Source organism: Leucoraja erinacea, unplaced genomic scaffold (assembly GCF_028641065.1).
Source record: "Leucoraja erinacea ecotype New England unplaced genomic scaffold, Leri_hhj_1 Leri_397S, whole genome shotgun sequence".
Lineage (NCBI taxonomy): Eukaryota > Metazoa > Chordata > Chondrichthyes > Rajiformes > Rajidae > Leucoraja > Leucoraja erinaceus.
Genome location: NW_026576298.1, coordinates 1 through 125,788, shown reverse-complemented (window position 1 = coordinate 125,788; position 125,788 = coordinate 1). Strand labels below are relative to the sequence as shown.

At 49.1% G+C, this 125,788-nt stretch overlaps 4 protein-coding genes across 4 annotated transcripts; 1 reads left to right on the top strand and 3 right to left on the bottom strand.

Moving 5' to 3' along the window:
• Positions 1-12,713: 12,713 nt before the first annotated feature.
• LOC129693706 (mucin-2-like) lies at positions 12,714-18,588 on the bottom strand. Its single transcript, XM_055630487.1, has 2 exons — positions 14,039-18,588; positions 12,714-13,977 (listed from the first exon to the last, which is right to left on the bottom strand). Exons 1-2 carry the CDS (start codon positions 18,586-18,588, stop codon positions 12,714-12,716), a joined length of 5,814 nt encoding a protein of 1,937 aa, XP_055486462.1.
• A 590-nt stretch (positions 18,589-19,178) lies between these two features.
• On the bottom strand, positions 19,179-35,013 carry LOC129693704 (uncharacterized). The gene is made up of 3 exons (XM_055630484.1): positions 34,927-35,013; positions 24,282-24,339; positions 19,179-20,018 (listed from the first exon to the last, which is right to left on the bottom strand). The coding sequence occupies exons 1-3, from the start codon at positions 34,963-34,965 to the stop codon at positions 19,261-19,263; spliced, it is 855 nt and encodes a 284-aa protein (XP_055486459.1). The 5' UTR covers positions 34,966-35,013; the 3' UTR covers positions 19,179-19,260.
• Positions 35,014-42,891: 7,878 nt separating this feature from the next.
• anp32e (acidic (leucine-rich) nuclear phosphoprotein 32 family, member E) lies at positions 42,892-61,229 on the bottom strand. Its single transcript, XM_055630486.1, has 7 exons — positions 60,933-61,229; positions 51,452-51,601; positions 49,984-50,106; positions 48,334-48,490; positions 46,364-46,533; positions 45,290-45,350; positions 42,892-43,209 (listed from the first exon to the last, which is right to left on the bottom strand). The coding sequence occupies exons 1-7, from the start codon at positions 60,984-60,986 to the stop codon at positions 43,145-43,147; spliced, it is 780 nt and encodes a 259-aa protein (XP_055486461.1). The 5' UTR covers positions 60,987-61,229; the 3' UTR covers positions 42,892-43,144.
• Positions 61,230-61,607: 378 nt separating this feature from the next.
• Positions 61,608-124,829, top strand: LOC129693703 (integrin alpha-10-like). Its single transcript, XM_055630483.1, has 15 exons — positions 61,608-61,814; positions 84,463-84,574; positions 94,997-95,106; positions 97,413-97,498; positions 98,476-98,590; positions 101,452-101,579; positions 104,438-104,586; positions 107,741-107,891; positions 109,270-109,435; positions 110,470-110,543; positions 116,616-116,760; positions 120,195-120,343; positions 121,722-121,865; positions 122,951-123,154; positions 124,497-124,829. The coding sequence occupies exons 1-15, from the start codon at positions 61,691-61,693 to the stop codon at positions 124,629-124,631; spliced, it is 1,992 nt and encodes a 663-aa protein (XP_055486458.1). The 5' UTR covers positions 61,608-61,690; the 3' UTR covers positions 124,632-124,829.
• Positions 124,830-125,788: the final 959 nt, after the last annotated feature.

Genomic DNA, 125,788 nt, shown 5'->3' with positions numbered 1-125,788 from the left:
AAACAGTAACAGTGTGCGTTTGCTGACAGGATCCCTGCCTCCATCTCGCGGTGAAACACAACAGCCCCACGCTGGTCCAGTGTCTGATCTCCGCCACATGTGACGTCAACATCTGTGATCACGTATGTTGCTCTGCGATACGTGTGGGGGTGGTGTTTGTCTCGTCCGGGCTTGTGTGTGTATATGTATGTGTGTGTGAGTGTTTCTGTGTGTCTATGCATCTGTGTGGTGTTTCTGAATATGTGTGTGCGTGTGTGTACGTGTGTGTGTGTTGTGTATCTGTGTGTGTGTATCTCTGTGTGTGTGTGTGTATGTGTGTGTGTGTGTGTGTGTGTGTGTGTGTGTGTGTGTGTGTGTGTGTGTGTGTGTGAATATGTGTGTATGCGCGTCTCTTTTTCTTGTGGACCTATGTGTGTGTGTGCGTGTGTGTCTCTGTATGAATGTGTGTAAATATCTGTGTGTGCTTGGATGCCTGTGACAGTATGTGTGTGTTTATGTGTGTGTGTGCGTATGTATATGTGTTTTTGTTTGTGTGTATCTGTGTGTGAGTGTGTGAGAATATCAGTGTGTGGCTGTGAATGTGTGTGTGTGCCTGTCTTTGAGTGTGTGTGTATCTGTGAATGTGTGTGTGTGTGTGTGTGTGTGTGTGTGTCTTTCCGTGTGTGTGAGTGTGAATATCTGTGTGTGTGAATGTGTGTGTGTGTGTCTGTCTGTCTTTGAGTGTGTGTCTTTCTGTGGGTGTGAATGTGTGAATATTTGTGTGTGTGTGCGTGTCTGTGTGTGAATGTAAATGTGTGTGTGTCTGGCTTTGAGTGTGTGTGTGTGCATGTGTGTCTGTTTCTATGTGTGTGAGTGAATGTCTTTGAGTGTGTCTTTCTGTGTGGGGGTGAATGTGTGCGATATTTGTGTGTGTGTGCGTGTGCGGTGTGTGTGAATGTAAGTGTGTGTGTATGTCTTTGAGTGTGTGTGTGTGCAATGTGTTCTGTTTCTATGTGTGTGTGTGTGAGTGAATGTGTCTTTGTGTGTGTGTGTGTGTGTGTGTGTGAATGTGTCTATGTGTGTGTATAGTGTGTGTGTACGTTTGTGTGTGTAGTGTGTGTGTGTGTGTGTGTGAGTGTGTGGCTGTGTGTGTGTGTGGCTGTGTGTGTGTGTGTACGTTTGTGTGTGTAGTGTGTGTGAGTGTGTGGCTGTGTGAGTGTGTGTGTGTATGTGTGTGTGTACGTTTGTGTGTGTAGTGTGTGTGTATGTGTCTGTGTGTGTGTGTGTACATTTGTGTGAAAACCCACGCAGGTCACGGGGAGAACGTGCAAACTCCGTACAGACAGCACCCGCCCGAGGTCAGGTTCGAAGCCGGGTCTCTGGCGCTGTGAGGCAGCAGCTCCACCCGCTGCGCCGCCGTGACCTGACGCACGATGATTCTTGGCTCCTCTCCTCTGGGCGGTAACGTTTGTGCAAAGCGCGCTTTTAGTAAATGCAAATCGGAAATTGACTGCTCAAGGTTTATTTCCCAGATAAGACAGGTTGGACTGGTCAGGGAAGTGAGTTATTGACACAGAGAGAAATGCAATAACTGTCACAAAACAAGGAACGCACACTTTGACAAACTCAGCGAGGCAACCCCTGATTTTAAAGGAACTAGATGATACATCCAACATAGAAACATAGAAACATAGAATTAGGTGCAGGAGTAGGCCATTCGGCCCTTCGAGCCTGCATCATTCGCCATTCAATATGATCATGGCTGATCATCCAACTCAGTATCCCGTACCTGCCTTCTCTCCATACCCCCTGACTCCCCTAGCCACAAGGGGCCACATCTAACTCGCCTCTTAAATATACCCATGAACTCTGGCCCTCACCCCCCCCCCCCCCTCACCTACGCTGTGGCAGAGAGTTTCCAAGATTCACTCACTCTCTGTGTGAAAAAAGTTCTTCCCATCTCAGTTTTAAAGGATTTCCCCCTTATCCTTAAGCTGTGACCCCTTGTCCTGGACTTCCCTAACATCGGAAACAATCTTCCTGCATCTAACCTGCCCAATCCCTTAAAAATTGTGTAAGTTTCTATAACATCCCCTCTCATTCTTCCAAATTCTAGAGGAGAAACCTGCTCTATCCAGGCTTTCTTCATAAGACAGTCCTGACATCCCATGAGATCAGTCTGTTTAACCGTCCTCGGCACTCCGCTCATGGCAATAAGTTTCCTTCCTCAGATTTGGAGATCAAAACTAGAATAATCCTTGCGACGAGGAAATACGTCACATCTATAACCATAACCAATACCAATTTTGACCAGCACGGAACCAGTCCATCTCGACCCTTCTTAGTCCGGGCCCGAACACATATTCTCAATCCCCTTTCCCCCATATACCTGCGCTCAGACCATAACCCTCCATTCCCTTCCCATCCATATAACTATCCAATTTATTTTTAAATGATAAAAACGAACCTGCCTCCACCACCTTCACTGGAAGCTCATTCCACACAGCTACCACTCTCTGAGTAAAGAAGTCCAACACCCCCTCTGTGTTACCCCTAAACTTCCAGATCCTTATTCTCAGGTCCGTCCCCTTGCATTGAATCTTCCCTCACGCTCAGTGGTAAAAGCTTTTTCCACCGCCACTTCTGTCTATCCCTCTCATCATTTTAAAAACCTCTATCAAGTCCCCCCGTAACCTTCTGCGCTCCAAAGAATAAAGCCCTAACTTGTTCAACCTTTCTCTGTAACTTAGTTGCTGAACCCAGGACAACATTCTAGTAAATCTCCTCCTGTACTCTCTCTATTTTGTTGACATCCTTCCTATAATTAGGTGACCAAAATTGCACACCATACTCCAGAATTGGCCTCACCACGCCTTGTACAATTTTAACATTACATCCCACTTCTATACTCAATATGACATTTGAGGCCTATACTTGGAGTAATAGTAAACAGCGATGCCCAACACTGAGAGACTGTGAATGACCAACTGTACTATTTACGCACACACACTAATCACCAGTACCTAAACACTAAAGAAAATAAAGGTACAAAAAATTGCTGGAGAAACTCAGCGGGTTTCAAGCAGCATCTATGGAGGCGAAGGAAATAGGCAACAGTTTCTAAACCAACGTGTCAAAAAACCCTTGTATTTTGTGACCTTTGTTTTGTGGCCTATAATGGGCCTTGGTGTTTTGTGGCCTAAAAATGAGGCCCTGTGATTCTGTGTCATTTTGTTTTGGGTCCTAAAGTAAATGAAATGCCTGTGATTTTGTGTTCAGTGTGTTTTGGGGACCTCTGTATGGGCATAAAAAAATTTAAAAAATTGTCACGTGTTTTGGGGTCCTAAATGATTAGGCCTTAACAATTTGTGGTCATGTGTGTTTGGGTCCTGTATTTTGAGGACTGTGTGTTTTGCTGGGGCCGTAGTGTTTGGACTGTGCTTTGTACCTAAAGAAGGCAATCTGTTTTGAGTCCTGTGTGTTTGAGGCCTGTGATGTTATTTGTCAGTAGCTGTGTATTGTGGATATAGTATACCGGGTCTGTGTTTTGAGGCCTTAGTGTTGATACCTGTGTTTTTCAGCCTGTGAAATTGGGGTTTTGTATATGGTCTGTGTGTTTTGTGGCAGAGTGTGTTGATGGCTGTGTTTTGAGGCCTATGTATGAGGCCTGTGTTTTATGTCCTCATTAATGAGGCCTGTGTTTTTGTCTACTAATTGTGTTTGGGTCCTAATGTCTCGGTCCTTTATTTTTGGGGCCGGTGTTTTGCGACCTGAAAGTGTTTTTGTGGACCAGCATAGATGAAGGATGTTTGTTTTGAGGCATGCGTTTTGGGCAGAACGGATGAGTGTGTTGAGGTCTGAATTTTTGGGGCAGAAGGTTTTCAAGATTATGTTTTTTGGTCCTGTAGAGGCACCGGCTGGGCCTGCTTATTTTGGGGCTGTAGAGAATTTAAGCAAGAGGGGAAGCGAAGCCCCTGTGTTAGGAGGGGACAACAAAAGACTTCAAATTTTGGGCCTGGAGTTTCAGAGATTAGAATTTCGGGCCTGTGTTTTGAGGCCTGCAATTTGGAGCCTGTGTTTTGCCGACCTGTGTGTTGTGACCTATGATGGGGCCTGTTATTTTGAGGCCTGCAGTTTTTGGGGCCTGTAGCATTTAGGCCTGTGTGTTGAGGCCTGTGTTTCGAGAGCAGAAAAGTTTTATGAGAGCAGCCGCTTTGCCCAACAACCTGCAGCAGAGATGCGGCAAGTGTTGGCATACGTCGAGCATGCTAATGAAGGCCAGCGATGCAAACCTACACCATACAGGACCAGAAGATGCAGGCATGCTGCTAATGATCGGGCCAACCCACACACCGATCCCCATCTCACCACCAGTACCCTTCCTGAGGACCTCAGAGTTCCACACCTCCCTCCCCATCAAACTCCCCCCCCCCCTACCCCTACCCCCGTTCCTGCCCCCCATCCCCTGTTCCCTTCCAGTCTCTCCCCTCTGTCTCCCCCCATCCCAGTCCCAATACCCCTCACTCTCCTCTCCCCTCCACCCCGTCTCTCTCCCCCCCCTCTCCCCCCCCACCCCCGACTCTCCCCGTAACGATGTTGTCTCCTCCCCCCCAGCGCAGGGGCCGGACACCGCTGGACGTGGCCGTCCGCGGCAAACACCCTCGCTGGCCGACAACGGTCACATCAAAGCCGAGCGCAGACGCGCCGCACACCACGGTAACGGGAGCGCGCGGACCCCCCCACAACCCTACCCCCCCCCGCTCGACCGCCCCCCCCCCCCCTCCCTCAGCGCCAGCTCAAAGAGACCTTGTTCCGCGTCTACATGCGGTCCGTGAGTTTATAACCATATAACAATTACCGCACGGAAACAGGCCATTCGGCCCTTCTAGTCCGTGCCGAACACTTACTCTCCCCTAGTCCCATCTACCTGCGCTCAGACCATAACCCTCCACTCCTTTCCCGTCCATATGCCTATCCAATTTATTTTTAAATGGTAAAATCGAACCTGCCTCCCCACTTCCACTGGAAGCTCATTCCACACAGCTACCACTCTCTGAGTAAAGACGTTCCCCCTCATGTTACCCCTAAACTTCTGTCCCTCAATTCTCCATTCACGTCCCCTTGTTTGAATCTTCCCCTACTCTAAATCGCAGCTTAAAAGCTTATCCCCTGACAAATTCTGTCTTAAAATCTCAAAAAAAAAAAATCTCATGAATCATTTTAAAACCTCTATCAAGTCTCCCCCCAATAAAATAATCTTCTCTCAAAAGCTCACAGGGAATAAAGAAAGACCTAACTTGGTTCAACCTTTCTCTGTACCTAGTTGCTGAAACCCATCAACATTCTAGTAAAATCTCCTCTGTACTCTCTCTATTTTGTTGACTCCTTCCTATAACTAGGGCGACCAGAATTGTACCCATACTCCAAATTGGCCTTGTACTATTTTAACTGACATCCCAACTTCTAAGTACTCAATGCTCTGACTTTATAAGGCCAGCGGACCAAAAGCTTTCTTTGCCACCACCCATTCTACATGAGATTCACCTTAGGGAACTGTGCACAGTTCTCCTAGATCCCTCTGTTCAAACTTGCATTCCTCAATTCCCTAACCATTTACCATGTACGTCCTGATTTTGATTTGTCCTGCCAGATGTAGCACCTCACACTTTTTTTGCCCCACCTGTACACTATGCATAAGTTGGGAGGGGGGCATTTGCCCCTTATAGTTTCGCCCGCATTTTACCCCCCACTCGTTATCGCTCCTGATATTTGGCCACCCGGTATAGTGTTGCGATGGGGGGGGGGGGGTGAGGAATGGGTGTGTGGCCACCCTGTTGGGCCTAGGCCCAATATGCCGCGCTCTCCCTCGCCGGGCCCAGGGCGCGCGATTGACGGCTGGGGCCCGTGCGTCCCCTGCGGGCGGAACAACGAGGGGTGCGCGTGCGGTTACCACGGCAGGGGGGGGGGGGGGAGGAGATGAGGGGGTGGGGAGGGTATGAATGATGAGTGTGACTTTATATTTTAAAATTGACGCTGCTGTTTAACTAGCTGCCCCGAAGGCGGTTTTGATCTCGTTACCCTCGTGTATGTTTTGTCGCTTTATATTGTTTCTGAATACAAGCATTTGTGAATGAAAAAATGAATAAATTTAAAAAAAACAGCACAGCGCGCCCTCTCTCCCTTCTCCCCCTCCCTCCCCCTCCTCTCCGCATCTCTCTCCCACTCTCCCCTCCTCCCTTCCCCCTCCCCCCTCGTGTCCCCCTCTCCCCGACCCCCTCTCCACTCTCCCCTCTTCCTCTCCCACTCCCCTCTCCACTCTCCCGCCCCTCTCTCCCTCTCTCCCCCCTCCCCATTCCCTCCCTCTCCCTCCCCTCTTCTCTCCTCACACCCCTCTCCCCCCTCTCGACTCTAAAGACCCCCTCTCCCTCCCCCCTCTGCTTCTTCCCCTCCCCCTCTCCCCTCCTCTCTCCCCTCCCCCCTCTCCCTCTGCCACCTCCCCCTCTCTCTCCCCCTCCTCCTCCCCCCTCTTCTCACCCCCCCTTCTCCCCCTCCCCTCACTCACCTCTCCCCCTTCCTCTCTTCCCCCCCCCCTCCTCCTCTCTCCCTCCTCTCACTCCCTCTCCCTCCTCTCTCCCCCCCTCCTCTCCCCCCCTCTACACCCCCTCCCTCTCTCCCCCCTCTCTCCCCCTCTCCCCTCTCCCTTGCCTCCTCTCCCCCAACCTCCCTTCTCTCTCCCCCCCTCATCCCCTCTCCCGTTCCTCACCCCCTCTCCACCTCAGTTCTCCCCACCCTCTCCCCACCCCCTCTCGCCCTTCGCCTCCTCTCCCTCCTCTCTCCCTCCTCTCTCCTCCCTCCCCTGTCTCACTCTCCCCCTCTCTCCCTTCCATCTCCTCGAGAAGTCTCCATCCTCCTTCTCCCTCTCTCCCTCCCCCCCCCCTCGCCCTCTCCTTCTCCTCCCCCCCCCCTCCTCCTTGGACCTGTCCCTCAGAGGACATGGTGAACCTTCCCATTCTCTCCAGGTCCCTCTTCCTCCTCTCCCTCTCCCCCCCCTCCCTCCAGCTGCTTCCCCCTCCTTAACACTGGAAGAGACTCCTCCCCCTCCCCCACTCCTCATTCCCCCCCTCTCCACCGATCCCTTCACTTCTCTCCCTTCCCCCACTATTGAATCCCCCTCTCTCCATTGTCCTCTCACCCCCCACCCTCCCTCCCTCTCCCTCGTATCCTTCCTCTCCTCCAACATATCCCAGATGGATTTTAACTCCCCTTCTAACCCCCTCCCCCCCTCCCTCTATCACCCCCTCTCTCCCTCCCCCTCCCCTCTCCTCCTCCCCCCTCCCCCCTCCCCTCTCCTCCTTGTCCCCCTCTCTCCCTCCTGCCTTATCCCTCCCCCTCTGTCCTCCTCCCTTCTCCCTCTCTCCTCTCTCCCCCCCCTCTCCTCCTTTCCCCTCTCCTCCCCATGCACCTCCCTCCCTCCCAAACCCTTCTGGCCCTCCTAAGTGGCTCTCTCTGTCTTCCCCTCTTCCTCTTCTCTGGAAATCCTCTCCTCTCTCCTCCCTCTTCTCTTTCTCCTCCTCCCTAATCTCTCTTCTCCCTCTCTCTCTCCTCTCTCTCCTTCCCCTCTCCCCTCTCCCTCACTCCTCTCCTCTCCTCTCTCCTCCTCTCCCTCTTCCCCTCTCTTCTCCTCTTCCTCTCTCTCCTCCTCTCTCATCTCTCTCCCTCCTCTCTCTCTCTTCCCTCATCTCTCCTCCCTCTCCCCTCTCTCCTCCCCCTCCTCTCCCTCTCTCTCCCTCCCTTCTCTCTCCTCCCCTCTCTTCTCTTCCTCTTCCTCCTCTTCTCCCCCTCTCTCCTCTTCACCCCTTCCTCTCCTCTCCTCCTCCCTCTCTCCTCTCTCCTCTGCCCTCTCTCCTCTCTCCCCTCTTCTCCTCTCTCTCCCTCTCCCTCTTCCTCTCCTGTCTCTCTCTCCTCCCTCCCTCCCTCTTCTCCCTCTCTTCTCCCCTCCTTCCCTCTCTCTCCTCTCCTCTCCTCTCCTCTCCTCCTTCCCTCTCTCCTCCTCTCCTCTCCTCCCCTCTCCTCCCCTCTCCTCCCCTCCCCGCTCCTCCCCTCTCCTCTCCCCTCCCCTCTCCTCCTCCTCCCCCTCCTCCCCTCCATCCCATCTCCTCTCTCCCCCCTCTCCCCCCCTCCTTCCCCTCTCATCTCCCCTTTCTCCTTCCTCCTCGCCCTCTCCCAACTTACCCTCCAATCCCCTCAGCTCCTCTCTTTCTCCTCACTCCCCTTCCTCCCCCTGACTCTCTCTCCCCCCCCCCCCGCTCCTCCTCCCTCTCTTTCCTTCCATCTCACCCCCCCCCCCCTCTCTCTTTGTCCCTCTCCTCCCTTCTCCTTCCTTCCCTTTCTCCCTCTTTCTTCCTTCTCCAGGCAGCGACAGCTACAAGGAGCATGGCTACCGAATGTTGCTGATCTGGCTTCATGGAGTGGCCAGTGAAGGCAAACACCCGATCAAGGAACTCTACGAGAGCTTGGTTGACATCGGAAACACCGAGTTAGCAGGTACTACAATCCCTCTCATCGCCCAGAACCTTTCCCACATCTGGAGTAGTGTGTGCAGTTTTGCTCTCCGAATTTGAGGAAGGACATCCTTGTTATTAGGAAAAGGGGAGATGCAACGAGACCTGGGTGTCATGGTACACCAGTCATTGAAAGTAGGCATGCAGGTGCAGCAGGCAGTGAAGAAGGCGAATGGTATGTTAGCATTCATAGCAAAAGGATTTGAGTATAGGAGCAGGGAGGTTCTACTGAAGTTGTACAGGGTCTTGGTGGGACCACACCTGGAGTATTGCGTACAGTTTTGGTCTCCAAATCTGAGGAAGGACATTATTGCCATAGAGGGAGTGCAGAGAAGGTTCACCAGACTGATTCCTGGGATGGCAGGACTTTCGTATGAAGAAAGACTGGATAGACTCGGCTTGTACTCGCTAGAATTTAGAAGATTGAGGGGGGATCTTATGGAAACTTACAAAATTCTTAAGGGGTTGGACAGGCTAGATGCAGGAAGATTGTTCCCGATGTTGGGGAAGTCCAGAACAAGGGGTCACAGTTTACGGATAAGGGGGAAATCCTTTAGGACCGAGATGAGAATGAGAGTGGTGAATCTGTGGAATTCTCTGCCACAGAAGGTAGTTGAGGCCACACAGTTCATTGGCTATATTTAAGAGGGAGTTAGATGTGGCCCTTGTGGCGAAAGGGATCAGGGGGTATGGAGAGAGGGCAGGTACAGGATACTGAGTTGGGTGATCAGCCATGATCATATTGAATGGCGGTGCAGGCTCGAAGGGCAGGAATGGCCTCTACTCCTGCACCTATTTTCTATGTTTCTATATGAGGAAAGATTGAAAAGACTGGGCTTGTATTCACTGCAGTTTAGAAGGATGAGGTGGGGACGGGATCTTATAGAAACATATAAAATTATAAAAGGACTGGACAAGCTAGATGCAGGAAAAAATGTTCCCAATGTTGGGCGAGTCCAGAACCAGGGGCCACACACACAGTCTTAGAATAAAGGGGAGGCCATTTAAGACTGAGGTGAGAAAACTTTTTCACCCAGAGAATTTGTGGAATTCCCTGCCACAGTGGAGGCCAAAACACTGGATGGATTTAAAAGAGAGTTAGATAGAGCTCTAGGGGCTGGTGGAGTGAAGGGATATGGGGAGAAGGCAGGCACGGGTTATTGATTGGGGACGATCAGCCGTGATCGCAATGAATGGCGCATGGTGCTGGCTCGAAGGGCCGAATGGCCTCCTCCTGCACCTATTGTCTATGTTTCTATTCCTGGGCTTGCCGCTCGTCACTTTTGTTCCACGTTTCACGTATGTTGTTGCGTTCCATGTCTGCCGCCGGGCACGATCTCCCGCCTGCCGTGAGCGAAGTTCTATCGCAAACTCCGTTGCCGCGCCCGCCCTCAATTTGCTTTCTCCCCCCCCATACAACAGAGAAGGTGCGTCGAGAAGCAAACGCCGACGGAGAACCCGCGAGGAGATGCGTGCAGATGTGAGCCGCCATTTTGGGAAGCTGTGCCCTCGCCGCCATTTTGGGAAGCTGCGCCCTCGCCGCCCGACCGTCCCAGGACTTGAGTCCAGTTTAGAGACACACCGAGTCCGCCCCGACCAGCGATCACCCGTGCACTAATTCTACCCTGAACAGCGGGGACAATTTAGAGAGAGGGCCTTCACGCACGATGGGGCAATATTTTTTTAAAACATTTATGCATATACACCAATGCCAATTAACCTACAAACCTGCACGTCTTTGGAGAGTGGAACGAAACCGAAGATCTCGGAGAAAACCCACGTGGGTCGGAGGGGTTCTTATAGAAACATAAAATTCTTAAGGGATTGGACAGGCTCGACAACAGACAATAGGTGCAGGAGTAGAGGCCATTCGGCCCTTTCGAGCCAGCACCGCCATTCAATGTGATCATGGCTGATCATCCCCAATCAGTACCCCGTTCCTGCCTTCTCCCCATATCCCCTGACTTCGCTATTTTTAAGAGCCTTATTTAAGAGCCAGAGGCAGGAAAAATGTTCCTGATGTTGGCTGGGGGTGAGAGGGGGGGGGGGGGGGAAGGGGGAGTCCAGAACCAGGGGTCACACAGATTAAGAATAAGGGGTAGGCCTACTCCTACACCTGTTGTCGATTGTGTACTGTCTAGCAAGCCAGTTAACCTACAAACCTGTACATCTAGGGAGTGGGGAAGAAACCGAACAGCTCCCGTAGACAGGATCAAACCCGGGTCTCCATTTTTGGACTGAGGTGAGGAAAAACCTTTTTCACCCAGGGGGTTGTGAATCTGTGGAATTCTCGGCCACAGAGGGCAGTGGGGGCCGATTTCGCTGGATGTTTTCAAGAGAGAGTTTGGATTTTGGGGCTAATGGAGTCAAGGGATATGAAGAGAAGGCAGGAACGGGGTACTGATTGTGGATGATCAGCCACGATCTTATTGAATGGCGGATGGCCAACTCCTGCACCTATTTTCTATGTTTCTATGTACAAACTGCGTACAGGCAAAACAGTCGTAGTCGGGATCGAACCTGGGTCTCTGGCGCTGTAAAACAGTCGTTCTACTGCTAGGCCGCACTAGCGGTAGAGTGGTAGGAAAAGGGGAGATGCAACGAGACCTGGGTGTCATGGTACACCAGTCATTGAAAGTAGGCATGCAGGTGCTGCAGGCAGTGAAGAAAGCGAATGGTATGTTAGCATTCATAGCTAAAGGATTCGAGTATAGGAGCAGGGAGGTTCTACTGCAGTTGTACAGGGTCTTGGTGGGACCACACCTGGAGTATTGGGTACAGTTTTGGTCTCCTAATCTGAGGAACGACATTCTTGCCATAGAGGGAGTACAGAGAAGGTTCACCAGACTGATTCCTGGGATGGCAGGACTTCCATATGAAGAAAGACTGGATAGACTCGGCTTGTACTCGCTGGAATTTAGAAGATTGAGGGGGGATCTTATAGAAACGTACAAAATTCTTAAGGGGTTGGACAAGCTAGATGCAGGAAGATTGTTCCCGATGTTGGGGAAGTCCAGAACAAGGGGTCACAGTTTAAGGATAAGGGGGAAATCTATTAGGACCGATATTGTTCACACCGAGAGTGGTGAATCTGTGGAATTCTCTGCCACAGAAGGTAGTTGAGGCCACACAGTTCATTGGCTATATTTAAGAGGGAGTTAGATGTGGCCCTTGTGGCAAGATTGTTCCCGATGTTGGGGAAGTCCAGGACAAGGGGTCACAGCTTAAGGATAAGGGGGAAATCCTTTAAAACCGAGATGGGAAGAACTTTTTTCACACAGAGAGTGGTGAATCTCTGGAACTCTCTGCCACAGAGGGTAGTTGAGGCCAGTTCATTGGCTATATTTAAGAGGGAGTTAGATGTGGCCCTTGTGGCTAAAGGGATAAGGGGGTATGAAGAGAAGGCAGGGATGGGATACTGAGTTGGATGATCAGCCATGATCATATTGAATGGCGGTGTAGGCTCAAAGGGCCGAATGGCCCACTCCTGCACCTAATTTCTATGTTTCTATATTGTACTGTATCTGAGCTGCTTATCTAAGTGATACTATTGCACAGAACTGTACCTCGATGACTAATAAATTACCATTAAATGGAGAGACACGTTGTGGTGTTGTATATCTTATACTGTAATGGGATGCACCAGGTTTAAAACTCAGAAAGACAAAGCATGGTTACCATTATATATATTTTTCCCGTTTTTGTAAAACAGTTAAAAAGCAAGTTATTGCACATATATAAATCCGCTGTATCCGGAGAGGAGTGGGGGGGGAGAGTCTGGACAACTTGCGAAACACTTGTCTTTTGAAAAAAAAAAAATGTTTTCAAGCTCGCTGGAGGTGGTCGTAGAATAATTCTCCAGGAGACTAGTCCAGAATGGACTCTGATGCCGCTCAAAATGGCCGCACAAAATGGCTGCTTAAAATGGCCGCACAAAATGGCTGCTTAAAATGGCCGCACAAAATGGCTGCTTAAAATGGCCGCACAAAATGGCTGCTTAAAATGGCCGCACAAAATTGGCTGCACAAAATGGCCGCTCCTCCATTCCAATGTACTGTTTTGCTGCTGTTCTCGGCTCTTGGGGTTTTGAGTGTGTGTGTGCGTGTGAGGGGGTAGGGTAGGTTTTTTGTGCCGCTCCTGTCGCCGTCCCTCCCCTCCCCCTCTCGTCAGATGTCAGATGGCCCCCTCGACGCCTGGCTGGTTGGCCACCCACTGGGTCTGGGTCCGCCGCGCTCTGGTGAACCGCTGCGCCTCCCCGCGAGGGTCGGCGGGATGGTCGGGCGGCGGGGGCCGGCCGAACGACCCCACCCTCCTGGCGCGTCGGTGGAGGAACTCGGGCTCCTCGCCCTCCCCGTCGGCGGGCTCCGGGGTTCCGATGGGGGACGGTTCTGCCACGTCCTGGAGGAGTTGAGGGAAGCCTTGATTGGGGCCGTCGGAGGGCGCGGGGTCGTCGAACTCCTCGAGCTCCTCCAGGTCCTCGTCTTCGGGCTCGGCGGTGGCGGCGGCGGCGGTCGGGCTGGGCTGGTCGGCGGCCGGCTGGGGGGGTCTCGGGCGGCTGGAGTGGTGGCGCGGCACTGGCCGCTTGGTCAGGGGCGAGCTCTGCGAGGGGAAAGACGCCTGGATCACCAGCTCGTTCATGGGAGGGGACTGCGGACGCCGTGTGGCGGGCGCGACGGAAGGCGCCGGCGATCCCTCGCTCGACGGGGCGCTGCGCTCGGAGGGGGCGGTGGCTTTCGAAGATTGCCGTGCGGACGGGTCACTGGACGAAGGAGTCGAAGACCTCTCGGCCATGTTGCGGGCCGGAGAGGGATTGGGGGAGCCCCAGGATGACTTCTTGGACTTCACATTGGACGTTGACTTGTTGCGGTGGGACTTTTGCTTGGCGGAGCCGCTGGCCGCCTTGTGGTGCTCCGATTTCTTGGTGCTCGATTCGGCCGCGGCCTCCGGAGTGGCCGTCACGGGCGAAGACTTTTTGCTGCCCTTGTGCTTGTTTTTCTTTCTGGACGGTTTCTTGGTGGAGGAGAAGGTCCCGGCGGTGGGGGTCTCCGCGGTGGAGGTGGCGGTCGGGGTCAGGGTCGAGGTCCTGGTGTAGTTGAGAAGGACTTGCTTGGTCTTGGGGGTGGTGATGCGGAGGAAGGAGAGGCGACTGGCCGGGGTGACGAGCGAGTGGATGTGGTGGTGGACTCGCGGGACGATCTTGGTCGGGAGTGTGACCGGGCCCTCTTCCTCGTCCGGCGGTGGCGGCGGCGCGCCGGCGGCGGCGCTGGGCGCGGGGCTGACCGTCTCCGGCGAAAGGTCAGGGACCAGAGTCGCCTCGGTCGTCTCCGGCACGGTCTCGGGAATCTCCACGAACGTGACCTCCGAGGTGTCTTGGTCTTCCGGCGCTTCCGTGGCCAGCGTGGTGCTGGAATGGCGGTGGAGGCGCGGGACTTGCTTCCTGGTGGGCGCGGCCGGGTGAGGCGGGTTGACGGAGGCTGGCGGCACAACGTCAATGGGGTGGGGGGGTGGGGGCGGGGCTGGTGGGGAGGAGAATGATCTCGATGTCTTCGGAAGGGGTGGTGGTCGGCGTCTCCAGTAGCGGAATCTTGGTGGTGGTGGCGGTGGTCGATGGCTCGACAAACACCTCGACCACGGGGGCGGTTGAGGTGGTGAGGCCGAAGAACGAGGTTCTGTCCCTGGGGGTCTTCAAGGCGTGGACGTGGTGGACGCGCGGCGTCTTGGTCGCGGGCGAGTGTTCCACCAGCAGGACGGTGGCGGTGGTGCTCGCCGGGTGCGGGCCGGGCGAAGGATTGGAAGGCCTCTTCGCCATCGCGGCTTCCGGCTCGGGGGCCGGGGTCGGGGCCTGAGGGGTCTCCGGGTCTTGCCGCTTGGGGCCGGGCTCGCGGAGGGCGCGGCGCGTGGCCTCCAGCCCGTTGACCGGCGGCGACGGGTTGGGGCCGTGGAATCGCTTCCTCACCGACGCAGAGTCCCCGAGGTTGTAGAACAGTTTCGAGAACTTCCCTTTCCAAAGGGGAGGCTGATGGGTGGCGTGGGGCAGTTTTAACGGCTTCTCCTTGGAGCCGGCCGACATCCTTATGACGGAGGGTAGCGGAGTCTCGGTATTCGGGGGGGCTTTTGCAGTGGAATCTTTCAAAGGGTTTGAGGACCCAGGTGGAGGTGGGTTGTGACTTTGGGGCGCAACCGATGACTGATGACTCCCAGTGGAAGATGGAGGACTATGCGTTGGCCTGGTGGAAGACGGACTGAGACCACGGGAAGGGCCTGTAGACTTCATGGTCCCTATGGAAGATGGTGTCGGATCTTGGGATGGCTTTGAAGACTTGGATGATGCGTGGAGAACGTGGGGAGGATTTGTAGACCTTCTAGTCCCAGTGAAAACTGGACGACGGCCATGGGGTAACTGTGAAGACCTCCTGTGCCCAGCGGATAACGGTTTGAGTCGAACGAAAGGGTTTGTAGCCTTTGTGATCGCAATGGAAGATGGGGTCGAAAAATGGGAAGGATTTGGCGACTCTCTCTCAGCAGAAGACGGATTGAAACTATTGGACTTCTTGTTCCCAGTGGAAGATTTCTGAAGACTATCGGGCAGCTTTGAAGACCTCCTGTCCTCAAGGACAGGTAGACTTGGACCAATGGATGGGATTCGAATCGCGTTGGTTGGTTTAAGAATAGGGGGACGGTTTGAAGATCTCCCGTTCGCCCGGGAAGACTTTTTGAAACTGTTCAAAGGGGACGAGGAGACGATCTCGGGGAGAGGCGGGTTTGAAAGTTGCTCTTTCTCGCGGGAAGTCGGAAGATGGACTGTAGGCCGCCTTTTGCCGGGAGGTGTAAACTTGAGGTTGTGGGAAGGGTTCGAAGCTCTCCTGTCCCCGGGAAGACGTGGGTTGCGCTTAAGGGGAGGTTCAGAGGACTCCCGGTCCTCGGGGGAAGGTGGAAGTCTAAGGGGAGGCCTTGAAGACTTTGACCTCTTCGGGGAAGGCGGGTTGAGGTTGGGGGAAGCTTTTGGAAGCGGCTCATTATCGGGGGAAGGCGGTCCACGCCTGCGGATCGGGCTCGATGAGCGCCTGTTCTCGGGGGACGCTACAGGGAGCTTCTGGGACAGTCTCAACGACTTTGCGCTCTCAAACGAAGGTGACTCGAAACTGCGAGAAGCTGTAGGCCTTGTACTCTTCAGGGAAGGCGGGGGGTGCCGGTAAGAAGCCTTCGAGGACCACACTTTCTCCGGGGTCGGCGGATTGGGACCCGGGAGAGTCTTCGACGACCGTACGTTCTTACCGGAAGGCGCGTTGAGACCACGCGATGGGTTCGAATCCCACGTCTTCTCGGGGGAAGGCGCGTGGATGCGGTGGGAAGGGTTGGCAACGCTGCCTTTTTGGGGGCCATTTGGAGAATTCATACCTTGCAACCTGGACTCTTGAGTGCCCGGCGAGAGGGCCTTCTCCCGCCTCTTCTCCAGGAACGAGTCCCTGTTCCCTCTGGCGGCGAACTTCAGCCTCAGACCCTGGGGTCCCGACAGCCCCTGCCGGGCTGCGTTCTTTGAAGACCCCTGGGGGGCTCTCCGGGGAGGGGGGGCAGCCGCCTTGCCCGACACAACCGGGCTCGAAGGCCGGTAAATGTCTCGGTCCCTCGGGTTGGCGAGGGGGACCGGACGGGGCCCCTCCGTGGGGAGACGAGGGCGCTGGGCCGCCCGACGCTCGGGCAGAACCTTCCCCGGAGGCCGGTTCGGAAGCGACCTCTTGGAAATGGGCGGCGCGTGGCCTTTCTCCGGGGAGAACATGGATGCTCGTCGGATGATGTGCTCCTTGGAGTTTTCGCGGCGGGGATGGGCGGCGGCTGGCGGGGCCATTTTGGACGGCGACGGTTGTCCATGGGAGACGGGCGATGGCGCTCCGGCGGAAGCGTTGGACTTTTTGCCGGCGCGCTTCCTCTTTGCGCCCTTCGGGCTTGGGATGGGGGAAGGGGCGGGATCCCTGCGGGCCGGACGGGCACTGTCGGGGAGCCTTCCGCTGAGGGGGGCCCCGTGGCGGGGTCCGGGGTGGGCCGAGGCCTTCCCGTTGGAGGAGGAGGAGGAGGACGAAGGCTTGTGGTGCTCGCGGGCGTTGGGCGGGAAGGCGTGGAGGGGCTTCGTGCGGCGTTTGGCGGAGGGGCCCGGGCTTGGGCCGCGGGCATCGGACGGGAGGATGAAGTGCGAAACCGAAGAGCCGGGCACGGACGGCGGGCGGTGGTGGGCGGCTCTCTTCGACCGCGACAGGTTGTTGTCGCCCGGCACGATGGCGTCCAAGTGGTTCATGGCGGTCTTCAAGTGGAGCATGTCGCCGGGGGTGGGGCTCCCCTTGGAGAACCTGACCTTGGCCTTCTTCAGCAGCTGCTCCAGCTGGTCTATCTTGGGGAAGACGTCGGGCGCGCTCAGGTGCAGCTCCTGGCGGGGGCCCGAGGCCTTCTTGTCCTCCCGGGCCCCTTTCCTCTCGCTCAGCGGCCGTTCGGCCCTCAGGGGGCTCCTGTAGGTGGTAACCCCCAGCGGCTCCTCTCGCGGCTCCGCCTTTTTGCCGGGCTTCTCCGGGCTGTAGAAGATGGCCTGGGGGAGGAAGTGGGCCCCTCCCAGGGCGTTTGGGGCCTTGCTGGGCAGCATTAGCTCCGGCACTGGCTCCAGCTCCAGCTCCGGACTCAGCTGCTGCTTAGGCCTCAGCCTCAGCCTGGGCGCCGGGGTCCGCGGCTCCGCGCTCTCCTTCCACGTGCTGGGCCGGGGGGCCTGGGACAGGCCGGCGTGGCGGCTGGTGTTCTCGGGGGCCGACTGCGACTGCGACAGGACCGCGTTCAGCCGCGAGATGGCGTCCTGGATGTTGACGATGTCCTCCTTGGTCGGGACCCGCTTGGAGAACTGCTGGTTCAGGTTCTTCATCAGGTTCTCCAGCACGGGGATGTCCGACTGGCTGGACGGTTCCTCCTCTGCGGCCGCCGCCTGCTCCGCTTCCACCGCCTCCTCCACCTCCTTCTCGTCGTCGGCTTCCTCCTCCTTCGCCGGTTCCTCCGTCGTCTGCTGGTGCCGGATCTTGATCTTCAGCCGCCGGGGCTCGGTGGTGGTGGTGGACATCCGCTGCTTCCTCGCGGACTCCTCGATCAGGTACAGCTTCTCGATGTCCTCCGCGGGGAGGACCAGGTTTCGGAGCAGGGCCCGGCCGTGGCTGCTCTTCCCCTTCTTCCTCGGGGCCTGCCGGTTCTGGCCCGCGGGCGGCTCGTTGGTCAGGAGGAACGAGGACTCGTTGCCGGACGAGATCTGGGTGGTCGCCGTGTAATCGGGCTGGAGGACGGTCGTGCCCTGAGTCCCGTGCTTCTTGGAGCTTTTGGAAGAGCTGGGGGGCCCGTGCTTTTTAGGCGCTTTCGTGGAGCTGGGCGGGCTACGCTTCTGAGGTCCTTTCGTCGGGACGGGGAAGGTACGTTTTTGAGGCCCCATCGATGGGGTGGGGGAGCCTTGTTTTTGAGGTCCCTTCGATGGGGTGGGGGAGCCATGCTTCTGAGATCTTTTCGATGGGGAGGGGGAGCCATGCTTTTTAGGTCCTCGCGACGCCATGGGGAGGCCATGTTGTTGAGGCCCTTTCAAGGGAGAAGGTGAGCCAAGCTCCTCAGGTCCGTTCGAAGGGCTGGACGAGAGATATTGTTGGGGTCCTCTTGAAAGGTTGGGGAGGCCGTGTTGTTGGGGTCCTCTTGAGGGACCGGCAAAGTCATACTGTTGAGGTTCTCTTGAGGGAGTGGGAAAGTCATACAGTTGAGATCCAGTTGAAGGACTGTTGGCGCCATTCTGTTGAGGTCCAGTTGTAGGAGTGGTGACGCCATACTGTTGAGGTCCTGTTGAAAGGAGTGGTGGCGCCATACTGTTGAGGTCCAGTTGTAGGAGTGGTGACGCCATACTGTTGAGGTCCTGTTGAAAGGGTGTTGGCGCCATACTGTTGAGGTCCTGTTGAAGGAGTGGTGACGCCATACTGTTGAGGTCCTGTTGAAGGAGTGGTGACGCCATACTGTTGAGGTCCTGTTGAAAGGGTGGTGACGCCATACTGTTGAGGTCCAGTTAAGGGAGTGTTGGCGCCAAATTGATGAAGCCCTGCTGAAGGGGTCGGCAAGCCAAACTGATGCAGCCCCGCTGAAGGGGTGGGCAAGCCATATTGATGAGACCCCATTGACGGGGTTGGAAAGTCGTACTGTTGAGCCCCTTTGGAAGGGGTGGGGGGCAAGTCGAACTGCTGGGGCCCCGTGGAAAGGCCGGTGAAGTCGTACTGTCCACTCCCCTGTGAGGAGGAGAAGGGGAAGTCCTGCAGCTGAGGGGACCGTGAGGGGACGGAGAAGGCGTGGTGGTGCGGCTCCTTCGACCAGGTGGGTGTGCCGTAGGTCTGGAAGGGGTTGTAGTAAGGGGGGGAGGAGGGGAAACTCTCGGGCCCGTTGGACGGGGTGGGGGACTGGGCCTCGGTGAAGGCGGTGGACGGGGCGTGCCCGAGGGTGGAGATGTGTTCCTTCACGTTGGGGGTGACATCCGTGGTGTCGTCCGTCAGCTTGACGGTGATGGTGGAGGTGGGGGGGGAGGAGAAGTCGTTGTTGTCCAGCCCGGTGGAGGCCGAGGCGGCCGGCGGCTCGGTCTGGGCCTCGGACACCACGGTGGTCACCACCTCATCCCCGCCCGTCGGCCCCACGCTGGCCGGGGAGAACTCCAGCGCCGTTGGCCCGCCGGAGGTCAGGTCGATGTCGGTGGTCCCGTCCCCGTCCCGCTCCCGGCCGTCTGCGTGATCTCCAACACCGGGGTGGAGTTGCCCTCCTCCTCGCGGGTGACGGTCACGTCGTCGGGGAAGCGGGTGTTGGTGTTGGCGTTGCCGGGGGACGTGGTGGGCAGCTGGGAGAAGGGCGAGAGCATGGCCTTGACCAGCGTCTCGAACGACGAGAAGGCCTCCTCCTCCTTGGAGGCCACCAGCGGCGGCTTGGTCGCGTTCTTCCCCTGGTAGCCATCGTCCACGATCACCACGGTGGAGTCCGCCTCGACCGGCTTGTGCTTGCGGCCCAGTATCTTCTCGCACGTCTCCTCCAGCCCCCTCCTGGTGGCGGCCACCCCCTCGCCCTTGCGGTGGGCCTTGAAGTGGAGGTACTCCTCGAACATCTGGTGGAAGAGTTGCAGCTCTTTCTCGGCGTAGCCGAGGTCTTCCCTTCCGGCGGGCTTGGCCGTGTCGGGGCGCCCGGACCACGACTGGCCCGGCAGGCGTGGCCGGCCCTTCCTCGTGTGCTGGGTCAGGTTCAATCGGCTCACGGTCGGCTGGCTGGGGCTCGGTTGGAAGCCTACCTTGTGCTGGCCGCCACCACCACCACCACCCGGCTTGACTCCACTCTCCGCCAGCATACGCTCCAGCAGAGAGGGCATGGATGCATTGTTGGCGTACACATCGAAGATGATGTCGCCTAGTGTCCTGCTGTCTTGGCTAAAGCCGTTCCCAGTTCTTGGAACTAAATCAGGGGGGAAAAAAAAAACCAATTCAATAAACAATAGACAATACTATCTCCATCTCCATGGCAGAGCCATCTCCATCATCAAAGACCCCTACCACCCATCGCATGACATTTTCTCCATCCTGCCATCTGGGAAGAGGTACAGTTGGCTTTCATAGCAAGAGGATTTGAGTATAGGAGCAGGGAGGTTCTACTGCAGTTGTACAGGGTCTTGGTGAGACCACAACTGGAGTATTGCGTGCAGTTTTGGTCTCCAAATCTGAGGAAGGACATTATTTCCATAGAGGGAGTGCAGAGAATCACCAGACTGATTCCTGGGAAATGGACTGTCTTTGAAGCTGGATAGACCCCTGCCTAGAAATTAGGAGATGAGAGGGGGATCTTATAGAAACCACAAAACTTAAGGGGTTGGACAGGCTAGATGCAGCAGATTGTTCCCATGTTGGGGAAGTCCAGGCCAAGGGGCCGCTGCCAGAACGAGATGAGGAGAACTTTTTTCACACAGAGAGTGGTCAATCTCTGGAACTTCTGCCACAGATTTGGCCAGTTCATATACAGAGGGAGTTAGATGTGGCCCTTGTGGCCAAATCAGAAAGTGGCAGATAATGATACTCGCGAATGGCTTTGCAGGCTCAAAAGACAAACAACACCTAATTTCTATGTTTCCTAAAGGAGCATTTAGCTGCAAAACCACAGGATCATAACACACAGGCTATAAGACGGCTAAATGGACTTTGCCCCCTGCCAAAGTCTCGAGCACCAACCACCAACCTGGACACACTGCAGCAGAACCACTGCCGTGCCGCTGCCGATCGGAACACCTGTTGAATGTTTAGTAGAGTGTTCAATTTGTTCATGATATATGTATTTTTATTTCTATTTATTTTTAATGCACACTGAATGGACACTGGTTGAGCAACGTTTTTTTGTTTCCTCTGGGTATGTGAATACTCAGGAAATGACAATAAAGATATACAATACAATACAATAGACAATTGAGAATAACTTTTTTTCACACAGAGAGTGGTGAATCTCTGGAACTCTCTGCCACAGAAGGTAGTTGAGGCCACACAGTTCATTGGCTATATTTAAGAGGGAGTTAGATGTGGCCCTTGTGGCTAAGGGGATCAGGGGGTATGGAGAGAAGGCAGGTATGGGATACTGAGTTGGATGATCAGAGAGTGGTGAATTCATTGGCTATATTTAAGAGGGAGTTAGATGTGGCCCTTGTGGCTAAAAGGATCAGGGGGTATGGAGAGAAGGCAGGTGTGGGATACTGAGTTGGATGATCAGAGAGTGGTGAATTCATTGGCTATATTTAAGAGGGAGTTAGATGTGGCCCTTGTGGCTAAGGGGATCAGAGGGTATGGAGAGAAGGCAGGTACGGGATACTGAGTTGGATGATCAGCCATGATCATATTGAATGGCAGTGCAGGCTCGAAGGGCCGAATGGCCTACTCCTGCACCTAATTTCTATGTTTCTATGTAATAGGTGCAGGAGTAGGCTATTTGGCCCTTCGAGCCAGCACCAGCACCAGCACCGCCATTCAATGTGATCATGGCCGATCATCCCCAATCATTCCTGCCTTCTCCCCATATCCCCTATCTAGCTCTCTCTTGAAAGCATCCAGAGAACCTGCCTCCACCGCCCTCTGAGGCAGAGAATTCCACAAACTCACCACTCTCTGTGAGAAAAAGTGTTTCCTCGTCTCCGTTCTAAATGGTTTACTCCTTATTCTTAGAAACATAGAAAATAGGTGCAGGAGTAGGCCATTCGGCCCTTCGAGCCTGCACCGCCATTCAATATGATCATGGCTGATCATCCAACTCAGTATCCTGTACCTGCCTTCTCTCCATACCCGCTGATCCCTTTAGACACAAGGGCCCCATCTATCTCCCTCTTAAATATAGCCAATGAACTGTGGCCTCAACTACCTTCTATGGCAGAGAATTCCATAGATTCACCACTCTCTGTGTGAAAAATGTTTTTCTCATCTCAGTCCTAAAGGATTTCCCCTCTATCCTTAAGCTGTGACCCCTTGTCCCGGACTTCTCCAACATCGGGAACAATCTTCCTGCATCTTGCCTGTCCAACCCCTTATTGTTAAACTGTGGCCCCTGGTCCTGGACTCCCCCAACATCGGGAACATGTTTCCTGCCTCTAGCATGTCCAAGCCCTTAACAATCTTATATGTTTCAATGAGATTTCCTCTCATCCTTGTAAACTCCAGAGTGTACAAGCCCAGCATATGAAAGTTCCGCCATCCCGGGAGTTAACCTTGTAAACCTACGCTGCACTCCCTCAATAGCAAGAATGTCCTTCTTCAAATTAGGGGACCAAAACTGCACACAATACTCCAGGTGTGGTCTCACTAGGGCTCGGTACAACTGCAGAAGCACCTCTTTGCTCCTATACTCGACTCCTCTTGTTATGAAGGCCAACAGGCCAAAACTGCACACAATACTCCAGGTGTGGTCTCACTAGGGCCCTGTACAACTGCAGAATTCATGGAACATTATTGAATTCTCTCATTTCGGGTAACTGCACAAACCGTTAGATTTTCGATTATTTTTTAGATTAGATCCGAGACACAGCGCGGAAACAGGCCCTTCAGCCCACCATTAACACTATCCTACTGAGATCAATAGCCTCCCATTCCTTCCATGAGAGAAGGCAGGTGGTACAGGATAATGAGTTGGATGATCTGCCATGATCATATTGAATGGCGGTTCAGGCTCGAAGGGCTGAGTGGCCTACTCCTGCACTTAGTTTCTATGTTTCTATGATGAAACTGGCAGACTCTTTTGTTAAGAGGCAGTGGTATCTGATTGCTGCAGGGAGGTTACATTGGAACTTTTTTCCCCCCAGACTGTTTACTTTTTGAAAGACAGCTTTTTTCCCTGCAAGACAAATTTCCAAAGTAACTTTTAAGTGGTTCCCTTGTTCCCGATCAAAACCAATTTGGCCCATGTAATACAGTGTTCTCTAATTCAATCACGTTTTTTTAAAAATTTGTGGTATGGAAACATATGTTATAGCAAAGCTACCTAATTGCAATCGTCTTTCAAAGAGGAGGTATTAACAATAACCTCTATTTGTCTAAATTTGGCCAATGTGTGAGTGTGAAGACATAGAAACATAGACAATAGGTGCAGGAGTAGAGGCCATTCGGCCCTTCGAGCCTGCACCGCCATTCAATGTGATCATGGCTGATCATCCACCTCAGTATCCTGTACCTGCCTTCTCTCCATACCCCCTGATCCCTTTAGCCACAAGGGCCACATCTATCTCCCTCTTAAATATAGCCAATGAACTGTGTGGCCTCAACTACCTTCTGTGGCAGATTCACCACTCTCTGTCTGAAAAATGTTTTTCTCATCTCGGTCCTAAAAGACTTCCCCCTTTTCCTTAAACTGTGACCCCTTGTTCTGGACTTCCCCAACATCGGGAACAATCTTCCTGCATCTAGCCTGTCCAACCCCTTAAGAATTTTGTAAGTTTCTATAAGATCCCCCCCTCAATCTTCTAAAATCTAGCGAGTACAAGCCGAGTCTATCCAGTCTTTCTTCATATGACAGTCCCGCCATCCCAGGAATCAGTCTGGTGAACCTTCTCTGTACTCCCTCTATGGCAAGAATGTCTTTCCTCAGATTAGGAGAGCAAAACTGTACGCAATACTCCAGGTGCGGTCTCACCAAGACCCTGTACAACTGCAGTAGAACCTTCCTGCTCCTATACTCCAGGTGTGGTCTCGCCAAGACCCTGTACAACTGCAGTAGAACCTCCCTGCTCCGAGACTCAAACTGACAAGCTGTCTTCAGCGTTCTCCTTCGTAATATTTAGTTTAGTTTAGAGATACAGCGTGGAAACAGGCCCTTCGGCCCATTGAGTCCGTGCCGACCAGCGATCGCCCCGTACACTAACTACCCTAAACAGCAGGGACAATTTATAGAGGGCCAATTAGCCTACAAACCTGCACGTCTTTGGATAGTGGGAGGAAGCCGGAGCACCAGGAGAAAACCCACGCGGGTCACGGGGAGGAGGTCCAAACTCCATACAGACAGCAGCCTGCAGTCAGGATCGAACCTGCCGCTGCACCACCGTTGTGATGGAAACCCACCCAGGTTTGGGGGGGGCAAGATGGCAGTCCCCATCGTAGTGGGACTACTTGAATTCTTAAAGCGTAAAGTCCGAAGGGGCAGTGGAGCCCGCTACAAGCACCGAGGAGATCAAAGGGCGAATGAGGAAGCCTTTCTTACCTCTTTCTTTGAACGAGTTGTGAGGTGCTTGACTCCAGTCAGCGTCTACAGAGGCAATCTGTGGGGGGTGGGGGAAGAATGAACAGAAAGGACTTTACCATCTTAACGAAACGCAATCGTAGCCTTGTCCCCAAGGCGTGGAATGATATGTTGAAGATATAATGTTTAAGAAGGAACTGCAGATGCTGGAAAATCGAAGGTAAACAAAAATGCTGGAGAAACTCAGCGGGTGAGGCAGCATCTATGGAGCGAAGGAAATAGGCAACGTTTCGGGCCGATACCCTTAGAAACATAGAAACATAGGTGCAGGAGGAGGCCATTCGGCCCTTCGAGCCAGCACCGCCATTCACTGTGATCATGGCTGATCGTCCCCTATCAATAACCCGTGCCTGCCTTCTCCCCATATCCCTTGACTCCACCAGCCCCGAGTGCTCTATCTAACTCTCTCTTAAATCCACAAATCCTTCTTGAAAGATATATTGCCGTTGGTGTGTGCATTACCGAGGGGGTCATGAGGGAGATGGTCTAATGCTCGACTTTATCTTGTAAGGCTTCCCGTTAAATAATAGTTCTTTAGACACAAAAAGCTGGAGTAACTCAGCGGGACGGGCAGCATCTCTGGAGAGAAGGAATGGGCGACGTTTCGGGTCGAGACCCTTCTTCAGACTCGATCCGAAACGTCACCCATTCCTTCTCTCCAGAGACGCTGCCCGTCCCGCTGAGTTGCTCCAGCTTTTTGTGTCCAACTTCGGTTTAAACCAGCATCTGCAGTTCCTTCCTACACACGGTGGTTCTTTAGTTTAAGAGGGAACTGCAGATGCTGGAGAATCGAAGGTTACACAAAAAAGCTGGAGAAACTCAGCGGGTGCAGCAGCATCTATGGAGCGAAGGAAATAGGCAACGTTTCGGGCCGAAACCCTTCTTCAGACTGATCGGGGGTGGGGGTGGGTGGGGACAAGAAAGGGAAAAGGAGGAGTAGCCAGAAGGCTGGGGGATGGGAGGAGACAGCAGGGGGGCTGAGGAAGGGGAGGAGACAGCAAGGACTAACAAAATTGGGAGAATTCGATGTTCATGCCCCTGGGGTGCAGACTCCCCAAACGGAATATGAGGTGCTGTTCCTCCAATTTCCGGTGCTTAGTTCCTTATTGTCACGTGTACCGAGATGCGGTGAAAATCCAGTTGGCGAAAAGACTGTACATGATTACAATCGAGCCGTCCACAGTGGACGGAACAGGATTAAGTGGAAGGTTGACAAAAATGCTGGAGAAACTCAGTGGGTGAGGCAGCATCTATGGAGCGAAGGAATAGGCGACGTTTCGGGACGAGACCCTTCTGGGAACTCAGCGGGTGAGGCAGCATCTATGGAGCGAAGGAATGGGCGACGTTTCGGGACGAGACCCTTCTGGAAACGAAGGAATGGGCGATGTTTCGGGTGAGACCCTTCTGGAAACTCAGCGGGTGAGGCAGCATCTATGGAGCGAAGGAATAGGTGACGTTTCGGGTCGAGACCCTTCCGGGTCTCGACCCGAAACGTCACCTATTCCTTCGCTCCATAGATGCCGTCTCATCCGCTGAGTTTCTCCAGCATTTTTGTCTACCTTCCACAGTCTCATCCGCTGAGTTTAGAAACATAGAAAATAGGTGCAAGCGGAGGCCATTTAGCCCTTCGAGCCAGCACCGCCATTCATTGTGATCACTCCTGTACCTTCACTCCCTCCATCGGGAGCCTGAAAAGAACCAGGCCTTCTCAACATCCATCAGGCTCTTGAGTACAACTTAACTACGAACTTCTCTGGATCATTAAAGACATCGGGTTTTCATTTGGTTTAGAAATACAGGCCCTTCGGCCCACCGAGTCCGCGCCGACCAGCGGCGATCCCCGCAGACTAACACTACCCTGCACACACTAGGGACAATTTTGCCTTTCTACCTGGCCAATTAACCTTCAAACCTGTACGTCTTTGGAGTGTCGGAATATCTCAAAAAAGACCCATGCCGGTCACGGGAAGAATGTACTAACTCCGTGCAGACAGTGTCAGTAGTCAGGATCGAACCCGGGTCTCTGGCGCTGTAAGGCAGTAACTCTACCGCTGCAACACCGTGACCGCCTAGGGTTAGTGGTTATCATCTATATTACTAAAAGTCTGATCTTGACCGCTTTTGGCCCACTGCGCTGCGATTTCCGAGAGAACGCCATCATTTTTGGCCACCTCGCTCAGAGGCCCCCTCCGCCTTCCGGGACCAGAGGATTTTTCCCATCGATGTAATTTACCGTACTTCTAATAAAAATTAAAAATAAAAAATAAAAAAAAATCCGAGAGATATTAATGTTTTTTTAAAAAAAATCCCCATTCTCTCTGCTGCCCCCGCTGGCGGCAGGGCGAGGGACTATAAAACCCGGAAGCGTAGTGCCTCATTCCGTCTCTGCCAGACCCAGGAAGCGAGAGGGTCACGGCTCTCTGAGCTGCGAATATCACTGAACGCACGTCTACTCCACGATGAGTCCCCTCGATGCGGCTGTAAAGTGGCTGCAGCCCAATTGTTTGCCTTGCCTTTTAAAATTGTTGCAACAGTTGGATGCCAGCCCAAGAATCCATTCGGCCCACAATGTCTATACTAGCCCTTTGGAAACCAGTACCTTCGGCCCGCAACACCCATACTAGCGCAACAGACAGCCCCCCTCCCTACTAGCGAGCAACATTAGAATTGGTGGAGAGGTGGAATATTGTGTTGGTGACCAGCCCTCCCGTGTGATGCTGGGATCCAACGGGTCCCATTTAGTCTAGTATATATATATTATCTGTATGATGCCTGTTATGCTACTACAAGTATTGTATTGTTCTGTTCAGGGGAGACATGAGAATTAAGCAATCGTGAGTCTTCTGACTTGAATCCACCAGTACATCCCTTCCGGAGAGGGGGAGGGTGTTGGTGTACTAAGGGCCATCGCACAAACCAACCTGCCTTTCATTCAGCATCTACACCTCGGCAAGGCCAGCAGCATCATCAAGGGACCAGTTCACCCCCGGTCACTCCCTCTTCACCCCTCTCCCATCGGGCAAGAGGGACAGAAGTGTGACAACAGACAATACGTGCAGGAGTAGGCCATTCGGCCCTTCGAGCCAGCACCGCCATTCAATGTGATCATGGCTGATCATCCCCAATCAGTACCCCGTTCCTGCCTTCTCCCCATATCCCCTGACTCTGCTATTTTTATGAGCCCTATCTAGCTCTCTTGAAAGCATCCAGAGAACCTGCCTCCACCGCCCTCTGAGGCAGAGGATTCCACAGACTCGCCACTCTCCGTGAGAAAAAGTGTTTCCTCGTCTCCATTCTAAATGGCTTACTCCTTATTTTTAAACTGTGGCCCCTGGTTCTGGACTTTCCCAACATCGGGAACATGTTTCCTGCCTCTAGCATGTTCAAACCCTTAACAATCTTATATGTTTCAATGAGATACCCTCTCATCCTTCTAAACTCCAGAGTGTACAAGCCCAGCCGCTCCATTCTCTCAACATATGACAGTTCCGCCATTCCGGGAATTAACCTGGTGAACCTACGCTGCACTCCCTCAATAGCAAGAATGTCCTTCCTCAAATTAGGGGAGCAAAACTGCAAACGTGAAAACAAACGCACACATCTCCAGATTCGGAGACAGTTTGGCTTTTATCAGGCAACCGAACCGTCCTATAACCAACTAGAGAGCGATCCTAGCTTACCATATCTCCCATTGGAGACCATCAGACTATCTTTAATCGGACTTTATCTTGCATTAAACGTTATCCACCTTCTCCTGTTTAAGAAGGAACTGCAGATGCTGGAAAAATCGAAAATGCTGGAGTCCAGTTTTGCCCTCCTAATTTGAGGAAGGACATCCTTGTGATTGAGGCAGTGCAGCTTGGGTTCACGAGATTGATCCCTGGGATGGCGGGACTGTCATATGAGGAAAGATTGAAAAGACTAGGCTTATATTCACTGGAGCTTAGAAGGATGAGGAGGGATCTTATAGAAACATATAAAATTTTATAAGGACTGGACAAGATAGATGCAGGAAAAATGTTCCCAATGTTGGGCAAGTCCAGAACCAGGGGCCACACACACAGTCTTAGAATAAAGGGGAGGCCATTTAAGACTGAGGTGAGAAAAAAAGTTTTCACCCAGAGAGTTGTGAATTAGTGGAATTCCCTGCCACAGAGGGCAGTGGAGGCCAAGTCACTGGATGGATTTAAGAGAGAGTTAAATAGAGCTCTAGGGGCTGGTGGAGTCAAGGGATACGGGGAGAAGGCAGGCACGGGTTATTGATTGGGGGCGATCAGCCATGATCACAATGAATGGCGGTGCTGGCTCGAAGGGTCAAATGGCCTCCTCCTGCACCTATTGTCTATGTTTCGATGTGAGGAGTGAAGTGGAAGCCCAGAAGGAGATTTACAGGTGTAAGGGGACAGAGAAGGAGAGGAGGGAGGGAGGGGATAAATGAGAGTCGGGGATGGGAGATCGTGGTGGTGCAGCGGGTAGAGCGGCTGATCACAGCGCCAGAGACCCGGGTTCGCTCCTGACCTCGGGTGCTTTCTATGTGGAGTCTGCATGCTCTCCCTGTGACCGCGAGGGATTCCTTTGGTTTCTTCCTACGTGGCAAAGACGTGCCCGCGCGGGTCTGTAGGTTAATTGGCCCTCTGTAAACTGACCGCTAGTGTGGAGGGAGCGGATGGGATAATGTAGAACTAAGGGGCGGCACGGTGGGGCAGCGCCAGAGTCCCCGGTTCGATCCTGACCACGGGCGCTGTCTGCACAGAGTTTGTACGTTCTCCCCGTGACCTGCGTGGGTTTTCACCGAGACTTCGGTTTCCTCCCACACTTCAAAGACGTGCAGGTTTGTAGGCTAATTGGCTTGGTGTAGATGTAAAATTGTCCCGAGTGTGTGGGGGGATCGCTGATCGGCGTGGACTCAGTGGGCGGAAGGTCCTGTTTCTCCAAAAACTAAAAACTAGTGGGTGACTGAGGGCCAGTGTGGACTCGGCGGACCGAAGGGCCTGTTTCCATGCTGCGTCTCTCAACTAAACTGCCCATGGCAGCAGGGAATTGCAGGGGTGAAGATGTGGCCCTTGTGGCTAAAGGGATCAGGGGGTATGGAGAGAAGGCAGGTACAGGATACTGAGTTGGATGATCAGCCATGATCATATTGAATGGCGGTGCAGGCTCGAAGGGCCGAATGGCCTACTCCTGCACCTATGTTTCTATGTTTCCTAATGCCCCTGTCCCACTTAGGAAACCTGAACGGAAACCTCTGGAGACTTTGCGCCCCACCCAAGGTTTCCGTGCGGTTCCCGGAGGTTTTCGTCAGTCTCCCTACCTGCTTCCACTACCTGCAACCTCCGGATCTTAATCTCCAAAAAAAGACCATTCATGATAGTCACAGGCTTATATTTGCGAGCTCTTCTGACTTGTTCTAGTTTAGTTGAGGGATACAGAGCAGGAACAGGCCTTTCTTCACACCCAGTCCACACCAACCAGCGAACACCCATTCACACCAGTCTCTCGACCCGAAACGTCGCCTATTCCTTCGCTCCATAGACGCTGCCTCGCCCGCTGAGTTCCTCCAGCATTTTTGTCTACCACCCATTCACACTAGATTGGTTTAGTGATACAGCGTTGACACAGGCCTTTCTGCCCATCGAGCCCAAGCCAGCCAAAGGACATCCATACGCTAATTCTATCGTACACACACACACTCAAGGCAATTTACACAAGCCAACTAACCTCCAAATCGGCCGTCTTTGGAGTGTGGGAGGAAACCAGAGCAACTGGAGAAAGCTCACGTGGTCACAGGGAGAACGTACGTTACAAACTCCATGCAGACGGTGGCCGAGGTCAGGATCAAACAAAGTTCTTTGGTCAGAGGGTGGTGAATCTGTGGAATTCTTTGCCACAGACGGCCTGTGGAGGCCACAATTCAATGGATATATTTAAGGCGGAGAGAGAGAGAGAGATAGATTCTTGACTGTTTCAGAAGGAACTGCAGATGCTGGAAAATCAAAGGTAGACAAAAATGCTGGAGAAACTCAGCGGGTGCAGCAGCATCTATGGAGCGAAGGAAATAGGCAACGTTTCGGGTCGAGACCCTTTTTATTTCCTCCTCCTTTCATCTCCCCCCCCCCCCCCCCGCCCCGCCCCCACATCAGTCTGAAGAAGGGTCTCGACCCGAAACGTCGCCTATTTCCTTCGCTCCATAGATGCTGCCTCACCTGCTGAGTTTCTCCAGCATTTTTGTCTACCTTAGACTCTTGATTAGTACGGGTGTCAAGGGTCATGGGTTACGGGGGAGAAGGCAGGAAAATGGGGGGAGGAGGGAGAGGTAGATCAGCCATAATTGATTGGATGTCGGAGTTGGCTTGATGGGCCGAATGGCCTAATTCTGCTCCTATCTCTTTGCGGCACAGCGGGTAGAGTCGCCGGCTCGCTGCGCCGGAGACCCGGGTTCCATCCCGACCACGGGCTCCGCTGTACACAGTTTGTAGTTTGTACCTTCTCCCCGTGACCTGCGTGGGTTTTCTCCAAGATCTTCAAGTTTCCTCCCACTGCTCCCATCACTTGTGACCTTGTGAACCTGGGTCTCTGGCACTGCGCAGCCGTGACTCTTGGAAGTTGGCTTTGGGCCCTACGCCTGGAATCCTTGATGGGGGAGGGGAAACGTGCCATCCGTTGATTCCTCATCGGAAGAGGAGAACGACACTACAACTTTGCCGAGCGTGCAGAGAAGGTTTACCAGAATGCTGCCTGGATTGAAGGGTTTGCCATCGACCATCAATAGTTCGAGGAGGGGGAATCAGGCCACTCGGCCCACATCAAGTCTACTCCACCATGCAATCATGGCTGAACCATCTCTCCCTCCCTACCCCATTCTCCTGCCTTCTCTCCACAACCCCTGACACCCGCACAAATCAACTATCTACCAATCTTAACCTTAAACATATACATTGAGTGGATATTTTCACCAATAGACAATAGACAGTCTGAAGAAGGGTTTCGGCCCGAAATGTTGCCTATTTCCTTCGCTCCATAGATGCTGCTGCACCCGCTGAGTTTCTCCAGCACTTTTGTATACCAATAGACAATAGACAATAGGTGCAGAAGTAGGCCAGTTGGCCCTTCGAGCCAGCACCGCCATTCAATGTGATCATCCCCAATCAGTACCCCGTCCCTGCCTTCTCCCCATATCCCCGGACTCCGCTATCTTTAAGAGCCCTACCTAGCATTCTCTTGAAAGCATCCAGAGAACCGGCCTCCATCGCCCTCTGAGGCAGAGAATTCCACAGACTCACCACTCTCTGCGAGAAAAAGTGTTTCCTCGTCTGCGTGCTAAATGGCTTACTCCTTATTCTTAAACTGTGTGTGGCCCCTGGTTCTGGACTGCCCCAACATCGGGAACATGTTTCCTGCCTCTAGTGTGTCCCAACCCTTAACAATCTTATATATGACCAGACTGATTCCTGGGATGTCAGGACTTTCATATGAAGAAAGACTGGATAGACTTGGCTTGTACTCGCTAGAATTTAGAAGATTGAGGGGGGATCTTATAGAAACTTACAAAATTCTTAAGGGGTTGGACAGGCTAGATGCAGGAAGATTGCTTCCGATGTTGGGGAAGTACAGAACAAGGGGTCACAGTTTAAGGATATGGGGGAAATCTTTTAGGACCGAGATGAGGAAAACATTTTTCACACAGCGAGTGATGAATCTGTGGAATTCTCTGCCACAGAAGGTAGTTGAGGCCAGTTCATTGGCTATATTTAAGAGGGAGCTAGATGTGGCCCTTGTGGCTAAAGGGATCAGGGGGTATGGTGAGATGGCAGGTACAGGATACTGAGTTGGATGATCAGCCATGATCATATTGAATGGCGGTGCAGGCTCGAAGGGCCGAATCGCCTCTACTCCTGCACCTATTTTCTATGTTTCTATGTTTCAATTTCACCCGCTGAGTTTCTCCAGCATTTTTGTCCACCTTCGATTTTCCAGCATCTGCAGTACCTTCTTAAACCAAATATCCACTGACTTGGCCTGTGGCAATGAATTCCACAGATTCACCACCCTCTGACTAAAGAAATTATTCCCCCAACTCCTTTCTAAAGGTGCCATCCTTCTTATTCTGAGGCTGTGCCCTCTGGTCCTACAATCTCCCACCAGTGGAAACATCCTCTCCACATCCACTCCATCCAGATCCTCCAGCGCTTTGTGTTTTGTTCAATAGGCTGGCATCTGCAGTTTCTTGTGTTTCCATGTAAAGGGCCTGTCCCACTTTCAAGACCTAATTCACCACCTCTGCCGAGTTTGCCCTTGACTCATAGAAACATAGACATTAGGTGCAGGAGTAGGCCATTCGGCCCTTCGAGCCTGCACCGCCATTCAATATGATCATGGCTGATCATCCAACTCAGTATCCTCACAGCATGGCCATCACAAGGTCGTAGGTAGGTCGTAGCAGGCCGTGAGGCTAGTCGTAGGCATTCGTGGCATCAAGTAGGCCCGGGGCGTTTTTTTTCTAGCACGATGAAACATGTCCACGAGTAAAAAAGGTCGCGAATTAGTTCGTGAAAGTGGGCCTTCTTGAAGTCCAAATAAGCATCTATCGAGTTATCTGTCCTATCCAGGTAGTTTTCATCACCAAATACACCAGCATTTAGCAAATACAATTTCACTTCAGCCCATGTTGACACTGCCTAATCCTATTATTATTTGCTAAGAGATTTATACTGGGTACGTCCTGAAAATTTGACCGCAGCATCTTTGGCTCCTGCTGGTGTCTGGCTTGCCTTTTCAACCCACCACCTTTCTTAAATGAATGGAGTCACCCACATAACAATCGGTGCAAGAATCCATGGAACCTTGGAAAATAACATAGAAACATAGAAAATAGGTGCAGGAGTAGCCCATTCAGCCCTTCGAGCCTGCACCGCCATTCAATATGATCATGGCTGATCATCCAACTCGGTATCCCATACCTGCCTTCTCTCCATACCCCCTGATCCTTTTAGCCACAAGGGGCACATCTAACTCCCTCTTAAATATAGCCAATGAACTGTGGCCCCAACTACCTTCTGTGGCAGAGAATTCCACAGATTCACCACTCTCTGTGTGAAAAATGATTTTCTCATCTCGGTCCTAAAAGACTTCCCTCTTATCCTTAAACTGTGACCCCTAGTTCTGGACTTCCCCAACATCGGGAATAATCTGTTCAAGAAGGAACTGCAGATGCTGGAAGATCGAAGGTACACAAAATTGCTGGAGAAACTCAGCGGGTGCAGCAGCATCCATGGAGCGAAGGAAATAGGCGACGTTTCGGGCCGAAACCCTTCTTCAGACTGATGGGGGTGGGGTGGGGGGAGAAGGAAGGAAAAAGGGAGGAGGAGGAGCCCGAGGGCAGGGGATGGGAGGAGACAGCTCGAGGGTTAAGGAAGGGGAGGAGACAGCAAGGGCTAGCAAAATTGGGAGAATTCAACGTTAATGCCATCAGGACGCAAGCTACCCAGGCGGAATATGAGGTGCTGTTCCTCCAATTTCCGGTGTTGCTCACTCTGGCAATGGAGGAGACCCAGGACAGAGAGGTCGGATTGGGGATGGGAGGGGGAGTTGAAGTGCTGAGCCACCGGGAGATCAGGTAGGTTATTGCGGACTGAGCGGAGGTGTTCGGCGAAACGATCGCCCAACCTCCGCTTAGTCTCCCCGATGTAAATCAGCTGACATCTAGAGCAGCGGATGCAGTAGATGAGGTTGGAGGAGATACAGGTAAACCTCTGTCGCACCTGAAACAACTGCTTGGGTCCTTGAATGGAGTCGAGGGGGGAGGTGAAGGGACAGGTGTTGCATTTCTTGCGGTCGCAACGGAAAGTGCCCGGGGAGGGGGTGGTACGGGAGGGAAGGGAAGAATTGACAAGGGAGTTGTGGATGGAGTGGTCTTTGCGGAAGGCAGACTGATATATACACCAGGGCATCGGAAATGTCCTCGTTCTTCAGGGAACGGGGATTTCCCTCCGCCACCATAGATGAGGCTCGCACCAGGGTCTCATCCATACCACGCAACACTGCTCTCTCTCCCCATCCCCGCACTCGCAACAAGGGCAGAGTCCCTCTGGTCCTCACCTTTCACCCCACCAGCCGGCAAATACAACACATAATCCTCCGCAATTTCCACCACCTCCAACGTGACCCCACCACTCGCCACATCTTCCCATCTCCCCCCCCATGTCTGCCTTCCGCAAAGACCGCTCCCTCCGCAACTCCCTTGTCAATTCTTCCCTTCCCATCCGTACCACCCCCTCCCCGGGCACTAGCCCCTAGAGCTCTATCTAACTCTCTCTTAAATCCATCCAGTGACTTGGCCTCCACTGCCCTCTGTGGCAGGGAAATTCCACAAATTTCACAACTCTCCAGGTGAGAAAGTCTTTCCTCTCAGCAATTTTGTGTGTTTGTTTAAAACCAGCACCTGCAGTTCCTTCCTACACCCTTGCGGCTGTTATTGCTGTTGAGACGATCCAGAAACCATGAGTGCCTTCAATCTGGGAATGGGCTAGCATGGACACAATGGGAGGAATGGCCTTTTTTGTTGCTGCTGCTGGTATCTTCTCTTATCTTATGAACTTCTAACACTTACCAGAGAGACATACAGCCAAACAAGTAAAGACAAGGACATTTTGTGAGGCTCTTTTCATCTTTTAAAGAGCCTGGAGATGGGGGCGGCCTTTCACGCCCGCCCCATTGCTTGGTCCGTTGCCATGGAGAGGTGTTTGAATGATACCGTGCGCGGTGCGCGCTGGGACTTGTAGTCCCACGCACGGCCCGGCCCGGGGCGACGCCACGTCCTCTGCGCCGGCACCGACTACAACTCCCAGAGGGCCAGCGCACAAGATTGTTCTCCTCTAACCCTTCCTCCCCTCCCCCACCCACATGTCTATGGAGCATAAGGGACATCATTATTTCTTGCCTTGCAAATGCACCATGATCTTGCAAATGCACTGGAATAAGGAATGATTTACTTTCTGCCTCAAGGGGTGTTGCAAACTCTCACCTCCAAGACTATGGTGCAATAAGACTCAGTGGCCAAAAGGGCCATGATCTTGCAAATGCACTGGAATAAGGAATTATTTACTTTCTGCTTGAAGGAATGGGTGATGTTGCAAACTCTCTCCTCCAAGACTATGGTGCAATAAGACTCAGTGGCCAAAAGGGACATGATCTTGCAAATGCACTGGAATAAGGAATTATTTAAGGTCGACAAAAATGCTGGAGAAACTCTGCTTGAAGGAATGGGTGATGTCCCAAACCATCATCGCCAAGACTATGGTGCCACTAAGTGACTCAGTGGCCAAAAAGGGTCATGATCTTGCAAATGCACTGGAATAAGGAATTATTTAAGGTAGACAAAAATGCTGGAGAAACTCAGCAGGTGCAGCAGCATCTCAGGAGCGAAGGAAAAAATGAATTATTTATTTTCTGCTTGAAGGAATGGGGGATGTCCCAAACCATCACCTCCAAGACTATGGTGCAATAAGGCTCAGTGGCCAAAAGGGACATGATCTTGCAATTGCACTGGAATAAGGAATTATCTCAAGTGAGTTTATTGTCATGTGTCCCTGATAGGTCAATTAAATTGTCAATGACAATGAAAGGAATTATTTAAGGTACACAAAAATACTGGAGAAACTCAGCAGGTGCAGCAGCATCTATGGAGCGAAGGGAAAAAGGAATTATTTATTTTCTGCTTGAAGGAATGGGGGATGTCCCAAACCATCACCTCCAAGACTATGGTCCTATAAGACTCAGTGGCCAAAAGGGCCATGATCTTGCAAATGCACCATGATCTTGCAAATGCACTGGAATAAGGAATTATTTACTTTCTGCTTGAGATGTTCCTAACTATCACCTTCAAGACTATGGTGCAATAAGACTCAGTGGTCAAAAGGGACATGATCTTGCAAATGCACTGGAATAAGGAATTATTTCAAGTGGGTTTATTGTCATGTGTCCCTGATAGGACAATGACAATGCAAGGAATTATTTAAGGTAGACAAAAAATACTGGAGAAACTCAGCAGGTGCAGCAGCATCTCTGGAGCGAAGGGAAAAAGGAATTATTTATTTTCTGCTTGAAGGAATGGGGGATGTCCCAAACCATCACCTCCAAGACTATGGTCCTATAAGACTCAGTGGCCAAAAGGGCCATGATCTTGCAAATGCATTGGAATAAGGAATTATTTACTTTCTGCTTGAAGAGATGTTCCAAACCATCACCTCCAAGACTATGGTACAAGTAAGACTGAGTGGCTATAAAGCGATGATCTTGCAATGCACTGAAATAAGACAGGAATCATTTACTTTCTACATAAAAAATGTCATAGAACAGATATACTAGGGACAATTTACATTTATAACCAAATCAATGTACCTGCAAACCCGTACGTCTTTGGAGTGTGTGTGGAAACCGAAGCACTCAAGAGAAAATCAGCCTGAAGACTCTTTTAGGGCGGTAACGGTGGCGCAGCGGTAGAGTTCCCGCCTTACAGCGAATGCAGCGCCGGAGACCCGGGTTCGAGCCTGGCTAAGGGTGCTGTCTGTACGGAATTTGTACGTTCTCCCCGTGGGTTTTCAGTTTCCTCCCACCCTCCAAAGACGTACAGGCTTGTAGGTTAATTGGCATGGTAAATGTAAAAATCGTCCCTAGTCGGATAGTGTAGGATAGTGAGGATCACTGGTCGGTGCATCTGTTTCCACGCTGTATCTCTACGTACAGAGCACCGTGGTCAGGATCGAAGCAGGGTCTCTGGCGCTGAAGGGCAGCGACTCTACCATGCCACCCCACATCCTTGATCCCTGGGATGGCGGGACTGTCATACGAGGAAAGAATGAAAAGGCTAGGCTTGTATTCACTGGAGTGTAGAAGGATGAGGGGGGATCTTATAGAAACGTATAAAATTATAAAAGGGCTGGACAAGCTAGATGCAGGAAAAATGTTCCCAAAGTTGGGCGAGTCCAGAACCAGGGGCCACACACAGTCTTAGAATAAAGTGGAGGCCATTTAAGACTGAGGTGAGAAAAAACTTTTTCACCCAGAGAGTTGTGAATTTGTGGAATTCCCTGCCACAGAGGGCAGTGGAGGCCAAATCACTGGATGGATTTAAGAGAGTTAGATAGAGCTCTAGGGGCTAGTGGAACCAAGGGATATGGGGAGAAGGCAGGCACGGGTTATTGATTGTTGACGATCAGCCATGATCGCAATGAACGGCGGTGCTGGCTCGAAGGGCCGAATGGCCTCCTCCTGCACCTATTTCTATGTTTCTATGATGGGTGCCGCTTTAGGTCTGCTCGTTGGAGGAGGTGGGGGAGAAGAAAGGAGGGAAAAAAAAGCTGGAAAAGGGGAGAGGCAGGCACGGGTTATTGATTGAGGACGATCAGCCATGATCGCACTGAATGGCGGTGCTGGCTCGAATGGCCTCCTCCTGCGTCTATTGTCTATGTTTCTCCGCCCCACGTACTCAACACCACACACCTCATTCACTCGCTCCACACCAGTAGCGAGAAGCTTTACTGAAACATTTGGAACTTTATTTTGTGCAACTTTCAATTTATATATAAACAAAAACAGCATTAAGTTTACAGCACAAAATAAAACCCAGAGCTGTTCCCAGGAGGCGCAATTTTCATGGTTAGAAGTCACAACCCCACATTTCTCCCCCCGGCAACAACTAAAACACAGGGGTGGGGGGGGTAAGGTCAGCTGGTCACATTTGGGAGGGGGCAATGCAAGAGAATTATAAACCTACAACACATTGGTGCATCTCACACACACAAAAAGAAAAACCTACTTCACAAATTCGAGAGAAAGGGTCAGGGCGGTGGGTAACGCTAGCCGCTGCTAAAAAACCCGGGGTGGGGGGGGGGGGGGGGAAGCCGACACAAGCAAATATGGGTCCTGGGAATATCCCTGGGACAAATCCTCGGAGAAACATTCAGAGACCACTGCAGTCACTGGGTTGAGATTATAATAGGCCGAAGCAATGCTTCAAATTCATTATTCCAAATTTAAAAATTCTACCATGGCTTCATCCAAATACAGTATATCCTAAAACCAAAATAATTAAAAAAAAACTATTCTTCCAAAAACAATTTAAACACAAAAGAGGGGCAAGGGGAGGGGGAGACTTTATCTCTCCTTAAAAAGGCGACCAAACAGATTATTTACAAAGTATCCTCTTTTAAAAATGGAGTGTCACTGTTTGGAACACTGTCGGAATTAAGTTCTGGAAGGGGGAGGGGGGGGGGGGGGGGTTATAGATAGGGCAGGGGGGAGGCAATGCAGAATGATGTCTTCACTGAGAAGACTTAACCCAGGCCAGAGATGCCCCAAATCGGGTCAAAGATGGGGAGGGTACATAAGGAACTGAAGATGCAAAGTGCTGGAGCTACTCAGCGAGTCAGGCAGCATCCGTGGAGAAGGTACACAAAAATGCTGGAGAAACTCAGCGGGTGCAGCAGCATCTTTGGAGCGAAGGAAATAGGCAACGTTTCGGGCCGAAACCCTTCATCTGTGGAGAACCCGAAACGTCAACTATCCATGTTCTCCAGGGATGCTGCCTGACCCGCTGAGTTACTCCAGTACAGACCCGCTGAAGTTACTCCAGCACTTTTGGCTTTCTTTGTAAAACCAGCATCTCCAGTTCCTGGTAGAAACAAATAACTGCAGATGGCGATTAATACACAAAGTGCTGGAGTAGCTCAGCAGGTCAGGCAGCATCTTAGTCACAGCATGGAACCGTTCACCCATTCATGCCTGCCCTGTGTTATCCCGCTCCCTACATACCAGGGGCAATTTACAGAGGGGCCAGTTAACCAACAAAACCCACAAGTCTTTGGGATGTGGGAGGAAACCGGAGCACCTGGAGGAATAAAGGGAAAGGGCCCAAACTCTGCACGGACAGGATCCAACCAGGGTCTCCGGCTCCAAGAGGCAGTGGCACTACCCGCTGCGCCGCCTCAACTCTGGAGTGCACCCGCACTCTGACCCAAAACGTCACCCGCCCATCTTCTCCAGAGAGGCTGCCTGACGTGCTGAGTTGCTCCAGCACTGCCTTATATTAGGGTAGTGACGGGGTTGGGAGACAGGCAGGAGTGGGGAGGGGGGGGAATGTAACAATTTTATTCCAGCATTTGGGTCACAGCCGATAAACAGCGCGTCTGTCCCGGCAACACCACAATCGAGGGAGAACATCATTAAAAAACAAAACCACAGCGTTGGTGACCTTGGTACAAAACATTAGAGCATGAAGACCGCACAATTTCTTCGTCAAAGCAAGAAAATACCGCGTGAAAATTCTTCATCTTGATTCACAGGAGCAGCCCTCCGTCCCGCGACTAATTCCAACGGCGCTCGTGTGTTCTTTTTTTCCCTTCTGTGTGTAAGGTATTAGCTACAAAACAAAAGCCCCACAAGATCTACGAATACAAAACCCACCCCGACACGCAGACAACTGTCAGCATCTGCAGAGGAATTTCTCGACAACAGGTTAAAGACGCGATTTTCAATTGGAGTCGAAGGGGGTCAGGAGCCAACTACAGTGGCAGCACTTGGTTGAGGAAAAAACAAACAAAAAACAGGTTACAGCCAGCCGCACCTTAAAAGTCTTAAACCGGGGCCCTGAAAGCAAATAATGGTCTAAAGCCATTCAAAACGGAGACGAGGAAACACTTTTTCTCACATAGAGAGTGGCGAGTCTGTGGAATTCTCTGCCTCAGAGGTGGAGGCAGTTTCTCTGGATGCTTTCAAGGGTGAGCTAGATAGGGCTCTTAAAAATAGCAGAGGCAGGGGATATGGGGAGAAGGCAGGAACGGGGTACTGATTGGGGATGATCAGCCATGATCACATTGAATGGCGGTGCTGGCTCGCAGGGCCGAATGGCTTCTACTCCTGCACCTATTGTCTGTTGTTTGCTGTCGAAGGTTGCACCACCTTTTCAAGGGATATGGGGAGAAGGCAGGAGAATGGGGATAGGAGAGGGAAATAGATCAGCCATGATTGAATGGCGGAGTAGACTAGATGGGCCAAATGGCCCAATTCTGCCCCAATCACTTTTTAGCTCCATCCTTCCAGAATGATTGGTCAGGGTGCTCACTCTGGCATGTGATGGAGTTGGACAAGTCGGATAAAAATACCCACTGGGGAACATAAAGGGCCATGAACAATGAGGCTGGCCACCAGCAGTGAAGCACACAACCCTCCCCCTTTAGTCAGCTGCAGTAAGAAGGAATTGCAAGTGTCGGCTTACATCAATAGATAGACACAACACATCAAGTGCAACTCAGGTAACCAGGTAGAGCTTAAGAGGGAACTGCAGATGCTGGAGAATCGAAGGTTACACAAAAAAGCTGGAGAAACTCAGCGGGTGCAGCAGCATCTATGGAGCGAAGGAAATAGGCAACGTTTCGGGCCGAAACGTTGCCTATTTCCTTCGCTGCATAGATGCTGCTGCACCCGCTGAGATTCTCCAGCTTTTTTGTGTAACCAGGTAGAGCTGCTGCCTTACGGCTCCCGAGACTCGGGTTCGATCCTGACGACGGGTGCTTGTCTGTACGTTCTCCCCGTGGGGTTTCTCCAAGATCTTCGGTTTCCCCCCACACTCTGAAGACGTACGTACAGGTTTGTAGATTAATTGGCTTGGTGTAAAAAAAAATGTAAATTGTCCCCAGTGTGTGTGTGTGTATGTAGGATAGTGTTATTGTGCGAGGATCGCTGGTCGGTGCGGACTCTGGGCCGAAGGGCCTAATTCCGCGCTGTATCTCTATAAGTGAAGATACTGCCTCACCCTGATCCACTGAGTTACGCCAGCACTGTCTTTATTTATTTGCAAACCAGCATCTTTAGTTCCATGTAGAAATAAAGAACTGCAAATGCTGGTTAATACACAAAATGACACAGAGTTCTGGAGTAACTCAGTGGGTCAGGCAGCACCTCTGGAGAACATGGATAGGTGACGTTTTGGGTCAAGGACTTGTTATTCAGGATTCTCGCCTGTCACTTGCCCATTTTCTCCAGAGATGCTGCCTGACCTTTAGTTGAGAGACATTGAGCGGAAACAGGCCCTTCGGCCCACCGAGTCCGTGCCGACCTGCGATCCTCATACACTAGTGCTACTCCACACACACACACATACACACACAACGGACAATCTGCAATATCTAACCAGAGCCAAATTAACCTACGAACATGCACGGCGTTGGAGTGTGGCAAGAAACCAGAGCACCCGGAGTAAACCCACATGGTCACAGGGAGGATGCACGAAATTCCGTACAGCCAGCATCCGTAGTCAGGATCGAACCTGGTGCTGAAAAGCAGCAACTCTACCGCTGCGCCACAGCTGAGTTACTCCAGCATTTTGGTACATCTCTTTTTAGTCAGCTGCTGCTGCTGTTACTCTACTGTCCAACCTCAAGCATGGACACCGATACAAATGGCCATCAATGCCCCTCGCACCAGGTTAGAAACCACCCGGACGGAAATAGGGCATGGGAATTCGGAATCTCATCCCGAAGAGGAAAAATTTAAAGTATCCACAGGCAGGATCTGCTGGGAAAGGGATTTAAACGGGGGCTCGGGCTATCCAAAATACTAGCTCGCTGGGGTTTGGAGGGTTTTACCTGCAGTTTCCCTAAGGAATAGAAGTGGGGGGGTGGGAGATAATTGAGGAGAGGAAAAAGAAAAATTGGGAGAAAAAAAAATATGTAGACTTTACTGTAAACGCCAACCATATATATTTATATATATATATATATATATTGGGATGATGTACCAGTGTGAGTGATTCTGCTGCCAGTGGTGTGCTGCAGTGCCTCTCCTGATGGGGAGGTGCAACTGCAGCGTGACGTGTTTACATAGCAAATGTAGGCAGGAATTGTTAAGGAAAATTAAGCAGGCATGTCGTGCTCTAAAAGTCGCACAGAAAAAAACAATTTGCTCTTCACCGCCCCTCCGCATCCCTGAATATTGTCTCCTAGAGCTTTGGATTTTCACTTGGAACTATTTGGATGCACTTTGATCGAATGGCGATCTCAGGTACAATCAGTTTAAGAAGGAACTGCAGATGCTGGAAAATCGAAGGTAGATAAAAATGCTAGAGAAACTCAGCGGGCGAGGCAGCATCTATGAAGCGAAGGAAATAGGCAACATTTCTGGTCGAGACCCTTCTTCAGACTTACTCAGTCTGATTGAAGAAGGGTCTCAACCCGAAACGTCGCCTATTTCCTTCGCTCCAGAAATGCTGCCTCACCCGCCGAGTTCCTCCAGCATTTTTCTCTACCAGGTACAATCAGGGCTGTCTAGAAAAAGGCAGAAGCAAGGAACGGCAGATGCTGGTTTATCAAAAAAAAAGGACATAAGGTGCTGGAGTAACCCAGCGGTTCAGGCAGCATCTCTGGAGGATGTGGATCAGCTCGGGGATCCTTCTTCAGACCGAAGAATCTCAACCCAAAACGTCGCCTATCCATGTTCTCCAGAGATACTGCCCGACCTGCTGAATTACTCCAACACTGTGTCCAGCTCCGTGAAACGGCATTGGGGGGGGGGGGGGGCGGGGGAATACAAATAAATCTAGGACAGTGGGGAAAATTGGAATGTTTTTTTGTTGTTTTTTTTTAAAGTACAAAATAATTTCCTCCCCCCCCCCCCCCCCCCCCCCCCCAATCCCAGGTTATTCCTCCTTTCCTCTCCCCCTTCAACTCCAATCGCGACAGCTTCCATCCAAACCATAGCAAATATGTTACGACGATGTATTGCGGTAAATCAGGAGTTTGGTCACGCCCCTGGGGGTGGAGGTAGGGGGGGAACTACTCATCGTCTTCTCCCTCATCGTCCGCTTCTCGTTTCCGTTTCTGCCCCTGAGCGGCTGCGTCTTTGGTAAAAAAGAGACACAAAAAAAAAGAAAGTGCAACGTTAGGACAAGTGAGAAGCGACGCCAGGTCAGTGCACAAGCTCAGAGCGGGCATTAACCACAAGAGCACCAGATACTGCCCGAGGAAGGACATTATTGCCATAGAGGGAGTGCAGAGAAGGTTCACCAGACTGATTCCTGGGATGTCAGGACTGTCTTATGAAGAAAGACTGGATAGACTTGGTTTATACTCTCTAGAATTTAGGAGATTGAGAGGGGATCTTATAGAAACTTACAAAATTCTTAAGGGGTTGGACAGGCTAGATGCAGGAAGATTGTTCCCGATGTTGGGGAAGTCCAGGACAGGGGCCACAGCTTAAGGATAAGGGGGAAATCCTTTAAAACCGAGATGAGAAGAACTTTTTTCACACAGAGAGTGGCGAATCTCTGGAACTCTCTGCCACAGAGGGTAGTTGAGGCCCAGTTCATTGGCTATATTTAAGAGGGAGTTAGATGTGGCCCTTGTGGCTAAGGGGATCAGGGGGTATGGAGAGAAGGCAGGTACGGGATACTGAGTTGGATGATCAGCCATGATCATATTGAATATGCAGGCTCGAAGGGCCGAATGGCCTACTCCTGCACCAAATTTCTATGTTTCTATCATATTGAGTGCAGGCTCGAAGGGCCGAATGGCCTACTCCTGCACCTAATTTCTATGTTTCTATAGAGGGAGCAGAATTAGGCCACTCATGGCCGATCTATCTCTCCCTCTTAACCCCATTCTCCTGCCTTTGCCGCGCAACCCACGACACCCGGACGAATCGAGAACCTGTAGTGGCCTGGACGAGGTCAGGAAAAGGCCAAGTTCAGAAGTAGTTTAATGACTCGTCGCAAACACACACAACGCCCCCGAGCAGGATCTGGGAAACCCCGTGGGCAGACAACCAGCCCTGTCCCTCTAGAGGCGAGGGGGATGACCCAAGGAGTGGACTAACCCCCAGGGACCGCCACAAACCTATCAACCTCTGATTAAAAATACTCAATGACTCGGCCTCCACCATAGGTAGGCAAAAATGCTGGAGAAACTCAGCGGGTGAGGCAGCATCTATGGAGCGATGAGATAGGTGACGTTTCGGGTCAAGACTTCTTCACCGCCGTCTGTGGCAATGAATTCCACAGATTCATCACCATCTGACTAAAGAAATTCCTCCTCATCCCCTTCCTAAAGGAATGGATCCTTGTATAATTGCAGTTTATATTGTTTTAAAAAGCACCTTGTATTTTTTTTTAAACCCACACTGTATATAGTTTTAAGAACACATTCTGTATAATTTTTGTAAATACACAACCTATATATAGTTTAAAAATACACATATATATATATATATATATATATATATCGTTTTTAAAAAGTGTGTTATAGTTAAAAAAACACACCATTATAAATATATGTATTAATTATACATATATTATACACACACATATATATACATATATATACACACACATATATATATATATATATATATATATATATATATATATATACACACACATATATATACACACACATATACATACACACATATATTATACACACACATACTATACACACACATACATACATATTTACACACACACATACATACACACACACACATATACACACACAATATTATACACACACACATATATATATATACACATATATATATACACACACGTACACACACACATACATACACACACACATATATAATACACACATGCATACATATATACACACACACATATATCATACATACATATATTATATATACACATATATGTGTGTGTATATGTGTGTGTATATATATATATATAAAATTAAAATTTAAAACGCTGTATAGTGCTTTAACATAGTTATAGTTTTAAAAACTAACATCCTATATAGTTAAAAAAAAAACATAGTTTGAAAAACACACCCTATAGTTTAAAAAAACACCCATATAGTTATATAAAACACATATTATAGTTTTAAAAGACACACCTATATATACACCTTGTACAGAGTTTTAAAACATATAGTTCTAAACCAGTTTGAAAAGAAGTCAACATTTACCCTTTTCTCCTGCTTCTCCCTCCTCCCCTTCGTGAACATAATCATCATCATCTTCATCATCCTGGTGGGAGAAAGAACATTTGCACGTGTGAGTCACCTTTTACAGGTTCAGCTGTGGTAAAGTGACCTCCCCTCTACCTCATTGGTGGCCCTTGGGCTATCCTTGATCGGACTTTGCGGGCTTCACTGTGCACTGAACGCTATTCCCTTTTCACGTGTCTATCCATCGTAAAAGGCTCGATTTTTGCTCATGAATTTAATAATTCAGCTGACTGGGCAGCAAAAGCTTTTCATGAATTCATCCTACCTATTCCCCTCATCCCCCATATGCATTCACTCGATCTAATCCACTGAGGAATTCACTCAGTTTAATCCCCTCATGAATTCACTCCATCTGCTCCCCATGTGAATTCATCCTCATTCTATCTAATCCCCTCATGAATTCACTCCATCTATTCCCCTCATGAATTCATCCTACCTATTCCCCTCATGAATTCACCCCATATAATCCCCGCATGAATTCACTCGATCTAATCCCCTCGTGAATTCACCATCTATTCCCCTCGTGAATTCTAATCCCCCTCACCATCTATTCCCCTCGTGAATTCACCCCATATAATCCCCGCATGAATTCACTCGATCTAATCCCCTCGTGAATTCAGTCCCATCTAATCCACTCGTGAATTCACTCTATCTAATCCCCTCGTGAATTCAGTCCCATCTAATCCTCTCGTGAATCCACCCCCATCTAATCCCCTCGTGAATTCACTCTATCTATTCCCCTCGTGAATTCAGTCCCATCTATTCCCCTCGTGAATTCACTCCATCTATTCCCCTCGTGAATTCACTCCATCTATTCCCCTCGTGAATTCACTCCATCTAATCCCCTCGTGAATTCACTCTATCTATTCCCCTCGTGAATTCAGTCCCATCTATTCCCCTCGTGAATTCACTCCATCTATTCCCCTCGTGATCTGGTGGGTGAATCGGAAGGGCCCCAGGACCCGATCCCTTCCCGTCTCTGTGCACGGACACCGGGCTCCATGTTTTCGCCTCCGGGTACTGGAGACCAACCTGAATTTCTTCCTTTAGGAGGTAGGATAGTCCGACCTCCTCCACTTCCTCCTGTTCATCTTCATCCTCCTCCTCGTCTTCCTCATCCTCCTCGTCTTCCTCATCATCGTCATCTTCGTCGTAGTAGCCGCCCGCCGCCGCCGCCTCGTCTTCATCTTCCTCGTCTTCGTCTGCGGAAGAGAAGCGTTGCAATAGTTCACACGATCCCTGCTCCCATTTAAAATGTCAGGAGAAAGACGACTCCCGTCTCCAGAGACTGAGATACAGGGAGAGGCTGGGGAAGCGAGGACAATCTACCTCATTGGAGACCTTCGGACTGTCCTTGACCAGACTTTACCTTGCACTAAACGTTATTCACCTTATTCCCTTTATCATGTATCGGTACACTGTGGATGGTTCGATTGTATTGTCTTTCTACTGACTGGTTAGCACACAACAAAAGCTTTTCACTGTACCTCATTGCACCAGAGACCCGGGCTCGATCCCGACTACGGGTACATATACAATTATAAAAGGACTGGACAAGCTAGATGCAGGAAAAATGTTCCCAATGTTGGGCGAGTCCAGAACCAGGGGACCACACAGTCTTAGAATAAAGGGATGGCCATTTAAGACAGGTGAGAAAATAACGTTTTCACCCAGAGAGTTGCGAATTTGTGGAATTCCGTGCCACAGAGGGCAGTGGAGGCCAAATCACTGGATGGATTTAAGAGAGAGTTAGATAGAGCTCTAGGGGCTAGTGGAATCAAGGGATATGGGGAGAAGGCAGGCACGGGTTATTGATTGGGGGTGATCACAATGCTGGCTCAAAGGACCGAATTGCCTCCTTCTGCACCTATTTTCTATGTTTCCTGTCTGTATGGAGTTTGTACTTTCCCCCATGAAGCTCCTGTTTCCTCCTAGTCCAGGTTTGTAGGCAGATTATCATGGTAAAATTGTAAATTGTCGCTAGCATGTGCAGGATAATGCCATTGCACGGGGTGTATGATGCTTGGTGCATAGTTCTTGATCAGTACGGGTGTCAGGGGTTATGGGGAGAAGGCAGGAGAATGGGGTTGAGAGGGAGAGATAGATCAGCCACCATTGACTGGCGGCGTAGAACGGCCCAATTCTACCCCGATTCCTTCTGTGTGGGCCGAAGGGCCTGTTTAGGCACTGTAACTAAACTAAAAGCTTTTCACTGTACTTCGATACACATTACAATAGTGAAGGCGACTCCGGATTGTCAAAGCCGCCACAGCCAGACATGAAAGCTACTTTTTCCCCACGAGTAGTAGCTCTACTCAATAACCAAAAATCTGTAGCCTCCTTTTGCTCTGGTATTTTATTAAATGCACATGTTTAATCGATAATGTCTGAAGAAGGGGTTCGGCCTGAAACGTTGGCCATTTCCTTCGCTCCACAGATGCTGCCTCACCCGCTGAATTCCCCCAGCATTTTTGTCTACCAATGTTTTATTCCCAACTGTCACTGCAAGTCATGTTGTCACTTGCGTGCGGAGCACCAAGGGAAATTCCTTGTATGTGAATATACTTGGCCAATCAACTTATTCATTCATAAACTGTAGTGAACTAAAATGCCATCAGTGTAGGTGGGTAGTGATGGTGGAATCAGACGCGGGCCCACTTTTACGGCACGGTTCGTGAAATAATGAACGGATGAATTAATGCTTTGTCATATATGACTGGCCATAGTGAAATTCTTTGTTTTGCATATCCAAATCTGATCAATTTTCCTCCTGGGATAAATATTCTATCGTATTGTATCAACCCGAGGTATGCAAATGGGCGCCACATAAAGGGCACGGACAAAGTATCCCACACCAGGTCCTCCTTTGCCCCCCCCCCCCCCTACCCACCAGGTCCTGCTTTGTTCTCCACCCTCCCCTCACTGTGGTTCTCCAGTGCTATGTACTAGCCCCCCCCCCCCCCCACCACCAATCATTCAATGTTAAGAGGAACTTTGCTTACCCTCGTCATCAGACTCCGGAGCCTCCTGGTCGTCTCGGTCAAAGCCGTCCAGGTAGGTGATGTGGGGGAGAAGCTTGAAGATGCTCTCCCTGTAGTCATTGGGGTTGGAGATGTCACAGTTGTACAGATCCAGGCTCTTCAAATGCGTCAGGTTTTTCTGCAATTGAAGGAAGGCAGATAGATTATGTTGATAGAATGTAGCGGCTGGGCTTGTACACTCTGGAGTTTAGAAGGATGTGAGGGGACCTTATTGAAACTTATAAGATTATTAAGGGTTTGGACACGCTAGAGGCAGGAAACATGTTGGGGGAAGTCCAGAACCAGGGACCACAGTTTAAGAATAAGGGGTAAGCCATTTAGAACGGGGATGAAGGAAAAACTTTGTTGCGAACATGTGGAATTCACTGCCTCAGAAGGCGGTGGAGGCCAATTCTCTGGATGCTTTCAAGAGAGAGAGTGGAGTCAAGAGATATGGGGAGAAGGCAGGAACGGGGTACTGATTGAGGATGATCAGCCATGATCACAGTGAATGGCGGTACTGGCTTGAAGGGCTGAATGGCCTACTGTATCTATTGTCTATTGTAAGACTTCTTCACCATACAGGCAGAGCACACGCACATTCATACAACGGGAAAATGCAAGGTCTTTTGTGACTGGTAACGGGCAGAAAGCACCACATTTGTGCTTTCACCAATGCTAAACCGAGGAAGCCCTTTTAGTTCAAAAGGACTCTGAGTGCCGGAGTAACACAGCATGTCTGAATGTTTAAGAAAGAACTGCAGATGCTGGAAAAAAAAAATCGAAGGTTGACAAAAATGCTGGAGAAACTCAGTGGGTGAGGCAGCATCTACGGAGCGAAGGAATAGGTGACGTTTTGGGTCGAGACCTTTCTTCAGACTGATGTGGGGCGGGAAGAAGAAAGGAAGATGCGGAGACAGTGGGCTGCGGGAGAGCTGGGAAGGGGAGGGGAAAAAGGGAGAAAGCAGGGACTACCTGAAATTGGAGAAGTCAATGTTCATACCGGTGGGGTGTAAACGACCCAAGCGAAATATGAGGTGTTGCTCCTCCAATTTGTGGTGGGACTCCCTCTGGCCATGGAGTAGGCCTAGGACAGGAAGGTCGGATTCGGAATGGGAGAGGGAGTTGAAGAGCAGGTCTGAATGGTCTATTTTCTATGTAGCCGTCTGCCCCGAGCGTTGTTGACCACCCAACGGAGCGAGATGTCCATCGGGGAATGTTGCCGACTGGCCCGCTGCAGACTGCAGGAGTACATGCTGAGGGACGCACTGAAGCTCGGAGCAGTCAACGCCAAGGCTCGGTGGGGGAAGACCACAGTCTAGGGTCCTCCCGCTGCTGGACATGGGGGGGGTGGGGGGGGCGTGGTGGAGACGCCCCTCAAAATAAGGGAAGGGATTCCACACCAGTGGTCACATGAGTGGCAAGGATGTGGGAAGTGGGGGGGGGGGGGAAGAAAAGAGATACATTTGTGATTTGGGGACACTGTATTGTATTAATGTATAGACTCTGAGAATGTTGGATGAAGTTTTGTAAGGATCATGTGTTGAGTATATTTATGTCTCAAATAAAGTCTATTTGAATTTAAGTTGGACCATTACTGGAGGCACAGCCAGATCCACACCAGTCACCTACCAGCGGCTCCACCGTGCTGTACTCCTTTATTTTATTGCTGCTGAGGTTGAGGTATACAAGGTTGGGACACTTCTCCGTAAGCATCTCCAGCCCTCCCGAGATGGCGTTATCACTCAGCTCCAGCTGTGGAAGGAAGAAAAGAGACATGGGGGAAGGTTAAGGGGGAAGGGCTAAGGACAAACTGCACCCCCTCCACATACACCTGGATCTCCTGCCATCAGGCAAGAGATATCGAAGCATCAAAGCCCGGACTACAAGACTGCTAAACAGCTTCCTACCACAGGCTGTGAGGCTGCTAAACAGTCACTCTGTACTCACAGTCACTTGATTCTGCGGCTGGCACGGACACTTTAATAACTGGCACTGGCCACTCAAATCAGCTGCCCTGGACATTTTTATGATTGGTTTATTGTATTTTAACATTGTGTTTTACCTGCTTTTAACTATTTATACTGTTCCATCAGGGACTGGATTGTTTTTAGTGTTATTATGTGTGAAATGTTTTAAATTTCATGTGCGATGCTCCGCTATTCCCTGGGAAACGTCTTTTCATTTTGCACTGTACAACTGTTGCTTGCAAGATGACAATAAAGGTTGATTGATTGATTGATTGTTAGAGTCACTAGACAATAGGTACAGTAGGCCCCTTCGAGCCAGCACCACCATTCAATGTGATCACGGCTGATCATCCCCAATCAGTACCCCGTTCCTGCCTTCTCCCCATATCCCCTGACTCTGCTACCTCACCCGCTGAGTTTCTCCAGCATTTTTGTCTACCTAGCGTGCAGGGAGTGGATGCACAAGAGAGATAACACACAACTGGTGTGAACGGGAGATTGTTGGACGGTGTTGACTCCGTGGGCCAATGGGGTCCAATTGAAGGTACACAAAAAGGCTGGAGAAACTCAGCGGGTGCAGCAGCATCTATGGAGCGAAGGAAACAGGCAACGTTTCGGGCCGAAACCCTTCTTCAGACTGATCGGGGGCGGGGGGTCCAATTGAAGATTGTTAAGGGCTTGGACCCGTTAGAGGCAGGAAACATGTTCCCGATGTTGGGGGAAACCAGAACCAGGGGCCACACACACACAGTTTGAAAATAAGGAGCAAGCCATTTAGAACGGAGACAAGGAAACACTTTTTCTCACAAAGAGTGGCGAGTGTAGAATTCTCTGCCTCAGAGGGCGGAGGAGGCAGGTTCTCTGGATGCTTTCAAGAGAGAGCTAGACAGGGCTCTTAAAAATAGCGGAGTCAGGAGATATGGGGAGAAGGCAGGAACGGGGTACTGATTGGCCATGATCACATTGAATGGTGGTGCTGGCTCGAAGGGCCGAATGGCCTACTCCTGCACCTATTGTCTATTTCTACATTATCTCCAAATATAAACCCCTCTATCCGCAGCTCTGGTCTCGAGCCACAGCCTCCGCTTCTTTCTTCACCCCCATGGTAACCCACTGCCGCTAGAGCTCACCTTTAGCAGCTTGTGGAGGTTGGGGAGCTTGGAGAGAGACTTGAGCCCGACGTTGATCATACTGAGGTACTCCAGCTCCTTGAAGCCGTCGCTGAAGCCGTCGATCTCCCCTTCGCTGCTGCGGCAGTTGTCGATTACTAGCTCCGCAACCTGGAATAGCGAGGGGGGGGAAGAGAGAAAAAACAACTGAGTATAGAAGTTGGGAGGTCATGTTAGTCACACAAGTTCAGATCAGTTTACTTTGTCACATGTACCAAGGTACAGTGAAAAGCTGTTGTTGCGTGCTATACAGCCCGCGGAAAGACAACACATGATTACAATCGAGCCGTTCACAGTGTACAGATATATATAAGGGGATAGTGCAAGGTAAAGTCTGATCAAAGAAGAGGTTCGGCACGAAACGTTGCCTATTTCCTTCGCTCCATAGATGCTGCCTCACCCGCTGAGTTTCTCCAGCATTTTTGTCCACCAAAGATAGTCCGAGGGTCACCAATGAGATGGATAGCAGTTCAGGACTGCTCTTTGGTTGTGGTAGGATGGTTCAGTTGCCTGATAATAGCATTGAGGATAGATACAAAAAGGTGGAGCAACACAGCGGGTCAGACAGCATCTTTGGAAAAGAGGAATAGGTGATGTTTCGGGTCGAGACCCTTGGACCAACCTGTTAACGTCACCTATTCCTTTTGTACAGAGATGCTGTCTGACCCACTGAGTCACTCCAGCTTTTTGTGTCTATCTTTGGATATATTACCTGCCAGGCTTTGTCCTGCCTCTCCCCTTTTCCAGCTTTTTTTTCTCCTTTCTTCCCCCCCCCTCCAAAGAACAGACCTGAAGCGACACCCATCGATAGAAACATAGAAAATAGGTGCAGGAGGAGGCCATTCGGCCCTACACCGGCATTCATTATGATCATGGCTTATCGTCCCCAATCAATAACCTGTGCCAGCCTTCTCCCCATATCTCGATTCCACTAGCCCCTAACTCCCTCTTAAATCCATCCAGTGATTTGGCCTCCACTGCCCTCTGCGGCAGGGAATACCACAAATTCCATGTTCTCCAAGATGCTGAGTTACACCAACACTTTGTGTCCTTGTGTGCATTAATGAGTATCTGCACGCGATCCTTGCGACCTTCTCAATCTCATCATTGGCGACTATCCGCTGACTCCGTTATGACAACAACGCCAGACACAAAATGCTGGAGTAACTCAGCGGGACAGGCAGCGTCTCTGGGGAGAAGGAATGGGACATTATGACAACGGTTGCTGATCGAGATCTTGTGGGCGAGAGGGGACAAGGGGAGCGGGATTCACTCCTCCTTGCCCTTGTGGATGTGGAAGGCAAGGTCATAGAACCACAGGAAACCCCCGCTGCTACCCACACAGGAAAGGCAATGAGGAACAAGACCTTTGTGCAGCCAGGAAGAACCGCAGATGCTGGAACCGGGAATAAAACGGCACGCTTGAGCAACAGTAGAGTGGTGGCCACACGCCGTAGATCCGGGATCGAGCCTGATTATGGGAGCTGCTTGTACGGAGTTTGTACGTTCTCTCTGTGACTGCGTGGGTTATCTCCGGGTGTAGGAAGAAACTACAGCTCCTGGAGAAAACCCACACAGGTTATGGGGAGAATGAACAAACTCGAGGGCCTGAGCTAGAGAGAGGTTGGGCAGGCTATGGCTTTATTTCCTTGGAGCGCAGAATGATAAGAGGAGATCTTATAGAAGTATATAAGATCATGAGGGGAATAGGTGGAGTCTTCATGCACAGAGTCTTCAGGAATCAGCCAGTATGCAAGGTAAAGCCAGCAAAGTCCAATCAAGGATTGCAAAAGAGGTAGATAGTAGTTCAGGACCGCTCTCTGGTTGTGGTAGGATGATTCAGTTGCCTGATAACAGCCGGGATGAAAAGGTCCCTGAATCTGAGGGTGTGCATTTCCACACCTTTTGACAATAGACGCAGGAGTAGGCCATTCAGCCCTTCGAGCCAGCACCGCCATTCAATGTGAACATGACTGATCATCCCCAATCTGTGCCCCATTCCTGCCTTCTCCCCATATCCCCCGACTCCACTATCTTTAACAACCCTATCTAGCTCTCTCTTGAAAGTAGTCGGAGAACCAGCCTCCACCGCCCTCTGATGGGAGAGGGGAGAATAGGCATTTGGACAGGTTATATGGATAGGAAGGGTTTAGACGGAAGTGGGCCAAAACGTGGGCAGGTGGGACAAGTGTAGATGGGACATCTTTGTCAGCGCTGGGGTAAAGGGCCCAACTTGCTCTGTGACTTTATAATTCATTCCCTTCCTCAATGCATACATAGCCTTGCCTTCTTGGAATTCATTGTCATCCTTCCACCCACCAGTTGAGGAAGAAAGCTGAAGCAGTAACAGAAGGTCAATGGCAACCGATGTTTTCTGCACTGACCGACTAAAACCTCAGATCCAGCAGATATAAAAAAGCAGGGTAAAAGAAAAAGGTGATTTTTTTCTTCTCACAAAATCCCACACAGCAGTGGCATTGCACCGATACGTGACTAATAGCTCAAGGTGACGTGGCTGCCCTAAGTGCCAAGGCCCGCTGATTCCCACCCTGGTCACAGAGACTAAACAACATAAAAGGATTTAGAATTTTGAGATACAGCGTGGTAACAGAAGGCACTTCTGCCCACCAAGCCCGCGCCGACACTTTTTCCACAGAGAGTGGCGAGTCTGTGGAATTCTCTGCCTCAGAGGGCGGTGGAGGCAGGTTCTCTGAATACTTAAGGGCTCATAAAGATAGCGGAGTCAGGAGATATGGGGAGAAGGCACGAACGGGGTACTGATTGGGGGCGATCAGCCATGATCACATTGAATGGCGGTGCTGGCTCAAAGGGCCAAATGGCCTACTCCTGCACCTATTGTCTATTGACCAGCGATCACCCCTTTTGTTAGCACTTTCGTAGGCTAGGGACAATTCACCAATGGCACGAGAATGGGGATGAGAGGGAAAGATAGATCAGGCGTGATTGGATGGCAGTCGACTCGATGGGCCAAATGGCCTAATTCTGCTCCTAGAACTCATGAGCCTACAAGCATGTACGTCTTTAGAGTGTGGGTGGAAGCCAGAGCACCCAGAGAAAACCCACGTGGTCATTGGAGAACGTACAAACTCAATGCAGACAGTACCCATTGTCAGGATCGAACTAAACTAAACTAACAAAAATGCTGGAGAAACTCAGCAGGTGAGGCAGCATCTATGGTGTGAAGGAATAGGCAACGTTTCGGGTCGAGACCCGGAAGGGTCTCGACCTGAAACGTCACCGATTCCTTCGTTCCATAGATGCCGCCTCACCCGCTGAGTTTCCAGAAGGGTCTCGACCCGAAACGTCACCTATTCCTTCGCTCCACAGATGCTGCCTCACCCGCTGAGTTTCTCCAGCATTTTTTGTCTGCCTTCGATTTTTCCAGCATCTGCAGTTCCTTCTTAAACTAAATAAACAGTTTACGACAATAAACTAAACTGCACCCGGGTCTCCAGCTCTGCAAGGCAACTCTACCTGATCTAGTGGATCGCTGGTAGGCTCGATAGGCCGAAGGACCTGGTTCTACAGTACATCCCTAAACTCGAAACACAAAGTGCTGGAGTAACTCAACGGGCCAGATAGTATCTATGGAGGACATGGAAAGGCTCCCGACTTTAAAATGTTGTCTGTCCATTCCCTCCACAGATGCTGCCTGAGCCAGTGAGTTACTCCAGCCTTCCCTAATGCTGGTGAAACTTGCAGAACTGGGAAAAGAACCAGCTTCACAAGGAAGGTCGAGTTGGTGAGGCAGGGAAGAGTAATGTGATGGGGTTATGGGAGATGGGACAGGATGTCCTTCAGTGATGCTGCCTGACCCGTTGAGTTATTCAAGGATTGTGCAGCACGGTGGCGGAGAGGTACAGTTGCTGCCTCACAGCGCCAGAGACCCAGGCTTGATCCTTACTACAAAGACCCGGGTTCGAACCCGACAGTCTGTGCGGCGTTTGCACGTTCTCCCCGTGACCTGCCTGGGTTTTCTCTGAGATCTTCAGTTTCCGCCCACACTCCAAAGTCGTGCAGGTTTGCAGGTTAATTGGCTTCGGTGTAAGTGTAAAATTGTCCCTTGTGTGTGCAGGACAGTGTTAACGTGCGGGAATCGCTGGTCGGCACGGACTTGGTTGGCCAAAGGGCCTGTTTCTGCGCTGTATCTCTAAACTAAATAGTGTTCACAGATATTAAATGCGCTGACATTAGAAGCATTAAAATGTGATACAGGGTGGAAAATATGTAACAGAAGCCCGGAATTGCAAGCAAGGACGATTTAACTTGCAAGATTACCCACCAAAACAACAGTTAAACTGCTGACTAGAGATCTGGCTTCTTCGACAGACTTTTAGGGATTCAAGGTGGAACTCCCGGTAAATTGATACAGAGTATCTGGTAGGGCTCCTCTATCTCTGCTCGTGAAGTGGTTGGAGATGTCGGTAGGAACTGCAGATGCTGGTTTACACCGAAGATCGACACAAAGTGCTGGAGTAACTCAGTGGGACAGGCAGCATCTCTGGAAAGAAGGAATGGGGACGTTTTGGGTCAAGACCCTTCAGACTCAGAATCAGGCGAGTGGGAGACACACAGATATGAAAGGGTAGGGTGAGAAACCGAGACATCATCCATAGAAACATAGAAATTAGGTGCAGGAGTAGGCCATTCGGCCCTTCGAGCCTGCACTGCCATTCAATATGATCATGGCTGATCATCCAACTCAGTATCCTGTACCTGCCTTCTCTCCATACCCTCTGATCCCCTTAGCCACAAGGGCCACATCCAACTCCCTCTTAAATATAGCCAATGAACTGGCCTCGACTACCCTCTGCGGCAGAGAGTTCCAGAGATTCACCACTCTCTGTGTGAAAAAAGTTCTTCTCACCTCGGTTTTAAAGGATTTCCCCCTTATCCTTAAGCTGTGACCCCTTGTCCTGGACTTCCCCAACATCGGGAGCAATCTTCCTGTATCTAGCCTGTCCAACCCCTTAAGAATTTTGTAAGTTTCTATAAGACCCCCTCTCAATCTCCTAAATTCTAGAGAGTATAAACCAAGTCCCCACCCCAACCCACCCCAATTCTAGTTCTCCGACTGACTGCCCTGATTAAATTTTATCTCTGTATGCTTCATTGTCACCTTCCCTTAGGTAACAATGATCTATTCTACATTTACCTTGGTCTTCATCCTCTTAGATGTCTTGTTTTTAACATATCTATGCCCCCTCTCCCCTGGCTCTAAGTCTGAAGAAGGGTCTCGACCCGAATCGTCACCCATTCATTCTATCCAGAGATGCTGCCTGCCCTGCTGAGTTAATCGAGCAAGTGGCTTGTGGCTTCTCAGCTAGTGGAACTCTTTCATATGATGAGCGTTTGACGGCGTGGGCCTCTCTACTGGCTGGAGTTTAGAAGGATGAGGGGGTACCTCATTGAAACTTGCCGAACAGTGAAAGACCTGGATAGAGTGGATGTGGAGAGGATGCTTCCACTCGTGGAGGAGTCTAGGAGCAGAGGTCATAGCCTCAGAATAAAAGGATGTACCTTTAGAAAGGAGATGAGGAGGACTTTCTTTAGTCCGAGCGTGGTGACTCGGGAACTCATTGCCACAGTCGACTGCGGAGGTCCAGTCAATGGACATTTTTATGGTGGCGATTGATAGATTCATGATTTGTACAGGTGTCAAGAGTTTATGTGGCGAAGGCGGGAGAATGGGGTTGAGAGGGAAAGATGAATCAGCCATGATTGAGCGGCCAAGTAGACTTGATGGTCTAATTCTGCTCCTAGAACTTCTAGGGATATGGGCCCGCAAAGTTGGTTTTGGGAATGGATCTGCCGGCTCCAGCCAGGGTGCAGTTCCAGAGCTCCAGCTGCAGGGGGATACATTCCACCTGCCGATCAGAGCAGAAGTCCCAATGAGGTCGAGATCGGCCACCTCACCCAGCCTAGGCACCACTTTTTCCGAGAGACTTACAAAAAATCACAAGTATGACAAAAAATAAACTAAAGTTCAAACCGAAGAAGAGTCCTGATCCTATTCATGTTCTGTAATGCCCCTGTCCCACTTAGGAAACCTGAACGGAAACCTCTGGAGACTTTGTGCCCCAACCAAGGTTTCCGTGCGGTTCCCGGAGGTTTTTGTCAGTCTCCCTACCTGCAACCTCTGGCAACCACCTGCAACCTCCGGGAACCACACGGAAACCTTGGGTGGGCGCAAAGTCTCCAGAGGTTTCCGTTCAGGTTTCCCAAGTGGGACAGGGGCATAAAGATGCTGCCTGACCTGTTAAATTACTCCAGCACTTTGTGCCTTCTTTTATACACCAGCAGCTGCAGTTAGACTTGGATTATTGTAGTCTGAAGAAGGGTTTCGGCCCGAACCGTTGCCTATTTCCTTCGCTCCATAGATGCTGCTGCACCTGCTGAGTTTCTCCAGCACATTTGTCTACCTTCGATATTTCCAGCATTTCCAGTTCATTCTTAAACCCTTGGATTATTGTACAGTGTTCTGGTCACACCACAAGACTGGCCCCCACCTCTAGTTTAATGATGCAGCGCAGAAACGCCCCTCGTACAACTGAATCAACGCCGACTAGTGCTCACCCCCGTACACTAGCACCATCCTACACATTAGAGACAACTTGCAATTTTTTCGGCAACAATTAGCCTACAAACCTGTACATCTTTTGGAGTGTTGGAGGAAACTAGAGCACCCGGAGGAAACCCACATGGTCACAGGAAGAACGTATAAACACCGTACAGACAGCACCAGTAGCCGGGATCGAACCCGGGCCTCTGGCGGCGCAGGACAACAACTCTACCGCTGCGCCACTGTACCAACTTCTCTTCTAGCCTTCTCTCTACTGCAATTAGTAGAAAGAAGAGTCCCGATCAGAAACATCACCTACTTACGAAGGAAGACAAGACACGAAATGCTGGAGTAACTCAGTTGGAACGGGCTGCATCTCTGGATAGAAGGAATGGGTGACGCTTCGGGTCGAGAACATTCTTCAGAAGTTTGGATTCTTAACCCTGCTCTTAGTAGTTTTAACTGCCAGTGGCTTGGAACCAAAGGCAAGCTAGTCAGTGGGATGTTCGGTTATCATAAATTGTCCCTTGTGAGTGGGCAGTGGTGGAATCCAGCGAGTCGAAGCAAATGTGGGTGGCACAGCGGTAGATTTGCTGCCTTATAGTGCCAGAGGCCCGGGTTCAATCCTGACTACGGGTGCTTTCTATATGGAGTTTGTACGTTCTCCCCTTGACCTTTGTGGGCGTTCTCCGGTTTCCTCCCACACCCCAGGGCCACACAAAAGCTGGAGTAACTCAGCGGGTCAGACAGCATCTCTGGAGAAAACTCAGCACATCAGACAGCATCTCTGGAGAAAGGGAATAGGTGACGTTTCGGGTCTAGATCCTTCTTCTGACTCGAGTTTCAATCCGAAACATGACCTATTCCTTTTCTACATAGATGCTATCTGACCCGCTGAGTTACTCCAGCTTTTTGTATCTATCCACACAATGTGGTGCTAAGTAAGAGCAGGGGGCGGTTGTGAAGACGCCCACATATATGGCGATAATAATCCTAGACTCAATGTCATTCCAATATTCCTCACTTCCCAGAAGGGTCTCAATCTTTCATTAGGACCATTCAGAGCAACTCAGGGTGGGCAACTTAGAAAATAGCTCATTTTTACAAAGCACCTTGAACTCAGGAAACCTTTGGAAAACGAGGGTTAAAAGCTGGTAAAGAAAGTACATATGTTCATAGAATGGAGCAGCTGGGCTTGTATACTCTGGAATTTAGAAGGATGAGAGGGTATCTTATTGAAACATAAGATTATTAAGATCATCAGTCTGAAGAAGGGCATCGCTCCATAGATGCTGCTGCACCTGCTGAGTTTCTCCAGCATTTTTGTGTACCTAAGATTAATAAGGGTTTGGACATGCAGGAAACACGTTCCCGATGTTGGGGGAAGTCCAGAACCAGGGGCCACACACACAGTTTAAGAATAAGGGGTCGGCCATTTAAAACGGAGATGAGGAAACACTTTTCTCACAGAGAGTTGTGAGTCTGTGGAATTCTCTGCCTCAGAGGGCGGTGGAAGCCGGTACTCTGGATGCTTTCAAGAGAGAGCTAGATAGCGCTCTTAAAGATAGCGGAGTCAGGGGCTATGGGGAGAAGGCAGGAATGGGGTACCGATTGTGGATGGCCAGCCATGATCACATTGAATGGCGGTGCTGGCTCAAAGGGCGGTGCTGGCTCGAATGGCCTACTCCTGCACCTATTGTCTGAACCTGTTACTTTGAGTTGGCCGTAGAGATGGGTAACACAAGGCAAATTAACCTGTAGCAGCAAACCAGTTCTGCACCTAATGCAAAGTTACATTCTAGTTCATTGCAATTGGAATTACAATTCTATATTAAAGTAGCCTCAAAAGGAAAAAAAAAGTTACATCCAAAACAATCGCCTCTTGTTACAACTTTAAATGAACAATGTGGATTTTTTGGAGAAAAAAAAAACATGTAAATCAAGGCCATGCATCCTTAAAGATTAAATTATGAACACAATCTTTGGAGCCTTCCAACAAACTTGTACAAAACAAAAACTCAGCGCCGTTCGAAGAAAGATAGGACATTTCATCTCTGCTTGTACCATTCAAACCTTTTTCACTGAATTGCACATGTTGAACAGCACATTTTTTCAAATGATCTCAGCAGAATCGTCACCCATATATATATATAACATCTGAGAGCAGCAATAAAAAGAATTCAAATTCTAAAAAGTATAAAATATTTTTAAAAAAGGAAATCCATCTACATCTGGGAAGGGGGGGGGGGGGAAGATTTATTATTTAATTCTTTATTTCGAACAGAATTAAAGAATTAAAAAGCAAGTGTGAAACAGCATACAAAAAAACAAAAAAGACTATCTATAAAGTGTCACAAACAATATTCATAAATAAATTAAATCATATGTGTCCGAAAGGAAATTAGGAATTGGGTTGCGAGGGTTTGTAAAAAAAAAAGATGTACAAGTTCAAGTTTGTTTAGCATTTTAAACTGAGGTTAAGTCTAAATGTGCAAAAGAGCTGAAAGTTTCCCTCTCTTCCCCCCACACAATTGGAAAAAAAGGGCTGATAAGAAGAAAGTTTAAACTAATCAAGACTGCTTTTTTTTGGGGGGGGGGGGGGGGGGGGGTTCCCCCCAAATTGAAAAAAAAGGGTGATAATAAGAAAGTTTAAACTAATCAAGCCTGCTTTTTTTGGGGGGGGGGGGGGGGGGTTGGTCTTTTTATTTTTTAAAACACAAAAGCACTCATTTTTAAAAAAAATTTTTACACAAATTTTAAAGGGATGTTTGGCTATTGCAGGGGGGGGGGGGGGGGGGGGGGGGGTGGAAGAAAGGCCAAACATGTGGTGATGCTGAAGGTGCAATAAAACCTCTCTACCTCGCCAGGGCTCCTGTTCCTCAGCTCCAGGTTGATCCTTTTCTTCATGTCCATTTTCGCCAGCTTTGCCTTTTTTCTCTCCCTCTCCCCTACTTTAAAATAAAAACAAAACGCGCGGGGGGGGTGGAGGGGGGGCAAAAGAAACTTTGCAAAAATATATATGTGTGTGTGTAGTTTTAAAATGAAAGGAGCGCTTCTCTATCCTCGCCGGCAGCCAAGGACAAACAGCCTTTATCTTCCCTCAGTTACTCGGCCTCCATTACACTCGGCGCTCAGCCCGCTTGTCCCGCCCCCCGGCCTCCCCCATTGGCCGGCGCTCACCCTCCCTCCTCTCCCATTGGCCGGCACCCGGTAGAACCCGCCTACCGAGTCTTTAAAAGTACCGCCTCCCCATTGGTCGGTGGTCGCGTCACTCAGGGGGCCGACTCACCGGTTGGTCTGATCGCCCGCCCGTCAGCGGCAGGGCCCGCCCACCGGAGTGAACCCGAGCGCTATTGGCTGAGGTGGCCGTCCATCAGCCACCGCGCTGGTCCCGCCCACCGATTTGAATCCGATTGGTTGGAGTGGCGCGGGGAGCGCGCTCCTTATTGGTCGGGGCGGGTGTCGATCAGGAGGCGAGGGGCGGGGAGGGGGGGCGGTTTGCGGACGCCGCCGTTCAAAGAGGCGCCAAAACTGGAGGGGGTGGGCGGATTGGCGAATTGTGGGGACCCCTCCCCCCCCGCAAGGCTGGGGGATGGCGCCGGCGCCGGCGGACAACAATGGTGGATGGCCATGAGGACAGGGCGCCAAGTGTGAGGAAGTCATGGAGTCACACAGCGTGGAAGCAGAATCTCTGGCCCACACCAGTCCCACCTGCCCGCGTTCTTCCTTGGCTCCCACTAAGTAAGTAAGTTTAGACAATAGTTGCAGGAGGAGAGGCCATTTGGCCCTTCGAGCCAGCACCGCCATTCATGTGATCATCTCCAATCAGTAATGTGATCAAACATAGAAATCAGGAGTAGGCCATTCGGCCCTTCGAGCCTTCCCGCCTTCTGATCATGGCTGATCATCCAACCAGTATCCTACCGCCTTCTTTTTAAGATCCCCTTAGCCCAAGGGCCACACTAACTAATCTTGTATAGCCAATGAACTGTGGCCTCAACTAAAGACAGATTCCAGAGATTCACACTCTGTGTGGAAAGCCTTTCCCCATATCCCCTGACACGCTATTTTAAGAGAGCCCAGCTCAGATTCAGATTCAATTTAATTGTCAGCAGTGTACAGTATGGACAACGAAATGCTCCAAAAAACTATAGTTCAAGCCCTGGAGATGCCGGGAATCGAACCCAGGTCACTGCTTGGAAGGCAGTTGTCTCACCACTGTACACATGACTGTATGACAAAGTAATTTGAATCCCAGCTACATCTGATCTGGGGTTCTTCCCACCCAATTAAAAGCATGGAATAATCTCCACCAAACTATAGTTACCCAACCAGATGCAACTACATTTAAAGTAGCACTTTCTTCCCAATAACCCTTCCTGCCTTAATCCCTCCCTCCACCACCTCCAGTTTAAATTCCAGTTGGAATATTTTGGAGGACCAAGAAACCAAGAGTCAAGCCCTATCTAGCTCCCTCTTGAAAGCATCCAGAGAACTGGCCTCCACCACCCTCTGAGGCAGAGAAACATAGAAAATAGGTGCAGGAGTAGAGGCCATTCAGCCCTTCGAGCCTGCACCGCCATTCAATATGATCATGGCTGATCATCCAACTCAGTATCCTGTACCTGCCTTCTCACCATACATAGAAACATAGAAATTAGGTGCAGGAGTAGAGGCCACTCAACCCTTTGAGCCTGCACCGCCATTCAATATGATCATGGCTGATCATCCAACTCAGTATCCCATCCCTGCCTTCTCTCCATACCCCTGATCCCTTTAGCCACAAGGCCCACATGTAACTCCCTCTTAAATATAGCCAATGAACTGTGTGGCCTCAACTACCCTCTGTGGCAGAGAATTCCGCAGATTCACCACTCTCTGTGTGAAAAATGTTTTCCTCATCTCGGTCCTAAAAGATTTCCCCCTTATCCTTAAACTGTGTGACCTCTTGTTCTGGACTTCCCCAACATCGGGAACAATCTTCCTGCATCTAGCCTGTCCAACCCCTTAAGAATTTTGTAAGTTTCTATAAGATCCCCCCCCCCTCAATCTTCTAAATTCTTGCGAGTACAAACCGAGTCTATCCAGTCTTTCTTCATATGAAAGTCCTGACATCCCAGGAATCAGTCTGGTGAACCTTCTCTGTACTCCCTCTATGGCAAGAATGTCTTTCCTCAGATTAGGAGACCAAAACTGTACGCGATACTCCAGGTGTGGTCTCACCAAGACCCTGTACAACGGCAGTAGAACCTCCCTGCTCCTATACTCAAATCCTTTTGCTATGAAGGATGTGTCCCAGATAGGACGATGAAATTCTTGCTTGCTGCAGCACAACAGAGTATTGTAAGCATAAATACAGAACAGTTCAGTGTGTCTATATAGCATAGACCATATATATATATACACACATAAATAAACAGATAATAGGCTGTTATAGTTCAGAGTTTGTTTGATGGCGAGTTTAATAGCCTAATGGCTGTGGGGAAGTAGCTGTTCCTGAACCTGGATGTCAGGCTTCTGTACCTTCTACCTGATGGCAGCAATTGAGAGATGAGTACGTGGCCAGGATGTCCTTGATGTTGCTGGCAGCCACTGCGATAGATCCCGTCGATGGTGGGGAGGTCAGAGCCGATGATGGACTGGGCAGTGGTCACAACTTTCTGCATTCTTTTCAGCTCCGGGACGCTCAAGTTGCCGAACATCAACACATGCAAAGATGCACCCCAAATGCATCTCCATCTCGACTAATTTGAGGAAGGACATTCTTGCTATTGAGGGAGTGCAGCGTAGGTTCAACAGGTTAATTCCCGGGATGGCGGGAATATCTGTCATATGCTGAGAGAATGGAGCGGCTGGGCTTGTACACTCTGGAGTTTAGAAGGATGAGAGGCGATCTCATTGAAACATATAAGATTATTAAGGGTTTGGACACGCTAGAGGCAGGAAACATGTTCCCGATGTTGGTTGAGTCCAGAACCAGGGGCCACACACACAGTTTAAGAATAAGGAGTAGGCCATTTAGAACGGAGACGAGGAAACACAGAGAGTTGTGAGTCTATTCGAGCCAGCACTGCCATTCAATGTGATCCTGGCTGATCATCCCCGATCAGTACCCCGTTCCTGCCATCTCCCCATATCACCTGACTCTGCTATCTTTAAGAGCCCTATCTAGCTCTCTCTTGAAAGTATCCAGAGAACCGGCCTCTGAGGCAGAGAATTCCACAGACTCACAACTCTCTGTGAGGAAAACGTGTTCCCTCGTCTCAGTTCTAAATGGCCGATCCCTTATTCTTGGAATGTGTGTGTGGCCCCTGGTTCTGGACTCCCCCAACATCGACAACATGTTTCCTGACTCTAGCGTGTCCAATCCCTTAATAGACAATAGGTGCAGGAGTAGACTTACAATTCTCTGTGAGAAAAGTGTTTCCTCGTCTCTGTTCTAAATGGCTGACTCCTTATTCTTAGAGTGTGTGTGTGGCCCCTGGTTCTGGACTCCCCCAACATCGGGGACATGTATCCTGCCTCTAGGGTGTCCAAACCCTTAACAATTTTACATGTTTCAATGAGATCCCCTCTCATCATTCTAAACTACAGAGTGTACAAGCCCAGCCGCTCCATTCTCTCAGCATATGACAGTCCCGCCATCCTGGGAATTAACCTTGTAAACGTACGATGCACTCCCTCAATAGCAAGAATGTCCCTCCTCAAATTAGGGGACCAAAACTGCACACAATACACCAGGTGTGGTCTCACTAGGGCTCTACAACAGCAGAAGGGCCAAGTGTTCACATACAAGGAATTTGCCTTGGTTCTCCGCCCACAAGTAACAACATGACATACGAATGACTCAGAAAACACTAAACATTAAATAATAATAAAACATTAATGATAGAACAGCATGTGAACCAACAAAATACCAGATCAAAGGGCGGCTACAGATTTTTTGCTGTTGAGTAGAGCAACTACTCGTGGATACAAACTTTTTATGTCTGGCTGTGGCAGCTTTGACAGTCCGCAGTCGCCTTCCAGAGGGAAGTGATTCAAAGTCTTTGTGGCCAGGGTGAGCGTGGTCAGAGATGAACTTGCCCGCTCGCTTCCTGGCCCTTGTGCAAAGTGCACAGTTCATCAATGGAGGGAAGGTTGCAATCAATAACCTTCCCTGCTGATCGGACGATTCGCTGCAGCCTCCAGGTGTCGTGCTTGGTGGCTGAGCCAAACCAGGTCCTCGGTCCTCCAAAATATTCCATGTAAAGATCAAGAAATCAGTATTCAGCGTCACCTCCAGAACACTGAAAACCAAAGACCCTACAGCGAGCAAGATAGACCACTCGACGAAAAAGGCATAGCACGGTCATGGGTAGATTCATGAGTAATTTTCGGCCCCATTTCCGTAACCGGCTTCCGTCTCCGCACCAAAGATCCCATAGCGGAGCAAAGATACTAGTGCGGGGACGGAATCCGGTTACGGAAACATCCTCATACAAATAAAATTTATTTGGTAAAAATCTTCTCATTTTCAGAATTATAATTTATTAACACAAACTGTTCCCCTGCAACGTTGATCACACTGCGAGTCGGATTGGGTCGGGTCGGGTTACTGAAATGGATTTTTAAAAAAAGGCCTATGTTCTGCACTGTTGCATACTACACGTCAGCCCATTGCATTTAGCAGGAGTGGTCTATCTTGCTCTACTATAGGATCTTTGCTGAAAACCCCATTAGAGCCAGACCCAAAATTGATAATACTGGGAATATCAGAGGCATGTAGCAATCTAACGGTCTCTCAAGGACCTTTTCTCCATTACAGTCTAATATCAGCAAAAAAAACTTATTCTTAAATTCTGGAAAGAGACAGCAGTCCCTTCAGTGAAGATGTGGATCACCGAAAAGACATGCACTACATCTAGAGAGAATTAGTTTTGTCTCGAATGATAGACAATAGGTGCAGGAGTAGGCCATTTGGCCCATCGAGCCAGCACCGTCATTCAATGGCTGATCATCCCCAATCAGTACCCCGTTCCTGCCTTCTCCCCATATCCCCTGACTCCGCTAACTTTAAGAGCCCTATCTAGCTCTCTCTTGAAAGTATCCCGAGAACCAGGCCTCTGAGGCAGGGAATTCCACAGACTCACTCTCTGAGAGAAAAAGTATTTCCTCGTCTCCGTTCTAAATGGCTTATTCTCCTTATTCTTAAACTGTGGCCCCTGGTTCTGGACTCCCCAATGGTAAACCAGAACAATTTTTAAAAATATAGTCTCCTTTTATTGAATTTCTTGAGCAACACAAAGGTTGAACACATTCAAAACTGATCGTAGGGGCTGGGTGAGAGGGCGCATGGGTGGGTCGATGGACATATCTCCTCTTTTTTCTTTCCTTTTTCTCTCTTCTCTTTCTTCTCTTTTTAATTTAATGTTCTGTTTGAAAAATGTTAATATTGAAGCTGTGCCCGAGCTGTGAAATTGTCAAGTTTTTTGTACAATTACTTCCAATAAAATATATATTAAAAAGGAAAGATCCAGAATTATTACCACTATTGATATAAAGATGGAGGGCCACGTCCTGTTGACAAAAGCACCCGTAGGCATGTCAACCAGAAGCTACCAAGCTGGAAATGATCTCATTCCTCGTGGCACTTCATTAGCACTTTCTAACTTGTTTTTCTTCAAGACAGCAAGGGATTGGAATACCCTACCAGCCTGCATCAGAGATCTCAAGTTCAAGTTCAAGTGAGTTTATTGTCATGTGTCCCTGTATAGGACAATGAAATTCTTGCTCTGCTTAAGCACACAGAACATAGTAGGCATTTACTACAAAACAGATAAGTGTGTCCATATACTATGATATAAATATATACACACATGAATAAATAAACTGATAAAGTGCAAATAACAGAAGGTTACACAAAAAAGCTGGAGAAACTCAGCGGGTGCAGCAGCATCTATGGAGCGAAGGAAATAGGCAACGTTTCGGGCCGAAACCCTTCTTCAGACTGATCAGGGGTGGGGGTGGGCGGGGACAAGAACGGGAAAAGGAGGAGGAGGAGCCCGAAGGCTGGGGGATGGGAGGAGACAGCAGGGGGGCTGAGGAAGGGGAGGAGACAGCAAGGACTAACAAAATTGGGAGAATTCGATGTTCATGCCCCCGGGATGCAGACTCCCCAAACGGAATATGAGGTGCTGTTCCTCCAATTTCCGGTGCTGCTCGCTGTGGCCATGGAGGAGACCCAGGACAGAGAGGTCGGAGACGGAGTGGGAGGGGAACCGCCCCCGCCCCCGATCAGTCTGAAGAAGGGTTTCGGCCCGAAACGTTGCCTATTTCCTTTGCTCCATAGATGCTGCTGCACCCGCTGAGTTTCTCCAGCTTTTTTGTGTAACCTTCGATTCTCCAGCATCTGCAGTTCCCTCTTAAACACTGCAAATAACAGAAAATGGGTTCATAATAATCAGAGTTTTGTCCGAGCCAGGTTTAATGGCCTGATGGCTGTGGGGAAGAAGCTATTCCTGAACCTGGATGTACCAGATTTCAGGATTCTGTACCTTCTACCTGATGGCAGCAATGGAGAGATGAATGAGTGGCCAGGATGTGCTTGATGATGCTGGCAGCCTTTTTGAGGCAGCGACTGCGATAGATTCCGTCGATGGTGGGGAGGTCAGAGCCGATGATAGACTGGGCAGTGGTCACAACTTTCTGCAGTCTTTTCAGCTCCTGGACGCTCAAGTTGCCGAACATCAACACATACAAAGATGCACCCCAAAAGCATCTCCAACTCGACTAATTTGAGGAAGGACATTCTGTGAACCAGATGGCTTTTAGCAACAATTTTTATTTCAATTTACTAAATTACTCAATTTTGGAGTATTGTGTACAGTTTTGGTCCCCTAATTTGAGGAAGGACCTTCTTGTTTTTGAGGGAGTGCAGCGTAGGTTTACAAGGTTAATTTCCAGGATGGCGGGACTGTCATATGCTGAGAGAATGGAGCAGCTGGGCTTGTACACTCTGGAGTTTAGAAGGATGAGAGGGTATCTTATTGAAACATATACGATTGTTAAGGGTTTGGACACACGCTAGAGGCAGGAAACATTTTCCCGATGTCGGGGGAGTCCAGAACCAGGGTGCACAGTTTAAGAATAAGGAGTATGCCATTAAGAACGGAGACGAGGAACCACTTTTTCTCACAGAGAGTGTTGAGTCTGTGGAATTCTCTACCTCAGAGGGCGGTGGAGGCCGGTTCTCTAAATGCTTTCTAGATAGGGCTCTTAAAGATAACGGAGTCAGGGGATATGGGGAGAAGGCAGGAACGGGGTACCAATTGGGGATGATCAGCCATGATCAGATTGAATGGCGGAGGTACACAAAAATGCTGGAGAAACTCAGCAGGTGCAGCAGCATCTATAGATCGAAGGAGATAGGCAACGTTTCGGGCCAAAACCCTTCTTCAGACATATATGCTGCTGCACCCGCTGAGTTTCTCCAGCATTTTTGTGTACCTTTGATTTTCCAGCATCTGCAGTTCCTTCTTAAACACATTGAATGGCAGTACTGGCTCGAAAGGCCAAATGGCCTACTCCTGCACCTATTGTCTATTGTCTTTCACAAATTTCACGTTCCTAGCCCCTGGGGCCGTAACTTAAATAATCAACATGAACCACTGCGCATTGTTCGTAGTGTATGTGTTATGAGCAGTGTAGGTGCACTCTATGCTAGCAAAAGAGTCACCATTATGGGGCAGTGTAGCTCCATGTGCAATTCAGTTCTAAAACTGAATTATGTCGGAATGAACTCACTGCAGATTCTGGTTTAAACACGAAGATAGACACAAAAAGCTGGAGTAACTCAGCGGGTCAGACAGCATCTCTGGAGAAAAGGAATAAAATTAAAGTGGCAGGAAACATGTTCCCGATGTTGGGGGAGTCCAGAACCAGGGACCACACACAGTTTAAGAATAAGGGGTAAGCCATTTAGAACGGACACGAGGAAACACTTTCTCACAGAGGGTGGTGAGTCTGTGGAATTCTCTGCCTCAGAGGGCGGTGGAGGCCGGTTCTCTGGAGAGAATTCTTTCAAGAGAGAGCTAGATAGGGCTCTTAAAGATAGCGAGAGTCAGGAGATATGGGGAGAAGGCAGGAACGGGGTACTGATTGGGGATGATCAGCCATGACCACATTGAATGGCGGTGCTGGCTCGAAGGGCCGAATGGCCTCCTCCTGCACCTGTTGTCTATTGTCTATCAATGGTGACATTCCCACCCCGCCCCCCCCACACACACACACACAGGACCCTCTGCCCCTGGGGTTGTGACCTCTTGCCCCCCACCCCTCCTCCCCACTCACTCACCCTCTTGCCCGGAACAGGTCGAGGCCGGTTCGCTGGATACTTTCAGGAGAAAGCTAGATAGGGCTCTTAAAGATAGCGGAGTCAAGGGATATGGGGAGAAGGCAGGAACGGGTTACTGACTGGGGATGATCAGCCATGATCACATTGAAGGGCCGAATGGTCTCCTCCTGCATCTATTGTCTATTGAATAGGTGCCGTTTCGGGTCGAGACCATTCTTCTGAAAGAAACGCCACATATTTATTTTCTCCAGAGATGCTGTCTGACCCGCTGAGTTACTCCAGCTTTTCGTGTCAATCTACAAACCTGTACATCTTTGGAGTGTGGGAGGAAACCGGAGCTCCCGGAGAAAACCCAAGCAAGTCACGGGGAGAACGTGCAAACTCCACACAGACAGCACCAGCATCAGTCTAAAGAAGGGTCTCGACCCGAAACGTCACCTATTCCTTTTCTCCAGAGATATGTCTGACTCCAGCCTTTTGCGTCTAAAACTAAAATGTTGATTGGGTTATTTTTAATATATAATCGCCTGAGGATTTTTCTTGATAGACAATAGGTGCAGGAGTAGAGGCCATTCGGCCCTTCGAGCCAGCACTGCCATTCAATGTGATCATGACTGATCATCCCCAATCAGTACCCCGTTCCTGCCTTCTCCCAATATCCCCTGACCGCTACATTTAAGAGCCCTATGTAGCTCTTTCTTGAAAGCATCCAGAGAACCGGCCTCCACCACCCTCTGAGGCAGAGAATTCCACAGACTTACCACTCTGTGCGAAAAAGTGTTTCCTCGTCTCCGTTCTAAATGGCTTACTCCTTATTCGTAAACTGTGGCCCCTAGTTCTGGACTCCCTGAACTAACTTGATATTGTTAATAAACACATTTAACCCCCCCCCCTCTCACTTTCTCCATATTTCCGACTGCATTTGAGTATTTCATTTAAGACTGGAAAGTAGTGCGATGAAGGAAATTTCATTGCAAACCCCTCAGGCATCTAGGCTTCTGGATAAACTGAGCAGGTCAGTGAGCAGCTGTAGAGAGAGAGAGAGAGTTAATGTTTCCGATGTAGGACCCTTCATCTGACCGGAAATAAGCTGATGGTTAAGAAAGAGCTGCAGATGCTGGAAAAATCGAAGGTAGACAAAAATGCTGGAGAAACCCAGCTGGTGTGGCAGCATCTATGGAGCGAAGGAAATAGGAGATCAGGTCACGATTGAATGGCGGGGCAGACTTGACCAAAGGGGACATGACATGAGAATTAAGGGACTGAAGTTTAGGGGTAACATGTGGGGGAACTTCTTTGCTCAGAGAGTGGTAGCTGTGTGGAATGAGCTTCCAGTGAAGGTGGTGGAGGCAGGTTCGTTTTTATCATTTAAAAATAAATTGGTTAGTTATATGGATGGGAAGGGAATGGAGGGTTATGGTCTGAGCGCAGGTATATGGGACTAGGGGAGATTATGTGTTCGGCACGGACTAGAAGGGTCGAGATGGCCTGTTTCCGTGCTGTAATTGTTATATGGTTAAAGGGCCTGTCCCACTTACTCAACTTTTTCGGCGGCTCCCAGCCGGCACCCGTCATCAGTCGCCGAAAATGTTCAACATGTTGAAAATCCAGCGGCGACCTGGAAGACGCTATGTCTCTTTGGGCGACTGAGGAGACGACTCACGACAAGAGAGGCAACATGTCGCGGGGTAACGCCTGTATGTTCGTGAGCAGTCGCCCAAAATGTCGTACCCTGTTCTGGTCGCCGCTGGATTTTCAACATGTTGGAGATTTTTGGCGACCGGTTACGACCTATGACGGGTGTCGGCAGTCGCTGAAAAAGTTGCGTAAGTGGGACATGCCCTTAACTCTTCTCCTATCCCTTATGACCTTATGAGGAGCATTTGGGAAGGTATGAGTGCATTGGGAGCAGATTGAAGTGGATTAATTTGCAAGCAATCCCGCTTCCCGACCTGCCCCATCTGCGAACAGTCTGGATTCCACATTGGCCACACTAGAAATCTCAGGACATACACGAAAATGAAGTGGAAGTAAGTCATCTTTGGTTCCCGAGTGACTGTGTGATAAATCTTCGGCCAAATACTTCAGCAAGAAATTCCACACTCCTTTTTAAAATAGTTCAATGAAATCTTGGATTGATGTGGATCCACGTATGTGCGTCGGAGATAGACACAAAATACTGGAGTCACTCAGCGGGACAATCAGCATCTCTGGACAGAGAGGGAACTGGTGACGTTTCGGGTCGAGACCCTTCTTCAGACTGAGAGGAGGGAGACACAGAGATAAGGAAGGGCAAGGTGTGGGGAGAAGGCAGGAACGGGGTACTGATTGGGGATGATCAGCCATGATCACATTGAAGGGCCGAATGGCCTACTCCTGCATCTATTGTCTATTGAATAGGTGCCGTTTCGGGTCAAGACCATTCTTCTGAAAGAAACGCCACATACGTATTTTCTCCAGAGATGCTGTCTGACCCGCTGAGTTACTCCAGCTTCTCGTGTCAATCTACAAACCTGTACATCTTTGGAGTGTGGGAGGAAACCGGAGCTCCCGGAGAAAACCCAAGCAAGTCACGGGGAGAACGTGCAAACTCCACACAGACAGCACCAGCATCAGTCTAAAGAAGGGTCTCGACCCGAAACGTCACCTATTCATTTTCTCCAGAGATATGTCTGACTCCAGCCTTTTGTGTCTAAAACTAAAATGTTGATTGGGTTATTTTTAATATATAATCGCCTGAGGATTTTTCTTGATAGACAATAGGTGCAGGAGTAGAGGCCATTCGGCCCTTCGAGCCAGCACTGCCATTCAATGTGATCATGACTGATCATCCCCAATCAGTACCCCGTTCCTGCCTTCCCCCCAAAATACTGGAGTCACTCAGCGGGACAATCAGCATCTCTGGACAGAGAGGGAACTGGTGACGTTTCGGGTCGAGACCCTTCTTCAGACTGAGAGGAGGGAGACACAGAGATAAGGAAGGGCAAGGTGTGAAAACACGACATCAAAAGAGAAGGTAGACAACAATGCTGGAGAAACTCAGCGGGTGAGGCAGCATTGGATTGGATTCCTTTGTTGTCATCAATTTCGTTGCCTGCAGTCCTACATATAATAATAAATAACAAAACATACAATAAACACAAATTAACATCCACCACAGTGAGTTCACCAGGCACCTCCTCACTGTGATGGAGGCAAAAGTCTTAAAGTCTCTGTCTCTTCCCTCCTTGTTCTCCCTCTGCGCTGAGCCGATCCAGGCCTCCAGATTCAGATTCAGATTCAATTTTAATTGTCATTGTCAGTGTACAGTACAGAGACAACGAAATGCATTACTCCGAACTCCGATGTTGTGACCCTGCCGGATGATGGTGAGTAAGTCCCGCGGCTCAACCAAGCTCCGCGAACGGGCCGGTTCAAGCTCCGTGGCCCGGGGTGGTAGAAGCTGCCGCCCTCCAGTCCAGTGGACGCAACTGTAGATGCGGGAGCTCCGGAAAAACAGGTCACCAACCTGTGACCTGCGAGCTCCCGACGTTGGAATAGGCGACGTTTCGGGTCGAGACCCTTCTTCAGACTGAGAGTCAGGGGAGGAGGAGCTAACACAGATAAGGAAGGGCAAGGTGTGAAAATGAGAATTCGAGAATTTCATCCTTTAATGGAAACTTGTCTCAAGTCCTAGTTACGATTGCATCAATCAAGGGGCAAATCATCAAGAGTTGACTGTGCCAAAATGTTGGATAAACTCAGCGGGTGAGGCAGCATCTATGGAGCGAAGGAAATAGGCAAAGTTTCGGGTCGAAACCCTTCTTCAGACCTATTTCCTTCGCTCCAAAGATGCTGCCTCACCCGCTGAGTTTCTCCAGCATTTTTGTCTACCTTCGATTTTCCAACATCTGCAGTTCCTTCTTAAACATCAAAAGAGAAGAGTTACTTCAAAGTAACTTGGAGACAGTCCCAAAGCAAATCCAAATCGTATATAAGGAAGAATTTCATGCTTCAATGGAAACTTCTCAAATCCTAGTTACGATTGCATCAATCCAGGGGCATATCATCAAGGGCTGGCTTCTGAAATCTTTTCCAAGGCATGTGTCTAAACATCAAACATTTGTGCAGCCATTCCAGATACACAATCTGCCTTCAAAACTTGCAAAGTAGCTGACATCGCCTTGTGACAAGAAGAAGGTGCCAAAGTATTTTATTTTGCGTCTGAAGAGGGGTCTCGACCCGAGACGTCACCTATTCCTTCACTCCAGAGATCCAGCCTTTACCCGCTGAGTTAAGGGCCTGTCCTACATTTTTTTTTAATTTATTAGAAGTAAGTGCAATACAGTGGTACCTTTTTACAGGTTCCCAAAATTATGTTAACATAATACATTCTCTGTCCAACTTTCCTTTTTTTTTTAAGAGAGAGATAAGAAAGAAAGAGATAGTAAAGAATAGAGGAAAGTCTAGTGTGTGTGAAAAGGAAAAAAAGAAAAAGAGCTAGTTAAAACAAAAACGGGTCTCCGTTGTCATTGGGGCTGCAACAAGGAGCGGCCTCCAACAGGAAGACCAGGGGCTCTGGTGCCGACTATTCACCTCACCGTCACGGAGAGCTGGCCGAGTCTGGAGCGGTGGAGCGCTGCTGCGGCCCGACCTCCGGAGATTCGGAGGCTGCAACTGCGGGTCTGGTGGACGGCGGCACCGGCAGCCCGCGGATCCCTGGAGGGAGACCGCTTTTCAGGGCTCCCGCAACGGCGACTTCTCCCGCCCGAGTTGCGGGGTCGAAGAGCTCCTGGAGTGGGGCCTTACAGCACCGCCCCGCGCGGCTTGGAATGGCTACGGGACTCTGCGAACGCACGCCGGGGGCTCTAACATCAAGAACCTGGTGTGCGACCTTGCATCACCCGGCGTGGCTTTAATGGCCGCGGGACAATCGCCAGCCGGGGGCTTTGACTTTGACTTTGACTCTGACATGGGGGGGGGGGGGAGTGCAGTGGAGAGATAAGTTTTTTTGGCCTTCCATCACAGCGATGTGATGGAGGTTTATGTAAATTATGTTGTGTCTTGGGTCTATTTGTTTGTAATGTATGGCTGCAGAAACGGCATTTCGTTTGGACCTCAAATCACGCGTCGTCACAGCCGTCTGGTGCGCGTGACGTCATTAGAATACCCTGCGGCGCGCGGCAGGACGTTGACGCACGGTGACATAACCATGCATTACCACGCGATACACGTGAGACGTCGGGACGCCAGCGTACGACACCAACGCATCGTCGTGCATACGTACGTACGTACGCGATACGTCACGCAGGTGGAGGGCGCGGATTTCGTTCCTGTACTAAATCCTGGAGCGCCGTGCGATACCGCGCGCCACCGCATACGATTCCACGCCTCACTGTGCGCAACCCGCCCGTCAACCTAATTTACATATATCGCGTAAATGAGGCCCAAATGACGGCTAATCCTTTATTTTAAGCACGTATCGACGATCTTTCTTACTTTTAAAATCTTTTTATTTTTTAGCTTTTTTTTCAAAAACAAAAACAAAACAAAAAAAAAAGAATGACAATAAACATAACAATGATATTGATACATAGGGATTAGGATTACATTAATAACAGGTAAAACCTAAATATGATAGGTTATAGCCTATCCTATTAAACCTGGCTCGGACAAAACTTTGATTATTAACAACCAATTATCTGTTATTTGCAGGTACACAAATAAGCTGGAGAAACTCAGCGGGTGCAGCAGCATCTATGGAGCGAAGGAAATAGGCAACGTTTCGGGCCGAAATGTTGCCTATTTCCTTCGCTCAATAGATGCTGCTGCACCCACTCAGTTTCTCCAGCTTTTTTGTGTACCTTCGGTTTTCCAGCATCTGCAGTTCCTTCTTAAATAATCTGTTATTTGCACTTTATCAATTTATTTATTCATGTGTGTGTATACATTTATATCACGGTATATGGACACACTCATCTGTTTTGTGGTAAATGCCTACTATGTTCGGCACGGACTAGAAGGGCCGAGATGGCCTGTTTCCGTGCTGTAATTGTTATATGGTTATATGTTCTGTTGTGCTGAAGCAAAGCAAGAATTTCATTGTCCTATACAGGGACACATGACAATAAACTCACTTGAACTTGAACTTGAGATCAGTGTCAAAATACACATTGAATATAAACCTCCCGGTCTCTGTAAATATAGTTTAATCTTTTAAAGAAAACTTATATATAAAAAGAAAAAAAAGAGAAAAAGGGAAATAACAAAACCCCCCCTAAACTAGAGGGAAATAAAGCAAACCAGAATCTGAGCTGCAAAGAATTTCAACAATCAAAGTCCCTGTTTATCGTCAAGTCCGTTCCACCGTATAAAGGTAAAATAATTTTTATAACGGTTGGAGAGGGGACAATTTATGTTGTGTGAAAATGCTGAATAAATCTTCCCCAAAGTCCTATCGAATTTAACCAAGGGGCCAACAATGTCACTCCTGATTTTTCCCAAATTTAAACATCATATCGTTTCAGAGTACCAATGGAGTGTGCTCGACGTCTCAAAAGATCTGGCGGTGCAATGAAGTTAGAATTAAGAGATTAAAAGTATAATCCCTCTTTAAGTGTCCGCTGTATGTAATGAGAGAGCCTGCAGTCTCGGGGCGGTGGGCCAGAAGATCTTGGGCAATAAGGCTCGGGAGCTGAAGGCTTCAGAGACGGTGACTGGATGGAGTGTGGATGTCGAGTGCCAGTGGGGAGGAGCTGTGTTTATTCACTGCGACCACAGGCTGTTTATAAAGTAGGTGATGTGTAAAACAGTCTGGAAAGTCTCTGCTACATTCAGTTAGGGAATGAGAAAATATTGCCAGTGGCTGGGAGATCGGGACACTCGAAGTCGAAGGGAATTAATGTGCAGAAGGAATATAGCATCAGGGAGAAATATGTTTATTCAGCAGGATATGCAGGGAATTAGAAATATGTTTGCAGAGTGACTGGAAAGTCAGAGAGAAACAGACGGCAAGCAAATAAACTTGGGGGGAAACAAAAAAAATCAGCATCCTGACTTTTAAGTTCAAAAATTGGATGCAGTGAGGAAAGGTGATGGGAACGCAGACTTGAACTAACTCCAAGGCATCTGCAATGCCTCGTACTACTGCAATCGTGCTGCTGTTGCAGTAAACACCGCGTACAGGACACCTCCAGTGGTGGCCGGCATGAACAAGGGGCACAAACTCTAGGTCGCTGCTGTCTCCGGGACATCATCAGAGTCTGCGTGCGATATTCCTGCTGCCCTCTTCCCGCACTTCATTTGTGGCCATGGAGTTTAACAGATGCTCTGTCATCCTATACTTCCTCGCTGTGTGGAAAGGTAAGGAAGGATTTATCTCCCCCCTCTCTCTATCGATTGAAACATATAAGATCGTTAAGGGTTTGGACACGCTGGAGGCAGGAAACATGTTCCCGATGTTGGGGGAGTCCAGAACCAGGGGCCACACACACACACAGTTTAAAAATAAGGGGTCGGCCATTTAGAACGGAGACGAGCAAACACTTTTTCTCACAGAGAGTTGTGAGTCTGTGGAATTCTTTGCCTCAGAGGGCGGTGGAGGCCAGTTCTCTGGATGCTTTCAAGAGAGAGCTAGATAGGGCTCTTGAAGATAGCGGAGTCAGGGGATATGGGGAGAAGGCAGGAACGGGGTACTGATTGTGGATGATCAGCCATGATCACTTTGAATGGCGTTGCTGGCTCGAAGGGCCGAATGGCCTACTCCTGCACCTATTGTCTATTGTATATTTTGAGTATCTCTTATTTCTGTTAACTTTTTACATCCCATTTTGCTTACAACCCAGCGGTATGAAGATAGATTTCTCTAACCAAGTAACCCTTGCATTCCCTCTCTCTCTCTCTCTCTCTCTGTTCGTATCCCACCCAAGTCAATGGACAATAGACAATAGATGCAGGAGTAGGCCATTCAGCCCTTCAAGCCAGCATTCAATGTGATCATGGCTGATCATCCCCAATCAGTACCCCGTTCCTGCCTTCTCCCTATATCCCCTGACTCCACTATCTTTAAAAGCCCTATCTAGCTCTCTCTTGAAAGCATCCAGAGAACCGACCTCCACCGCCCTCTGAGGCAGAGAATTCCACAGACTCACCACTCTGTGTGTGAAAAATTGTTTCCTCGTCTCCGTTCTAAATGGCTTACCCCTTATTCTTAAACTGTGTGTGGCCCCTGGTTCTGGACTCCCCCAACATCGGGAACATGTTTCCTGCCTCTAGCATGTCCAAACCCTTAATAATCTTATATGTTTCAATAAGATAAGGGTCGGTGGGCCGAATGGGTCAGTCTCCATGCTGTATCACTAAAACTAAACTAAATTATGAGGAACGAGAATAAAAATGAAAGGAGCGCCTGTAACAAGGGGCCTACCTGTGCGAGCTCATTCCCATGAGGTAATTTCCTAAGCAAACTACGTTAAAGAAAGTCAAACAGTTCTGTTGAAATTTGATTAACAGTACATTCTCTTACTTTTCCGGTTTGAAATGTTTTTTTTTCCCCCTAGCGAGTTATAGGCTATTTTTACTTAAGATATTACTTGCACCCGAGGTAGTCAGTGCCTCTGTGCCTTCTGGGGCTGGGCCCTATGGAACAGTATCAGTCACTAGGTTAATTCCCGGGATGGCGGGACTGTTGGGAAAAGAGGAAGTACATCGGGATCTGGGGGTCCTTGTTCATCAGTCTATGAAAGTAAGCATGCAGGTACAGCAGGCGGTGAAGAAAGCGAATGGCATGTTGGCCTTGATAGCAAGAGGAGTCGAGTATAGGAGCAAGAGAGTTGGGGCCCTTCTGCAGTTGCACAGGGCCCTATTAGTGAGCGTACCACATTCCCTGGAGTATTGTGGTGCATTGGTTTTGGGGATCCCATAAGAATTTGCTTGGAAAGGACATTCTTGCTATTGAGGGACAGTTTGCAGATAAGGGGTTGGCTTACGGAAGGGAAAAAATTCCAGAAATCTGGGATTCTCTGAGCGGGGACTGTCATATGCTTTCAAGAGAGAGAGATGGAGCTTAAAGATAGCGGAGTCAGGCTTGGGGTATAGGAACGGGTTGGATTGTCTTAGAAGGATGAGGGGTCTCTCTCTCTCTCCCTCCCCCATCTCAGGTTCTCAGATGGGTATAAACTTTCCATATGTCCATTATTCTTTTATTCATAAGACCGTCCTGTTTCCCTTATCCCATCCCAGAAATCGAAAGTCTTTGGTGAAACCTTCTCTGCACTCCCTCTTAATGGCAATAATGTCCTTCCTCTAGATTGTGGCAGAGGAGATTCACCACCAAAACTGTAAAGGATTTCCCGCAATACTCCAGGTGTGGTCTCACCAAGACCCTGTACAACTGCAAGTCTAGAGAGTATAAACCTCCCTGCTCCTATACTCTCTAGAATTTAGGAGATTGAGAGGGGATCTTATAGAAACATACAGAATTCTTAAGGGGTTGGACAGGCTAGATGCAGGAAGATTGTTCCCGATGTTGGGGAAGTCCAGGACAAGGGGTCACAGCTTAAGGGTAAGGGGGAAATCCTTTAAAACCGAGATGAGGAGAACTTTTTTCACACAGAGAGTGGTGAATCTCTGGAACTCTCTGCCACAGAGGGTAGTTGAGGCCACAGTTCATTGGCTATATTTAAGAGGGAGTTAGATGTGGCCCTTGTTTCCAAGGGGATCAGAGGGTATGGAGAGAAGGCAGGTACGGGATACTGAGTTGGATGATCAGCCATGATCATATTAAATGGCGGTGCAGACTCGAAGGGCCGAATGGCCTACTCCTGCACCTAATTTCTATGTTTCTATACTCAAATCCTTTTGCAATGAAAGCTAACACGGATAACAGGCCAAAGTTAGATGTTAAAAATATAATCAGGGCTCCATGGATTTTTTGTGAGCCCTCTAATCACGATGGTGTTTTTAGTGTGGGTGGGGTTGCCTCTTCCTGTGTGGGGAGGGAGGGCGTGGAGGATATAGTTGTGACAGACCTTCCACTGTTGGTAGAGAACAGCCTCTCTGTTTGACTTTTCTCTCCAGGCCCGGGCTGAATCACAATCTTACTCCAAATTCAGCAAGCTTCACCAGAAATGCCAGTGGTCGCCTTTTCACCTTCATTCATTGAGTACCCCTCTTGCTGCGATATCCCATTTCACACGGCTACCTGGAGCTATCCTCCCAAATAAATTTGCCCAGGAGAAAAACAAACATCGCAGCTGTTCGCCTGGTGGATGTTTATTTTGGTGTTACACGTGCTGAGTCCTCAATCGGTGATTTATACCACCCCCCCCCCAGACGCTGGTGGAAAGAGTGATTAAACATCTTCCAATGTAAACCATTATTTGTATAGGTGGCTAGGGCCAAATGTTTCGGGAACGGAGGCTTGAAAGGTAGTGCATTTTCCACCACCGACCTCAAACGCAACTGAGGTAAATGCAGGCTTACTGTGTTCGGAGTCGGTGTGTGTGCGTGTGCGTGTGTCTGCAGAGAGGTGTTTTTCTGAAAATCCCGCGCGCACACACACACACACACATCCTATCCAAATTCCAGTCGCCGCAGTTTTTATGTCAACATTTCATGCACAAGCAGCCTTTGCAAACATCGCGAATAGGCTTGCTGCAGTCGACTGGGCTTTGGGTTTGGAATTGCAGCCTGAAACAGGCCCTTCAGCCCACCCGTTCCATGCTATCCCACGTCCGCGTCCTACAAGCTAGAGGGGCAATTTACGGAAGCCAAAATGACATACTGATTTCGTGATATTTATTTAGTTGTTTATCTTTTAATATTTTACCTTGTATGTATCGTTAGCTTTTAGAAATGTTTGAACGGCTGACATTTTTAAATTTCATTGTACATGGCTCATGAACAACCTTTACAGTGACAATAAAGAAACTATTCTATTCTATTCTGATTTGTTAGTAGCCTGTAGAGTGTCGCACGTGTCGCACGTTTCATGAGTCATGCTTCGATGGTTACGCCACTAGCTTTTCAGTTATCAATACACAATAGACAATAGGTGCAGGAGTAGAGGCCATTCGGCCCTTCGATCCAGCACCGCCATTCAATGTGATCATGGCTGACCATCCACAATCAGTACCCCGTTCCTGCCTTCTCCCCATATCCCCTGACTCCGCTATCTTTAAGAGCCCTATCTAGCTCTCTCTTGAAAGTATCCAGAGAACCGGCCTCCACCGTCCTCTGAGGCAGAGAATTCCACAGACTCAGAACTCTCTGTGAGAAAAAGTGTTTCCTCGTCTCCGTTCTAAATGGCCGACCCCTTATTTTTAAACTGTGTGTGTATGGCCCCTGGTTCTGGACTCCCCCAACATCCCCGAACATGTCTCCTGCCTCTAGCGGGTCCAAACCCTAAATAATCTTACATGTTTCAATAAGATACCCTCTCATCCTTCTAAACTCCAGAGTGTACAAGCCCAGCCGCTCCATTCTCTCAGGCTATGACAGTCCCGCCATCCCGGGAATTAACCTTGTTCAAGTTCAAATTCGAGTTTATTGCCATGTGTCCCTGATGACAATGAAACTCTTAGAAATATAGAAACATAGAAATTAGGTGCAGGAGTAGGCCATTCGGCCCTTCGAGCCTGCACCGCCATTCAATATGATCATGGCTGATCATCCAACTCAGTATCCCGTACCTGCCTTCTCTCCATACCCTCTGATCCCCTTAGCCACAAGGGCCACATCTAACGCCCTCTTAAATATAGCCAATGAACTGGCCTCGACTACCCTCTGCGGCAGAGAGTTCCAGAGATTCACCACTCTCTGTGTGAAAAACGTTCTTCTCATCTTGCTTTGCTTCAGCACACAAAACATAATAGGCATTGACTACAAAACACATGAATAAATAAACTGATAAAGTGCAAAATGACAGATAATGGGTTATTAATGTTCAGAGTTTTGTCCAAGCCAGGTTTAATAGCCTGATGGCTGTGGGGAAGTAGCTATTCCTGAACCTGGTTGTTGCAGTCTTCAGGCTCCTGTACCTTCTACCTGAAGGTAGTAGGGAGATGAGTGTGTGGCCAGGATGGTGTGGGTCTTTGATTATACTGCCAGCCTTTTTGAGGCAGCGAAACAAGGCAGCCCTTGTAAACCTACGCTGGGCTCCCTCAATAGCAAGAATGTCCCTCCTCAAATTAGGGGACCAAAACTGCACACAATACTCCAGGTGTGGTCTCCTAGGGCATAATCAGCAGGCATTGCCACTTTCATTTCACTGTACATCTTGTATGTGTATGTGACAAATAAAGTTGACTTGACTTGACATCGGGACTTTACGATGTGGTTGCTAGAGACAGGTTTGTTTTTACAATTAGAGTGAAAATTCCCCGACTTGTCATTTGGTGTAGGTGGCTTTTTGTCTCCCCGGCTAAGTACAGTAACAGCCTGCCACTCTGCAACCCACTCACAGTTCAACCTGCCAGGTTGTTGCAAACAGTAAACTTCCTCGGACAAATAACCACTCCAGTTTATAAGTTCTCCTTTCGAGGAGCTAAGTGTATTCGGACTCTCCCTGGAGGTTGTACACTCTGGAATTTAGAAGGATGAGAGGGTGTTCTTATTGAAACATATAAGAGTTTGGACAAGCTAGAGGCAGGAAACATGTTCAGATTCAGATTCAGAACAGATTCAAGTTCCGATTCGATCAATTTTTAATTGGGGTCAGTGTACAGTACAGAGACAACGAAATGCATTTAGGAAGAACGACATAGCAAACGATTTGTTAATAATAATGGGTGATTGGCAACCATTTAGAGCCAGGGGCCACACACAGTTTGCGAATAATGGGTAAACCATTTAGAACGGAGACGAGGAAAAACCTTTTCACCAAGAAATCTGTGGAATTCTCTGCCTCTGAAGGCAGTGGAGGCTGGTTCTCTGGATGCTTTTAAGAGAGAGTTACATAGAGCTCTTAAAAATAGTGGAGTCAAGGGATATGGGGGAAAAGCAGGAACGGGGTACTGATTGGGGATGATCAGCCATGATCATATTGAATGGCGGTGCTGGCTCGAAGGGCCGAATGGCCCCTTCCCCTCACCTGTTTTCTATGTTTCTATGTTTCTAATCCTCTCTGACATACAGAATCTCCGCAATCTTCTCAGGAAGTGGAGGCGTTGATGAGGCGTTGTAACCGAGGAATGTGGATAAAGGAACTGCAGATGCTGGTTTAAGCCGAAGATAGACACAAAAAGCTGGAGTAACTCAGTGGGACGGGCAGCATCTCTGGAGAGAAGGAAATGGGTGGCGTTTCGGGTCGAGACCCTCCTTCACACTGGTTAGGGATAAGGGAAACGAGAGATATAGGCGGTGATGTGGAGAGATATAATTGAAGGATTTGCAAAAAAAGTTACGATGATGAAGGAAATAGGCCAACGAGAATTACGAGGATGTTGCCGGGACTAGAGGGTGTGAGCTACAGGGAGAGGTTGGGGCAGGGCTGGGTCTCTATTCCCTGGAGCGCAGGAGGATGAGGGGTGATCTTATAGAGGTGTACAAAATCATGAGAGGAATAGATCGGGTAGTCTCTTGCCCAGAGTAGGAAAATCGAGGACCAGAGGACACGGGTTCACGGTGAAGGGGAAAAGATTTAATAGGAATCCGAGAGGTTACATTTTCACACAGAGGGTGGTGGGTGTATGGAACAAGCTGCCAGAGGAGGTAGTTGAGGCTGGGACTATCCCATCGTTTAAGAAGCCTTTAGACAGGTGTACATGGATAGGACAGAGAGTTATGAGTCTGTGGAATTCTCTGCCTCAAGAGAGGGGTGGAGGCCGGTTCTCTGGATGCTTTCAAGAGAGAGTTGGATAGGGTTCTTAAAGATAGCGGATATGGGGAGAAGGCAGGAATGGGTTACTGATTGAGGATGATCAGCCATGATCACATTGAATGGCGGTGCTGGCTCGAAGGGCCGAATGGCCTACTCCTGCACCTATTGTCTATTGACAGGTTTGAAGGGATATGGACCAAGGGTAGCTGGGACATTGTTGGCCGGTGTGGGCCAGTTGGGCCGAAGGGCCTGTTTCCGTGCTGTATCACTCTATAACTAGTGTCTGGTTATCCCTAACCAGAGTGGGCAAATGTTTGGCAGATGCAGTATAATTAAATTGAGGTTTTTTTTGGCAAAAAAAAGCAGACTATTATCTAAATGGTGGCCGATTGGGAAAGGGGGAGATGCAGCGAGACCTGGGTGTCATGGTACACCAGTCATTGAAGGTAGGCATGCAGGTGCAGCAGGCAGTAAAGAAAGCGAATGGTATGTTAGCTTTCATTGCAAAAGGATTTGAGTATAGGAGCAGAGAGGTTCTACTGCAGTTGTCCAGAGTCTTGGTGAGACCACACCTGGAGTATTGCGTACAGTTTTGGTCTCTAAATCTGAGGAAGGACATTATTGCCATAGAGGGAGTGCAGAGACGGTTCACCAGACTGATTCCTGGGATGTCAGGACTGTCTTTATGAAGAAGAAAGACTGGATAGACTTGGTTTATACTCTCTAGAATTTAGAAGATTGAGAGGGGATCTTATAGAAACTTACAAAATTCTTAAGGGGTTGGACAGGCTAGATGCAGGAAGATTGTTCCCGATGTAGGGAAGTCCAGGACAAGGGGTCACAGCTTAAGGAGAAGGGGGAAATCCTTTAAAACCGAGATGAGAAGAACTTTTTCACACAGAGAGTGGTGAATCTCTGGAATTCTCTGCCACAGAGGGTAGTTGAGGCCAGCCCTGGCAGACAGAGGGAGTTTGCCCTTTGGCTAAGGGGTCAGGGGGTATGGAGAGAAGGCAGGTACAGGATACTGTTGGATGGCCGGATCATATTGGGCGGTGCAGGCTCGAAGGGCCGAATGGCCTTTGCACCTAATTTCACTGTAGCTGGGACATGTTGGCCGGTGTGGGCGAGTTGGGCTGAAGGGCCTGTTTCTAAGCTAAATATGGGATGCTGAACTTAGGAATGTTTGATGGGAAGTGTGGAACTGCATGTAACGGAGTCTTATTCCGTAACTAACCATCCTATATCTGCTTCGACAGGCTTCAGCGATTCATTCAACATTAACGTCAAAGAGGCTAGAACCTTCAATGGTCCAAAGAAAGGTCAGTTTGGATATAAAGTTCAACAACAGGAAGCAGAGGGTCAGAAATGGTAAGTTTACAAATCGTCTAGCCTCAGTTCTTAAGCCTTCAAATCATTGAGAAACGTTCTTCATGTCGGAGGTAGATAAAAATGCTGGAGAAACTCAGCGGGTGAGGCAGCATCTATGAAGTGAAGGAAATAGGCGATGTTTCGGGCCGAAGCCCTTCTTCAGACCAAAGATCCTATAGATAGACCACTCCACACGCAGATGTTTAGGGTGATCTTTCAAAATACATAAAAAAGAAACATTTCAACGTTAAAAATAGACTCGAAATGCTGGAGTAACTCAGCGGAACAGGCAGCATGTCTGGAGAGAAGGAATGGGTGACGAAGGGTCTCGACGCGAAACGTCACCCATTCCTTCTCTCCAGGTATGCTGCCTGTTCCGCTGAGTTACTCCAGTATTTTGCACCTATCTTAACCAAAGATCCTATAGCGGAGCAAGATAGACCACTCCTGCTAAATGCAATGGGCGTACGTGTAACGGAACAGAACGTGGGCCTTTTTTCATCCATTTCAGTAACCGGACCCGACCCGACTCTCAGTGTGATCAACATTGCGGGGGAACAGTTTGTGTTAATAAATTAAAATTCTGAAAATGAGAAGATTTTTACCAAAGAACTTTTATATTTACCAGGATGTTTCCGTAACCGGCTTCCGTCTCCGCACTAGTATCTTTGCTCCGCTACGGGATCTTTGGTGCGGAGACGGAAGCCGGTTACGGGAATGGGGCCGAAAATTACCCACGAATCTGCCCATGACCGTACTATGTCTTTTTTCGTCGAGTGGACTATCTTGCTCGCTGCAGGATCTTTGCTTCAGACTGATGTGAGGGTGGTGGGGGGGGGGCCGGGAAGAAGAAAGGAAGAGGAGGAGCCAGTGGGCTGAGGGAGAGCTGGGAAGGGGAGGAGAAAGCAGGGACTACCTGAAATTAGAGAAGTCAATGTTCATGCTGCTGGGGTGCAGACTGCCCAAGCGGAATATGAGGTGCTGCTCCTCCAATGTACGGTGGTCCTCACTCTGGCCATGGAGGAGGCCCAGGACAGAAAGGTCGGATTGGGAACGGGAATGGGAGGGGGAGTTGAAGTGATGAGCCACCGGGAGATCAGGTTGGTTATTGCAAACCGAGCGGAGCTGCTGGTGGGTCATCAACTCGGTGAAAGACGCTCTTTGGTCTGCCCGAGCGTTGCTCACCACCCAGCAGAGCGAGATGTCCGTCAGGGAATGTTGCCGACTGGCCCACTGCAGACTGCAGGAGTACGTGCTAAGGGACTCGCTGAAGCTTGGTGCAGCCAACGCCAAGGCTCGGTGGGGGAGGGCCACAGTCTAGGGTCCTGCCGCTGCTGGACATGGGGGCACGGTATGGTGGAGACGCCCCTCAAATTAAATTAAGGGAAGGTATCCCACGCCAGGGGGCCACATGAGTGGCATGGGTGGGGGACTGTGTGGCGAAATTTGACAAATGTAAAAAAAATTTTACAGGAAAAACTTGTATAGTCTCCGAAAATGTCGGATGAATTTTGTTTGTTTGAATGGTTCAGGAATTGTATATATTTATCAATTGAATAAAGTCTATTTTGAAATTTAAAAAATAATTGCAAACCGAGCGGAGGTGTTGGGCGAAGCAATCGATGTAGGGCAGCTGACACCTAGAGCAACGGATGAGGTTGGTGCAGGTGAACCTCTGCAGCACCTGGAATGACTGCTTAGGGTCCTTGAATGGAGCCAAGGGGGGGAGGTAAATCGATAAGTGTAGCATAATGTCGGGCCTGTTTCTGTGCTGTATCTCTAAACTAAACCTTGCAATAGTGTTCGCCTCTACTTCCTGAGAAGATTACGGAGAGTCGGTATGTCAAGGAGGACTCTCTCGAACTTCTACAGGTGCACAGTAGAGAGCATGCTGACTGGTTGCATCGTGCCTCATCCGCAGACCACAGTCTGTCCATATTGGTGGAAATCAATTTCAAGTCAAGTTTATTCGTCATATACGCATACAAGATGTGCAGTGAAATGAAAAGTGGCAATGCTCGCGGATTATGCAAAAAAACTACAAAACAGAACGGAACAGAATCAGTAATTACATATTTGTGGGAGAAAAAAATAAAGAAAAAAACAGCAATTTTAAAAAGACACCACACAACAGTAGTGAGTACAACAAATAATCGTCCGTCGGTTTCCCCACCACCAACGTGACCCCACCACTCGCCACATCTTCCCATCTCCCCCCATATCTGCCTTCCGCAAAGACCGCTCCCTCCATAACTCCCTTGTCAATTCCTCCCTTCCCTCCCGCACCACCCCCCCTCCCCGGGCACTTTCCCTCGCAACCGCAAGAGATGCAACACTTGTCCCTTTACCTCCCCCCTCGACTCCATTCAAGGACTCAAGCAGTCGTTCCAGGTGCGACAGAGGTTCACCTGCATCTCCTCCAACCTCATCTATTGCACCCGCTGCTCTAGATGTCAGCAGATCTATATCGGTGAGACCAAGCGGAGGTTGGGCGATCGTTTCGCCGAACACCTCCGCTCGGTCCGCAATAACCAAGCTGACCTCCTGGTGGCTCAGCACTTCAACTCCCCCTCCCACTCCGTATCCGACCTCTCTGTCCTGGGTCTCCTCCATGGCCACAGCGAGCAACACCAGAAATTGGAGTGAACAGCACCTCATATTCTGCTTGAGGAGTCTGCATCCTGGGGGCATGAACATCGAATTCTCCCAATTTTGTTAGTCCCTGCTGTCTCCTCCCCTTCCTCAGTCCCCCTGCTGTCTCCTCCCATCCCCCAGCCTTCGGGCTCCTCCTCCTTTTTCCTTTTTCTTCCCCCCCCCCCCCCCCCCCCCAGCTCCGATCAGTCTGAAGAAGGGTTTCGGCCCGAAACGTTGCCTATTTCCTTTGCTCCATAGATGCTGCTGCACCTGCTGAGTTTCTCCAGCTTTTTTGTGTACAGTAAATTGGTACAGTAAGGTTAGTCCCTGGTGAGATAAGAGTTTACAGTCCTAATGGCCTCTGGCACAGCATGGCAATGGAGGCGTTTGCCTGAACGTAGCAGCTGGAACAGTCCGTTGCTGTCATGTTGTTGCTGTCCCCCATGATCTTGTTGGCTCTGGAGTTGCACCTTCTGATGTATAGGTCCTGCAGGAGGGCGAGTGTATTTCCCATAGTGCGTTCAGCCAAACGCACTACTCTCTGCAGAGCCTTCTTGTCCTGGGCAGAGCAGTTCCCAAACCAAATTGTGATGTTACCAGACAAGATGCTTTCCACAGCCGCTGAGTAGAAGCGCTGGAGGATCCTCAGAGACACTCTGAATTTCCTCAATTGCCTGAGGTGGTAAAGGCGCTGCCTTGCCTTACTCACCAGTGATGTCCATGTCCATGTCAAATGTGTCAGCCTCGATAACAATCAGCACGGGAGCACCTCAAGGCTGCGTGCTCAGCCCCCTGCTATACTCACTCTATACTCATGACTGCGTAGCCGGACATTGTGTGAACTCCATCATCAAGTTCGCCGACGACATCGCTGTTGGGGGACGAATCACTAATGGAGACGAGTCAGAGTATAGAAGTGAGATCGACCGACTGACCAAATGGTGCCAGCACAACAACCTGGCCCTCAACACCAGCAAAACCAGGGAAATGATTGTGGACTTTGGGAGGGGTAGGATAGGGATCCACAATCCCGTTTATATCAACGGGACGATGGTGGAAAGGGTCAAGAACTTCAAATTCCTGGGCGTGCACATCTCTGAAGATCTTTCCTGGTCCCAGAACACCGATGCAATTATAAAGAAAGCTCATCAGCGCCTCTACTTCCTGAGAAGATTACGGAGAGTCGGTATGTCGAGGAGGACTCTCTCGAACTTCTACAGGTGCACAGTAGAGAGCATGCTGACCGGTTGCATCGCGGCTTGGTTCGGCAACTTGAACGTCCAGGAGCGGGGAACAAAATGCAGAAAGTTGTGACCACTGCCCAGTCCATCATCGGCTCTGACCTCCCCACCGTCGAGGGGATCTATCGCAGTCGGTGCCTCAAAAAGGCTGGCAGCATCATCAAAGGCCCACACCATCCTGGCCACTCGCTGCCACCGGGAAGAAGGTACAGGAGCCTGAAATCTGCAACACCCTGGTTCAGGAATAGCTGCTTCCCCACAGCCATCAGACTATTAAACTCAACTCAAACAAAACTCTGAACTATAACAGCCTATTGCACTTTATCTGTTTATTTATGAGTGTGTATATATAGGGTCAATGCTATATAGACACACTGATCTGTTCTGTATTCATGCCTACAATATCCTGTTGTGCTGCAGCAAGCAAGAATTTCATTGTCCTATCTGGGACGCATGACAATAAATTCTCTTGAATCTTTAAATGGGGGACTTGGATGGAGCAGTGAGAGTGGAGAGGATGATGTTATCACTCTTAAATAACCCTGACTTAAGAACGATGTGTTTATCTGGCAGCTTTCCTTCAGTTATAGACATTGGTGCAATTCATCTTGTGACAGAAAGTGAAATAGCTACTGAGAGTAGAGTTGCCAACTGCCCCGTATTAGCCGGGACATCCTGTATATTGGGCTAAATAGTACGGGACCGCCCTTGTCCCGTATTTGACCGCTACCGCTCGGGTCGAGGGGACCGTCGGGTCAGACCCCGCCTCACCCGTCCCGACGTAGTCTAATTATAGGAAGGATGTCAACAAAATAGAGAAAGTACAGAGGAGATTTACTAGAATGTTGCCTGGGTTTCAGCAACTAAGTTACAGAGAAAGGTTGAACAAGTTAGGGCTTTATTCTTTGGAGCGCAGAAGGTTAAGGGGGGACTTGATAGAGGTTTTTTAAATGATGAGAGGGATAGACAGAGTTGACGTGGACAAGCTTTTCCCACTGACAGTAGGGAAGATTCAAACAAGGGGACATGACTTGAGAATTAAGGGACTGAAGTTTAGGGGGAACTTCTTTACTCAGAGAGTGGTAGCTGTGTGGAATGAGCTTCTAGTGAAGGTGGTGGAGGCAGGTTCGTTTTTATCATTTAAAAATAAATTGGATAGTTATATGGATGGGAAGGGAATGGAGGGTTATGGTCTGAGCGCAGGTATATGGGACTAGGGGAGATTATGTGTTCGGCACGGACTAGAAGGGTCGAGATGGCCTGTTTCCGTGCTGTAAATGTTATATGGTTATATGGTAGTGCAGCCCGTGGAGTGCAGCAGCAGCAGCGCCTCGCCCGTGGCCCCGTCGGTCGGTCGGCAGCCATCAGACTTCGGACCATCGCGTACCGCCAACACCACCATCGCCACCCCTCCTTCTCACGGCTAATCATCGTTGAACGGGGCGCCGGACTTTGCGCGCGGCCCTAAGGGCCAAAACTCCTCAGCTGGCCCGCCGGCTGGTCTATGTGTGCAGTCCAGCACCCGGGCCAACTCATCATTTCCCCCAGCCACGGCCGAGTCGGTCGACGGATTGCCGTCGGGAATTAGTCCCGTATTTGACCGTTTGTCCCTTATTTGGGAGAGTGAGAAAGTTGGCGACTCCAACTGAGCTCCTCTCTGCTCATCACCTGCAAGCCAACAGAAATCATGAAGGCATATATATCATCGTTCATTCTGCAACGTATCACCAGCCTCTCCTTTCACAAACCCAAGGTCATATTTCTTGCATTAATCAGCTTTGTATGTTCGATAATTGAAATCAGATTCCTGACTTGGATGTGTGCTGTGAAAATATACTCCACCAGATTCAGGGACAGTTTCTTCCCGGCTGTTATCAGGCAACGGAACCATCCTACCACAACCAGAGAGCGGTCCTGAACTACTATCTAGCTCTTTGGCTATCCTTGATCAGACATTACTAGCTTTACCTTGCACTAAACGTTATTCCCTTATCATATGTCTCATCAACATCATCATCATCATCATCGGCAGTTACTTGCCTCTGCGTGACTTTGTTTAACAATAGACAAAGGACAATAGGTGCAGGAGGAGGCCATTCGGCCCTTTGAGCCAGCACCGCCATTCAATGTTATCATGGGGACACAAGCGTACAGACAGCCACTTCACGGTCCTTGACAGATCTGGGTCAGGATCCAGTGGCATGGAGTCTTGTATCTTTGTGCGTTTGTGTGTGTCTGTGACTGTCTCTGTGTATGGACTTGTGACTATGTATGTGTGTGTGTGTGTGTGCCTGTCTGTCTGTGTGTGTGAATATGTGTGTGTGTGCGTATGTGTGTGTGTGTATATGTGTGTGTGTGTGTGCGTGTGTGTGTGTGTGTGTGTGTGTGTGTGTGTGTGTGTGTGTGTGTGTGTGTGTGTGTGTGTGTGTCTGTATGTGTGTGTGTGTGTGTGTGTGTGTGTGTGTGTGTGTATGTGTGTGTGTGTGTGTCTGTGTGCGTATGTGTGTGTGTGTGTGTGTGTGTGTGTGTGTGTGTGTGTGTGTTTGTGTGTGTGTGTCTGTGTGTGTGTGTGTGTGTGTGTGTGTGTGAGTGTGTGTGTGTGTGTGTGCGTGTGTGTGTGTGTGTATACATGTGTGTGTCTGTGCCTGTCTCTGTGTGTGCGCTTGTGTGCGTATGTCTGTGTGTGAGTGTGTGTGTGTATACGTGTGTGGGTGTGTGTCTGTATACATGTGTGTGTGTGTATACGTGTGTGCGTCTATACTTATGTGTGTGTGTCTATACGTGTGTGTGTGTGTGTCGGCGTACGCAGGGGTAATTCAGAATTGGCTTCACTCTCCCCCGCTAATCCTTGCTATCAAAGAGATCGGCCGTTGAAATGAGATCATAGGAACAGTATCTCCCGTGGGGGGGCCAGACTACCGAATAATATCGCTTTCAAGACAGGGAAAGAATGGGGCAAAATATTTTCAACTTCAAAAATGAGTCACCCTGAATGTCTGATTCTACTCAAAAACAGGAAGTGTTGAACGAGCCTTCCAGGTTTCAGGTTTTCTTTTGTCTCTCCAATACGAGCGATTCTCCGTTTGTGCAGTGCCATGGACTCATCTGTTTCTCCCATTACTTGGCCCAGCTGAAGCTATTCAGAAGTTGAAAGTGTTGGACAGAGTTGCAGAGACTTGGCTCGGCTCACTCAGTCTCACAAGCAGTGTTATCTACTGATATCATTTCCGACACTCTTGCTCTACCTTGAAACCAGTCCCAAAACCTCAGCTGCCATATCTACAAAGACTTTTTAAAAAAAAAGTTTAGTCTAGTTTAGAGATACAGCACGGAAACATAGACACATAGAAAATAGGGTGCAGGAGTAGAGGCCATTTGGCCCTTCGAGCTGCATTGCCATTTAATATGATCATGGCTGATCATCCAACTCAGTATCCTGTTCCTGCCTTCTCTCCATACCCCCTGATCCCTTTAGCCACAAGGGCCACATCTAACTCCCTCTTAAATATAGCCAATGAACTGTGGCCTCAACTACCTTCTGTGGCAGAAAATTCCAGAGATTCACCACTCTCTGTGTGAAAAATGTTTTTCTCATCTCGGTCCTAAAAGATTTCCCCCTTATCCTTAAACTGTGTGACCCCTTGTCCTGGACTTCCCCAACATCGGGAACAATCTTCCTGCATCTAGCCTGTCCAGCCTCTTAAGAATTTTGTACGTTTCCATAAGATCCCCCCTCAATCTTCTAAATTCTAGCGAGTACAAGCCGAGTCTATCCAGTCTTTCTTCATATGAAAGTCCTGCCATCCCAGGAATCAGTCTGGTGGACCTTCTCCGGAGATCTCGGAGAAAACCCGCGTCGGTCACGGGGAGAACGTGCAAACTCCGCACAGACAGCACCCGTGGGCGGGATCGATGCAGCACCCGTATGGGAAGATACTGAAGATAGATAATAGGTGCAGGAGTAGGCCATTCGGCCCTTCGAGCCAGTAGCGCCATTCAATGTGATCATGGCTGATCATCCCCAATCAGAGGGGATCTTATTGAAACATATAAGATTATTAAGAGCTAGAGGCAGGAAACATGTTCCCGATGTTGGGGGAGTCCAGAACCAGGGGCCACACACAGAGTTTAAGAATAAGGGGTAAGCCATTTAGAACGGAGACGAGGAAACACTTTTTCTCACAGAGAGTTGTGAGTCTGTGGAATTCTCTGCCTCAGAGGCCGGTTCTCTGGATGCTTTCAAGCGAGAGCTAGATAGGGCTCTTAAAGATAGCGGAGTCAGGGGATATGGGGAGAAGGCAGGAACGGGGTACTGATTGGAGATGATCAGCCACGATCACATTGAATGGCGATGCTGGCTCGAATTTTATATATTTCTATAAGATCTCCTCCTCATTCTAAATTAGTCAGGGGATATGGGGAGAAGGCAGGAAAGGGGTACTGATTGCGGATGATCAGCCATGATCACATTGAGTGGCGGTGCTGGCTCGAAGGGCCGAATGGCCTCCTCCACCTATTTTCTATGTTTCTAGCACACCATAAACAATATAATGAACGAGAGAAAAAAGTTAATTGTGTGTGTATATATATATATATATATATATGAGTTGGGGGCTATGTGAGAGTGGACAGGGCGGGGATGGGGTAAAAGGAGCGAATGAATAATATTAATATAATATCAAGGGGGGGTAGTTGTCTATTGTCCAAAACTAAACTAAGGTCGAGAAATCAAAATTCTTACCCCTGGGCTGTAAGCTACCCAAGCAAAGACTGACTTACTTACCATCGCCCGTCGGGGTCAAAACATCCGAAGCCTGGATCGCCTCGGCGCAGAGGGAGAATAATTCAATTCAATTCAAATTTATTGTCATTGCACAGATACAAGTATGGGTACAACGAAATGCAGTTTAGCGTCAGTCCGTAGTTAATAGTGCAATATAGAAATAAAAAATACAGAATAAGCAAACAATGTGGATGGAGAGACTGGAGAAATCTATCGGCGGGGCTCCGAGTTCAGCAATGTGATAGTGTTGTTGTAGAAGCTGTTCCTCATCCTACTGGTACGAGACCTGAGGCTCCTGTACCGCCTCCCTGATGGGAGGAAGGCAAACAGTCCATGGTTAGGGTGGGAGGGGTCTTTGATGATCTTCCCGGCCCGTCTCAGACACCGTTTTCGGTGGAGGGCATCCATGGCAGGGAGCGGGGCACCGATGATGTATTGAGCGGTAAACTATATAACGAACGAGAGAAAAACGTTCAGTGTGTGTATATATATCTGTATATATATATATATATATATATATATATATATATATATATATATATATGAGTTGGGGGCTATGTGAGAGTGGACAGGGAATAAGATAGATATAGATATGCCATTTATTGTCACTATACATGTACAGTGAAATTGAAAGCTGCTCGTACTCAGTGCATACATATAATTTAGTAAAAAAAGCAATATACAGAAAAACAAAAAAAACAGAAGGGAGAAAGGGGGGGGGGGGGGGGGGGGGTGCACAATTCTGCGACGCTATATACATATATACATATATACAGATGGAAGTCCGGGTGTTGGGCTGTGAAGTCACTGCATGTGTGAATTTGAATTAAGAGTAGTTATAATTTTCGGAAAGCAACTATTCCTGAGTCTATTTGTCCTGGATTTGATGCACCTATAGCGCCTTCCAGAGGGCAGCAGGTCGAACAGTCCAAACGCAGGATGGGAGCTGTCTTTGATGATATTCTTTGCCCTGCTAAGGCAGCGGGAGGTGTAGATATCCATCAGGGAGGGGAGAGGGCAACCAATGATCTTCTGTGCTGTCCTAGTTACCCTCTGAAGCCTCTCCCTGTCTGCCATGGTGCAGCTGCCATATCATGCTGTAATGCAGTATGTCAGCAGGCTCTTGATGGACGAGCGGTAGAAGGTCAGCAGCAGGTTAGAGTCCAGGTTGTGCTTCCTGAGGACCCTCAGGAAGTGCAGCCGCTGCTGAGCCTTCTTGATGACCGCTGTCGTGTTGTCCGTCCAGGAGATATCAGCAGCGATATGGACGCCGAGAAACCGGAAGGTGTTGACCCTCTCCACACACTCGCCGTTGATGTGTAGGGGGGCTAAGTCGATGCTGTGCCTCCTGAAGTCGACAATGATCTCTTTTGTTTTCCTGGTGTTCAGAGCCAGATTGTTTCCTGAGTACCAGGTTGTCAACTTCAGGACTTCCTCTCTGTAGGCTGCCTCGTCTCCCTTTGAAATAAGTCCGACTAAGGAGGGAAGAGACAAACTTTAAGATTTTTGCCTTCCATCACAGTGAGGAGGTGCCTGGTGAACTCACTGTGGTGGATGTTCATTTGTGTTTATTGTGTGTTTTTGTCATTTTTATTATATGTACGACTGCAAGGCAACGAAGTTTCGTTCAGGCCGGAAGGTCCGAATGACAATAAAGGCTACTTTGACTTTGAGATGGTGTCGGCTCCAACGTGCGTTTTGCTGCACTCTGACATTAACTATTGTGACGTGCCTGATCTTTTTGTTAAATCCATGTGTTGCCAGGTTGCTGGTGAGCGCTCCCTGGGATGGCAGTGCGAAGAACAAGAAAGGTGCTATTTATCGGTGCAAAGTCTCCAACAGGAAGAGCACAAACTGCATGAAATTATACTCAGGTAAACATAGAAAACATAGAAAATAGGTGCAGGAGTAGAGGCCATTCGGCCCTTCGAGCCTGCACCGCCATTCAATATAACTCACTTTTATTCACTGGCTTTCGACACTGGCTGAGACATTGTTCCTGTTTTAGTGCTTTTAATGTCTTTTAATTTTTTACTGTTTTTATAGTCCTGTCGTCTTAATGGTTTTAGTAGTTTGTAATAACTTTTTGTTGATTTCCCATGTACAGCACTTTGTGGTAACTGATGTTGTCCAAAAGCGCTTTATAAATAAAGTTATTATTATTATTATTATTAATATGATCATGGCTTATCATCCAACTCAGTATCCTGTACCTGCCTTCTCTCCATACCCCCTGATCCCCTTAGCCACAAGGGCCACATCTAACTCCCTCTTAAATATAGCCAATGAACTGGCCTTGACTACCCTCTGTGGCAGAGAGTTCCAGAGATTCACCACTCTGTGTGAAAAATGTTCTTCTCATCTCAGTTTTAAAGGATTTCCCCCTTATCCTTAAGCTGTGACCCCTTGTCCTGGACTTCCCCAACATCGGGAACAATCTTCCTGCATCTAGCCTGTCCAACCCCTTAAGAATTTTGTAAGTTTCTATAAGATCCCCTCTCAGTCTCCTAAATTCTAGAGAGTATAAACTAAGTCTATCCAGTCTTTCTTCATAAGACAGTCCTGACATCCCAGGACTGTCAATATGATTCAATATGATCATGGCTGATCATCCAACTCAGTATCCCGTACCTGCCTTCTCTCCATACCCCCGATCCCTCTAGCCACAAGGGCCACATCTAACTCCCTCTTAAATATAGCCAATGAACTACCCTCTGTGGCAGAGAGTTCCAGAGATCAGTACCCCGCCCGTCGTTCCTGTTCCTGCAGGTGAAACGTTAGTTTATTATCTAAATGGTGGCCGATTAGGAAAAGGGGAGATGCAACGAGACCTGGGTGTCATGGTACACCAGTCATTGAAAGTAGGCATGCAGGTGCAGCAGGCAGTAAAGAAAGCGAATGGTATGTTGGCATTCATAGCAAAAGGATTTGAGTATAGGAGCAGGGAGGTTCTACTGCAGTTGTACAGGGTATTGGTGAGATCACACCTGGAGTATTGTGTACAGTTTTGGTATCCTAATCTGAGGAAAACATTCTTGCCTTAGAGGGAGTACAGAGAAGCTTCACCAGACTGATTCCTGGGATGTCAGGACTTTCTTATGAAGAAAAAGACTGGATAGACTCGGCTTGTACTCGCAAGGATTTAGAAGATCGAGGGGGAATCTTATAGAAACTTACAACATTCTTAGGGGGTTGGACAGGCTAGATGCAGGAAGATTGTTCCCGATGTTGGGGACGTCCAGGACAAGGGGTCACAGTTTAAGGATAAAGGGGAAATTCTTTAGGACCGAGATGAGAAAAACATTTTTCACACAGAGAGTGGTGAGTCTCTGGAACTCTCTGCCACAGAAGGTAGTTGAGGCCAGTTCATTTGCTATATTTAGGAGGGAGTTGGGGCTAAAGGGATCAGGGGGTATGGAGAGAAGGCAGGTACAGGATACTGAGTTGGATGATCCCTCTCTCTCTCCCTCTCTCCCCCTCTCTCTCTCTCCCTCTCCCTCTCTCTCCCTCTCCCCCTCTCCCTCTCTCCCTCTCCCTCTCCTCTCTCTCTCTCTCTCTCTCTCTCTCTCTCTCCCTCTCCCTCTCTCTTTCTCTCCCACTCTCCCCCTCTCTCCCTCTCTGTCTCTATTCCTCTCCTCTCTGCTCTCACTAAGTCAGTCTCCCTCTCCCTCTCCTCTCCCTCTCTCCTCTCCCTCTCCCTCTCCCTCTCCCTCTCCCTCTCCCTCTCCCTCTCCCTCTCCCTCTCCCTCTCCCTCTCGTTACACTAGCTGAATGCACGGAGATCAGAGCACCTAGTGTTTCCTCCGATCACACGATGGGTGGTGAACTAGGTGTTGGAGATTGAATCGGCATTCCCGATTGGAGGCAGGCGTTCGTATCCCACTTCTGACACCATGTAGAAATGTTCCGAAAATCACACGTCATTTCAACAGGGTGGATATACGTAAATAGAAGGGCGACTATCGTCCAGTTTAATTCTGGAGAAACTCAGCGGGTGCAGCAGCATCTGAGGAGCGAAGGAAATAGGCAACGTTTCGGGACGAAACGTTGCCTATTTCCTTCGCTCCTTAGATGCTGCTGCACCCGCTGAGTTTCTCCAGCACCTTTGTCTACTTTCGATTTTCCGGCATCTGCAGTTCCTTCTTAAACACACCGTCCTGTTGAATTCTGTTTGTTACAGGGGAGGCGGCTCTGAAAAACGTCTCGGACAAAATGAAGGATATGCACTTTGGCATGACGTTAATACGCAACACACAAGGCTTCATGGTACGAGCTTCCGGCAGTCCGAGACTGCGCACAGTTAGGGCTTGAATTCACTCATTTGGTTCTGGTTGAGTCTCTCTTCCAGGTATTATCTGTCTTTTACACATTTACGTTTAGTTCAGAGACACGGCGCTGACACGGGCCCTTCGGTCCACCGGGTCCACCCCGACCAGCGATTCCCGCACATTAAGGATAAGGGGGAAATCTTTTAGGACCGAGATGAGAAAAAGATTTTTTTTCACACACAGAGAAACATAGCAACATAGAAAATAGGTCTCGACCCGAAACGTTGCCAATTCCTCCTCTCCATACATACAATAGACAATAGACAATAGGTGCAGGAGTAGGCCATTCGGCCCTTCGAAATATTCAAAGAGTTATGAATTTTTGGAATTCTCTGCCACAGAGGGCAGTGGAGGCCAAATCACTGGATGGATTTAAGAGAAACATAGAAACATAGAAAATCGGTGCAGGAGTAGAGGCCATTCGGCCCTTCGAGCCTGCACCGCCATTCAATGTGATCATGGCTGATCATCCAACTCAGTATCCTGTTCCTGCCTTCTCTCCATACCCCCTGATCCCTTTAGCCACAAGGGCCACATCTAACTCCCTCTTAAATATAGCCAATGAACTGTGGCCTCAACTACCTTCTGCGGCAGAGAGTTCCAGAGATTCACCACTCTCTGTGTGAAAAAGGTTTTCCTCATCTCGGTCATAAAAGATTTCCCCCTTATCGTTAAACTGTGACCCCTTGTTCTGGACTTCCCCAACATCGGGAACAATCTTCCTGCATCTAGCCTGTCCAACCCCTTAAGAGAGTGGTGAATCTGTGGAATTCTCTGCCGGTGTTAATAATCTTACATGTTTCAATAAGATCCCCACTCATCCTTCTGAACCTTCTTTATGGTAAACCAGCGTCTGCAGTTCTTCTGACTTCTGGCAATTAAACTCTCTCTCGATTCTCTTGACCCTCGTTGCAGGTTTGTGCTCCCCTCTGGGCCCAGCAGTGTGGAAACTCCATGTACAACACGGGAATCTGTACGAACATCAGCCGCAACTTCAGGCCTTCTGGGATCATCGCTCCCACTGCCCAAGGTACGATCACGGCCCCCCCCGTCTAGATAGAGGGCAGCACGGTGGCGCAGTGGCAGAATCAATAGACAATAGGCGCAGGAGTAGGCCATTCGGCCCTTTGAGCCAGCACCGCCATTCAATGTGATCATGGCAGGTCATCACAACTCTCTGGGTGAAAACGTTTTTCCTCGAAGAAGGGCCTCGAACCAAAACGTCACCCATTCCTTCTCTCCAGAGATGCTGCCTGACCCAGGGATACAGTGTGGAAACGGGCTCTTCGGCCCACCGGGTCCGCGCCGGCCAGCGATCCCCGCTCACTGACACAATCCTAGGGACAATTTCTTACACTTACACCAAGCCAATTAACCGACAAACCTGCACGTCTTTGAGGTGTGGGAGGAAACCAAAGATCTCGGAGAAAACCCACGCAGGTCACGGGGAGAACGTACAAACTCCGCACAGACAGCACCCGAGGTCGGGATGGAACCCAGGTCTCCGGCGCTGTGAGGCAGCGACTAACTCTGGAGTTGTACAAGTGTGGGCTTGTACACTCTGGAGTTTAGAAGGATGAGAGGGCATCTTATTGAAACATACAAGATTATTAAGGGTTTGGACACGCTAGAGGCAGGAAACATGTTCCCGATGTTGGGGGAGTCCAGAACCAGGGGCCACACACAGTTTAAGAATAAGGGGTCGGCCATTTAGAACGGAGACGAGGAAACACTTTTTCTCACAGAGAGTGGTGAGTCTGTGGAATTGTCTGCCTCAGAGGGCGGTGGAGGCCGGTTCTCTGGATGCTTTCAAGAGAGAGCTGGATAGGGCTCTTAAAGATAGCGGAGTCAGGGGATATGGGGAGAAGGCAGGAAAGGGGTACTGATTGGAGATGATCAGCCATGATCACATTGAATGGCGGTGCTGGCTCGAATTTTATATATTTCTATAAGATCTCCTCCTCATTCTAAATTATGGTGAATATAAGCCCATTCTTTCATCATAAAGTCAGTCCCGCCATCCCGGGAATTAACCTGGTGAACCTACGCTGCACTCCCTCAATAGCAACAATGATAAGCGAAACTTATCCCTGAGGTTTGTGTCAGTCTCCCTACCTGCTTCCACTACCTGCAACCTCCGGCAACCACCTGCAACCTCCGGGAACTGCATGAAAACCTTGGGTGGGGCGCAAAGTCTCCAGAGGTTTCCGTTCAGGTTTCCTAAGTGGAACAGGGGCATAATACCCAAAATAAACGGCAACAAAAGTTCAGTATAGTAAGTAAGTAAGTTTCAACCAAGCGGAGGTTGGGCGATCGTTTCGCCGAACACCTCCGCTCGGTCCGCAATAACCAAGCTGACCTCCCGGTGGCTCAGCACTTCAACTCCCCCTCCCACTCCGTCTCCGACCTCTCTGTCCTGGGTCTCCTCCATGGCCACAGCGAGCAGCACCGGAAATTGGAGGAACAGCACCTCATATTCCGTTTGGGGAGTCTGCATCCTGGGGGCATGAACATCGAATTCTCCCAATTTTGTTAGTCCTTGCTGTCTCCTCCCCTTCCTCAGTCCCCCTGCTGTCTCCTCCCATCCCCCAGCCTTCTGGCTACTCCTCCTTTTTCCTTTCTTGTCCCCGCCCACTCCCGCCCCTGATCAGTCTGAAGAAGGGTTTCGGCCCGAAACGTTGCCTATTTCCTTCGCTCCATAGATGCTGCTGCACCTGCTGAGTTTCTCCAGCTTTTTTGTGTAACCTTCGATTCTCCAGCATCTGCAGTTCCTTCTTAAACACAAGTAAGTAAGTTTATTGGCCAAGTATTCACATACAAGGAATTTGCCTTGGTGCTCCGCCCACAAGTAACAACATGACATACAGTGACAGTTACGAATGACTCAGAAAACACTAAACATTAATAATAAGAAGACATTAATGATAAAACACCATTGATCAAGCATGTGAACCAACAAAATACCAGATCAAAGGGAGGCTACAGATTTTTGGCTGTTGAGTAGAGCAACTACTCGTGGATAAAAACTGTGGGTAAAGGGGCCTGTCCCACTGTGGCGACCTAATTGGCGAGCTTAGAAGCGTTTAGGGGAGTTTGAAAAAATGACATCCTTCGACTATGTGGAAGACCTCCTTCGACTATGTGGAAGACATCCTTCGACTATGTGGAAGACACCCTTCGACTATGTGGAAGACATCCTTCGACTATGTGGACATCCTTCGACTATGTGGAAGACATCCTTCGACTATGTGGAAGACATCCTTCGACTATGTGGAAGACATCCTTCGACTATGTGGAAGACATCCTTCGACTATGTGGAAGACCTCCTTCGACTATGTGGAAGACTAGCTACGACTAGCTACGACTAACATTGGGAAAATCGGACACCGAATAGCGGAGAGTGAAGACGACCTCCTTCGATCTCCTTCGACCTCCCTTCGATCTTCGACTATGCTGAAGACTATCTACGACTATCTTCGACTCCCCTCGATTACCTACGACTAACATGCCGACCTACCACGACTAAACCTACGAGTAAAAAAAGTATCGATTTTTTTTCCATGGCGACCATTTTTTTTTAAACTCGCGGGCATTTTTCAGCACGTTGAAAAATACGCGGCGAACTAGCTGAGGCCTCGAGTACACGGGGACTGCTCTCGAGCGTGATGGAGATTTACGAAGACCTCCGACGGCCTTGTGTCGACCATGCTGCGAGTACGAGTCGAGGGCGAACTCGCGGATTAGGTCGCCACAGTGGGACAGCCCCTTAAGAGTGGCCGGAGAACTGTGGAGGGGAGGGGATGAGTTGAAGTTCTGTTGGACTCCACCCTGTCCTCTGAGTTGCAGCTTCAGTGATGTTTCTGTCACCATCTCCACGTCTCTTTAATACAGATTGCGGAGTCACCATGGACATTGTGATCCTACTGGACGGTTCAAACAGCATCTACCCTTGGCACGAGGTCCAGAGGTTCCTTAGCAACGCCCTACACAAGTTCCACATCGGCCCGAAGCAGATACAGGCAAGTCCATCTTTAAAAATCTATAAATTTCAAAATAGACTTCATTTGGGAAATAAATAGATACAATAGACAATAGGTGTAGGAGGAGGCCATTCGGCCCTTCGTGCCAGCAACGCCATTCAATTTGATCATGGCTGATAATCCCCCAATCACTACCCTGTTCCTGCCTTCCCCCCATATCCCCTGACTCCGCTATCTTTAAGAGCCCTATCTAGCTCTCTCTTGAAAGCTAGATAGGGTCTATACAAGATCCATAACAAGAGGATTTCAGTATAGGAGTAAGGAGGTTCCTCTGCAGTAGTATAGGGCTCTGGCAAGTTTTGAGAGCCACCAGAGTGTAAGTGTCAAGGGGAGAAACGTGGCACTTCATAGCAAAAGGATTTGAGTATAGGAGCAGGGAGGTTCTACTGCAGTTGTACAGGGTCTTGGTGAGACCACACCTGGAGTATTGTGTACAGTTTGGGTCTCCTAATTTGAGGAAGGACATCCTTGTGATTGAGGCAGTGCAGCGTAGGTTCACCAGATTGATCCCCGGGATGGCGGGACTGTCATATGAGGAAAGATTGAAAAGACTAGGCTTGTATTCACTGGAGTTTAGAAGGATGAGGGGGGGGATCTTATAGAAACATTTAAAATTATAAAAGGACTGGACAAGCTGGATGCAGGAAAAATGTTTCCAATGTTGGGCGAGTCCAGAACCAGGGGCCACACACAGTCTTAGAATAAAGGGGAGGCCATTTAGGACTGAGGTGAGAAAAAAAAAAAATTTCACCCAGAGAGTTGTGAATTTGTGGAATTCCCTGCCACAGAGGGCAGTGGAGGCCAAATCACTGGATGGATTTAAGAGAGAGTTAGATAGAGCTAAAGGGGCTGGTGGAGTCAAGGGATATGGGGAGAAGGCAGGCACGGGTTATTGATTGGGGACGATCAGCTATGATCACAATGAATGATGGTGCTGGCTCGAAGGGCCGAATGGCCTCATAACCATATAACCATATAATAATTACAGCACAGAAACAGGCCATCTCGACCCTTCTAGTCCGTGCCGAACACATAATCTCCCCTAGTCCCATATACCTGCGCTCAGACCATAACCTTCCATTCCCTTCCCATCCATATAACTATCCAATTTATTTTAAAATGATAAAAACGAACCTGCCTCCACCACCTTCACTGGAAGCTCATCCTGCACCTATTTTCTATGTTTCTAATAACCCATTGGGAACATTTTTCCTGCATCTAGTTTGTCCAGTCCTTTTATAATTCTATATGTTTCTATAAGATCCCCCCAATTATTGATTGGGGACGATCAGCCATGATCACAATGAATGGCGGCGCTGGCTCGAAGGGCCGAATGGCCTCCTCCTGCACCTATGTTCTATGTTTCTATGAGGTTGGAGGAGGTGCAGGTGAACCTCTGCCGCTGGCGTGGTACACAGCTTTGCCACTGAATGAGGAAGAGTCAATGCCAATCTGGCAACTGGGCGTGGACCTGACCGCAAGGCCTCTAATTTGAGATGATCCATATAATCGTTCAACAAAAAAAGCAAAGTGTTTCCTCCCCACTCCGACTCCGACTCGGGGTAAAGGGTTCCAGATGTGAACTGAGTCAAAATAGATAGCTGGTGTAAATTTGGCATCTCAATTAGAGTGAGTGACCTTTTACCCACACAAAAGAATGTGCGGCATGCAGACACATGGGCCTAGACTTCAACAAGACAGATTCAGATTCAGATTCAACTTTAATTGTCATTGTCAGTGTACAGCACATAGACAACGAAATGCATTTAGCATCTCCCTGGAAGAGCGACATAGACTACATTCTATCGCTGTCCCGACCCCACCCGACTTTAGTCTGAAAAAGGGTCTCGACCCGAAACGTCGCCCATTCCTTCTTACTTACTTACTTACAAAATTCTTAAGGGGTTGGACAGGCTAGATGCAGGAAGATTGTTCCCGATGTTAGGGAAGTCCAGGACAAGGGGTCACAGCTTAAGGATAAAGGGGAAATCCTTTAAAACCGAGATGAGAAGAACTTTTTTCACGCAGAGAGTGGTGAATCTCTGGAACTCTCTGCCACAGAGGGTAGTTGAGGCCAGTTCATTGGCTATATTTAATAGGGAGTTAGATGTGGCCCTTGTGGCTAAGGGGATCAGGGGGTATGGAGAGAAGGCAGGTACGGGATACTGAGTTGGATGATCAGCCATGATCATATTGAATGGCGGTGCAGGCTCGAAGGGCCGAATGGCCTACTCCTGCACCTAATTTCTATGTTTCTATGTTTTTCTCTCCAGAGATGCTGCCTGTCCCGCTGAGTTACTCCAGCATTTTGGTGTCTGTCTACCAGGGTCGCCAACTATCCCGTATTAGCCGGGACATCCCGTATATTGGGCTAAATTGGTTTGTCCCGTACGGGACCGCCCTTGTCCCGTATATGACCGCTGCTTCTCGGGTCGGACCCCGCCTTACCCGTCCCGACGTAGTGCAGCCCGTGGAGTGCAGCAGCAGCGCCTCGCCCGTGGCCCCGTCGGGACTGTCATATGCTGAGAGAATGGAGCGGCTGGGCTTGTACACTCTGGAGTTTAGAAGGATGAGCGGGGATCTCATTGAAACATGTAAGATTATTAAGGTAGACAAAAATGCTTCGGACCTTCGCTGACCGCCGACACCACCACCGGCCGATCGTCGGTTCGCGTGTGTGACGGGGCGCCAGACTGTCCCGTATTTTGAGCGTCTGTCCCTTATTTGGGAGAAAGTGAGAAAGTTGGTGACCCTACGCCCATCCCTGACCGTCACTCCGTCGCTCGTTGCCGTTTTTACTCCGGCACTTTGTGACCGCCCCCGTTACTCCCCTCCAGATCGGCGTGCTGCAGTACGCGGAGACGGTCGTCCACGAGTTCCACCTCGGCCAACACAAGACGGCGCGGGCCGTGATCGCAGCCGCCAAGAACATCAGCCGCCAGGGCGGTCGGGAGACCAAGACCGCAATGGCCATCAGAGCCGCCTGGTAAATGTCCCCCGACTTCCTTACTCGGTCTAGTTTCATAGCAAGAGGATTTGAGTATAGGAGCAGGGAGGTTCTACTGCAGTTGTACAGGGTCTTGGTGAGACCACACCTGGAGTATTGCGTACAGTTTTGGTCTCCAAATCTGAGGAAGGACAAATTCAAGTGAGTTTATTGTCATGTGTCCCTGTATAGGACAATGAAATTCTTGCTTTGCTTCAGCACAACAGAACATAGTAGGCATTTACTACAAAACAGATCAGTGTGTCCATATACTGTGATATAAATATGTACACCAAATCTGAGGAAGGACATTATTGCCATAGAGGGAGTGCAGAGATGGTTCACCAGACTGATTCCTGGGATGGCGGGACTGTCTTATGAAGAAAGACTGGATAGACTTGGTTTATACTCTCTAGAATTTAGGAGATTGAGAGGGGATCTTATGGAAACTTACAAAATTCTTAAGGGGTTGGACAGGCTAGATGCAGGAAGATTGTTCCCGATGTTGGGGAAGTCCAGGACAAGGGGTCACAGCTTAAGGATAAGGGGGAAGTCCTTTAAAACCGAGATGAGGAGAACTTTTTTCACACAGAGAGTGGTGAATCTCTGGAACTCTCTGCCACAGAGGGTAGTCGAGGCCAGTTCATTGGCTATATTTAAGAGGGAGTTAGATGTGGCCCTTGTGGCTAAGGGGATCAGGGGGTATGGAGAGAAGGCAGGTACGGGATACTGAGTTGGATGATCAGCCATGATCATATTGAATGGCGGTGCAGGCTCGAAGGGCTGAATGGCCTCTACTCCTGCACCTAATTTCTATGTTTCTATGTTCTATGTTTCTAGTTTAGAGATACAGCGCGGAAAACAGGCCCCGCGCATCAACGCTATCCCACACACACTAGCGGACATTTTGTACGTTTAATACCAAAGCCATTCACCTACAAACCCGCACGTCTTTGCAGTGTGCGGGAGGAAACTCGGAGAAGATCTCGGAGAAAACCAACGCAGGTCACGGGAAGAACGTGCTAACTCCGTACAGACAGCGCCCGTGGTCGGGATGGAACCCGGGTCCCCGGCGCTGCAATCGCTGTAAGGCGGCATCTCTACCGCTGCGCCACCACCGTGACCACCCTTAGTCAGAGGGGGTCGAATCTGTGGAACTCTTTACCACATGGCAAAGACGGCACAGCGGGTAGAGCTGCTGCCTTATCAGCGCCAGTGTTGCAGGTTCGATCCCGGCTACGGCACGGAGTCTGTACGTTCTCCCCGTGACCTGCGGGGGTTTTTCTCCGAGATCTTCAGCTTCCTCCCACACTCCAAAGACGTGCAGGTTTGTAGGTTAATTGGCTTGTTATGAATGTAAATTGTCTCTCGAGTGTGTGTAGGATGGTGTTAGTGTGCGGGAAGATCGCTGGCCGATGCCGACTCGATGGCCTGCGTGCGTTTGTGCATGTGTGTGTGTGTGTGCGTTTGTACGTATTCATATCTATATGTACAGTCTGTCTATAAAATGCGTGTGGGAAGGAACTGGTTTAAACCGAAGATAGACACAAAATGCTGGAGTAACTCAGCGGGACAGGCAGCATCTTTGGTGAGAATGAACGGGCGTTGTTTCGGGTCGAGGCCCTTCGTCAAACTGATGTCAGGGGAGGGGGCGGGACAGAGATAGAATGAAGTCGGAGACAGTCAGACTGGTGGGAGAACTGGGAAGGGGAGGGGATGGAGAGAGGGGGAAAGCAAGGGCTACTTGAAGTTGGAGAAGTCAATGTTCGTACCGCTGGGGTGTAAACTACCCAAGCGAAATATGAGGTGCTGTAGAGCAGGGAGGTTCTACTGCAGTTGTACAGGGTCTTGGTGAGACCACACCTGGAGTATTGCGTACAGTTTTGGTCTCCAAATCTGAGGAAGGACATTATTGCCATAGAGGGAGTACAGAGAAGGTTCACCAGACTGATTCCTGGGATGTCAGGACTGTCTTATGAAGAAAGACTAGACAGACTTGGTTTATACTCTCTAGAATTTAGGAGATTGAGGGGGGATCTTATAGAAACTTACAAAATTCTTAAGGGGTTGGGCAGGCTAGATGCAGGAAGATTGTTCCCGATGTTGGGGAAGTCCAGGACAAGGGGTCACAGCTTAAGGATAAGGGGGGAAATCCTTTAAAACCGAGATGAGAAGAACTTTTTTCACACAGAGAGTGGTGAATCTCTGGAACTCTCTGCCACAGAGGGTAGTTGAGGCCACAGTTCATTGGCTATATTTAAGAGGGAGTTAGATGTGGCCCTTGTGGCTAAGGGGATCAGGGGGTATGGAGAGAAGGCAGGTACGGGATACTGAGTTGGATGATCAGCCATGATCATATTGAATGGCGGTGCAGGCTCGAAGGGCCGAATGGCCTCTACTCCTGCACCTAATTTCTATATTTCTATGTTTCTACTCCTGCACCGAATTTCTATGTTTCTATGTTTCTAATTTGCGCTGGGCCTCACTCTGACAGTTGAGGAGGCCCAGGACCGAAAGGTCACAGTGTGGGAATGGGAGGGGGAGTTGAAGTGCTGAGCCACCAGGAGATCAGGTAGGTTTCGGCGGACTGAGGGGCAGAGGGGAGGCGTTGGGCGAACCAATCGCCGAGCCCGCGCTCGGTCTCGCAGCCGTAGAGCAGTTGGCACCTGGAACAGCTGGATGCGATAGATGGGGTTGGAGGAGGTGATGACTTTGATCAGTTGAAGGGGTCGAAGAGCTCCTGGAGCGGGGCCTGACATCACCGCCCCGCGCGGCTTGGAATGGCCGCGGGACTCTGCGAGCACACGCCGGAGGCTCTAACACCAAGACCCGGTGTGCGACCTCGCACCACCCGGCGTGGCTTTAATGGCCGCGGGACAATCGCCATCGCCAGCCGGGGGCTTTGACTTTGACTCTGACTCTGACATCGGGGGGGGGGGGGGGGGGGAGAGTGCAGTTGAGAGATAAGTTTTTTGGCCTTCCATCACAGCGATGTGATGGATGTTTATGTAAATTATGTTGTGTCTTGGGTCTATTTGTTTGTAATGTATGGCTGCAGAAACGGCATTTCGTTTGGACCTCAAGGGGTCCAAATGACAATTAAATGTATCTTGTATCTCTTGTATCTTGAACGTTGCCCCTTTTTGTCTTCAAGCTCGGACGCCTTCAGCCGGGAGCGGGGGGGTCGGGAGGGGGCGTCGAAGGTCATGGTGGTGGTGACGGACGGGGAGTCCCACGACGGCCTGCACCTGCGCGAATCCCTGGCCGAGTGCGAGAAGCGGAACATCAGCCGCTACGCCATCGCGGTAAGTCACCGAACCAACTCTCGAACCGTCATAAGGTCTAGAATTAGGCCATTCGGCCCATCACGTCTACTCCGCCATTCAATCACGGCCGATCTATCTCCCCCTCCTAACCCCATTCTCTCATCACAATTCAATGGGTTTACAAAGCTCTGATCTCCACGGCTATTTCCGCGAATATCTTTCCGCGTCTTGTCCGAATCCTTCAGATCCTTCCACAGTGTGGCAAATGCATAGCACAGGATCATAAGATAGGCGTAGAACTAGGCCCACTCGGCCCATCAAGTCTACTCCGCCATTCAATCATGGCTGATCTATCTCTCCCCGTTCTCCTGCCTTATCCCCATAACCCCTGACACCTGTAATAATCAAGAATCTATCTACCTCTGCCTTAAAAAATATCCACTGACTTGTGGCCTCCACAGCCTCCTGGAGCAAAGAGGTCCTTCTGCAGTTGTACAGGGCCCTATTGAGACCACACCTGGAGGATTGTGTACAGGATCAGTATCAGTCACTAGGTTAATTCCCGGGATGGCGGGACTGTTGGGAAAAGGGGAAGTACATCGGGATCTGGGGGTCCTTGTTCATCAGTCTATGAAAGTAAGCATGCAGGTACAGCAGGCGGTGAAGAAAGCGAATGGCATGTTGGCCTTCATAGCAAGAGGAGTCGAGTATAGGAGCAAAGAGGTTCTTCTGCAGTTGTACAGGGCCCTAGTGAGACCACACCTGGAGGATTGTGTGCAGTTTTGGTCCCCTAATTTGAGGAAGGACATTCTTGCTATTGAGGGAGCGCAGCGTAGGTTCACCAGGTTAATTCACGGGATGGCGGGACTGTCATATGCTGAGAGAATGGAGCAGCTGGGCTTGTACACTCTGGAGTTTAGAAGGATGAGCGGGGCATCTCATTGAAACATGTAAGATTATTAAGGTAGACAAAAATGCTCAGCGGGTGAGGCAGCATCTATGGAGCGAAGGAAATAGGCGTTTGGACACGCTAGAGGCAGGAAACATGTTCCCGATGTTGGGGGAGTCCAGAACCATGGGCCACACACATACACACAGTTTAAGAATAAGGAGAAAGCTATTTAGAACGGAGACGAGGAAACACTTTTTCTCACAGAGAGTTGTGAGTCTGTGGAATTCCCTGCCTCAGAGGGCGGTGGAGGCCGGTTCTCTGGAGAGAATTATTTCAAGAGAGAGCTAGATAGGGCTCTTAAAGATAGCGAGAGAGAGTCGGGGGATATGGGGAGAAGGCAGGAACGGGGTACTGATTGGGGATGATCACATTGAATGACGGTGCTGGCTCGAAGGGCCGAATGGCCTCCTCCTGCACCTATTGTCTATTGTCTATTGTCTATTGTATACTGTGTTCACCCCACAGGTACTGGGCCACTACATCCGGAGGCGTAAAGACACTGAGACGTTTATCAGGGAAATCAAATTCATTGCCAGCGACCCGGATGAGAAACATTTTTTCAACGTGAGCGATGAGGCAGCCCTGAACGATATTGTCGATGCGTTGGGAGACCGAATATTTGGCTTAGAAGGTAACGGCGATTTGCTTCCCTGTCTGTATGTGTTCATCTTCAATGGTGTTTTATTATTCACCTAAGCAACTCAATATAGTTTCGTCTAGAGATACAGCGCGGAAACAGGCCCTTCGGCCCACCGGGTCCGCGCCGACCAGCGATCCCCGCACGCTAACACTGTCTCACACGCACACTGACAATAGACAATAGGTGCAGGAGTAGAGGCCATTCGGCCCTTCGTGCCAGCACCGCCATTCAATGTGATCATGGCTGATCATCCCCAATCAGTCTGAAGAAGTTGATGTGGACAAGCTTTTCCCTTTGAGAATAGGGAGGATTCAAACAAGAGGACATGACTTCAGAAGTTTAGGGGTAACATGAGGGGGAACTTCTTTACTCAGAGAGTGGTAGCGGTGTGGAATGAGCTTCCAGTGGAAGTGGTGGAGGCAGGTTCATTGGTATCATTTAAAAATAAATTGGATAGGCATATGGATGAGAAGGGAATGGAGGGTTATGGTATGAGTGCAGGCAGGTGGGACTAAGGGGGAAAAAAAATTGTTCGGCACGGACTTGTAGGGCCGAGATGGCCTGTTTCCGTGCTGTAATTGTTATATGGTTATTATTATATGGTTCTAAGAAGGGTTTCGGCCTGAAACGTTGCCTATTTCCTTCGCTCCATAGATGCTGCTGGATCTGCTGAGTTTCTCCAGCATTTTTGTGTATCCCCAATCAGTACCCCGTTCCTGCCTTCTCCCTATATCCCCCGACTCCGCTATCTTTAAGAGTCCTCTCTCTTGAAAGTATCCAGAGAACTGGCCTCTGAGGCAGACAATTCCACAGACTCACCACTCTCTGTGAGAAAAAGTGTTTCTCGATGTTCACGTTAAAATGTGTTTTTGAAGTGATCTGTTGCTTCTAATTGTATGCCTGACCTGGCAAATGAAATTCCTTGTATGTTGCAAAAACATACTTGCCAAATAATGTGTGATTCTGATTCTGATTCTGATAAAAGCTCTCCTCTCTTTCCCCCCCCCTTTTTCTTGCTTGTTCAGGTATGATTTATCACAACGAAAGCTCGTTCGAACTGGAAATGTCGCAGGCAGGATTTTCCGCACATGTTCTGGAGGTAAGCCTTAACCCAAGCGGAATTTAAGTGTGTGGGTGACGTTTTGGGTCGGGTCGGGACCCTTGTTTAGAGGAGTGTGGGGGGGAGGGTAGAAAGCTGGAAGAGATAAGAGGCAGGACATAGCCTGGCAGATAATAAGTTGAAGATAGACACAAAATGTTTCTATAAGATCCCCTCTCAATCTTCTAAATTCTAGCAAGTACAAACCAAGTCTATCCAGTCTTTCTTCATATGAAAGTCCTGACATCCCAGGAATCAGTCTGGTGAACCTTCTCTGTACTGCCTCTATGGCAAGAATGTCCTTCCTATAAGATATCCTCACATCCTTCTAAATTCTAAATATACAAGCCCAGCCGCTCCATTCTCTCAGCATATGACAGTCCCGCCATCCCGGGAATTAACCTTGTAAACCTATGCTGCACTCCCTCAATAGCAAGAATGTCCTTCCTCAAATTAGGGGACCAAAACTGCACACAATACTCCAGGTGTGGTCTCAATAGGGCCCTGTACAACTGCAGAAGGACCTCTTTGCTCCAAGAAGGAACTGCAGATGCTGGTTTGAACCGAAGACAGACACAAAAAGCTTGAGTAACTCAGCGGGACGGGCAGCATCTCTGGAGAGAAGGAACGGGCGACGTTTCGGGTGGGGAGTTCAGAAGAATGAGAGGGGGGCATCATTGAAACGTACAGAATAGTGAAATAGAGTGGATGTGGAGAGGATGTTTCCACTAGTGGGAGAGTCTAGGACCAGAGGGCATTAAAGGACGATCTTTTAGGAAGGAGATGAGGAGGAATTTCTTTAGTCAGAGGGTGGTGAATCTGTGGGATTCTTTGCCACAGACGGCGGTGGAGGCCACAAGTCAGTGGATGTTTTTAAGACAGAGAAAAATAGATTCTTGATTATTATTAAGGGGGTCAGAGATTATGGGGAGAAGGCAGGAAAATGGGGTGAGGAGGGAGAGATAGATCGGCCGTGATTCCTCAAATTAGGCGACCAAAACTGCACACAGTCGCGAAATCCGTTGCAGTCTCGTTAAAAACTGGGTGAAAAGCCAATAGCCCTGAACTCAAGACGACTAAGTATTGCAACACAAGCCCTCGATTTCCTCCTCTGGCATCTCTCCATCGGAGCGCGAGGCAGCCAAGAGCACGTGGATTCCAAACATTGATTGCTAAATAAGATTCATATTCATCAAGGACTGGCTTATTGAATTCTCACCTGGACCGGCCCCAGTGCAGGGACTCCTGCAGTGCGCCCAGTCTCAAAGCAGTCTGATTCGGAGGGGAAAATGAATTTGAATAATATATATATATTTTTTTTTAAAGATGACGTGTTGCTTTAGGAAGTTGCAGGTTTTAAAGAATCAGAAAATTTAGTTTAAGAAAGAATTCTGTAAAAATCAAAGGACGACACAAAATGCTGGAGAAACTCAGCGAGTGGGGTTAAAGATAGCGGAGTCAGGGGATATGGGGAGAAGGCAGGAACGGGGTACTGATTGGGGATGATTTGTTCATGAGTGTATTATTTATTCATGTGTGTATATATTTATATCACGCTATATGGACCCACTGATCTGTTTTGTAGTAAATGCCTACTATGTTCTGCGTGCTGAAGCAAAGCAAGAATTTCATTGTCCTATACAGGGACACATGACAATAAACTCACTTGAATTTGAACTTGATCAACCATGATCATAGAAACATAGAAATATAGAAAGTAGGTGCAGGAGGAGGCCATTCGGCCCTTCGAGCCAGCACCGCCATTCATTGTGATCATGGCTGATCGTCCCCAATCAATAACCCGTGCCTGCCTTCTCCCCATATCCCTTGACTCCACTAGCCCCTAGAGCTCTATCTAACTCTCTTCATAGCAAAAGGATTTGAGTATAGGAGCAGGGAGGTTCTACTGCAGTTGTACAGGGTCCTGGTGAGACCACACCTGGAGTATTGCATACAGTTTTGGTCCCCTAATCTGAGGAAGGACATTCTTGCTATTGAGGGAGTGCAGCGTAGGTTTACAAGGTTAATTCCCGGGATGGCGGGACTGTCATATGCTGAGAGAATGGAGCGGCTGGGCTTGTATATTTAGAATTTAGAAGGATGTGAGGATATCTTATAGACAATAGGTGCAGAAGTAGGCCATTCGCCCCTTCGAGCCAGCACCGCCATTCAATGTGATCATGGTTGATCGTCCCCAATCAGTACCCCGTTCCTGCCTTCTCCCCATATCTCCTGACTCCGCTATCTTTAAGAGCTCTATCTAGCTCTCGCTTGAAAGTACCCAGAGAACCGGCCTCCACCGCCCTCTGAGGCAGAGAATTCCACAGACTCACAACTCTCTGTGAGAAAAAGTGTTTCCTCGTCTCCGTTCTAAATGACTTACTCCTTATTCTTACAAGATATAAGATTATTAAGGTAGACAAAAATGCTGGAGAAACTCAGCGGGTGAGGCAGCATCTATGGAGCGGAGGAAATAGGCAATGTTTCGGGCCATATTAAGGGTTTGGACACGCTAGGGGCTGGAAACATGTTCCGAATGTTGGCCACAGTTTAAGAATAAGGGGTCGGCCGGTCTCATTGGCCCGAAGATAGGCTCGAAAAGCTGGAGTAACTTCGCGGGACAGGCAACATCTCTGGAGAGGAGGAATAGGTGACGTTTCTGGTTGAGACCCTTTCTTCAGACTGGTTAGGGATAAGGAAAAACGAGAGATATAGATGATGTAGAGAGATAAACAACAATGAGTGAAAGATGTGCGGAAAAGTAACGATGCTAAAAGAAACGGGCCATTGTTAGCGGTTTGTTTAAGAAGGAACTGCAGATGCTGGAAAATCAAAGGGAGACAAAAATGCTGGGGAAACTCAGCGGGTGCAGCAGCATCTATGGAGCGACGGAAATAGGTGACGTTTCGGGCCGAGACCCTTCTTCAGACTATTGTTAGTGGTTTGTTGGGTGAAAAATGTATTCCCTTTATCCTGTATCTGTACACTGTGGGTGGCTTGATTGCAATGATGTACAGGTGTAGCCCATCCGTTGACTGGAGCAGCCGGGCTTGTACACTCTAGAGTTTAGAAGGATGAGCGGGAATCTCATTGAAACATATAAGATTGTTAAGGGTTTGGACACGCTAGAGGCAGGAAACATGTTCCCGATGTTGGGGGAGTCCAGAACCAGGGGCCACAAACACACACACAGTTTAAGAATAAGGAGTAAGCCATTTAGAACGGAGACGAGGAAACACTTTTTTTCTCACAGAGAGTGGTGAGTCTGTGGAATTCTCTGCCTCAGAGGGTAGTGGAGGTCGGTTCTATGGATGCTTTCAAGAGAGAGCTATGTAGGGCTCTTAAAGATAGCGGAGTCAGGGGATATGGGGAGAAGGCAGGAACGGGGTACTGATTGGGGATGATCAGCCATGATCACATTGAATGGCGGTGCTGGCTCGAAGGGCCAAATGGCCTCTACTCCTGCACCTATTGTCTATTGTCTATTGACTGGTTAGCACGCAACAAAAGCTTTTCACTGTACCTCGGTACACGTGACTTTAAACAAAACTAGAAATACCAAAATAAAGCAGGGTATAGACTCGAAACGTCACCTATCCGCATTCTCCAAAGATGCTGCCTGTGCCGCTGAGTTACTCCAGCACTTTGTGTGCTTTTGTGTACTAACCAGCATTTGCAGTTCTTTGCTTCAATATCATTGCTGTTGTCGACCTGCTTCTGAGGAATGCGATCTGAAGTCAAATAGGCTCCGAAACGTTTGCAGAAATTTGGCTTGGGTGTCGAATAGTTGCCAGAGTGAATGATGGAATCGTGGCCCTTTGGGGAATCGAGGCGATGACGAGATCTAAAGAACAATGGCTTTGGTATTCCCAGTAATCGGAGGAAAATTCCGCTCATCTAACACAGGATGTCGGAAAAGTATGCGTAGGAAGAAACTGCAGATGCTGGTTTCAACCGAGGATAGGCGTAAAAAAAGCTGGAGTAACTCGTCGGGACAGGCAGCGTCTCTGGGGGGGAAGGGATTGGTGACGTTTCGGGTCGAGGCCCCACTTTGGGGAAAAACATTTTAGTTTAGTTTAGAGATCGAAGCGCGGAAACAGGCCCTTCGGCCCACCGGGTCCGCGCCTTCTATCGATCCCCGCTCGCTAACACTATCCTATACACACATTTGTACATTTACCAAGCCATTTAACCTTCAAACCTGCACGTCTTTGGAGTGTGGGAAGAGACAGAAGATCGCGGAGAAAACCCAGGCGGAGAACGTGCAAACTCCGTACAGACAGCACCCGTAGTCGGGTTCGAACCCGGGTCTCCGGCGCTGCATTCGCTGTGCACTCCACCGCTGCGCCACCGTGACTATCCTAAAGACTGGATAGACTTGGTTTATACTCTCTAGAATTTAGGAGATTGAGAGGGGATCTTATAGAAACTTACAAAATTCTTAAGGGGTTGGACAGGCTAGATGCAGGAAGATTGTGCCCGATGTTGGGGAAGTCCAGGACAAGGGGTCACAGCTTAAGGATAAGGGGGAAATCCTTTAAAACCGAGATGAGGAGAACTTTTTTCACACAGAGAGTGGTGAATCTCTGGAACTCTCTGCCACAGAGGGTAGTTGAGGCCAGTTCGTTGGCTATATTTAAGAGGGAGTTAGATGTGGCCCTTGTGGCCAAGGGGATCAGAGGGTATGGAGAGAAGGCAGGTACGGGATACTGAGTTGGATGATCAGCCATGATCATATTAAATGGCGGTGCAGGCTCGAAGGGCCGAATGGCCTACTCCTGCACCTAATTTCTATGTTTCTATGTTTCTAAGAGTTTTCACCCAGAGAGTTGTGAATCTGTGGAATTCTCTGCCACAGAAGGCAGTGGAGGCTGGATGTTTTCAACAGAGAGTTAGATCTAGCTCTTGGGGCTAACGGAATCAAGGGATATGGGGAGAAAGCAGGAACGAGGTACTGATTGTGGATGATCAGCCGTGACCATATTGAATGGCGATGCTGGCTCGACTTTTATATGTTTCTATAAGATCTCCTCATCCTCCTAAATTATAGAGAAGACCAGCCCATTCTTTCATCATATTTAAGAAAGAACTGCAGATGCTGGAAAGATCGAAGGTAGACAAAAATGCTGGAGAAACTCAGCGGGTGAGGCAGCATCTATGGAGCGAAGGTATAGGTGACGTTTCGGGTCGAAACGTCACCTATTCCTTCGCTCCATAGATGCTGCCTCACCCGCTGAGTTTCTCCAGCATTTTTGCCCACCTTCTTTCATCATATGACAGTCCCGCCATCCCGGGAATTAACCTGGTGAGCCTATGCTGCACTCCCTCAATAGCAAGTATGATGAGCTGGACAGTTCTGCTGTTGCATAGAAGAATTTTTGTTGTCCCATTTCAGTGCAGTAGACGCTCATGACTTAGAAACATAGAAACATGGACAATAGGTGCAGGAGGAGGCCATTCGGCCCTTCGAGCCAGCACCGCCATTCATTGTGATCATGGCTGATCGTCCCCAATCAATAACCCGTGCCTGCCTTCTCCCCATATCCCTTGACTCCACCAGCCCCTAGAGCTCTATCTAACTCTCTCTTAAATCCATCCAGTGACTTGGCCTCCACTGCCCTCTGTGGCAGGGAATTCCACAAATTCACAACTCTCTGAGTGAAAAAGTTTTTTCTCACCTCAGTCTTAAATGGCCTCCCCTTTATTCTAAGACTGTGTGTGTGGCCCCTGGTTCTGGACTCGCCCAACATTTTTCCTGCATCTAGCTCGTCCAGTCCTTTTATAATTTTAGATTCAGATTCAGATTCAATTTTAATTGTCATTGTCAGTGTACAGTACAGAGACAACGAAATGCATTTATATGATTTTATAAGATCCCCACACCCTCATCCTTCTAAACTCCAGTGAATACAAGCCTAGTCTTTTCAATCTTTCTTCATATGACGGTCCCGCCATCCCAGGGATCGACTCGTGAACCGACACTGCACTGCTTCAATCACAAGGATGTCCTTCCTCAAATTAGGAGACTCTTAAATTGAACGCGCTGTGTTTCTTCCCCTGTGCGTGTCCCAGAATGGATTACTGCTGGGCGCTGTCGGGGCGTACGACTGGAATGGAGCGGTGGTGAGACAGAGCGCTCACGGGCACGTGATCACCTCCAGAGAAGCCCTGAGCAATGAGTTCCCCAAGGCCTTGAACAACCATGCAGCCTACCTGGGTAAGTTTTGAGAGCCACCAGAGTGTAAGTGCCACGGGGAGAACGTGGCACTTCATAGCAAAAGGATTTGAGTACAGGAGCAGGGAGGTTCTACTGCAGTTGTACAGGGTCTTGGTGAGACCACACCTGGAGTATTGCGTACAGTTTTGGTCTCCTAATCTGAGGAAAGACATTCTTGCCATAGAGGATTTGAGTATAGGAGCAGGGAGGTTCCACTGCAGTTGTACAGGGTCTTGGTGAGACCACACCTGGAGTATTGCGTACAGTTTTGGTCTCCTAATCTCCCTCTATGAAGACATTCTTGCCATAGAGGGAGTACAGAGAAGGTTCACCAGACTGATTCCTGGGATGTCAGGACTTTCATATGAACAAAGACTGGATAGACTCGGCTTATACTCGCTAGAATTTAGAAGATTGAGGGGGGATCTTATAGAAACTTACAAAATTCTTAAGGGGTTGGACAGGCTAGATGCAGGAAGATTGTTCCCGATGTTGGGGAAGTCCAGAACAAGGGGTCTCACAGTTTAAGGATAAGGGGGAAATCTTTTAGGACCGAGATGAGAAAAACATTTTCCACACAGAGAGTGGTGAATCTGTGGAATTCTCTGCCACAGAGGGTAGTTGAGGCCACACAGTTCATTGGCTATATTTAAGGGGGAGTTAGATGTGGCCCTTGTGGCTAAAGGGATCAGGGGGTATGCATTTCGTTGTCTCTGTACTGTACACTGACAATGACAATTAAAATTGAATCTGAATCCGGTATGGAGAGAAGGCAGGTACAGGATACTGAGTTGGATGATCAGCCATGATCATATTGAATGGCGGTGCAGGCTCGAAGGACCGAATGGCCTCTACTCCTGCACCTATTTTCTATGTTTCTATGTAACGTGCAAACTCCGCGCTGACAGCACCCGTAGTCGGGATCGAACCCGGGTCTCTGGCACTGCAAGGCAGCAACTCTACCGCTGCACCACCATAGATAAGGTGATCTTATAGAAGTGGACACTGTATGATCATGAGAGGAATAGATAGGGGTAGACGCACAGAGCTTAAATTAGCTTCGTGCTTAGTATAGCTTAGAGGTACAGTGCGGAAACAGGCCCTTCGGCCCACTAGGTCTGCACCGACCAGCGATCCCCGCATATCCTGGATACAATTTTACACGTACACCAAGCCAATTAATCTCCAAACCTCTAAACGTCTTTGGAGTGTGGGAGGAGACCGAAGATCTCAGAGAAAACCCACGCAGGTCACGGGGAGACCGTGCAAACTCCGTACAGACAGCATCCGTAGTCGGGATAGCGAACCCGGGTCTCTGATGCTGCGAGGCAGTGACTCTAGGTGCAGTAGTAGGCCATTCGGTCCTTCGAGCCAACACCGCCACTCAATGTGATCATGGCTGATCATCCCCAATCAGTACATCGTTCCTGCCTTCTCCCCATATCCCCTGACTCCGCTATCTTTAAGAGCCCTATCTAGCTCTCTCTTGAAAGTATCCAGAGAACCGGCCTCTGAGGCAGAGAATTCCACAGACTCACAACTCTCTGTGAGAAAAAGTGTTTCCTCGTCTCTGTTCTAAATGGCTTACCCCTTATTTTTAAACTGTGTGTGGCCCCTGGTTTTGGACTCCCCCAACATCGGGAACATGTTTCCTGCCTCTAGCATGTCCAAACCCTTAACAATCTTACATGGTGAATCTCTGGAACTCTCTGCCACAGAGGGTAGTTGAGGCCAGTTCATTGGCTATATTTAAGAGGGAGTTAGATGTGGCCCTTGTGGCCAAGGGGATCAGAGGGTATGGAGAGAAGGCAGGTACGGGATACTGAGTTGGATGATCAGCCATGATCATATTGAATGGCGGTGCAGGCTCGAAGGGCCGAATGGCCTACTCCTGCACCTAATTTCTATGTTTCTATGTTTCAATGAGATGCCCTCTCATCCTTCTAAACTCCATAGTGTACAAGCCCAGCCGCTCCAGTCTCTCATCATATGACAGTCCCGCCATCCCGGGAATTAACCTTGTAAACCCACGCTGGGCTCCCTCAATAGCAAGAATGTCCTCTCTCGAATTAGGGGACCAAAACTGCACACAATACTCCAAAATCGAGTAATTTAATAAATCTGGAATTGAAATTAAAATTGTTGCTAAAAGCCATCTGGCTCACAGATGTCCTTAAGGTGTAGAAAATCTGCCGTTCTCTGATGTACAATGTGACTCCTGGCCTCAGCGATGTGGTGTTGTTTAGTTTAGAGTTACAGCCCTTAGGCCCACCAAGTCCGCACTGACCAGCGATCTGCCTGCACACTAGCACTATCCTATACACACTTTTTACACTTTGACAATTTACACTTACACAAAGTCAATTAACCTACAAACCTGCACGTCTTTGGAGTGTGGGAGGAAACATGGAAACATAGAAAATAGGTGCAGGAGTAGGCCATTCGGCCCTTCGAGCCTGCACCATTCGCCATTCAATATGATCATGGCTGATCATCCAAATCAGTATCCCATCCCTGCCTTCTCTCCATACCCCCTGATCCCTTTAGCCACAAGGGCCACATCGAACTCCCTCTTAAATATAGCCAATGAACTGTGGCCTCAACTACCTTCTGTGGCAGAGAATTCCACAGATTCACCACTCGCTGTGTGAAAAATGTTTTCCTCATCTCGGTCCTAAAAGATTTCCCCCTTATCCTTAAACTGTGACCCCCTTGTTCTGGACTTCCCCAACATCGGGAACAATCTTCCTGCATCTGCCGAAGATCTCGGAGAAAACCCACGCAGGTCACGGGCAGAACGTGCAAACTCCGTACAGACAGCACCCGGGTCTCTGGCGCTGTGAGGCAGCAACTCTACCTTTTCAAGAAAGAGTTCGATTTAGCTCTTTGGGCTAACGGAATTAAGGGATATGGGGAAAAAGCTGGAACGGGGTACTGATTGTGGATGATCAGTCGTGATCATGTTGAATGGCGGTGCTGGCTCGAAGGGCCGAATGGCCGACTCCTGCACCTATTGTCTATGTTTCTACTGCTACATCACCAGGTCGCCAAACGTTCCCTAGTGTGTGTGTAGGATAGGGGTTGATCACTAGTCGGCACGGACTTGATGGGCTGAAGGGCCAGTTTGCACGCTGGATCTCAAAAAGTCTAAAGTCAAGTAAAGTGACTCAGAGAAAAATCCAACGCAGAGAACGTGCAAACTCCGCGCAGACAGCAGGCATGGTCGGGATCGAACCCTGTAATTTCTAAGGCAGAGATCGATAGATTCTTGATTAGTGTGGGTGTCAGGAGAAGGCAGGAGAATGGGGTTAGGAGGGAGAGATAGATCAGCCACGAAATGAATGGCGGAGTAGACATGATGGGCCGAATGGCCTAATTCTACTCCGATCGCTTACGACCTTTTCCCTCTGACTTTGTCCTCCCCCTACGTCCAGGCTACACAGTGTCGTCGCTGAAACAGAGGAACGGACAGAGTGTCTATGTGGCGGGAGCGCCCAGATACAAGCACAAAGGCAAGGTCATCCTCTTCAACATGGACACAACGGGGAACGTGACCATTCATCAGTCCCTGGTCGGGGAACAGGTACGGGGCCCAGACTGCCCACCCCTGCATATTTTACATACACGGAAAACATGGTAACCATATAACATATAACCATATAACAATTACAGCACGGAAACAGGCCATCTCGGCCCTACAAGTCCGTGCCGAACAACTTTTTTTCCCCTTAGTCCCACCTGCCTGCACTCATACCATAACCCTCCATTCCCTTCTCATCCATATGCCTATCCAATTTATTTTTAAATGATACCAAATAACCTGCCTCCACCACTTCCACTGGAAGCTCATTCCACACCGCTACCACTCTCTGAGTAAAGAAGTTCCCCCTCATGTTACCCCTAAACTTCTGTCCCTTAATTCTGAAGTCATGTCCTCTTGTTTGAATCTTCCCTACTATCAATGGGAAAAGCTTATCCACGTCAACTCTGTCTATCCCTCTCATCATTTTAAAGACCTCTATCAAGTCCCCCCTTAACCTTCTGCGCTCCAGAGAATAAAGACCTAACTTATTCAACCTATCTCTGTAACTTAGTTGTTGAAACCCAGGCAACATTCTAGTAAATCTCCTCTGCACTCTCTCTATTTTGTTGACATCCTTCCTATAATGGGGCGACCAAAATTGTACACCATACTCCAGATTTGGTCTCACCAATGCCTTGTACAATTTTAACATTACATCCCAGGTAGACAAAAGTGCTGGAGAAACTCAGCGGGTGAGGCAGCATCTATGGAGCGAAGGAAATAGACAACGTTTTGGGGCGAAACCCTTCTTTTTTTTCTTTTTTTTCTTTTTTTTTGGGAAACATGGTGCAGGACTAGGCCATTCGGCCCTTCGAGCCAGCACTGCCATTCAATACCATCATGAATGAATGAATACATTTATTGGCCAAGTATATTCACATACAAGGAATTTGCCTTGGTGCTCCGCCCGCAAGTGACAACATGACATACAGTGACAGTTACGAATGACACATAAAACATGAAACATTAATAATAAAACATTATCGATTAAACATGTGAATTGAATAAAATACCAGAGCAAAAGAGGGCTACAGATGTTTGGTTGTTGTGTAGAGCTACATGGCTGATCATCCAAACTTCCTAAAGACTAAGATGAGGAAAAAAAAATTTCACCCAGAGAGTTCTCCGCCACAGAAGGCAGTGGAGGCCAATTCACTGAATGTTTTCAAGAGAGAGTTAGATTCAGCTCTTGGGGCTAACAGTATCAAGGAATATGGGGAGAAAGCAGGAACGTGGGCACTGATTCTGGATGATGATCATATTGAATGGCGGCGCTGGCTCGAAGGGCCGAATGGCCTACTCCTGCACCTATTTCCTGCACCGATTTTGAGGTTTTGGAAAAGAACGCCCTTTGATTTTTCCATCCATCGTGTTGCAGATTGGATCGTACTTTGGAAGCGAGGTTTGCCCGGTGGACGTGGATGGTGATCAGGTGACCGACGTGCTGCTGGTCGCAGCCCCCATGTACCTTGGAGCCGGCTACAAGGAAACTGGAAAGGTCTATGTTTACACAGTGCGGGAGGTGAGTGTGGAGCGGGAACTCTCCATCGCCGCCCTCCATCGGGACTCACCGTCACCTTCTTTTCCTTTGTTTCTTTTGTTTTATTTTTTTTTTTTTTTCTTTTTCTTTTTTTGTTCTTTTTCTTTTTTTTAACTTTTTTTTTCTTTTTCTTTTTCTTTTTTTCTTACTTCCTTTTCTTCTTTTTCTTTTTCCTTTTTTCCTTCTGTTTTTTTTTTTCTTTTTTTTTTTTTTCTTTTTTTTTTTTTTTTTTCCTTTTTTTTCTTTCTTTTTTTTTTTTTTTTTTTTTTCTTTTTTTTTCTTTTTTTTTTTTTTTTTTTTTTTCTTTTTTTTTTTTTTTTTTTTTTTTTTTTTTTTTTTTTTTTTTTTTTTTTTTTTTTTTTTTTTTCTTTTTTTTTTTTTTTTTTTTTTTTTTTCTTTTTTTCCTCCTTTTTTTCCTTTTTCTTTTTTTCTTTTTTTCTTTTTCCTCTTTTTTCTTTTTTCTTTTTTTTTTTTTTTTTTTTTTTTTTTTTTTTTTTCTTTTTTCTTTTTCTTTTTCTCTTTTTTTTTTTTCTCTTTTTTCTCTTTTTTCTTTTTCTTTTTCTTCTTTTTTTCTTTTTTGTTTTTTTTCTCTTTTTTTTTCTCTTTTTTCTTTTTCTCTTTTCTCTTTTTTTATTTTTTTTTTTTCTTTTTTCTCTTTTTTCTTTTTTCTTTCTTTTCCTTTTTTTTCTCTTTTTTCTTTTTCCCTTTTTTTCTATTTTCTCTTTTTCTCTTTTTTTCTTTTCTATTTTTTTTTCTTAAGGGTTTGGACGGACTAGATGCAGGAAAAATGTTCCCCGATGTTCGGGGGAGTCCAGAACCAGGGGTCACACAGTTTAAGAATAAGGGGTCGACCATTTAGGACTGAGTTGAGGAAAAACCTTTTCACCCAGAGAGTTGTGAATCTGTGGAATTCTCTGCCACAGAAGGCAGTGGAGGCCGATTCACTGGATGTTTTCAAGAGAGAGTTACATTTAGCTCTTATGGCTAGCGGAATCAAGGAATATTGGGGAGAAGGCAGGAACGGGGTACTGATTGAGAACATTTTTATGTTTCTGTGTCCTTCTCAGCGTTCACTGCGGTTCAGCCACACCCTGGTCGCTGGGCCGAAAACGCAGGACGCCCGTTTTGGTTTCACCCTCATCTCCGTCCCCGACCTCAACTACGACACGTGGAATGACGCGGTGGTGGGTGCGCCCTTGGAGGACGGCCACCGGGGGGCGGTCTACATCTACCATGGACACAGACGCACCATCCAACCCGCCCACAAACAGGTCAGCCCGCAAGCAAGCACGGAATAGAATATCTGTAACTCAGCGGGTCGATGCACGGAGTCTCTTCCCCAGAGAAGGGGAATCGAGGATCAGAGGACAAATAACCATATAACCATTACAGCACGGAAACAGGCCATCTCGGCTCTTCTAGACCGTGCCGAACCCTTACTCTCCCCTAGTCCCGTCTACCTGCGCTCAGACCATAACCCTCCACTCCTTTCCCGTCCATATACCTATCCAATTTATTTTTAAATGACAAAATCGAACCTGCCTCCACCACTGGAAGCTCATTCCACACCGCCACCACTCTCTGAGTAAAGAAGTTCCCCCTCATGTTACCCCTAAACTTCTGTCCCTTAATTCTCAAATCATGTCCTCTTGTTTGAATCTTCCCTACTCCCAATGGAATAAGCTTATTCACGTCAACTCTGTCTATCCCTCTCATCATTTTAAAGACCTCTATCAAGGCTAGATGCTGGGTAAATGTTCCCCATGTTGGGGGGAGTCCAGAACCAGGGGTCACACACAGTTTAAGAACAAGGGGTCGGCCATTTTGAGGAAAATGGCCGACCGCTTTGAGGAAGAAATTTTGAGGATTTTTTTTTCAGCCAGAGATTTGTGAATCCGTTCGATACTGACGGCGGGTGCTGTCTATGTGGAGTTTGTATGTCGTCCTCTCTAGCAACATTAGACAGCGGCTCTCACTGGATTTGAGTATAGGAGCAGAGAGGTTCTACTGCAGTTGTACAGGGTCTTGGTGAGACCACACCTGGAGTATTGCGTACAGTTTTGGTCTCCAAATCTGAGGAAGGACATTATTGCCATAGAGGGAGTGCAGAGACGGTTCACCAGACTGATTCCTGGGATGTCAGGACTGTCTTATGAAGAAAGACTGGATAGACTGGTTTATACTCTCTAGAATTTAGAAGATTGAGAGGGGATCTTATAGAAACTTACAAAATTCTTAAGGGGTTGGACAGGCTAGATTCTTCCCGATGTTAGGGAAGTCCAGGACAAGGGGTCACAGCTTAAGGATAAAGGGGAAATCCTTTAAAACCGAGATGAGAAGAACTTTTTTCACGCAGAGAGTGGTGAATCTCTGGAACTCTCTGCCACAGAGGGTAGTTGAGGCCACAGTTCATTGGCTATATTTAAGAGGGAGTTAGATGTGGCCCTTGTGGCTAAGGGGATCAGGGGGTATGGAGAGAAGGCAGGTACGGGATACTGAGTTGGATGATCAGCCATGATCATATTGAATGGCGGTGCAGGCTCGAAGGGCCGAATGGCCTCTACTCCTGCACCTATTGTCTATGTTTCTATGTCCCCCCTTTCTTGCCCCCAGAGGATCGCAGCCTCCACGCTGGACCCCGGGCTGCGGTATTTTGGCCGCAGCGCGGACGGGCAGATGGACGTGGATGGAGACGGGCTGATCGACGTGGCGGTCGGTGCCTTCGGCAAAGCCCTGGTGTTTGGGTAAGTCACAGCATCGTGTATCGGCACCCACACTGTAAACGGCTCGAGGCTCACATAGAAAATAGGTGCAGGAGGAGGACATTCGGCCCTTCGAGCCAGCACCGCCATTCGGTGTGATCATGGCTGATCATCCCCAATCAGTACCCCGTTCCTGCCGTCTCCCCTGACTCCACTATCTTTAAGAGCCCTATCTAGCTCTCTCTTGAAAGCATCCAGAGAACCGGCCTCCACCGCCCTCGGAGACAGACTCACAACTCTCTGTGAGAAAAAGTGTCTTCTTGTCTCCATTCTAAATGGCTTACCCCTTATTCTTAAACTGTGGCCCCTGGTTCTGGACTCCCCCAACATCGGGAACATGTTTAAGAGGGAACTGCAGATGCTGTAGTATCGAAGGTTACACAGAAAAGCTGGAGAAACTCAGCGGGTGAAGTCTGAAGAAGGGTTTCGGCCCGAAACGTTGCCTATTTCCTTCGCTCCATAGATGCTGCTGCACCCGCTGAGTTTCTCCAGCTTTTCTGTGTAACCATCGGGAACATGTTTCCTGCCTCTGAGCGTGTCCAAACCCTTAACAATCTTATATGTTTCAATGAGATCCCCCTCTCATCCTTCTGAACTCTAGAGTGTACAAGCCCACAGCTGCTCCATTCTCTCAGCATATGACAGTCCCGCCAACCCGGGAATTAACCTGGTGAACCTACGCTGGGCTCCCTCAATAGCAAGAATTTCCTTCCTCAAATTAGGGGACCAAAACTGCACACAATACTCCAGGTGTGGTCTCAATAGGGCCCTGTACACTGCAGAAGGACCTCTTTGCTCCTATACTCGACTCCTCTTGTTATAAAGGCCAACATGCCATTCGCTTTCTTCATTCCTGCTGCACCTGGCATGCTTACTTTTATGGGGCGATGATGTACACAAGGGACACCAGATCCCGGTTGTATGTTCCCTTTTTACAAAAGTGACCGGCATTATTATACTCTCTCTCTCTCTATCCCCTCTTCTCCAGGATCCTCAGACGATGGTTCCAGGTGAACCGTGTAGGGGAGTTAAGCAAGCCCGCCATCAACATGTTGCAGAGGGGGGTTGCCAGGCAACGGCCGAAAGACGTCACGCGTCACCGCCACGGTGCTTCAAGCCAGGGCGAAATCGCCACCCGGGCAT

What these genes read in the sequence shown, in the direction of transcription:
- LOC129693706 (XM_055630487.1), bottom strand. Translation starts at nt 18,588, where the DNA reads ATGGCGTCACCACCCTTTCAACAGGACCTCAACAGTATGGCGTCACCA. An exon ending in AGCCCCGCCCCCACCCCCCC is followed by an intron (nt 13,978 to 14,038) that starts ACCCCATTGACG and finishes CGCGCCCACCAG; the next exon opens with GAAGCAAGTCCCGCGCCTCC.
- anp32e (XM_055630486.1), bottom strand. Translation starts at nt 60,986, where the DNA reads ATGGACATGAAGAAAAGGATCAACCTGGAGCTGAGGAACAGGAGCCCT. An exon ending in ACCTCCACAAGCTGCTAAAG is followed by an intron (nt 50,107 to 51,451) that starts GTGAGCTCTAGC and finishes TTCCTTCCACAG; the next exon opens with CTGGAGCTGAGTGATAACGC. An exon ending in TCCTAAAGGAAGAAATTCAG is followed by an intron (nt 45,351 to 46,363) that starts GTTGGTCTCCAG and finishes TTCTCCCACCAG; the next exon opens with GATGATGAAGATGATGATGA.
- LOC129693703 (XM_055630483.1), top strand. Translation starts at nt 61,691, where the DNA reads ATGGTGGATGGCCATGAGGACAGGGCGCCAAGTGTGAGGAAGTCATGG. An exon ending in GCAACACACAAGGCTTCATG is followed by an intron (nt 97,499 to 98,475) that starts GTACGAGCTTCC and finishes CCCTCGTTGCAG; the next exon opens with GTTTGTGCTCCCCTCTGGGC. An exon ending in CATCGCTCCCACTGCCCAAG is followed by an intron (nt 98,591 to 101,451) that starts GTACGATCACGG and finishes TCTTTAATACAG; the next exon opens with ATTGCGGAGTCACCATGGAC.
- LOC129693704 (XM_055630484.1), bottom strand. Translation starts at nt 34,965, where the DNA reads ATGTCCTTGTCTTTACTTGTTTGGCTGTATGTCTCTCTG. An exon ending in TTTGGCTGTATGTCTCTCTG is followed by an intron (nt 24,340 to 34,926) that starts GTAAGTGTTAGA and finishes CACCCCCCACAG; the next exon opens with ATTGCCTCTGTAGACGCTGA. An exon ending in CAACTCGTTCAAAGAAAGAG is followed by an intron (nt 20,019 to 24,281) that starts GTAAGAAAGGCT and finishes CCCCTGATTTAG; the next exon opens with TTCCAAGAACTGGGAACGGC.